At 41.0% G+C, this 144,179-nt stretch overlaps 1 protein-coding gene across 1 annotated transcript; it reads left to right on the forward strand.

Annotated features, from left to right (window-relative positions):
* Window positions 1-5,241: 5,241 nt before the first annotated feature.
* ALG14 (ALG14 UDP-N-acetylglucosaminyltransferase subunit) lies at window positions 5,242-102,701 on the forward strand. Its single transcript, XM_043460588.1, has 4 exons — window positions 5,242-5,761; window positions 10,503-10,654; window positions 40,561-40,692; window positions 102,271-102,701. The coding sequence occupies exons 1-4, from the start codon at window positions 5,623-5,625 to the stop codon at window positions 102,499-102,501; spliced, it is 654 nt and encodes a 217-aa protein (XP_043316523.1). The 5' UTR covers window positions 5,242-5,622; the 3' UTR covers window positions 102,502-102,701.
* The last annotated feature ends 41,478 nt before the right edge of the window (window positions 102,702-144,179 follow it).

Genomic DNA, 144,179 nt, shown 5'->3' on the forward strand with positions numbered 1-144,179 from the left:
TGGGTGTGCACCCCCACCCCGTGATCTTTTTCATCCATTCATACTGTCACACCCTAACTACTACCACCACCAATAACAATATTGGCTTCAAGCATCTCATTTGCTGACCACCACTTCTTATCTCTAAAGTTCGCTGACTCTTTTCATTGCAATTTTTAAACATTTTTAGGCCTCCAATCCACTGACTGTATACTCTTCCACAATTCATCCACAGTCCCACCACCACTGCCCTGTCTTCACTTTCCACTGTGTCCAGAGAAAACTCCATGGACCTCAGTCCCCTGAAAAGAACCTCTCTAATGTATTCACCTGTCAAAAATTTAACTCTGGTTAAAGCCAACTGTTCGCCTTTTCCAGTGGTGGGGGAGACAAAATCATACCAACTGGCTTTTCTCTATATTTGCTATCTCAAGCTACAAATGGGCAGCCCAATCCACTCAGAAATCCTAGGCTGATCCTGGTAAGTATGCCAATTACTCTTCAAGATGCTTAATTCATGCCTTCTTTCTTTTTGAGCTCCTTATACTCGTCTGCACCCAAGTCTCCACACCCTTCTCTATTCACTACCAATTCTACAAACCTCCCAGTACCGTATCCATATCCCTGCCCTCCATCCTGTAACCATGGAATAAGGGTCCCTCCTATCAAAGCCCAACCACTCCCCTTGTCCTCAAGATTCCAATCCTTTTCATTTTTAAAATAAATGCATTATAGGACTTCCCTGGTGGTCCAGTGGTTGGGAATCTGCCTGACAATGCAGGGGACATAGGTTCAATCCCTGATCTGGGGAAATTCCACATGCCACAAGGCAACTAGGCCCGTGAGCCCCAGCTGCTGAGAACACACACTAGAACCCGAGAGCCACAACTACTGAAGCCCACGTGCCCTAGAACTTGTGCTCTGCAACGAGAAGCCACTGCAATGAGAAGTCTGCCTACCATAACTGAAGAGCAGCCCCCACTTCCCATCACCAGAGAAAGCCCATGCACAGCAATGAAGACCCAGTGGAATCAAAAATAAAAATAAATAAATAAGTAAGTAATTTAAAATAAATAAATGTGTTCCTGTTCTCATTCCCTTTCTCTCCTGCATCAATTTGCCTCTACTGGATTATTTTTAACATCAAAATGAGTTGGTGATGGACAGCGAAGCCTGGCGTGCTGCAGTCTATGGGGTCGCAAAGAGGCAGACACAACTGAGTGACTGAACTGAACTGAATATGACAATTAACTTCCACCTTAAAAATGTTTCCCTTATATAAGGAATTTAGAAAGATAGTAATGATGACCGTGTACATGAGACAACAAGAGACACAGATATAAAAAACAAACTTTTGGACTCTGTGGGAGAAGGCGCAGGTGAGATGATCTGAGAGAATAGCATTGAAACATGTATATTACCATATGTGAAACAGATGACCAGTCCAAGTTCAATGCATGAAACAGGACAGTCAAAGCCAGTGCACTGGGACAACCCAGAGGGATGGGATGGGGTGGGAGGTGGGAGGGGAGTTCAGGATGGGGGACACATGTACACCCATGGCTGATTCATGTCAGTGTGTGGCAAAAACCACCACAATACTGTAAAGTAATTAGCCTCCAATTAATTAATTGATTAATCAATAAATTAATTTTTTAAAGCAAAAAATGTTTCCTTGACTACAAATTCTCCTCCATTTCCCATCCAACTCATCCATTCCCCTTCAAAGACAAACCTGAAACAACTATGTACAGATGCTGCTTTTCTGCATCTCCCAGTCTCTCCTCTGCCCATTTCTATCTGCCTTCCACTACCACCATTCCATGGAAATGCTGTTCCTGTTTAGACTGCCAGTGACTAATTTGTTCCCAAGTCACTCGATGTGATTTATCTGCAGCATGTGACATAGCTAACTGGACTCCTATTCTTGAATCGTTTTCCTCCTGTGGTTTTTGTGGACACCATTGTTCCTGATTCTCCTCCCTGGCTCCCTGGCTTTTCCTTCTCCATCTTCTTTGCTGGCCCAATCTCCTTGACTGGATTTCTAAATATTAATGACCCCAGACTCTTCTCTACTCTGAGCTGTCTAATACACTAGCTATTGGCTAATGCCAATGTATCTATTTAAGTTTAAAATAACTGAAATGAAATAAAAGTTCAGTTCCTCCATCACACTAGCCACATCTCAAGGGCACAGTAGGTGAATGTGTCTAGTGGACAACATGGTCACAAAACATTTCCGTCATTGCAGAAACTTCTGTTGGGACCCGACTGACCCAAATTCCTTCCCTAGGTGATCTCACCCAGCTAGTCCCAAGGCTTTAAACACCATCTATATGTTGAATTCGAAATTTACACCTCTGGCTCTAACCCAGACCTCAGATTTATACATAAAGTGCCTGATACAACCACTAGGATGTTTAACAGGCTATTCAAACTAACATCCAAAACAGAACACTTCATTTTCATCCCCTCCTCCCCTTTCTTTACCCACAAAAGCTTGTTTCTCTTCCTGTCTGTCTAGTCTTGGCATGACAGCACCCAATCAGTTTTCAAGCCAAACATCTAGGAGTCACCTTGATTCCCAATAGTTAATCCATCAATGAGTCTTACTGACTCTATCTATAAAATATATGTCAAATCTTCCTTCTTCTGCCTCCCACTGTCATCTTCCTAGTCTAAGGTTTCTGTCTGGATTAGTGTCCTTTTCATATATAATCCCCTGCACCGAAACATAGCACACAGCATGTGTACATTAAATATGTTGAAAAAAATTAATGAGTATAATGCTATTCAATAGTGCAAAATAATCTTACTTTTAAAAATATTCATGAATAATACTTGTTAAAGAAATTTTAGAAAACAGATTTAAGACAATAAAAATCCCTTCCAAACTTTACTTGGGATTGATTACAGCTCAATATTACTATTCAGTTTATCAATTATTAATAACTTTCACACTTTCATACACTTAACTTCTGTGCATTTATCTGCATCATCAGTGTAGCTTACCTCCCCAAAAGAAGTTTTCGTTGCTCCTTCCTGATCAGTCCAGCCTTTTCTGATTAATCCAGTATAGTTTCTTGGCCTCTTAATTATATTCCATGCCTGTCAAGCCCCCAGGACTCAGCTCACAGAGCAGACATTTATGTGTTCAGGAGTTCCCAACTTGGTTTCTGTCCCTGCCAGCCACTCAGCTCCTCCCTGCTTCCTCAACTTCCTTGTCAGCCTTAATTCAAAATAACTCAACCAATAACTCCCAACAATGTCTGCTACTCCACCTTCTTTGATTCTCAGCATTTACTGGTAGTCACTAAAACGCTTGATCACCCCCTATTCATTCCATCTGCAACTAAGTGTGGGCAAGCTGATTTTTCATACAGGTACAGGTAATTCCAGTAGTGAGGGGATGGGTAGTAGGGAATGCAGGGGTATCTCTTGGGGCTTGGATTCTAGACATTATCAATATGTCCAACATCTGCATTGCCTGTGTTCAGTTTACAACACCACCTCAGACATACTATCTCCGCAGCAATCCAAACACTATTATTTGCTACCCAACAATTCTCTCTCCTCCACCCTCCTCCAACTTCCTCCTCTCCAACAGGATGACCATTTTGTTCAGCACCCACCCAACACCAAACAGCCAGATACAACAGGTGAGTTGTATGGCATCCTCCATCCTACCCCAGCCAGCTTTGTGGTCTCATTCCTTTGATGAATGAGCAGGTGATATAAATATGGCCAGAGAATGAAAGTCTTCTGTGAGAGGTTCTGGAAAAGGTTTCCTCACTCTTAAAAAAAGGGGGGGGGGGGGCGGCGATGACAAGATAACCTCTTGAAATCTGGAGACCACCCTATCTGGATGTAATTTCTGAGACCACTAATATCTGCTTTTAAGTAGGAAGGGAAACAGCCTTAAGTTGAAGCCATTGCTGGGAATGGCAGAGTGGGCAGATGAAAGAAAACTATATCCTTTGTAATGTTCTTAAGCTGTTGTTCATACTGAGCCAGAGGCTCTACCTCTGGACTTTCATCTATGTACTCCTAAGCCCAGGGGATTCTGATGCTATAAATATTTGAGAGGCCCTGAGTTCTAAATCCACAATTATAAAACTTCACCACCACTACCAGTGAAGTAATCTGAAGCAATTTAATTTTTATAGCATCCTTTTCTTTATCTGTAAAGTGCAAAAATAATATTCACCTTATGACCTTATTATGAGGATACAGGGTTAAGAGGATTTGATAGAATACAGGACATGCTGTAAGGTCCATTAGCCAGAAAATGATGCTACGTAGTCCCTAAATATTTCCCAAACTTGCCTGCTTATACAAATAGACGGATTGGTTAGATGAGTTGATCTCAGGTCTCTCCCCTGGAGATTCTGTTTCAGTAGCTCCCTACTGTACCCTAGAAGTCACATTTTAAAAAACACTGTTCTAGGATATAAGCAAGTTTGAATTTAGCAAAGGAATGTGTGAAAGTGTTGCTCAGTCGTATCCTACTCTTTGTGATCCCGTGGACTTTAGCCCACCAGGCTCCTCTGTCCGTGGAATTCTCCAGGCAAGAATACTGGAGTGGGTTGCCATTTCCTTCTCCAGATCTTCCTGATCCAGGATCCAGGGATGGAACCCAGTTCTCCTGCATTACAGGCAGATTCTTTACCATCTGAGCCATCAGAGAAGACCTAGCAAAGGAATACACAATGTAAACAGGAGTTGGAGTTTCCACTGTCTAAATCCAGATCTGCCACTATCTCACTTGGGCAAGCTGTTTAGCCTTTCTGGACTTGTTTACTCCTCTGTACACTTGTCCTATCTAACCTACAAGTCCACGAGGGACTGAAGGCAAGTCACACGTGAGGTGAAGGGGCTTCTCTAATCTCAGTATTTTTATATTGCTGTAATGTGAATTAAGTAAACACAAAATTAAGCAAAATTGAGATAGGGGAGGTGTTGCCTTTATGGTAAAACTAACTGAATAGGATGATGCTATCTCTAGCCCGCCACCTTGAGCCCCTGGGCGTCCACTCCTCTCAGGATCACGGCGTAACCTGAGGTGATCACCCTCAGCTACTCTGGTCACACTGAGATCTGTGAAAACGTCTAGAAAAGTGAAAAGCCTGAGTGTTGGGAAAGAGGAGAAAAACGAAGACCCTATATTCAACTTTCTGTACAAAGGTACCTTTAACTGGCAAACACTTTCAGTAGCTGCGCATGTGCAACAGAAACATTTCTCTCGGCGTTTCATAAAGAAAAACGGCGATGTATGCCACTGGCCTCAGGTGGAAGTCACAAAGTTGGTAAAGCTGGAACACCTGCTAACTTGGGCACTCCCGGGTTTTTAGGGCGCATAGGTGGCCTGACATTCTCATGAGCTGCAACCAAACTTCTCCAGCGCTTTAATCCGTGAATTTCAGTTTATGCACTGGCTGTGGGTTAGCAGAAACCCCCCGGAAGCCAGCGGAGCGGTCTGAGGCCAGGCTTCCGCCTCTGGCCTTGAACTCCTCCCACCTCAAGCAAGCCACGCCCATCAAGACGCCCACTCTTCGAGTTTGAGTCTCGGGAGATCCCGTAGTTTTGAACTCTGACCGCTCCTGCTGCCGGCACCGGGATATCACGCATGCGTATTTTCTTTGAATGGGTGGTGCGCTTATCCTCGCGGCGGCTGCAGGAGCCCTGGCCTTGCTGCTGCTGGCAGTGCGGCTGTGGGTAGTCCTGAGTCCTCGCGCTCCTGTGCCTCGGCGGTCTCTCAGCCTCTTGGTAGTGGCTGGATCTGGTGAGTATACGGGCCGTGACTGGCGGCCTAGGGTCGGAAACTACAAAACCCGGTGTCCACCGCGGCGCTGTTCGCGGCGCCTGTAGGACTTTCTGCAGCTTTGCATGCTGAGATTTGTAGTTTGTCTGCGTGATTGGCTCAAGTCAGCCCAGTCTGGGCAAAACGCTGGTTTGTTGTCAATGTGCCGCAGGCCGCGCGTTTATTGACAAATGCGTAATTTACACTTGTCTGTAATAAGCTTTTCTGTAGCGTATATTTTTCTAACAAAGTAATTATCAGTTACCAAAGATGACACAGAAGCCTCTTGATGCAACATGAAATTTCCCTGAATAAACATTGTTGTTTTGCATTATTAATCTAGACATTTGGGATTTAATTTAGGAATCACAGTTACTGCATGAAAAACGAGACAAACCGAATCGTCGCATTTATAAGTATACATATACAAAATCTGCGAGTGTAGAAGCAATTACCTACTAACAGGAGAACAACACACACCTCAGGATGTTGTGTCAGGGAATGAACAACAATCTGTACAGTCAGATAATGCAATCTAAACGGAATCGGCCAACTCTGTAGGCGCTTACAAGTTTAAATAGACAGCTCTGAGAGCCATACATACCCACACTATGTACATACAGAAATGCCAGAAGATTGCATTCAGAAAGATTATTATTTATAGTATTAGCAAGTGTTCTAAACCTATGTTCACGTGTAATTCATTAGTTTATTCACTTAATTGTTTTGAGCCATGGGAGAGAGGGCAGGCAGTAAACTGAGCCCTGAAAATAACAAAACTGATTAATGCTACTTGCTGTGGAGTGCTGACTGTGTCCCAAGTGCTGAAAGGTGTGAGGGAACAGCTGTGAATGAAATGGAGAATATAGAAAAACTAACAGAAAACAAAAACCAGAATGGATCCTTGCCACAATGAGAGAAGTGCTGTAACCTGGGAGTAGAAACTGCATTGTGAGTTCACACTGGGCATCACTTTATCTGAACCTGAGGCAGGAGGCTTCCTGGAAGAAGTGATGTCTAAACGGATACTTGAAAGACTAAGAATTAGCCAGATAAGGGAGAGCTGGGTCTTTGAGGTCTGGAAAGGTGTGTAAAGAAAGCCATGGCACTTGGGATGGCCAGATGTGAGAGAGCACTCCTGCAGTGAGTCGGATGTGGCGAGGTAATGATCGGAGAGGGTATTTTAACACCCCCCAAACACAGACAAATAGAGCAAGGGACACTACTCCACTGCTTCCTACAGTGTAATCATTAGGATCACTTACCTCTAAATTAACATAATACCGGAGTTAAATCACATCTCTGCCACTTACTAATTTGGTGATCTTGGGCAAATTAGTTAACCTCATTGAGCCTTCTATTTCCACTTTGAAAAATGTGAGTTAGGAAGAGCTGAGAGAGTAAATGTAGTGGTAAAGTGCTTAGCAAAGTGCTTGGCACATAGTAATACATTTAATAAGTGATGACTTTTGATAGTCCTAGTAGCAAAGGGATCTTTTAAAGAATTTTTAAATGGAGAGTGACCCAGTTGAATCTGAGCTTTCACAGAGATTATTCAGCCTGCATTGTCAAGAGAATGTCTTGACAAAGACTGAGGTAGGGAGACAAATAGGAGTCTTTTGAATGTTTCAGGTGACAGATGACAGCCTGACTGGGGTTGATGAGTGAGGGGATGGAGAAAAGTATATGCATTTAAGTGAGATTTAGGAGATAAAATCACTGGACTTGTGGGTTGGAAGTGGAGGGTGATGGGAAGGTAGGCTCAAGAGTGATGTCTGAGTTTCTGGCTTGAGCAAATGGATGGAAGAGTGGATGTTCGAGCCATTCACTTAACATCATTAGATTTGGCAGACTGGGAACCAGAACTAAAATTGAGAATTTGTTTGGCAGGTGGTGCCCTCTGTCATTCAAACCTTCGAGGGTGTGAAGAGTCAAGGACCTCCAAAAGTCATCCAAACCAAAGAAAGATTTGTAGTTAGATAAATAATTTAATAGTTCATGTCCAAAATTTAGGGTGGGGAAGGCATTTTCCTTGTTTACCCTGAATACCAAAAAATGCTTAATCTTACCATAATGCATCACTTGTTTAAAGAATACAGGTCAAAATTACTATTTGTCTTTGAAATACCATATGTTTCAAAGACATGTGACCTGCTTAGACAATTTGAGATGTAATATTAAATTATCTGTCATTGGAGGTACAGCAGTAACAAAATAAAAGCCCTTGCTATCATGGTGTTTACCTTCTTTTGGGGCAAGGGTGGGGGAGACCAAAACAGAAAAAAATGAATAAACTATATAGTTAGTTACATGCAATAAATACTATGATGTAGAGAAAGGAAGTTGCATTTTAGATAGATTTGTCAGGGAAAGCCTCTTTGGGGAGATGACAGATACCCAACAGCAAGGACACCAGAGTGGCTGGGGTAGACTGCGTAAGGTGGGGAGGAAGCAGATGACGCCCAAGAGCTTACAAAAAGTCTTTTATTCCATATGAGAAGGGGAGCCCTTGGAGGGTTTTGAATAGAGAGAAATAACTTGATCAACTCTTTTTAATAGGATCACTCTAGAGGCTGTGTTGAGAATAGACTATAGTGGATACTTAAATAGACAAAGGCAGTGAGGGGAATAGACCAGGAAGCTATAGTCATAATCCATGTAAGAGAGGTGTGGTTTGGACCAGGATGCTTGCAAAGGAAGTTAGAAGTGATTGCATTCTGGGTATCTTAAGATAGAACTGCGATCTTAAGATAGAACTGAGAGGATTTCATTCCCAAAGAATAAATCTTAATGAAAGAGTAAAATGGAAGACAAAGCCCATCATTTTAATGACTTGATTCAGTAACAAGGTTAAATTTTCAAAGAATATTCAGTGAGAGTTTCCTTTAAAGAAAAAGGAAAAAAGACCATGAAAGCAGGTAAAATGAAGTCTTAACTGCAGTGGAAGATGTTGTGTATATTAGGTTTTATCCTTAATTGTTCCAGCTGTGAAAATAAGTACCTACTTTGCAAACTACCACACTTTTTCAAAGTTAAAAATTCTAAGATGAGTATGAGATGTATGAATTACTTGCATAAGAAGATGGGTGACAAGTTATGGACAGAGGCGCCTGGTGGGCTACAGTCCATGGCGTCACAAAGAGTCAAACATGACTGAGCAGCTAACACTTTCATTCACTTTCACAGAAGAAAATGGGTGACAAGTTATTAAATTACAGTATGATTCTAATTCCCATTATATTTACTCTGTGCTGACTTTATTTCTATATCTAATTCCTTCTGGGATCTAGAGAGTAATCTTTCCCTTTCTACTATAAGAAAATATATGTGCTTCGAGAAAACACATACTTAATTTGTTTGATTATCCTATTTGTTTGTTTGTATCTCTATTGAAAGCTTTCTTACAACAGGGAGGTGAGGCAAGGGGAGCTTTGTAGCATGACCAGAAGCAAAGAAGAGGTAACAAATAAGATGAACACAGAGAATGTTAAAGACATCAACCTGGCTGAGGCCAAGGGATTGTGCAATTAAATAGATATGATAAGGCTCATTCTTAAGAAGTTCAATTGCCTTGCTTAATTGGCATATAGTTAATGAGATAAATAAATGTTCTTTTGATTTCTTTTCCCCTGAAAGAAACCTTAATGAACACGGTTGATTTTTAAATTCATGGTTTTAAAATTAAAGTGTTAAAAATTTGAAGATTGTACAATTTCAGAAATTGAACACACAGTGGTTGGGTGAAGTCTGGTAAATATTTGAGGACCTGCAGAGAGCTGAGACCTCTGTTGGGAGGTGTTGAACAAAAGCCTTCCTTAGAAAGATCTGAGCCCTGGCAATCAGCGCTCATGCCTGCCTAATATTACTTCACAACATGGAAGCCTTCAGCAGCTGCTTCCCATTTTCCAACCTACTTTGCTGACCTTACTTCACCCTCATCTTTCTTCCCAGTGTTCCCACCAAGCCTTGAACACCCATCCCAGATCTTGCCTTCTCATGTCCTAATGATCCCACCCCACCCAGTGGCACCCCTATACCTGTCTGCCCGTTAGCTTCACTTTTAAGTCATCTCAGCCTTTACCAGGGATCTTCTCTATGCTGAGGGCATTGCTTTTCCTAACAGTTTGCTTGCCCGTCCCCCTCATTTTAATGTTTTTTGCTGTCTTGTGTCACTCTTTATATACCTGTGTGTGTCTTGCCCCTCTCCCATCAGACTTCTTGATAACAGGACCTGTGTCTTATACCAGGCTTCCCAGGTAACACAGTGGCCAAGAATCTGCCTGATGCAGGAGACTTGAGACACAGTTTTGATCCCTGCATCAGGAAGGTCCCCTAGAGAAGGAAATGCTAACTCTCTCCAGTATTCTTTCCTGGGACAATCCCATGAACAGAGGAGCCTGGTGGACTACAGTCCATGGGGTCGCAAAGAGTTGGACACGACTAAGCCACTGAGCATGCGCAGTACAGTGTCTTATACTTCTTCGTACCTTCTTCAGCTAGTACAGTAGCATGACTTACTGCTGGTGCTGATTTTATTTTTATACATTTATTATCCTCTTCCCCCATATAGAAGTAGTATTTGTACAAGGGCACAGATTATTGTTTCCAAATATTCCTTCTGTATTTTGAGAAATGCACAAAACTTAGCATTAGGATAACATCATCAGATGGACATGTCCATTACAAGTTTCTTCATCTTAGGCCTTCCAATATTTTTTCCCAGGTGGGCATACCACTGAGATCCTAAGGCTGCTGGAGAACTTGTCCGATGCTTATTCTCCTAGACATTATATCGTTGCTGACACTGATGAAATGAGTACCCATAAAATAAATTCTTTTGAACAAAATCGAGCTGATAGGAACCCCAGTGCTACGGTAAGTAATGATTTCTGTGTCTAAGAAAGTTACAGGTTGTATATTGAATTTAATTCTCTCATGAAGCAATTTCATGGCACTTCAGTGCCCTGCTCACACAATACAGTCACATGTTTACTGCGAATGAAATATAGTGCCTTTACTACCCAAAGATAAAAGCTTCTTTAAAATAAGCCTTCAGATAAAAATGGTTGCTAATTTCTTATATTCTTTTCTTTTAAATAGAGAATTTTTTTTTTTTTTGGTAATTCCAACTGCAAAAATTGTCTTATTTATAATTGCATACATTGAAGCATCCAGTTCATGTGCTTATTGGCTCTTCGTTAAAGTTTTTTTATTTTAAGAACACACCAAAGTGTAATTCTTTTTAGTATTTGTTTATTTGGCTGTGCTGGGTTTTAGTTGCAACGTGCAAACTCTTGGTCGTGGAATGTGGGATGTAATTCCCTGACCAGGGATTGAACCTCAGCCCCCTGCATTGGGAGCATGGAGTCTTAGCCACTGGACCATCAAGGAAGTCTCTCATTAAAGTTCTTTATCAATGTATTATGTGTATTGATAATTTATCTGTTACTACTGTTTATCCTTCCAATTATATCTGTATCTGCCTTTAAAATTACTTCTCAGCTCCTCATCGCTCACTTCATTTTAGCATTTTAGTCAGAATTTGGGGTAAATTGAAAAAAAGTGAAACTATTTTATCAAGGAAAGAAACCAGAGCTGTTCTTCGTTAGATTGTCTCCATTGTTCCCTTTCTCTGGTACCTGCCTGGCCATGGAGCTCCAACAGGTAGTTCAGGAATGGACAGGCAACCCAGCTCAGGCCACTCAAAGTGTTCCTCTGGGCTCTTTGGACTTGAGGACCCTGAGAATGGAAATAGTCTTTCTTCAGGTGCTTCAGTTCTATGAAAGAGAAAACTTGGAGAAAAGCAGTCATGTTTTCACCTGCTAGCTAAAGACCGACTGCATTTATAGCAAACAATGGGCTTCCCTGGTGGCTCAGAGGGTAGAGCGTCTGCCTGCAATGCGGGAGACTCAGGTTCGATCCCTGGGTCAGGAAGATCCCCTGGAGAAGGAAATGGCTACCCACTCCAGTACTTTTGCCTGGAAAATCCCATGGACAGAGAAGCCTAGTAGGCTGCAGTCCGTGGGGTGGCAAAGAGTCGGACACGACTGAGTGACTTCACTTTACTTTACTTTATGAAGTTAATATACAGGAAGAGCAAGATGGAAAAGCAGATGGAGAGTCCTACCTTCAGTTACTCCAGAACTGCCCTCATATGGGCCCTATCGTTGTTCTTATCTTTCTTGAAAATCAGGATGCACTAATGGGTAACTCACCCTCCGCTGACCTTTTTAGCTAGTTAAACCTTGTTTTAATTATGATTTGGTCACTTGTAAGCGTGATCCCTCGCTGTGTGCATGCGTGCTAATTCACTTCAGTCGTGTCCGACTCTTTGCAACTCCCTTCTCCTCCTGCCCTCAATCTTTCCCAGCATCAGGGTCTTTTCAAATGAGTCAGCTCTTCACATCAGGTGGCCATCCCTCACTTAATGCACTACTAAAATGTGTTCTTGGAAGATCCCGGTCAAACAAGATTGAAATCCACCCGCTATTATTCAGCCATAGTGAAATATGTGGTATGGGATGAGCCAAAATGCTTCATTTCTGTTTCAGGACTCAATACTGTGTTAGTTTCCTAGTGCTCTTATGACAAATTACTATACACAGGGTGGCTTGAAGCAATGGAAATTTATTCTCTCAGTCCATTTGTGGTTATTATAAAATAATGGCTGTATTCTGTATAATATATCCTTATAACTTATTTATTTCATGTGTAGGAGTTTAATCCGTTCTCCGACTTGCCCCTCCCTCTTTCCCTTGCCCCATTGGGAACCACTAATTCGTTCTCTATATCTGTGATTCTATTTCTTTTTTAATTATATTCACTAGTTTATTTTTTAGATTCCACATGTGATATTATACAGTATTTGTCTTTCTCTAACTTACTTCACTTAGTATAATATGCTCCCCAAGTCGATGCATGTAGTAGCATTTGGCAAAATTTCGTTCTTTTTATAGCTGAGTAGTATTTCATTATGTATGTGTGTGTGTACACTACATCTTCTTTATCCATTCAGCTGTTGATGGACACTTAGGTTCCTTCTCTATCTTGGCAGCTGTATATAATGCTGCTGTAAATCTTGGGGTGCATGTATCTTTTTGATTCAGTGTTTTTGTTTCTTTTTTCAAATATATACCCAGGAGTGGCATTGCTGGGTCATGTGGTAGTTCTGTTTTTAGTTTTGGAGGGAACCCTCCATACTGTTTTCCACAATAGCTGTACCAATGTACATTCTTACCAACAGTGTATGAGGGCTCTTTTTTTTTCCACATCCTCACCAACATTTGTTATCTGTGTTCTTTTTGATGACAGCCAGACAAGTGTGAGGTGATATCTCATTGTAGTTTTAACTGATATTTCCCTGATCATTGGCCATCTGATCTTTTCTTTGGAAAATTGTCTGTTCAGATATTCTGCCCCTTTTTTAATCAGGTTGCTGGGCTTTTTTTTTTAATTTGAGCTGTTTATATATTTTTGGATATTAACCCCCTATTGATCATATATTTGCAGATGTCTTCTCCTATCCCGTAGGCTGTCTTTTTATTTTGTCAGTGTTTTCCTTTCACGTGCAGGAGCTTTTAACTTTCATTAGCTTCCATTTGTTTATTTTTGCTTTTGTTGCCCTTTTTAGGAGACAGATCCAAAAAACACTGCTACAATTTCTGTTGAGAGTCTTCTGCCTATGTTTTCTTCCAGGAGTTTTATGGTTTCTGGTCTTACATTTAGGCCTTTAATCCATTTTGAGTTTATTTTTTCTACCTGATGTTAGAGAATGTTCTGATTTTATTCTTTGATATGTAGCTATCCAGCTTTCTCATTGCCACTTATTAAGAGACTGTCTTTTCTTCACTGTGTGTTCTTGCCTCCTTTATCCTAAGTAATCAGCCCTCAGTGCGTGGGTTTATTTCTGGGATCTCTGTTCTGTGCCATTGATCTGTGTGTCTGTCTTTCTGCCAGTACCATGCTCTTCTGATAACTGTAGCTTAATGGTATAGTCTGAGGTCAGGTAGCACAATTTCTCCAGCTCTTTCTTTCTCAAGATTGTTTGGCTGTTTTGTTGTCTTTTGTGCTTCCATACAAATTAAAAAAATTTTTTAAGTTCTGTGAAAAATGCCATTGGTCATTTGATAGAAATTACATTGAACCTGTGGATTGCCTTGGGTAGCATGGTCATTTTAAGATTATCAGTTCTTCCAATCTATGAACATGGTATACCTTTACATCTGTTTATGTGGTCTTCAATTTCCTTCATCAGTGTCTTATAATTTTCCAAACACAGAACTTTTTCCTCCTTAGGTAGGTTTATTCCTTGGTATTTTATTCTTTTTTGTGCAATTGTAGATGGGATTGTTTCCTTACTTTCTCTTTCTGATAGTTTGTGATTAGTGTGTGGAAATGCAGCAGATTTTTGTATATTAATTTTGTATCCTGCAATTTTGTCATATTCATTGATGAACTCTTAATATATTTTTGGTGGTGTCTTTAGGATTTTTTTTGGGGGGGGGGGGCTTCCCTGGTGGCTCAGAGGTTAAAGCGTCTGCCTGGAATGTGGAAGACCTTGGTTTGATCCCTGAGTTGGGAAAGATCCCCTGGAGAAGGAAATGGCAACCCATTCCCAGTACTCTTGCCTGGAGAATCCCATGGAGGGAGGAGTCTGGTAGGCTACAGTCCATGGGGTTGCAAAGAATCAAACATGACTGAGCGACTTCACTTAGGATTTTTTACATATAGTATCATATCATCTGCAAACAGTGACAGTTTTACTTCTTTCCAGTTTGGATTTTTTAATATCTGTTTCCCTGCTGATTTCTGTGGATAGGACTTCCAACACTGTGTTGAATAAACATGGTGAGAGTGGACATTCTTATCTTATTCCTAATTTTAGAAAAAATGTTTTCAGTTTTTCACTTTTGGGTATGAGCTTAGCTGTGGACTTGTCATATATGGCCTTTATTATATTGAAGTGTGTTATCTCTATGCCCATTTTCAATATCATAAATAGATGTTGAAGTTTATGAAAAAGTTTTTCTGCATCTATTTAGATGATTGTATGGCTCTTATGCTTCAGTTTGTTAATATGGTGTATCATATTTATTGATTTGCAGTTATTGAAAAATCCTAACATCCTGGGATAAACTTCACTTAATTGTAGTATATCATCCTTTTAATGTATTGTTAGAGTCAGTTAGAGCTAGTGTTTCATTGAGGATTTTTGCATCTATGTTCATCAGTAATTTTGGCCTGTAATTTATTTTTTGTGGTATCTCTGTCTGGTTTGGGTGGCAAGGTGATGCTGACCTCATAGAATGAGTTTGGAAGTGTTTCTTCCTCTGCAGATTTTTAGAATAGTTTGAGAAGGATAGGTGTTGAGTCTTCTCTAAATGTTTGGTGGAATTCACCTGTGCAGCCTTCTGATCCTGAACTTTTGTTTGTTTGGAATTTTTTTAAATTATTGATTCATTTTCATTTCTGGTAATTGATCTGTCCATATTTGTATTTCTTCCTGATTCAGTCTTGAGAAGTCATGTAAGGGTTTTAGGAATTTGTCCACTTCTAAGTTGCCCATTTTTTATTGCCACATAGTTGTAATAGTCTCTTAAGATTCTTTGTAGTTCTGCGGTGTAGGTTGTAACTTCTTTTTCATTTCTGATTTTATCGATCTGGGCCCACTTTCTTTTTTTCCTTAATGAATCTGGCTAAAGGTTGATCAATTTTGTTTATCTTTTCAAAGAACCAGCTCTTGGTTTCATTGGTCTTGTCTTTTGTTTTTTAGTCTCTATTTCATTTATTTCCACTCTGACCTTTATAAGTTCTTTTTGTGTGTTAGCTTTAGGTTTTATTTATTTTTCTTTTTCTAGCTCCTTTAGATTTGAGCCTAGATTTCTTATTTGAGATTTTTCTTGTTTCCTGAGGTAAGCTTGTGTTGCTGTAAATGTCCATCTTAGAACTCCTTTTGCTGCATCCCATACGTTTTGGATCATTGTGTTTTCATTTTCTTTGTCTTCACATATTTTTTTTTATTTCCTTTTCCATTTCTTCAGCAATCCATTCATTGTTCAGTAGCATAGTGTTCAGCTTTCATGGGTCTATGTGTGTTTTGAAGCTTTTCTCTTAGAGTTGACTTTTTTAGTCTGATAGTAGTGTAGTCAGAAAAGATGCTTGATAGGATTCCAGTTTTCTTAAATATACCAAGGCTTCTTTTGTGTGAAGCTTGTAAGGTATCCTGAGAAATGTTCCATGTGCACTTGAAAAGAATGTGTATTCTGCTGCTTTTGAATGGAATGTTCTGTAAATACTCCTAAGTCCATCAAGACTGTTGTGTCTTTTAAGGCTAGTCCTTTTTTTATTAATCTCCTACCTGGTCTGGATGATCTGTTCATTGATGTGAGTAGGGTGTTAAAGTCCCTTCCTATTATTGTTGATTTTTCCCTTTGTGTCTGCATTTCTTTTATGTATTTCTTTTATGTATTTAGATGCTCCTATGTTGGGTGCATATGTTTATATCTTCTTAGAGCAATCTCTTGATCATTATATAATGTCCTTCTTTGTCTCTTGTAACAGTGTTTATTTTAAAATCTGTTTCTTCTGCTATTAGTATCACTACCCCAGCTTTCTTTTGATTTCCACTTGTGTGGAATATGTTTTTCTATCACCTGATTTTTAGTCTGTGTGTATCTTTAGATCTGAAGTGCATCTTTTGTAGGCAGCTTTTTTTTTTAGCCACTCATTGTCTTTGATTAGAGAATTTAGTCCAGTTAAATTTAAAGTAATTATTAATATGCATGTTCTTATTGCCATTGTGTTCTTTGTTTTGTAGGTCTTTCTTGTTCTTGTTCTTCTTTTGTTCTCTTGTGATTTGATGACTGTCTTTAGTATTAGGTTTGGATTCTTTTTTCCTTTTGCATGAGATATATATGTGATTATGATTATATATATGATTATATATATATATATATATATAAAATCTCTTAGGTGGTGGTTGGTTTCAGTGTAGGTGTGGAGGCTTTTGGACGGTCACTTATTACTTAAAGTTCCATGTAGTCAGGAGTTTTCTGATGTTCTCAGGTTTTGGGCTTAAGTTTCCTGCCTCTGGATTTCAGTTTTATTCTTCCTGTAGTCTCAGGACTTCTCCAACTACACAGCACTGATAATAAAACTTCTAGGTTAATTTGGAAAAGATTCTCCCCCGTTAGGGACACCCAGAGAGGTTCACAGAGTTACATGAAGAAGAGGAGTGGGAGGAGGGAGATAGTGTTGAGCAGGAGGAGAAAAAGGGGGACTCAAGAGGAGAGAGACAGATCTACGCAGTTGTCTGTTCCCAGAATGTTCTCCGTACCCCAGACACCCACCAAGATTCACAGAATTGGATTGGGAAGAAAAGGGGAAAGGAGGAAATAGAGGTGTTCTGAGGTAGAAAACAGAGTCAAGATTGGGAGAGAATAATCAACACACTCCTGAATAAAAATGGGAGCTGAATATTGGATTCTTAAATGTTCACAATTTATATCATATATTGAAAAACAAAAATTAAAAATCTAGAGTAGAGATTAGACTCTTAAAAATACTATATTAAAAACAAAAACCAAAACACACACAAAAATTTTTTTTTAAATATATATGAAGTTCAGTTTAAAAAATAGGGCTTCTCTCTTTTTTTTGGTAAGGTTATAGTGTATTGAAAATGAAAATTAAGGAGTAGTAGAGGAGTACTAGAGGACTTTAAAAGAAATAAGAGAAAAAGAAAAATAGAAAATAGAAGAGAAAAAGGAGAAAAAAAAAGATTTTTCCCTAATTTAAAAAAAATCGTAAAAATCTATGAAAATGAAAGTTAAGGAGTGATGGGGGAGTAATAGGGAATTTTAAAGGAAAATAAAAGAGAAAAAATTAAAAAAAAATTTTTTTTTTTCTTATAAAAAAAAAAAGTAAAAATATATCTAGGAATTTCTCTGGAGCTGTTGAGGTCAGTGTCGGTTCGGCTCAGTTTCAGATATCTCCTCGTTCCAGCTTACACTTAGGGATTTTAATCTGTTGCACCGGTCCCTTCTGAAGCGGCTCCCTTTGTTTATTTGGCTTCTGTTTGCCGGTTTCTTCAGAGCCCATTTCCCTGACACGGCGGGCGGAGGTGGACTTCTTATTCAGTAGCTAGTTCTGTCGCCGCTGCTGGGAGGGGCTGACGCTGCGGGGATGGGCTGGCGCTGCTTTCTCGGTCTGCGCTGCTCAGGATCCCGGCTGCTCTATATGGAGCGCGCCGCGCGCAGCTCCCCTCGGGTGCTCCACAAAAGCGCGAACAAAAGGCTGCATCCGCTCTTGTGCCTTCCCCGTCAGAGCGGTCCAGGCAGCCAGAAGCTTGACCGGCGCGCTCTCTCCGGGTGCGGCGCACCCTCTCCCACGGTCCCAATCTCGGTTTCTGCCGGCGCCAGTCGGGTGTGTGCGCCTTCTGCCCTCTGCCCCCAGCCCGTCCCCGCCCGCGTCGGTTGGGTGCCTGTGCGCTGTGTCTCGCTGCGACCTGCTCCCGCCTCCGGCGGGTCCGGGCCGGCCCGCAATCTGCGAGCCCCTCTCCGGACTCTCTCGGTCCCCCCGTTCTGCGAACGGCCGGCAGCGAGTTCGGGCCGGTCAATTTTCTCTCTCTTCCCTGCTCTCCCACAGTTCAAGCCGGCAACTCACAAAAGCTCCCTCCGATTGTCCTCAGGGCACTCAGGCCCGGACCCTGCCCCAAACAATGCCGCCTGCTCCTCTCCCTGCCGCCCCCACTTGCTGGTGGCGGATGCGGGTGTCTGGGGCACTTTTCTGCTGAGAGTTGCTTTTAGGCACGTAATCTGTGGGTTTTATTTATTGTTTCCCTCCCAGTCAGGTTGCCCTCCTAGATTCAAACACTTCCCCCAGGCCCGACAGTGCGAGGGTTTCCCGGTGTCTGGAAACGTCCTCTAAAGACCCGCTTCCCGGAAGGATCTCCGTCCTTAGCTCTTTTGTCTCACTTTTTATCTTTTATATTTTGTCCTACCTCCTTTCGAAGACAATGGGCTGCTTTTCTGGGTGCCTGATGACCTCAGCTAGCCATCAGAAGTTGTTTTGTGAAGTTTGCTCTGCCTTCAGATATTCTTTTGATGAATTTGTAGGAGAGAAAGTGTTCTCCCCGTCCTACTCCTCCGCCATCTTGGCTCCTCCCCTACACATATATATATATATATAAATATATATATATATAATCTCTTAATTTCAACTGCATTTTAACAACTTTGCATTTGTATTCTCCACCCCATGGTAACTCTTTTTGATATCATGTTTTACCAGTAGTTGTTTAATGTATCTCTTATCTGCTTATTGTGGGTATAGATGGTTTTATTACTTTTGTCTTTAACCTTCCTGCTAGCTTTGTACATGGAAAATTTCCTACCTTTACTGTATTTTTGCCTTTGAAAGTTAAAGTGAAAGTCGCTCAGCCGTATCCAACTCTTTTCGACCCCATGGACTGTATGGTCCATGGAGTTCCCCAGGCTAGAATACTGGAGTGGGTAGCAGTTCCCTTCTCCAAGGGATCTTCCCAACATAGGGATCAAACCCAGGTCTCCCACATTGCAAGCAGATTCTTTACCAGCTGAGCCCCCAGGGAAGCCCAAGAATACTGGAGTGGGTGGCCGGAATGGAGCTGCCATTCGTTCACATGAGGAAGACTAGTGAGAGAACAGCAGAGCCGAGTGTGAGGCACCGGTAAGGATGTGAGCAGGGATGCTGACTGCGCAGCTGGGTGTGTGAGTCTGAGGGTGAAGGAAGCTGGTCTTCAGCGTGAATTTTGGAGTCACCTGTGTGTGCATGGTAGTACTCAGAATGAGAAACCGTGATATCACCCAGGGATTGAATGTAGTAAGGAAATAGACGACAGCCAAGAACGAAGCCCAGAGCACTCTAGGTTTCAGATATAGGGGAGCTGTTACTGTTGTGAAATGATCACCCATCAGTTTGTCGTTCCCCAGTAGGCCTCTGCTCCAGAACCTGAGGAGGGCAGCCCAGAACCCAGCTCTAGGTTTCTGGCATCATTAGGTCCCCCTTTCCAAGCTTCAGGGTCACAGACTGCTCCCATTTCATTTTCTTCTTGTTTCTAGCAAGCAGAGATTTCCATCCTTTCCAGTTCAGATAAAATTATATTTTGTTGTGTATCTTGCAGCATTTTAATCTATTTATAGAAGGGTTTGGGTCTTGGTTTAAGTCAGAGTTTTAATGTATCCTCTGTATAGATGCCTATTCTACACTGTCTGTGTTAATGTTTAGTACATCTAATAAATAGCACCCCCTACCTATCCAATTTTCCTCACTCTTTAAAATCTTTTATAACTGTGCCAACTGCAGTTTCCTAGCAGTTGATAATACTCCTGCAGTTAAAGGCCTTGACTGTCTCTTATTAGTCTAATTTTTTTTCAGACTTCTTAAGTAAACCAGAAACTCTGTTCCACTTTAAAGCATTAACAATAATTGCACTCTGTGCCTGGGTGGGGTGTCTCATCCATATCACTCAGAGCACTTTAGGAATAAAAGTGCATCAAGTCCCACTTGGTTCTGGTAAGAAGCCAAAACCTGCATTTTCATCACAAGCCCGCTCTTCTAAAAACGTAAAGAAGACCTTCCCAGAAACCACAAGATACAAATGACCTATTATTAATCACATATTGTTGCCCAAGTAGAATAGGAAGTTTCTACTCTTTGGTTAATAACTTAGTCTAATATGGAATTTCTAAATATTTTTGTTAGTTTTTAGAAAAATATTTAAATGTTAATATTTGTCTATTTATGCTAGATATAAATATCTAGCAGATTTTAAAGCTAAATTTTATGTTAATAATATAGTCTTATTATTGAACGGTAGAGATGACCTACTTTTGTTGCAGAAACCTCATTCAAATGCCTCCTAATTCCTTTGATTCAGTACATTTTTACTTGTATTTAACATCTCTAGGTACATAATTTATCTTATTTATAGTTACACAAGAGTGAAGAGAAATAGTTATTTCTGGTGCACTTTTAACTCCTCTCAGTCTATGTTTCCTTAAGTAGTTTAACTAGCTTTTGAAGAGAAACAGGCTTCTCAGGGGAGAAACTTCTCGATCCCACTCAAATAAAGCAACTGAGATTAGAAAGGTGAGGGGCAGAACGCTAAGTGAAACAAAAAACAAAACCATGTTTAGCTGTGAAATTACCTATGTGAAAAAAATCTGGAAAAGCCTTCTAAAGAAAATGTAATTTCCACTGGGATTAGCTCTAAAGTAAAGAGTTCCTAAAGTAATATCTTTTAGAAAAATTGGATGGTAACCTTTCCAGATAGAACCAATTACCAGAGCTGTATAAGGTAAGTGAAGAATCACAGTAGAGCTTCTTCCCGGAAAGCAGTCATGCACTTGTTGGCCTGTGTTTCAGCAGGAACATCCACCCCTCTGGGACACTGAAGGAAATAAGAGTCAGGGCATTGCACTGTAGATTCTGGTTCATTTTTTTATTTGCTTCTCAGTCTGCACCTTATTTGTTAACCACCCGGCTTGACAACCATTACTCCTTGTAATTTCTGTTAGAGCCTTCAGATTGTATCAGTAAAGACAGAAGTTCAGTGACACTCAAATAAAACATTTTTTGAATACACATAAAAATTTTAAAAGTGGCCTTTTTTCATATGTAAAACAATAATAGAAGTTTCTGAAAACTGAGTTGAAGGGTTAAAAATTAGGGTCAACCCTTCTTTACTTTTGGGTCACTGACTAGATTTCTCACTACTCTATAGTTAAGCATATAATGTTTTGCCAAGAAAGATCATTTGTTTATTTTGTGGGGGAAAAAAAAGAATATTCAGTGTGTGCCAATTCTGTACAAGACATGATGCTTCTGTGACTATTTCAGCATATCTTTATAATCAGTATGTCCCATAATTACCTGCTACAGGACTGTAAACAGTTATTTTTCTGTTTCTTTTCTTTTCCAAAAGTTTTGTTTGTTTCTAAATTGAAAAACTGTAAACAGCAAAGAAGTGTGGGAGTGAAAAATGGGAGTTTCCTGTAACCACTCCAGTCTCACTGTCTAGAGGGAAACACTGTACCAGCTTGAGTCATATCCTGCTGGTGTTGCTTTTTTCCTCCTGTTATACATGCACTTATAACAAAATGTTATGAATTATGTGTGCACATATATACGTAACTATATAAACAGGAGTGGGAGAGCAGAGCATGGCTAGTTCATAAATCACACCCTGTATATTGCTTTCAGCTTTTTTGTTCTTTTAACTCTGTGCCTAGATAGTTTTCCATGTTGGTACTTGTAGGTCTACCTTATAATGCTTGGATATGTAGTATTGTTGTACCCTTTCCCTATTGCTGTTTTCAGTTTTTCATTGAATACTGCAGTAAACAGTTTCGAACTTACGTATAGTCTGCAAGTATTCTTATAACTTTCTAGATTTTCTGCAAATGTGAGTGTGACTTTGATTAGAAAAAAATTAAAAACAAAAAGCTCAAATTAAGTACCTTGCTGACATGGAAGGGCATGTCACCCCTTTGGCCCTGTAGCATTCTGCTAGAATGTTGATTGAATTCTTGATGTGAAGCAAATGCAGTAAACATATGAGAGTATCCTGTGGGGTAAACAAGTGTGATAGCTATCCCAAACTCTTACTCTTTTGGTCACTAAATGAAACCCTCCTGGCCCTCTCTTCATATTTTTCAATAATTGACTGAGCCAGGTGGTCCTGAACGCATGCTATGTTCAAACCCCCCCATGTGCTGCAGTTACTTTGAATTCTAGTTTTCTTATCTGCATCATATTCATATTCTTGGCTGCCTACATTTATTGTCCTAAAACACTGCATTGTACAAATAGCCTATTATTCTAACATATTTAATGATTTCCTTAATGTGAAAATGTGTATTTGGAGCCAAAAGCCAATCTCCATAAGAAGCATTCTTCTCCCTAGAATCAGGCCTGAAACAAGAATACCTGCCAGTTCAGTTCAGTTCAGTTCAGTCGCTCATTGGTGTCCGACTCTTTGTGACCCCATGCACTATAGCATGCCAGGCCTCCCTGTCCATCACCAGCTCCCAGAGCCTGCTCAAACTCATGTCCATCGAGTCGGTGATGCCATCCAACCATCTCATGCTCTGTCATCCCCTTCTCCTGCCTTCAGTCTTTCCCAGCATCAGGGGCTTTTGCAACGAGTCAGTTCTTCGCATCAGGTGGCCAAAGTATTGCAGTTTCAGGTTCAGTGTCAGTCCTTCCAGTGAATATTCAGGACTGATTTCCTTTGGATTCTGGTTGGATCTCCTTGCAGTCCAAGGGACTCTCAAGAGTCTTCTCCAACACCACAGTTCAAAAGCATCAACTCTCCAGAGCTCAGCTTTCTTTATAGTCCAACTCTCACATCCATACATGACTACTGGAAAAACCAAAGCTTTGACTAGATGGACCTTTGCTGGCAAAGTAACGTCTCTGCTTTTTAATATGCTGTCTAGGTTGGTCATAGCTTTTCTTCCAAGCAGCAAGTGTCTTTTAATTTCACAGCTGCAGTCACCATCTACAGTGATTTTGGAGCCCCCAAAATTAAAGTCTCTCACTGTTTCCATTGTTTCCCCATCTATTTGCCATGAACGGATGAGACTGGATGCCTTGACCTTAGTTTTGTGAACATTGAGGTTTAAGCCAGCTTTTTCACTCTCCTATTTCACTTTCATCAAGAAGCTCTTTAGTTCTTCTTCACTTTCTGCCATAAGGGTGGTATCATCTGCATATCTGAGGTTATTGATATTTCTCCTGGCAATCTGGATTCCAGCTGTGCTTCATCCAGCCCAGCGTTTCTCATGATGTACTCTGCATATAAGTTAAATAAGCAGGGTGACAATATACAGCCTTGACATATTCCTTTCCCTATTTGGAACCAGTCTGTTGTTCCATGCCCAGTTCTTACTGTTGCTTCTTGACCTGCATACAGGTTTGCCAGAGGCAGGTCAGGTGGTCTGGTATTCCCATCTCTTTCAGAATTTTCCAGTTTGTTGTGACCTACACAGTCAAAGGCTTTGGCATAATAAAGCAGAAGTAGATGTTTTTCTGGAACTCTCTTGCTTTTTTGATGATCCAATGGATGTTGGCAACTTGATCTCTGGTTCCTCTGCCTTTTCTAAACCCATCTTGAATGTCTGGAAGTTCACGGCTCACATACTGTTGAAGCCTGGCTAGGAGAATTTTGAGCATTACTTTGCTAGCATGTGAGATGAGTTCAACTGTATGGTAGTTTGAGCATTCTTTGGCATTGCCTTTCTTTGGGATTGGAATGAAAACTGACCTTTTCCAGTCCTGTGGCCACTGCTGAGTTTTCCCAATTTGCTGGCATATTGAGTGCAGCACTTTCACAGCACCATCTTTTAGGGTTTGAAATAGCTCAACTGGAACTCTATCACCCCCACTATCTTTGTTTGTAGTGATGCCTAAGGCCAACTTGACTTCACATTCCAGGATGTCTGGCTCTAGGTGGATGATCACAGCATCCTGGTTATCTGGGTCATGAAGATGTTTTTTGTATAATTCTGTGTATTCTTGCCACCTCTTAATATCTTCTGCTTCTGTTAGGTCCATACCATTTCTGTCCTTTATTGTGCCCATCTTTGCATGAAATTAGTCTTCAGTTTTTTGATTCAGCCCTCTACATAAGATGAAATAAGTGGTGTAAATATTGAGAAGGAAGAAATAAAGCCTTGTATTCTATAAAGTATATCTAGAAACCAAAAACAAAATCAGTTTTTAAGACTATCAAATAGAAGTTCAGGAAGGTGTCATGTGTGATCTGAATATGTGAAGCTTAGTAGCATTCTTATATGCCAGTTTTAACTATAAGTAAAGATCATAAGAAAAAAAAAATCCCTTAAATATTAAGGATTGGGAAAGAATCTTGAATAAAAGGAAACAGTATAGACCCAATAGTGAAATCTTATTAAGAGACATTAGATTTGATGTGAATAAATACAGAAACATGTTTCTGGTGTATAAAAACTTAGAAAGCTTTTCAAATTTCCCCAATTTATGATGCAGTATCAGTCAGAATTCTGGAGTTTTTTTTACTTTGTTTTTTTATTCAATGCTAAATTTTTTTTTTTCCACTTGCCAGGCATTGTCATAGGCAGTTGGGATACATCAGTGAAAAAACAGGTCAGAAAATTCCTGCAATCATGAAACTTACTGTACTCAAGCTGGATCAGAAAGGCAGTAATACCAGACAGAGTGAATAAGAAAACCATACAGCCAGTTAGTAGGCAATCAGTGCTGGGGGATGATTGCACAAGAACTGGGGGTGGGGGTGGGGGTAGGGGATGAGAATTTTCACAAGGAGGAAAAATTTGCAGTTCCGATCAGGATCTTCAAGAAAATGGGAGCACCTGGGAGAAGAGCATTTCAGACAGAGGGTGTGGTCTGGAAAAGCTGCCGAATGGATGTTGGGGGAATGGCTGAGGGTCAGAGTGAGTGGAGGGAGGGACACCAGAGAAGAGAAGGAAGGGTAGGTTGGGGCCAGATGGTATGGGGCCTTGTAGGCCCGTGTGAGGACTTCCTCTCTTGCTCTGAGGAAAATAAGGAGCTGTTGGAAGGTGTTGTTCCAGAGAGTGACGTGGCCTGACTGCTATTTTAAACAAATCACTCTGGTTGCTGTGTTGCAAGTAGACTGTATGGGACAGGGTGGAACCAGGGAGGGTAGTTAGGAAGTGGGAGCAATCCAAGCAAGAGAGAGTATGGCTTGTATTACTAGGGACAGGAATAGGAGGAAATGGTTAGAATTTGGATTTTTTTTTTTTTTTCCCTGAAAGTAGAGTAATAGAATTTCCCGACAGATTGGATATGAGTTGAGAAGAAAAGAGCAATCAAGCAGAAGTTGGGAGATGCTGTGAGTGGCCCTGGGAAGTCTATCAGTGGAGCGTCCTCATCTCCAAGTGTCTTTATAAATAATATTTTGTACCACCCAGATGAGTCAACAGCCTTACACCGGCTGGAGGAACCAGGATGCAACCTGGGATTCAAAGGGGCTGCCCAGGCCCACCCAGCACTGGTTTAAAACCATTTCCTAAGTCCTGTGCACTTGCACTCTCTCTCTTTCTTCTCTCCCCTCCCCCACTTCCCCTCTCACTCCTCCTCTGCCAACCCTAGAACGCCTTTCAAACTCCAGAAAGGATTCTACGAAGTCCTTCCAGGTGTTGAGGAACTTTTTGAAATACTAAGACTCTCCCTCTGCAGCCTCCTCGCCCCATGTTGCTGTCATTCCCTCATGCTGCCACGAGATGGCAGTGCACTGCGGAGCATTCCGCCCTTGGGCCCTGCCCGACTTCCCAGCAGGGACTGCAGAATGGATTTCTAATATGTATCGCACAGTAATCTGGCTTGGGGAAGATGTGGAGAGATTTGTCCCCAGTTCTTTTTTTTAGCAGCATCATATATCCTTTCTAGGGATAATATCTTTTCTTGAGTTTGGAAAGGCTCTAACTGGCTTTCTGGCAGTCTTTCCGTGTAGGGTGTGTCTTTAAAGACTTTCTTCACCAAACACCTTCTTGAGGTTGCAGTACTGTTTATTTGTTTTATACACTCTTTATTTGAGACAGGTAGAACAGCTCCCTAGAAGCCTTCTCAAAAGTAAAGTCCTTCTTGAAAATTATAAGTGGATATTAAGTAGTTTCTCTATGCAGAATTTGGACTGTGTTTTTATAAAGAAGTAAGGAAAAGAAATACCCTTAGTCTGAGGTTTCTTTGGTATAGTTGGACAGGCAGAGCATGAATACTGGAAACCTTAGGAATTAATTAATGAAAGTGTTAAAGGGCAGTGCTACTGACTAAAAAATAATATAGCACCAGGTACCTCTGGAGTATGGAGTACAGGTTGGGATGGGAAAGAAGCCTCATGGTTGAAGTCTGCCTAACTGCCTTGTCAGTTAGGCTCCCAGCCTCTCTGCCCTTCCCTAGTAGAAAACCCAAGGTTTATCCACTGGAGAGGTTAAATAAAGAAGTTTTGGTTTTGAAAACAACAAACCAAGTTGCAGATGAGTTAAGACATTGCCCTAAAAACTGAGAGCTTAAGGAATGTGTAGAACTACCCCTGTCCCCCCCATGCACACCACTTAGGTCTCCTTTGCCATCAGTTCATATGTTTGCCCCAGGCAGGAGATTAAACATTAACTTTGAAGAAACTGATTTGCTTTGGAGAATAGAACTATGTATTCCAACACTTGGGATTTTCCCCCAGTGAAGTGGTCAAGTCCTGTTTTTGTCCTCTACGTGACAAGTTCCACCCAGCACACAGAGCTTCCGTCTTCCTTTTTATGCCTCATTTTTCAATAGGAACTGGGATTTCTCAGCCTTGATGCAGTTGATATTTTAGATGCGGAGGCTGTCCTCTCCCTGTGGGATGTCTAGCAGCATCCCCAGCCTTCACCACTAGAGGCCAGTAGCACCCATTCCTTCCCCACCCCTCACCCCCAGACTTGGCGACCAAACATGTCTCCTATCCTTGTCGCCTTAAGATCTCTGAGGGAGAAATCTCCCCCTCTCTCTTGAGAACTGCTGCTTTGAACCAGCATCCACAAACTACCAGATATTGGAGGAAAGTCCCTAACATAAGAGAAGGCAAAACTAATCAGGAAAGGGATTTGAAAAAAGGACTGGGGAGGGCGGAGGAGGAGATTTTGAAGGAAAACAATAATGTTTGAGAAATGAGAGGACATTGTATCTTTAAAAAAAGAATGAGATCTACTTTTTAAAAGCCCTCATAGAATAAGAAAAACCTTTGGCTATTAACATTTAATTATAGGAATTAAAAAATCAGAGTATTGGAAGATCATATTCAGGAGCTCTACTGTAAATAAGAACAAAAAATAAAAACAGTAGAGGAAAGGTAAGAAAATTAAATAATTAAATTAGAAGTTGGAGGTCTGCTATCAAAAAGACCAAGGACATGGGGGAAGTTGGTTTCTTTTTAAGTGAAGACCCAAGGAAAATTCCTAGCACCTGAAGGACATGACCTTCAAACTAAAGGGCTACCCCCAAGCCAGTTAAAACTGCAGTCACAACAAGATATATCATCATACTATTTCAGAACTAGTGGTTAAAGAGGAAAATTCCAAAAACATCCAGAAAGAAAAAGGAAAGGAGTTACGTTGGAGGTTCTGATGGCATTCAGAATGAGCGTGGAGAAATGTCCTCAAGCTGCTTCCCCATAAGTCCTTTCACAGAGGACGTGCTCCACCAAAACAAGGGGCATCCAAGAAGGAGGAAGGCTTTAGTCCAGGACCCTGAGAGCAGCAAGCGGAATTCTCAGGATGCAGGGAAGGAGTTCCGTGTGAAGACAGCCATGTTCAGCAGGCCCAGAGAGAGAAAGGACCATGCTGATTGGAGTGTGGAGGAGGGACAGCTCTGGAGCTGGGGTGTTGGGGGGCGGTGGGGGGTGGGGGAGTGGTAGCTTCTCCAGAAGGGTAGGGGGACGCGAAGAGTGAACCTGGAAACGTAAGGAAGGTGGGAAGTGCAGCACTCACACAAACAAATGGAGGTTGTGTTTGACAAGAATCACAACAGCTGCTTAAAGCAGTCGGTTAAATTTACAAGGCAAGAAATTATTTCAGATTTAGAAACCCAAGACCATCTTAGAATGTTTTCAGTTGCAGAAGAGATTTAAGTTAGCTGGTATTAAGATTGTACAAAGTGGGTAGAGGAATCATCTTAGCGTTATGAATAATGGTTGATTTTCAGTTTTGTTTGAACATTTTCTGTGTTTTCTAAAGTTATAATTAGAAAACAAAGTGTTTTGGAGGAGGTTTTTTTTTTCCTGTTTGTGTTTTTAGAAATAAAGCTGAGAAGAGAGAAAAGCCCTAGTGGAAGTAGTAATTTTCTGAATACCCACGTTTCATCAGCACTAATATTTTGGGACTAGTATAATTTTTTGGAAGCACATTACTTTTTCTGTTACTTTAATAAATAGGGATCTTTTGTATCATCTTTTAGCCTGTCTGTATGATTCAGTGACAGTTTCGTGATTGCAGGACTCATCGACCAGTACTTCTGAAACAAACATAATGTGCTTCTATTTAACGACACCTGCTATTTTCCACAAGGTGGGGTGCTAACTTCACACAGTGAACTGAGACTGTTTCTAACTGCTGAGACTTCTAAATCTAATGCTAATGCACTTGGTATCTCTCTTACATAATTCCCAGGCAGTCCTAAAAGAAGTAAGTTTGTGAACTGTGTAAAAGCAGTTATGGGGTTTTGTTTCCCTTTCTGAATTGTGTGTTACAGTTCATGGTTTAACATATTTACCTTCTTAGAGCGTGACCAGTGTATACATGCACTTTTCCTCTTTATAGTGGACCTTAACTGTATTCAATTATAGGTGAAGGTAAAAAATACCTCTGATTTAGAAGAGGATCACTCTAGATGCCTGAAATACCTTAAATAGAAAGTATCTAAAATGTTTTGCACTTGGAGATCCTGCAGTGGCTCTTTGAATGAATGAATGATTCTTTTTAAAACAGTACAGCAGATAGATGTATAATATATGGTTCTCAAATATTTTAAGTAGCTTAATCTCTTAAACTCCTTCCCAAATCTTAATTGTCACATCCTCCATCTCTGCAACAAAGGCAAGTTAGTTTAAACTTTCTTTGAATCAGATTCTGAATTGATGTTATTAAAATAACTGTAAATAGCATATTGCATTTATTTCAACCTTCAGGTAACTTAGCTGTCTTCCCTGTGCCAGTGAAATTTGTATGGGCGTCTTACAACATGTAGAGCTGGTAACATTTTACAGTATGATGCTGTTGTTTTTCCATTTTAAAGCAAATTAAAAACATTATAATAACCAGTGTTTTAATCTAAATATTTACATAAATAGCATACTTTAAAAACTCATGGGCCCAAGCATACAGTAATTTCTGTTGTTGTTGACACAAAATCAGGATGTGGCCTGTTTCCTTTTATCCTTCCTTTTGCACAAATGGAGATTCTTTGGTCACTTTTAGCCTTTAAGCTCCAGGAAATAATTCTGGAGCCGGTAGTCACAATCCTCCCAGGGACAACATGGTTCTAAGCCCTGCAAGTAGTGAGGCTGATCGGTGGTGGTTTCAATCACCAACTGACCAAAGAGCTGAGCACACAAAGGAGGCAAAAGCGGAAGAGGGGGTGCCAAGGGTCTTCACTTGTCCTTCAGGGATGGGAGAGGCGCCTGAGTCATGGCAGAAAGTGACGATCCATGAAGTGACCTATGACGAAGGAGCCCTGGGTTCCAAGCTGGGTCCTGCTGATGACCAACCACCTCTATCACCTTGGGCAACTTAGTCTCTCTGGACCTCAGCCTGTCACTGTGAAGGAAGCCAGGAGGCCTGGCTGAGACCAGGGATCCTCAACAAGCATCCGTGATCCCACTGTTGGCTGTCAAGTCTGACTTGTCTGAGACAAATGAGGCCTCTGCCCCAGGCCAGGTTACCCTGAGACCTGTCAGTGCCTGCCTAGAATCTAGATTTCCCAACACTGCCTTTTCCTAGATTCCCAGTTGTCTAACTCTGTCTGCCACCCTGCCAAGTCAACCCATTGCCCATATTCCCGTACAAATCCTTGTCTGCCCCATCTCAACCTGAAAATTACCTGTGTGTGTTCTCTGACAGGTGGCGCTAGTGGTAAAGAACCATCCTGCCAATGCAGGAGACATAAGAGATGTGAGTTCGATCCCAGGGTTGGGAAAATCCCCTGGAGGAGAGCGTGGCTGCCCACTCCAGTATTCTTGCCTGGAGAATCCCATGGACAGAGCAGCCTGGCGGGTTACAGTCTCTAGGGTCGCAAAGAGTCGGACATAACTGAAGCATCTTAGCACACACTTTCTCTGACACTGATATATTTTGTACTTAGAGTGTTTTTTTTTTGTGACTCAAAATTATGCTCAAAACCAAACCATAATGATATGCTCTCAGTCTGTTTCCCCTTTTACCATCACTCCCCTAGAAACCTGAGAGTCAGCCCAAGCTCCCCATCTTCCTTAAATCCCTGATGCCTGCCTCTTGCCCACTCCAGTCCTTCACCTTAGTGTTATGAGTACCCATTAGGCCTTCAACATCATTCTCCTGATGTATTTCAGTTTCTCCCAAATGCTTTCCCTTCTCTGGTTGAGACCCCTCAGCAGGGCCTCTCTATCCACTCTCTTCATACTTTCCTTTTTAACATCTTCAGTATCTCCTCTTTGCCTTTAGATTTGAGCACATACTCTTCAGCATGGCTTTGGGGGCCCTACTTCTCAAGCTCCATTTGCTGCCGCTCTCTGCTCTTTACATGCCAAAATCTAGTCCCCCAGGTATTCCATGCCACTCCATGCCTCCCTGCTATGAACATGCCAGAAGAGTCTCTTTCCCCCTCTGCTAGACCTGATAAATCTCATATTCTTCCAAGTTAGATAAAATAGCTCTTCCATAAAGCTTGACTTGGTTTATCAAAGTATTAATTCATCATTTCTTACTTGGTGCTAACATTATGTTTAATAATTATGTCTCTTATTGTATCAGTCTCTCTGGTTGCAATTATTAGTGGTCCTGTGTCGCTCTACCAGACGGCAGTGAGTTCCTTATAAATATTTTACTTACCCTTGTGCTCCCAGCCCGATTCTGTCACCTGGTAGGTGCTCTTGGGAGTTTATCTGAGCTTACAATGAAGAGTCTGGCTCTGATAGCCAGTGTCATAAATGACTGCTTCATCTATGATTTGAATATATTTTCCCTTTGAAGCAGAGGAAAATAGTCTTTAAATTCATACCATTTTAAAGCTAAAAGGAAGGGTGTCTCAACTGCAAGTGCCCTAAAACCAAACTCAAAACTGGCTCGAACAGTAAAGAGAATGTTTTGACTTACAACAAGGGAAAAATTCAGTCTTGTTTCTGGCAAGACTTGGTCCAGCTGCCCAGGGAAGTCACCAAGGATAGTGGTGTGTCTCTGCTTCATCCTCCGCAGAGTCATCGCCGTTGGCCCCCCCAGTGCTGCCTCCAGCAGCCCCCAACGCTCCCCCCAGGAGAGCAAAGAGCGTTAGCACCTTCCAGCTTCATGTCTTTGCCCTAACTGTCTAAGGAAGAAGAAGGTCTCTTATAGCATGTCGGAGAGGGAGAGAGAAAGCGTCTTTTCCCCCAAAAATCCAAGCTAACATCTCCTGCCTAATGATCTCCAACTGGGTCACGTTCCCATCTTTCAGCTAATCATCACAGCCAGAGGTGAGCGTCGTTCCCTGGTGCTGAAGCTATTCCAAGTCTACTCTTGGAGCTACAGGTTGGGGCTTAAGGAGACGGGCTAAAATCCCACCAAAAGCATCAGACTGCAAATGTGAGCAAGAGTGAATTACCCAAAGGAAAAATCAGATTATTGCTGGCAAAAGAAAGAGTCACTAAAAGGCTGGAAAAGGACAACTAATGTTCATCATGAAGGACTTTAGAAATCTTTTGGGCCAGATTCCCATAATTGTTTCAAGAACAAACTTCTTTTTTTATTTCCCTGAAGCCTGAGACCTCCACGTAAGAAAAGAGCTTCTCAAGGTAAAGTGAGGAGTGAGTGCAAGTCGTGGGGAAGGGCTGGAGCAGCAGCCTTGTCTTTGACAAGTCAAGCTTGAGGACCAGTTGTGGGATCGTGATGGCTGGTTAAGGATCCCTGATCTCAGCCAGGCCTCCTTGCTTTCCAGTGAGAGACCTGAGGTCCAGAGAGGCTAAGTCAACCGGGTTTCAGAGCTGATTATCTGAGCGGAACCCAGCTTGGAACCCACAGCTCATTCATCCTAAGTCACTTCACGGTGCATCATCATCACCTACCGTGAAGTAAGCAGCTACCAAGTTCTGGAAAGGACATGCATATAAAACCTTTTTTTTGGTAAATTATGGTCATCTTGATTTCAGAGTAGTTGAGTGAATCATCCAACATACTTTTACCGTATATTATACTTTTCATTATTAAAAAGAGCAGTTATGAAAGAAAGCTGAAACCATTTTTGGTTGAATAGAATTTTACCATTTTCATTTTGTCTAGTTTCCAAGATTCTGTACTAGCATGGCATTCACTAAATAATAAATGTATTGTACGTTTCAGTGTGTGGTAACAGCAAAGAATGACTTCATAGACCACTTGACCTGCTCTGTTGTGGGTTTATGATGCCATCTGGATTCCTTAGTGGAATTATTTCCATCTAAATCACTGTAAACTCCTATTTAGCTTGTCACAAATCTAAAGCCAGATATGTTTGTGGTTTTTAGCAGTGATGTAATTCTGAAAGACACTTTGAAAGTTACAAGTTGTCATATAGCCTTAGCGTTTCACTTAAGTGTTCCACGTAATTCCAGACAAGCTAGAAGGTTGAAAAAAAAATCTATTGCTCTATTTTTTTTTTTTTTTTTAACTCTTAAACATTCCGCCTTTGCTGTCTATCTTGCTACTGTGGATTTGGTTATACATCAATCAAGTATGTGTGGGGAACACTGGGAGGCTCTGTGGGCTACATAGTAATGTAAGCCTGGTCCCTGCTACTTCTTAATGAGGAAGCTTATATAGATAGATGGAAAGGATGTCTCTAACCATATGGTGAAGAGAGAATAAGAGAGTCTCTCTTTGTCTTTTATATCACTGCCAATTGTGTAGAAGAGACTGGATCACATTGCAAGATGCACACATACTGCAGGGTGGCCACGTTGACCCACACGGAAAGGACTCAACTATGACATACTTTCGAGGAGGGTGTGACCTAGTTGGCTGCCAGGTAGGAGCAGCGGCAAAACGGCAGAACCTGCCAACAGGGACTTGGGGCCTAAGAGTCAACAGAAAAGTCTGAAGGTTTCTAAGGCCCTGTGTTTGTGTTCTGAATGTTCCCCAGAAAGGCGTGGGGGCTGAGGGAGTCATTGGTAACAGTGGTAGGTGGGGGAGGGGTGCCAAACCTACAGTGCAGAGCCACGAAGAGAGAAGGCCTGGAGAGCAGTTCCCATGGAGATGCAACACACCCTGGGGGCGGAAGGCTGGGGACACGTGGGGCAGTGGGTTGCCAAACAGAGAAGGAAGAGGAAATGGGTCAGGATGGGTAGCTGGCTGTCTTAGAAACCCCAGGAGGCCGGGAAGCACAGCTCCAGGGGCAGCTGGTTCAACTAGCTGTGTGTTGGGGAGTCAGGCTTCTCAGCAGAAAGGTTTAGGGACCCAAGGCCGGGGTTCCAGTTCTGGCTGTACCACTTGCTGGCTCTGTCCCCCTGGGAAAGTTCAGGCTTCTCATTTGTGAAATGAGGAGATGGGATTAATTGGTGCTTTAGGTTCCTGAGATGTTAGGAGATAAAGAATCAGCATCCTCCCCAGCAGAGACCACAGGTTGGGACTTCTGGAAATGTTAATGACACGCGTTTATCTACTCAGTGGTGAAGAGCACGTGTGACTCATGAAACACCATGCTGTGTGCCAACATCAGGAAACCCTGTCCTTTCATTGGCGCTCTCGCTCTGGAGGGAGAGGCAGGGAGCCGTCAAACCATCACAAACAAGTTAATTTGTTACCAGGAACCGCTATGAAGATGGTAAAAGAAGACAGTGTGGTGGGGGGAGGGTGCAACCGTCTATTTCAGGGGGGGTGCTGATGGAGGAGAACTGAATCCTCTCTGAGGAGAGAACATTCAAGAGAGACCTGACTTGCAGGAAGGAGCTTCCTAGGAGACAGTCCAGGGGCAAGGTAGACCGCTCAGAAGAAGCAGAAAAGGCCCTCAGGAAGGAATGGGTCCGACACATTCAGACAGCAAAAAGGAGAGCAGTGTGGTTAGGGTGAGCGGGGGGCGGTTGGGGAGGTAAGCCAGCACCAGACGACATGGGACCTTGGAGGCAGTGGTAAGAAAGTTGGATCTCATCCCAAGTGCAGCGGTAAGCCTTTGGAGGGTTTTAAGCAGGAAAATGAAAGGAAAGATCTGCTGTACATTATGAAAAGATCGCTCTGGAGATTCTGTGAAGGATAAAATGAAGGGGTGCAAGAGGAGAAGCAGAGATGAATTAAGAGGGAACTGTAATAGTGAGAGGTGTGATGGTTTGGACCATGAAAGTGGCAAGGATGTAGGGAAGAAGTGGATAGATAGGAATGTGTGTAGAGGTTTGGGAAGAAGGAAACAGGGGGACAGTCCCCCCCACCAGCCTTCGTCTCTGCTGGTGCCAACATAGATCTTCATGTCTATTCAGGAAATCTGTTTATGATAGAGTCTCCTGTTCATTTGTCAATTTCTGGTTTGGGAGTGCAGGAGTATCCTGTTTTGGTAGCAAATATAAGAGTTCAGTTTCAACTTGTTATAGAAAAAAAGCCTAGTAAATAGAGGAACACCAAAACAAGTATGTATTTCTTGCCCAGTAGAATGGATTGAGGGCCAGTTTAGCAGTCCACAGTGTTTCTCAGAGGAAGAACTTTCCCTGGGTCCCTGTAAGAATCCAGGAAAAAGCTGACCCTGCTTGGGTCGTGTGGCCACTCCCAAATCAAATGTTAGGTCTGGGGATATGGTTCAGTGGGTAAAATGATGAGTGAAGCATCCTTTGTGTCCTGCCTCCCATTAATAAGACATAAAAAAAGGGTCAGGGACAGTTTCTTCAAGGCAAAGGTACAGACTAACAAAAACAATATGTCTATAAAGATGCCTTCACTTGAATTGCTCCAGATGCCACAAGTCCTCAGAATGCCTGTTCATAGCCAAGCCTAAATTGTAGCTCTCTGAAATTATTCCTTTCCTTTGTCTTCAAAGGAACTTTGGTGAAGACCAAAATATAAGCATTCTGTCAATTAGTTTTCCTCATTTACTTCTTTATATATTTGAGTATCTTCTGAAACTATATAAAGTAATAAAAACTCTCTTAAGATTTTGTTCTGGCCTGGTTCTCAGTATTTCTTCTAGGTGACATGGGACATCAGACAGACACCCAGCACCAACTTCTGTGAATCAGGCATGGGTAACTTGAGGGCTCTGTCCATGTCAGGATGGCCTCAGGCTTCCCTCCACTTGACTGTATGCCTGCACATAGGTTAGCACAGACCCAGTGGGCGTAGAATTTTTCAGACACTTTTAGACACACCGTGGGAGGCTCTCCTTTAACCTCACTCCCTTTCCCTGTGTGCTCACTCATACCTCAAGCATCACATCACTCCTCTCTCATGGACCTGTTTTCTGGGGAGAGGATCCACAAGGACTAAGAAGTTCCTTGAGGCCCTTGTGAATGGTCGGTTCCACAGAGAGAAGTCTAGGCCGTGTACCCGGGTCTTGTTCATTTGTCGTTGGTTCCTTCTCATCTCCCTTAGGGTTTCGTGCCTCTTGACTCTGGCTGTTTGTGAACTCTCAATCCTGGGCTGTGCTTGGGCATTTTTCCTCTAGCCCCAGGAATTCCCGTTTATTGAGTAGATTGTACAAATAAGGCCCAAGGAAGCACTCTGAAATTGCCTCCTTTGTGTCATTTCTTCATTCCCTGTCTAAATACACCTCAGCTAAGTGACAGGAAGCTTGAATTATTTTCTGTTAATATGCAATAATGTACGAATCATTTATTCAGTAAATTTGCATTGCTCAAATACTCATAAGCACTGAGATTGCAGTGATTCAGGTTCCTGGCCTCTTCAGGTAAATTATATTCTAGTGGAGCAAACAGTCAGACATGTGGAGGAAACATATAACATGCCAGGAGAGTAAGTAGAATAACTTTAAAACAAAAGGCAAGCCTGGTGTTTGGAGGAGAGAGGAGTGTGTATACCGGTGAGAGGAGAAGGGTTGTGTAGAAAGATTAGTCGGAAAAGGTGCCTCTGAGAACTGATCTGATGGAGTTGGCTGGGAAGAGACTTGGATTTGGAGAGAAATCTCTATTTTGGTAGGATTGCCAGTTACCTGAAAATTTAGATGGTATCTGGAGGTACCGGCCTGTCTGGTGTGAAGCCATAAGCCAGAAAGTGGCACCATATGTAACCACCACCACTCACCCTGGCCACACATCCCCTGCAAGTAACCATCATGGTTCTGACCCCTTGCCTAGCTCAGTCCTTACTACCCGCCTTTCTCCACGCTGGACACCACCTCTCTGTTTTCCTGTTTATTGTACTAGTAGAATTTCCAGGTTGGCTCTCTTCACAGCTACCACTTAAGCTCTCATCCTTGATGGTAATGTAGGTTCTTGCATCACATTGCCTTGGACTATGCTGAATAAATTTTCTTTCCTATCTCTAGGATGAACCTACCTACTCATTGCCTACCCTATGGCTAACAAGATACTCTGTCACTAAAATTGAGACACTTCTGAGAGCAGAAGGAAGTATTATTTATAACTATGCTGGGACTACAGGTATAAACTGGGACCGTCCTGTGCAAACTGGATGATTGGTCACTGTATGCATGTGGTGGTGGGCCCAGTTATCTCCAGCTCATGAGTGGAACCAAGACCCCCCCTTCCCAGCCTGGCATCTGATCTGAAGAATGAGATTGGGCTCCTTACATGGGTCATCCAGAAGTCAAATATCGGTCACCCCTCTTCAGTCACGACCTTGTCTTTTCACCCTCAGGCCTGTCCTTCTAGTTTCCATCAAGGAGGCCCCAGAACATGCTTCCACTAGTTTCCTTTCTGCTGGGAATGGACTGGAGACTTCCAGAACCTGTTTTCTCAGCTTCTTCAAGCTGCCACCTGGGATGAGATGTAGGCTTTTCTCCCTTGTCCTGGTCTCAGAGAGCTGTCTCCAGACCCTTGCATAGGCCCTAGAAGGCCTGTGTTTTTGCCTCTCTGGGGTTCAGGAGTCAGAAGAGTGGACTTTCAAGCCGGAGTCAAACCAAATCTCCCTTCCAACCCCTCAGGACACTAAAAATACCCCCCAAAATATTGTTCATTGCTTCTTTACATAGCTATAAGCAAAGAAGATGCAGTGTGTGTATGTATATTAATAATAGAGTGAACTAATGCTATTTGCAGCAACATGGATGGTCCTAGAGCCTGTCATACTAAGTGAAGTAAGAAAGAGAAACACAAATACCATAAATATCACATATTTGGAATCTAAAATATGACACAATAGAGCTTATCTACATTCACAGATATAGAAAATAAACTTGTGGCTGCCAAGGTGGGGATGGCAGAGGGATGAAGTGAGAGTTTGGGACTAGCAAATGCAAACTGTTACATATAGAATGGATAAATAGGAAGATCCTACTGTATAGCACAGGGAACTACACACTCAATATCCTGTGATAAACCATAATGGAAAAGAATATATATATATATGTATAACACAGTCTCTTTGCTATACAGCAGAAATTAATACAACATTGTAAATCATCTAAATTTCAATAAAATAAAAATTTTTTTAAGTTATATTGCTCACAGCTTTAAAAGATTCAAGGAGCATAGTAAATACCCATGTTTTTTGAATAAAATATTATAGATATTAAGATCAGGCCTCAAATTTTGGGAAGTAACACCCAAAAAAAACCTTTATAATAAGACTCAACTGAGTTATTTTTACTGTAATAATAATGGCATCTTACTGGGTTACTTCTCCAAACTTTAAAGGTGGGTATTATGTAATATATGGTATATGTTCTGTGATACCTGTTCACAGCACTTCTGACCCAAAAGGTTTCTGATGCGGGATTTTGTCTCTGTAGCGCTGAAATCTAGACCCCATGTGCCCACAGTGCAGAAAGCCAAATTCTGACAGCCGGAGTTTGCAGCCAAGTAAGGGTTTACTGCCAGGCACCAAGTAAGGGAGTGAGAGGCAAGCCTCAGATTCATTCCCACTTTTTCTTCAAGTTAGGGGTTTTTTTTTGTTTTAAGGGCAAGCACAAAGACTGAAATGAATTGGCTTGTGACATTTCTTAATCATAGTTTTGGGGGTCAGGATGTTGGGTTTTGTGAGTCTCAGATCAGGTAGTCCATGGCTCAGGAGTCTGTTAGCTCATCTTGCCCTGAAGAAACAACCTGGGTTTGTATGTTAACGACAGAAACATATACTAGTGATTTTAGTACATTAACAATGATTACTGGCAATATATATTTTAGTCATCGGACACTGGTAGGATTAGTGTTCAGTTAGCATAGGATTGAGGTCAAAGGGGACAATAAAAGGAACAAAGATTTGGATAGAGAGATTAGTCATAAACTCAGTAAGGGAACTCAGTTTTAGGGGAATTTAGTTTCAGCTAACAGGACTATTTTACCCATTACATGTTTTCAATGAATAATCTCCACAAATTAGGCAAACACAACCTCCAGCAAAATTCCTTACAAGTTTGTCCTCGTTTGAATTCTGCTCCTTGTGTGGTCTATAGTTTGGTAACTATTTGTATTATTTTCTCATTGAACATTTAGTACCTTAATCCTTTGGAAGAAAACAAACACACTGATATAGTAAATGATTAATAAGTAAATAATAATAGTGAATAACATATTGAGCCCAGAGCTTTTGTTCTTCACTGGTGTAGCATGAAAGGAAGAGGGAATATCCTTTATCATCATATGTAAAAGAGAGTGGTCACATGTGTACCCCATTTTCACTTTATGCTGAATTCTAGGAACTACATAGATGCCCTCCTGGAGGACAGCATAAGCCTTCACACATGATTTCATGCCTTATGAGGCTCAGACTGGGTGGTCCGTGGCTCAGGGACCAATTTCTTCATGCAAATACTAATATGTGTACCAGTATGTATACCAACACACATAACTGTGTGATTTGTTAATACATATTGGGTCATATTAAACATACTGTCCTGCAACGTGCATATTCACTTTGACAACTTATCTGGGCACATCTTCCATATCTGTTCATATAAATCTATATCATTTGTTCATGTATCTCCATATATTTCATTGCATGGACTTTTCCTATCCCTATTGGAGGATATTTGGGCTGTTTCCAATTTCCACAAATACAGTGATAAAGTGGATAGCATATGGATAAATCTGTGGGATGTATTTCTGGAAGCAGAAATGCTGGATCAAAAATAGACACACTTAAAATTCTGATAGATATTCCCAAACGGCCTTCCCCAAAAGTTATATCAATGTGTTTGCCAAGGGAATGTAAATGTCTATTTCCCTATATCCTCAGTAACATTAAATATCCACAATCTCTGCCAACTCGGTAGGTGAAAAATAACTCATTGCTTCCTGTTGTGTTTAATTGTTAACCATCTTTTCAAATGTTTGACTATGTTTCCTGTTTAGAATTATCTATTCATCTCTTTTGCCCATCTTGATACTAGGTTACTTGTCTTATATATTAATTTGTAATGACTCTGCATATCAGTATGTTAAGGTCTTTACATAAAACATATTTTATAGAAAATTTCCCTTAACTATTGTCAGCAGGCTTCCTTGGTGGCTTAGACCATAAAGAATCCACCTGCAATGCAGGAAACCCAGGTTTGATCCCTGGGTTGGAAAGCTCTCCTGGAGAAGGGACTGGCTACCCACTCCAGTATTCTTGCCTGAAGAACTCCATGGACAGAGGAGCCCTTCAGGCTGCAGTCCATGGGGTAGCAAAGTGTCAGACATGACTGAGCGACTAACAGTTATTGTCAATATTGACTTTAACATCTTGAATCATATTTAGGAACTTTTTGTGGTAACCCAATGATGTGTGTTGTATAAAGCACGAAAAAGGCTTAGTTTAAAAGTAATTCCTAAGAAAGTTAAAAGTAATCAAGAGAGCATTTCCTGTTTGTACAAATGTTAACTGTTACTATGTTTAACTTCTGTATCAGTGGCCCAGTTGATTTGGATTTTTGCTGTTTCCTTCCAGTTTCCTGAATACTATGTTCACCGCATTCCCAGAAGCCGGGAGGTCCAGCAATCCTGGCTGTCCTCAGTGCTCACCACCTTGTACTCCATGTGGCTCTCCTTCCCCCTGACTTACCGAGTGAAGCCAGATCTGGTACGTATCTGGTACCAGATACCAGATTTGGTATTTGGAGGGGAGCGAGGGTCACTCTCCTGTGGATGCTTTGTTAGTAATAAGACAACTTGTTTTCTTAAACAGCTACCATTTATCATTGCACTAGATACTGTACCACGCCTTTTACTAACGTGTGCTGAGATTTATCATTTCAATGCACTTTGCTGAATGAGGTGAGGAATTTGTCTTCCTTGTCTGGCTATAACTTGAACTCTGAACTTGCCTTCTCCCCCACTCTCTGTCTGATGGCAGTAAGAACTAACAGAGCATGGTCTTTAACCAATTTTGCTCCTGTCCACCTGTGGTTCCTGAGCCAACATCGTGTGCTTACTTGTCAGCTGGAAAAGAGCCAGTTTTTTATTCCTTTTCAATACTCTTCTTGTTTTGTCAAAACTCTTTTACCAGTACTCTGTAATGGCCTATTGAGAACAGAATCTAAAAATGTGTGGATATATGTACCTCATTTACTTTGCCGAATTCTTGCAGCAAACACAACATTGTAAATCAATTATACCCCAGTAAAAATTTTAAAATTTAGCAATCTAGTAGGCAAACACAACATTGTAAATCAATTATACCCCAGTAAAAATTTTAAAAATTAGCAATCTAGTAGGCAAATAAAACTCTGTTACCAGAAATTATATGCAATGGGCAGAATGTCATACACTCCCAAGTTTTGATAGGAAAGTAATACAGAAGATAGAAATGTGAAAACCTAATTAGTACACTATGTTAAACCGTATCTTCCTTATCTATAATGGTCTTAAATTCTCTGTGGATGAAGTTCTGTTACTAAATTCTAAATGCACTTCAGTGTAAGGCAGATCAGCAGATATGTTATCACAATAGTGTAGACAGCTCTTAAATAATATTGTCATTCCTGTTAAGGCAGAGTCCATTAATCTGTGTAGCCTTAAAGAAACTCTTGATTAGCTTACCTTATAGATGATTTCTGGCACAGTGAATATTGTTTTCATGAATAGTTGGACAAAAATGCACTTAGCTCTGATGATTTTGAAAGCTCTCTATCAGTTTGGTCTTTGCCTCTCACCAACTGAATTGCCATTCAAGTGCCTCCTTTAGATTAGAATTTTAAAACCAGAATTTTGTATATGAATAATTTAGATTGTTTTTAAAAGCTATAATTTATAGGCAGTGAAATGCACAGATCTTAAGTATATAATTTGACTATATCTCTTATCAAGATATAGAACATTTCTATCACCCCACTGGCCCCTCCCCAAGCAACCAATTTCTGGTGATTTCTATCACCGTAGATTAATTTTGCTTATATTTATTTTAAAATTTTTGACAAAGTAAATTTATCTCACAGTCTCCAACCACATTTTTAGTGTGTAAAATTCAGATGCTTTCTGAAAGATCATTAGTGCTCTTAAGGGGCTTCCCTGGTGACTCAGTGGTAAAGAACCCACCTGCCAACACAGGAGACACAAGTTTGATCCTTGGGTCAGGAAGATCCCCTGGAGGAGGAAATGGGAACCCACTCCAGTATTTTTGCCTGGAGAATTCCATGGACAGAGGAGCTGGTAGACTATAGTTCATGGGGTCACAAAAGAGTTGGACATGACTGAGCAACTGAGCACACACGTGTGTACTGCTCTTAACGATTTAATTATTCCTGAAACTTAAGAGAGAAAATGGAAGGAAGAAAAATGATCTTCACATTTTAAGCTGGAAGTTTTGAGTTTACATTTACCAAGTCACTGGGGACATGGCCACTGTCACAGGCAGCAGCCAGGTTGAGTGTGATGACTTGAGGACGCTAAGGTGTGAAAGTGAGAAGGAGGCAATGACTGACGTGTTGGCTGATGTCTGCTGTGGACGTGGAGAACTATGGTGTCTGCCTGGCCCAAGTGTTTGATACCCTTGTAGTGGAAAGAGTAGTGGGTGGGGTATTAGGACACTTGGTCCCAGGCTCGTTTTGGCTTTTTTTGATTTTAGATCCTTTCTGGGCATCATTCTCTACCTTAAAACAAAAGGACTGAACTAGATGTCCTCTTAGTTTCCTTCAAACTTAGTCTAAAATTTTATGAGTGCCATAAATTTGCCTATAAAGAGTGGAAGGGAGAAAAAAAACACATTATGTTTCTAAAGGAATAAGAGGGGGAAAAGGAGGGAATGTGAGGTACTTATTTCCATTTTAAACTGAGTTTTCAAAATTATTTCAAACCTGAACATTGTCCAGTCTGCTGTTCTGATATGGTTGGCGTCACAGAATGAACTTCCACTTAGTGAAAGTCCCTTTTACACACCCACCAAGTTAATGGGTAAAAGGCCTTTTTTCCTACTTCAAAAGCGGAACTACAACACGCAGCTCTCTCCTGTATTCATCCTTGACGTTTTCTTTTTTTTAAAATTTATAAATGGCACTAATTCTTTTGAATATTTTTGCCCTTTTAAACTGAAATATATTAAATCTATAGTGTTGTGTTAGTTTCAGGTATGCAGAAGAGTGATTCAGTTATGTGTGTGCATGTATATATGTTCTTTTTCAGATTCTTTTCCATTATAAGTTATTGCAAGATATTGACTATAGTTCCCTGTGCTATACAGTGGGACTTTGTTCTTTATCTCTTTTATGTATAGTGGTTTTTTTTTTTTTTTTTTTATAGTGGTTTTTATCTGTTAACCTCAAACTAATTTATCCCTCCACCCTCTTCCCCTTTGGTAACCAAAAGATTGTTTTCTATGTCTGCAAGTCTGTTTCTGTTTTGTAAATAAGTTCATTTGTATCTTTTTTTTTTTTTTTTTGGATTCCACAAATAAGTGATATCATATGGTATTGTCTTTCTCTGACTTATTTCACTTAGTATGATAATCTCTAGTTCCATCCATGATGCTGCAAATGGCATTGTTTCATTCTCTTTTATGCTGAGCAATATTTCTTTGTATATGTATGCTACATTATTATCCATTCATCTGTTGTGCATGCTTACATTGCTTCCATGTCTTGGGTATTATACATAGTGATGCTATGAACATGTATCTTTTCAAATTAACATTTTTATCTTTTCTGGATCTGTGCTCAAGAGTGGGATTGCTAGATCATATGGCAACTCTGTTTTTAATTTTTTAAGAAATGTCCATACTGTTTTCCTCAGTGACTGCATCAATTTACATTCCCACCAACCGTGCAGGAGGGTTCCCTTTTCTCCATGTCCTCAGCACTTATTATTTGTAGACTTTTTGGTGATGGCATTCTGACTCGTGTGAGTTTTGATTTTCATTTCCTAACAGTTAATGATGATGAGCATCTTTTCATGTACCTGTTGGCCATCTATATGTCTTCCTTGGAGAAATGTCTCCAGATCCTCTGCCCATTTTTCGATTAGATTGTTTGGTTTTTCGTTATTGAGTTGTATGAGCTGTTTGTATATTTTTGAAATTAAGCCCTTGTTGTTTGCTTCATTTTCAAATATTTTATCCCCATCTGTAGATTGTCTTTTTGTTCTGTTGAGGGTTTCCTTTGCTGTGCGAAAGCTTATAAGTTTGATTAGGTCCTATTTGTTTATTTTTGCTTTTATTTCTATTGTCTTAGGAATATAGTCGGGTCATTTATGTCAGAGAACGTTTTGCCTATGTTATTTTGTAGTTTTATGGTATCCTGTCTTACATTTAAGTCTTTAAGCCATTTTTAGTTTCTTTTTGTGTATAGTATGAGGATGTATTCTAACTTCATTGATTTACACGTGACTGTCCAGCTTTCCCATTACCTCTTGCTGAAGAAACTACCTTTTCTCCATTGTATATTCTTGCCTCCTTTGTCAAAAATTAATTGACCGCAAGTGCCTGGGCTTATTTCTGGGCACTCTGTTCTGTTCCATTGATCCATATGTCTGTTTTTGTGCATTCTTATGACTTTGATCAAAGTTTCTTTTTTACTTCTGTTAAAAAAAAAAAAAAGAAAACCCCCCTTTTAGAAACAATAGTAAAATCAGACCTTAAATTACTTGAGTTGTCTGAACAGCAAGGTTATTTTCTGCTTCACCTCAGTTGTATGCACCTGAGCCAGTAAGTTGACTCTCCATTCAACTGTCTGTATTCTTACTTTGTCATCTGTGAAACAGAAATAAAGTCACTTTCCTTGTTTCAGAGTGAATGGTGAATAAAAGAACATTTCAACATTTTTTACATGGAAATTCCATCTGGTGTATAATAGCTGATATTTATGACCACACTTATATGTGCCAGGCTTGGTCCTTAGTACTTGCGTTCCTGCTGTGTGAGGTGGGTAGTACTGTTATGCCCATTTAGTGGAGGAGGAAACTCAGGCTCTGTGAGACAGGAAGCTACTTGCCCAGGGTATGCAAAACCAGGGGAAAACAGAGCTAGGTCTAGAATCCAGGTCTTTCTGATTCCACAGCCCAGAGCCTTAACTACTGGACTGTATGCCCCATTCTGGCTCACCGTGGAAGGTGTATTCATTCATGTAGGCCAATTAGAAGTCAATTAATAAATTACTTTTAAAATAAATTATGTTAAATATCAGTCCTCTAATTGAGTATGTAAATTTAAATATAACCCAGCAGCTCAAGTCAAGTACTTGCTTTCATAGTAGATTTAATAAAGAATCTAATTGAATAATAGTATATATTTCAAAATTAAGTATCATATATATTTGTCAAAATAGAATATTTTTAGAATTCAAAATGGATAATTCAAATAAGTATTAATAAAGAAATATTACAGAATTTTACAAATGAGACAGATGTGGAAAATTGATTGAATTCATATTTATCAGTTTCCTGTAGAAAAGCATATGTAAAACCATTGTAAGAATATGTAATATTATATCTTAATTTAACTTTTTGAATGAGACAGTAATCAAAAAACTCAGGTTGTTTTGAGGGAAAAGTGTAGAATTGTGCTTGTTGAACATGTATTAAAAGGCATGCTTGTTTTGGGGACTTCCCTGGAAGTCCAGTGGTTAAGACTCTGAGCCTTCAATGTAGGGAGCTTGGGTGTGATCCCTGGTCAGCAAACTAAGCTCCCACATGCCACGCAGTGGAAAAAAAAGTCATGCTTGCTTCTTCTAAGCCAATTATTAGATGAAAAGCATCTTAGAGGAAAGGTTATAAACTCTGTTTTGGAGGCCTGAATCTAATCTTTACTAATTGGAATGGATGGTTTCTTCTTTTACAAGGTCATGAAATACTTTTTAGGTGATTCTGATATTTCACATATCATATTTTTCCAAGAAATATGGCTTTGCCAGGCATCCTTTGAATGAGTCGTAAGTTCCTAAGAGTTTCCTTGAGTCTAAAAAGACAATTGAACAGAAAATAGATCATTGGTTGCCAGCATCTGAGGTGGGGGAGGGACTGACTATAAAAAACTTGAAGGAACATTTTTGGGTGAAAAGCTGTTCTATATCTTGATTGTGGTGGTGATGGTGATGGTGGTGGTTGTTAATTGCATGTGTTTGTCATAACTAAGACTTGTGTGCTAAAAAGGATAAATTTCACTCTATAAATTATATCTTAATAAATATCAGTTTTAAAATCTGAATCATGGCTGAAAGCCTCAAATATTTGCCTCCCAATAGCTTCATGTATAGCATGTAGTTATCTTTGAGTAAAAGTGATTTGGTGAATCGTTGCTTACTCCTCCCTGCACCTCACCACGCTAGTGTTTTTAAGACCCTCTCTAAGTGGCACAAACACCAGAGTCAAGTTACAGCATTTGTCTAAAATTTCTAACACAAAATTCAACTCCTTTGCTGAATTACGAATCTGGGTCAGGGAACATCTCTAGCAGCCAAAAATGACATAGTTCATCAAATGAACTGAGATTTCTAGTCATTTCAATCACTTGTTATTTTATGTTTGTCTCGGTAACCTTGGAAGCAGTAAGTAGAGTTGGTCAAGTTTGTGATGCTGAATTATATGTTTGATTCTAGGTGAGTCTGTCATCATCAAAGAGTTAGTTATTGAAAGTATATGTTAAATGCCTACGGCTTTTCCCCTTGTACTGCTTATCCACTTGTACATCCAATAGGCATCTGAAACTTTCTTGGTTCAAAGTAGTAGGTATTTCCTGTTCTTCCCAGGTGGCACATTGGTAAAGAATCCGCCTGCCAAAGCAGGAGACACAAGAGACGTGGGTTTGATCCCTGGGTTGGGAAGGTCCCCCGGAGAAGGAAAGGACAGCCCACTCCAGTATTCTTCCCTGAGCACTCGCATGCACGTGCACACACACACCCGTATGTGCATGCTAAGTCACTTCAGTCATGTCCAGCTCTTTGTGACCCTATGGACTGTAGCCTGCCAGGCTTCTCTGTCCCTGGGGGTTCTCAGCATACTGAAGTGGGTTACCAAGCCCTCCTCCAGGGGAACTTCCTGACCCAGGGATCAAACACACACTCTTCCCCATCTTGGTAAACTTACTAAAGTCAAGTTCTCAGGAGATATCTTTGATTTATCACTGCCACACCCTACTCCTGTTCAACAGCAAGCCCTGCCAGCCATGTCTTCACAATTTATCATGATTTCTGTCTGTTTCCGTCCGTCTTCCCTGTCCCCCTGCCATCCAGCACCACCCCATCCCCATTGCATAGTCTCCTGTCTGCCTGTGGACATTCATAACCCCCTGCAGTTTCACCACTCAGCAGCCGGTGTGATTTATAATGTAAATCAGAGTCTGTTACTCCTCACAGAATGCCGTTACGTCCCTCAGTCTTCTGTGTTCTTAGAATAACATCCAGATTTCTCACTGGAGCCTGCATGCTCCAGCCTGACCAGCTTCTCTGACCTCTTCTCCTCCTCCTCTCTTTCCCTAGTTTTCTATGTGCCAGCCAGACCTGCCCTTTTTCCTCCCCCAACAAACCCATCTGATTCGTGTCTCAGAGCCTTTGTACAGGCCGTTCCCTGTGTGTGGGGCTCTTCTCACCTGCTCTAAATGTGACTGGCGCCTTTTTGTTCTCTGAGCTCAAATGTTCCCTCCTCACAAAGGCCTCCCCTGATACAAGCCCTTCCTCCAGCTCACATCCTCACCTCCCTATGAGCCTGCCCTGCTTTAATTTCTTCATAGTCCTAATCCCAATTTTTTTTAAAAAAGCTATTTTATGTATGTGCTTGTCATTCCATAAGAAACTGCAGCTGCTGTGTTCATTGTACTGATTCAGCAGTGCCTGGCGCTTGGTAACCTCTCAGTACGTATTTTTGATGAATGGTCCAGTCACTGTGGTAAGTTACTGGTGCCTTACGATGCTAAGTGAACACTGCTATGGGAGTATCACAGAAGAACTCAGAGGTTCCCTCATTCACAAATGGTGGTCAGGGACCCTGCTGTGTGACAGGATTTATCCTGAGTGTGAGAAGTATGAAAGTAAGCACAGCAGACAGCAGTCTTGCCCACAGCTGGGCTATTATAGAGCAATAGGTCCTCTCTGGGGAGCTGGATATGGCTTGAGAGTGGAGATGACATTTAAGCAAAGATGGGTAAGAGTTAATCAGTCATAGAATAGAAAAAGATCATTTTAAGAGTAAAAGATTAATAAGTCAGTTGAGTGATATGTATATAAGATTGAAGTCTTTAGATTATACCTTTATTAATTAGCATTTCACATATAATATTTTATTGTTATTAGAAATTAATGAGATCCAAAACTTAAGACCTGAATGCAGTAACAAGGTAGTCATTTTTATAAAGTTAATTATTATGGGTACTGTTAAGATGACATATGGGACTTTTTTCTTTATAAACCCCATTAGCAGATTTTTTTTCATTGAAGTGCAATAGTATTTAAAGGAAATGACCACTTAAACATTTTATTGATTTATCATTTTGATTCATGTGAATGGAACACCTTAAAGTCGTATTTTTAAAAAATATTACAAAAATAAAATTTTTTCAGCTCTCCCTGTGTCAGTTACTATTCTATGTGCTTTACATATATTAACTCATTTAATACCCTTAGCAGTCCTGTGACACAGTACTCTTCATCTCTGTTCTATGGATAAAAACTCCAGATCCAGAGAGGTCTAAGTAACCAAGGCCACAAACCTAGTCAGAGTAGCATAGTTCCAGTTCTCTTAGAAATGTATCAGGTTCTGCCAGAATTAGATAACTTATTCAATAGAAACTTAACTAGTATTTTTTTATTTTTTAATGTCTGTATTGCAGCAGCACTGAAAGTGGCGCTGGCTAAATAAAATACAGCCAGTGTCCTCAGGAAGCTTGTATTTAGTTAGCTTCAAGGAAGATGAAATAAAGAAATAACAGGTGGACATGAAACAGTAATTCTGTTGGGGGTGGGGGAAGCCATTTAAATCAGAAATAGTTCTTCCATCTCTTCAGCTTGCACCTTGTTTGGTAGCTGAGATTCTTTTAAAAAGCATTTGAGTAGATTTTTTTAGCATTTTTTGTTTTGAAATGATTACAGATTCCAAAAAGTTGCAGAAATAGTACATCGCGTTCCAGGTACTCTTCACCAAGCTTCCCCTAGTGGTGGTCTTATATAACTGTAGTGCAAAATTGATATTAGTATAATACTGTTAGGGTCTTCCCTAGTGGCTCAGCTGTAAAGAACCCTCCTGCCATGCAGGAGACGTGGCAGGAGCCACGTGTTTGATTCCTTGGTTGGAAAGATCCCCTGGAAAAGGAAATGGCAACCCACTCTAGTATTCTTGCCTGGGAAATTCCATGGACAGAGGAGCCTGACAGGCTACAACCCATGGGGATCACAAAAGAGTCAAACATACACTAGTACACACACTCTAGTAATTTTCTAAAACCAAACTTTGTGTGTGTGTGTCCCCATAATACTATTAACCAGACTAAAAACCTTATTCAGTTGTCACTGTTTTTCATATGTGTTCGTGTGTGTGTGTGTGTGTGTGTAGTTCTGTGGTGTTTTAATCCATGTGTCAAAGTCGAGGTACATAACTGTTTCACATCACTGCCAGAGAACTGTACTAGCCCTGTTCTAGCCCCAGTCCATGTTCTATGGTAGCCATTAATTCGTTTTCCATCACTATAGTTTGTCATTTCAAGAATATTCTATAAATGGAATCACCCAGTATGAAACTTTTTGAAATTTACTTTTTACACTGAGCTTAATGCCCTTGATATCCATTCAACTTTTTAATATGTATCAATAATTCCTTTTTATTGTTAAGTAGGATTTCATCCTATGGATGTTCTACAGTTTGTTTAACCATTTATACTGAGGGCCATTTGTACTATTTTTCAGTTTTTTTGCTGCTATGAATAAAGCTACTGTGAATATTCATACATAGGTTTTTGTGTAGACACATGTTTTCATTTCTCTGAATAAAGGCCCAGGAATAAGATTTCTGGGTCTGATAGAAAGTACAAATTTAGTTTTATAAGAAACTGCCAAGAATTCCCTGACGATTCAGTGGTTAGGATTCTGCACTTTCAATGCCGAGGGCAAGGGTTTGATCCATAGTCAGGGAACTAATATCCCACAAGCCTCACAGCCAAAAAAAAAAAAAAAAGCCAAACTATGTTCCATAGTGGCAATACCATTTTACATCTCACTAGCAACTTATGAGAGATCCAGCTTCCCTGTCTTCTCTCTGGCATTTGGTATTATCAGTATTTCTTAGGTGTGTAGTGATATACCATTGTGTTTTTAATTTGTATTTCCATAATGGCAAATGATGTTGAACATCTTTTCATGTGCTTATTTGTCATTAATAGCTCTTCTTCACTGAAATGCTTGTTCATGTCTTTTGCCCATTTTCTGATTGAGTTTTTCATTTTACTTTTGAGTTTTGTATATTCTAGATATTCGACTGTTGTCCAGTATGTGGTTTACAAATATTTTCCCTCACTTCATAGCTTGTCTTTTCATCTTCCTAACAAGGTCTTTCACAAAGCAAAACTTTTTACTTTTGATGAGGTCTAATTTATCAAATTTTTCTTTCATAGATTATTCTCTTATTGTCATGTCTATAACTCTTCATCCAGCCCTCAATCACAAAGATTTCCTCATATTTTCTTCTAAAAGTCTTATAGTTTTATGTTTTATGTTTAAATGTATGAATCAATTTTTGTATCAGGTGTGAGGTTTAGATGAAGGCTTACTTTGCCTATGGATGCCCAGCGCAGTTTGTTTTTTTAAAAAAAGAAATGAAAAGGAAAACTTTCCTTCCTCCATTGAATTGCTTCTCCCTTTTGTTAAAAATTAGTTGGAGGGACTTCTCTGGTGCTCCAGTGGTTAAGACTGCTTGCTTTCTCTGCAGGGGACTCAGATTGAATCCCTCCCTGGTCAGGGAACTAAGACCCCACATGCAGCATGGTGCAGCCAAATAATTTTTTTTGAAAGAATCATTACTAAGTATAAAAAAAAAAAATCAACAAAGAAATCAGAAGTTTAAAAAACAAGGTAGTTGGGTGTGTTTGTGTGAAATTTCTGTTGTGTTGATCTCTGTGTCTCTCCTTTCTCAATACCACTCCCTTGTGGTTGCTATAAGATGTAAACCTTAACTTCAGGTAGAGCGATTTCTCCTACTTTATTCTTCTTTTTCAAAATTGTCTTAGCTATTCTGATCCCTTTGCCTTTCAATATAAACTTTAGAATAAGTTTTTCTATATATAAAACAGAGTTTTGCTGGGATTTTGATAGGAATTGCATTATGTGTATAGATCAATTGGGGGGAAATTGACATCTTTACTATATTGAGTCTTCCAAAATGTGAACATGGCATGTCTCTTCATTTATTTAGATCTTCTTATATTTTATTCATCAATGTTTTGTCATTTTTCAGCATCTAAATTATGTGCATGTGTTTTGAATTAATATCTTGATATTTCATTTTTTTGGAAAATTGTAAGTTATAAATGGAATTGTGTTTTTAATTTTGGTTTCTACATGTTTGTTCCTAACATACCAAAATACTGTTGATCTTTGTTTATCTCACTCAGATTCTGTGATCTTGCTTTTCTAAATAGATTTTCTTGGATTTTCTAGAAAAATTATATTTTTTGCAAATAATAAAGTTTTATTTCTTCTCTTCCAATCAGTATATAATTTATTTCTGTTTCTTTATTGTGCTGAGTAGGACTTTTAATATTATGTTTAATAAGAGTGATGAGAGCAGCTTTGTCTCTTTTCCAATTTTAGGGAAAAAGCATTCATTCTTTCACCACTGATTATGATGTCAACTCTAGGTTTTTTATAGATGCTCCTTGTCAAATTGAAGAAGTTTCCCTTTTGTATTAGTCAGAGTTCTCCAGAAAAACTGAACCAGAAACAATAGGATAGGATTTTACTCAGCCTTTTTGTACTATTTAGGTGTTCAGCTTAACACATTAGGGAGAACAATGCACTTTACTCAGTCTACTGCTTGAAATGTTAATCGTAACCCCAAAACACCTCACTGACATTGTTGTTGTTCTGTCGCTAAGTTGTGTCTAACTCTTTGCGACCCCATGGACTGCAGCATGCCAGGCTTCCCTCTCCTCTTCTATCTCCCGGAGTTTGCTCCAACTCATGTCCATTGAGTCTATGAAGCCATCCAACTGTCTCATCCTCTGTCACCTAAATAGATTTTCTGGGATTTTCTAGACAATCATATTTTTTGCAAATAGGAAAGTTTTATTTTCTTAATTTATTGCACTGGCTAAGACTTCTAGTATGTTTAATACTTTCCCAGCCTCAGGTTCTTTTCCAGTGAGTCGGCTCTTCACACCAAGTAACCAAAATATTGGAGCATCAGCTTCAGCATTAGTCTTTCTAATGACTATTGAAGGTTGATTTCCTTTAAGATTGACTGGTTTGATCTCCTTTGACCAAATTCTGGGCACCTCATGGCCCAGTCAAAGTGACATGTAAAATTAACCATCACAACCTCTATTCCTAGTATTCTGATAATGTTTTTTATTAATTACATTAGTGAAAAATTATTAATGACAAAATGAATTTTGTCACAAACTTTTTTTGTTGATTGATACAGCCATGAATTTTTGCTAGCTGTTGGTACAATACATTGAGAGATTTTCAAATACTGAAACAAAACAAAACTGATTTCTGGGATGAATTCTACCGGATCATGGTGTGTAATCATTTTTGGGTATAGATGGGTTTGATTTGCTAGTAATCTGTGAGAATGTCAATGATGATGTCCATGAGGGATATTTGTTATTAGCTTTCTGTCTTAGACTTTCAGCTTGGTATTGAAATTAAGCTGACCTTATGAAATGATTGGTAGGTGTTTCACCCTCCTTATTTTCTGAAAATAATTATGTAGAATTTACGTCAGTGCTCCTTTAAATGTTTGGTAAAATTCTGCAGTGAAAACATCTGGTCCTGATGATTCCTTTTTCAAAAGCTCTAGCTACAGATTACATTTCTTTAATAGTCATAGGATTATTCAGGTTCTCTGTCTCATATTGAGCGAAATTTTGTAGTTTGTGGTTTTTAAGGAATTGTTCCATTTAATCTAAATTTTCAAATGTGCATAGAGCTGTAATATTCCCTAATTTTTCTTTTTTACAGGTTTAGGGTCTGTGGTTATAGCTTTGGTCTCATTCTTGATATTGGGTTTTCTCTCTTTTTATATTTGTCAGTCTTACTAGAGACTTATCAGTTTTATTGATCTTTTCTAATAGTTGGCTTTTTGTTTCATCTATTTTCTCTTCTGTTTATTTTTTCCTTTTTGTGGCTGTCTTGGGTTCATTTTGCTCTTCTTTTTCTAGTTTCTTAAGGTAGGGACTTAGATCACTGATTAGGCCTTTCTTCTTTTCTAATGTAAGCATTTAGTATTTTAAATTTATCTTTAAGCACTGCTTTAGCATCATCCTGTAGATATATTTTCATTTTGTGCTAAGTTTTGTTTTTGTCCTTTGATGCTTCTTCTTTGACCCATGGATTATTTAGCATGCTCTAATTTCTATTTGGAGATTTTTTTATCCCTATTACTGATTTCTAGTTTGATTGATTTTGGTCAGGGAACACACTCTGGTTTTAAATATGTTGACTTAATGTTTTGTGATCTAGGATATAGTCTATCTTGGTGAATATTCCATGCGTGCTTGAAAAGAATGTGTGTTCTGCCGTGTTGTACAGGATGTTCTATAATTGCCCATTAGATCATTTTGATGGATGATGCTATTGAGCTCTTCCATATTTTTGCTGATTTTCCATCTAATAGGTCTGCATATAACTGTGAAAGATGTGGACCATTTCATGAGTCATTCTAAAGCTATGTCTAAATGGTCTCATTGGTCTTAACTCTTCATAATCCATTCAATGCCCTGTTCCCCCTATTGTAATGTACAGATTGATCCTGCAGCAATATGAATTTTAAGTAGACCTTATAGTTCACTGTTTTGTCTCTCAAAACCCATGTATTTCTTCACTATTGTGTTTTTTTAGTTTCCCCTAAAAGTGGGGGGTCTTTGAATCGTTTTTTCAGTAAGTTGGCTGATCTCATACTCTCTTGAAAACACACTTCTACGGAAAATTTTGCTTGTTTCAACGTGAAAAAGAGAACATTGAATTTGTGATTTACTGATCATTAAACTAAAGAGGACTACTTACGTTGAGGGAGAGAGATCTGTAAAGTTCTTGAGGATAAAGGCCATGTATTTTTCTGTTTCCCATGGTCTCTGCTTAGAAAAGTGTCTTCCACATATTTGTGGAATGACTTAAAAATAAATGAATGAATACTGGATGATGTGAGTCATCACAAAAACAAAGACGCCTGGTCCCTAAACTTGTGTTCTTCTCAGGCTTTATTAAAGAGTCTGAAAAACCAGAAGGGTTTCCCAAGTCTGCAAGCGTTTGATTACTGGCTTCCTTCCAACCTGGCTGTTGTTAAATGAAATACTCAGAGAAAAAGCTTTGCATGTTAAAATGAAACCTAATTTAATTTTTAATCAAGTAAAAAATAAATATCAGATCCTGCATGTATAACAAATTGGAAAGAAATGGACCATTTCAACCTAATACTCTGCCTCTTTGCCTGAAGCTGAAGCTGATTTAATTCACCATGACAAATGTAGATGTATTTATTACATGTACACTCATGCTTTGTATGAAAGAAATCCATTATTTTACTTAGTCTTTTTTCTCCATGTTCTATATCGAGTTTGAGCTGTGAAATGTCTAAGTTCATAGCAGTAGCAAGTTGATGACGTGGATAATGGGTTATTGTCCATAAATGGAATACTGTAATTTTTTTAAATGAAGTATTTTCAGTGGTAAACCACAAACTGGGTGGTACTAGGATTACCACTTGTTTGCATAGCATATAAAAATTTTATTGGCCTATTGATTGACATGTGTTTCAGACATTAGGAAGAGTCAGTTAATTTCTTGTTGATATGCCAGAACCTTTACAGGAACTTTGTTTTTCCCCTTAATATGTGTTGGTTTGATTCTTTGTATAATGACCTTCATCTGGTATTACATTTTTTGGTGATCAAAACCTTTATAGCATGTTCAAAGGAAACTCAGCTAGACAAAGAAAAGGTCAGCTGGCCCAAGATGCCTATCTGTAATTGGAATTAAGTGAGAATATGATTTTTCAAGCCAAGTCAAATAAGAAGCAATTAGCTCGCAGGCGTCTGTTGCTTCTTGTTTTCCAAGATTAATGAAATCATTCTTGGAGCCATTTGTTTAAGTTTGTTCAGTTCCTGTTCCTCTGTTGACCAGTCCTCTGTAGCACATTAAAATAATACCAGTGTTACTTTTTCCCAATTTCTATTTCCTCTCCATGCATGTACTGTAAATTTAGCAACTTTCATAGAGACACAGAAGAACCAGCTCTGTATTGTATGTGCCTTTAGCAGGTCTGATAAAGATCAGAGCCCACTGTGAGGAGTGACTTGATATGAGCATTCTCCCACATATCCGGTTTCTTAGGCCTGACCACTGCTTTTCCCAGCTGCCTGTGAAACTACCAGCTGTGCTGCTGACACAATGGCTAGGTGACAACCTGTAGCTGCTTCCATCCACAAATGAGGTATTTGATATAAATGTTATGGTTTCTGATTCACATTTTGAGTGCCCTTAAAATCTGTGTCAAAATTATGCTTTGTTTTATCAGTTAGAGCTTGCTTTGAATTTTTTTTCTCCACTTTGGGGTATTCTCCAAAGCTTGAAAACAATTTTCCTTTTCTTTTCTGAGTTGATCCTTTTTCTCCTTGGTAAACACGATGTTTTTCCTCTCTGCAGAAGCCAGCGTGGCTCTGCCTACCATTTTTCTCTCGTATCACTTTGCCTACATCACTTTTTTGAGTTGTCACTGTTTCAGATCATCACAAGCACAGATGAGATCTGGGTCTGGTGGGGCCTCTTCCTCTTGAGATGAAAGCTAACCTCTTTTCATAAGGAAAACAACGTGGCTACAGTGAAAACCGAAACAAAAGTTGAAGGAAGAGAAATTCAGTTGTGAAAGGGTTAGGGAAGCGTGATGGGAACAAAGCTGTTTTCCAAGAAAGGACTGATATGTAATCAGAGGCAGTGACCTCAGAGAGACCTGGCCTTGTGCAGAAAGGTGGTGGAAGGCACCAGTAGCTAAGTGAAAACAGAGTGGGATCAGGAGAAAGGAAATCTTTCAAATGATCTTCAGTTTTAATAATGATTCCTAAGAACCAGCCAGTTTCAGACCCTTACAGTGCCTATTTTAAAGTTTCACATGAATCGGTATATATTTATAGTATCTGAAAATCACTAAGGTGCCATTTTTGTCTAGGATTTTTTAAATTTCCCTTTGGTCTGAACTAAAAAGAAAAAAAAAGGAGCACAATCAGAACACAAATAACTGAGTGTGAAATAGGTGAGCTTAGGAAGGGCTGCTACAGTCCAAGTCAAGTGCAGTCATTAACGATTTGGAGATGTCTGGAACTCAGTTGGTATGGAAGTAGCTTGGGGAGTATTTTAAATTTGAATGCAGACTGTGAAGTCCTTGAGGAAAGGTAAGATGTATTACTCATCTTGGCAATCCTAGCACCTCTTAAAGTGCTCTGGGGCATGTAAGAGTTCAATAAATATTGAAGGAAAGAAGTTGGGTAGGAGGAATATAGGAAGGAAAGAGTCAGAGAAGCTATTAAAATTTAGTGATGACTGCTTAGAGCTTTTAAGGGGGTGGAAAAAATAGAATAGGGGAAAAAACATTGCATAACTGCTCCTTGGCTAACCTTTGCACCCACTGAACTAATCCCTGGAATCCATCTAAGGATTTTCTTGGTGGCACGTTTCTGAAGCATTAAATATTGTCTTTGTCGGAGCAATCAAAAGGAAATGGCAAACATTTCTCATTCACCTTAAGCAGAATACAGTTGCTTTACTATACTTTTCTTTTTATTGAGATAAAATTTACATAACATAAAATGAACCGTTTTAAAATGTACAATTCAGTAGCATTTAGTACATAGACAATATTAAGTAGCACCTGTATTAGGTTCCAAAACATTTTCATCAAGAGTTGCTTTATTTTAATGCCTGAGTATCATGAAACCACTTAGAGTGTTTTACTTTATTTATTTTTTTTAAAAAGATTGAAACTTAGTGTTTTCCAGCAGCCTCTGGAGACTAAATGCTGTCTCTGTCATAGTCTGTCTTTTAAATTTCTTGTTTTCCTCCCCCCGAATCACTGGGTAAAACTTACATTTTTAGGCTGGCTTTTCCTCTTTGGTAGTTTGCTTTTCAATGGTTTCTTTTTCTCCTGGCCTCCTGGTATAGTTCTTATATTTTGTAGCATGAATACAGCAAAGCCTCCTGGTCTTGGATTTCTTTTTCTAGTGTTAGAAAAATCTGCTGTGGAAAGCTTATCACTTCTCTACATGGAGCATGAGATTTGAGATTCCACTTATACCAGGACAGCATTTTACAGAAGATGTAAGCCAAGTACCTTACCTTCCAAGGGTCCTTGCTACAGGATGAAAAGGGCAGACTCTGATTTTCTCTAAGACACATAGATAAATAATTATAAAAATATTCTTCCAAAGGACCTTATAATCAGGGATGAGGAAACTTATGACTACCCTAGATTTACTGAGAAAAATGAATAAAACCCTAAAAATTTCAAACACTGCTGTGGCTTACAGAATAAGATGTTTTAACATTATTGCTTAGAGTAGTGAAAAGAGCCCAATTAGGTTACAGAGCTTGAGAGCTCTCTTAAAAATAGCAAGATGTTCCCTGCTGATAATACCTCTAAATTACAGAAAGAACATATCGTGACTGATCGTTCCTTTTAAGAAATGTGAATAGCAGATTTATAAGTTTCATATGGTTATGATGTCAAAATTTCCATATTCTGCCATAAAGAATGAAATCTGCAGAGGAATCATCTGTAAAATTGCAAAGGGCAGCGAATTCCATTTGTGAGCAGAATACCATTTTGCATTCTTGGTTTTCCTGAAGTCACACTTAAGCCATTTATGCACATCTTTGACAAAGCAACTTTTAAAAAATGTTTAGAGTTGACAGTTCGTGAAAACACGTTTGTGCTTATGTGCTAAATAATCATTTTTCTCTAAAGACAGGTGTCTCATGCTCAAATCAGTTGTGTCCACATCTTAAAAGCTCCAGATGCTATATTTCAAAAGATTTGCTTATACAATACAGTATTTTGTAGATAAGTCTTGTTAGTGAAGTCAGTGCCTAGGGCTCAGGGGACTTTGTTGCTGTTTTATTATTCTGAAGCCAGCTTTCCTGTTTCAGCTTTTCAAGGAGCCGTGATTCATCTCTGTGAAGTCACACAAGGAGAAAAAAAAAAAAACTCTCATTGCTCAGTAGGCACAGAGAGCAGAATTGGGGTGGGCATGGGTGGGGGTGTGTATTTCCTCTCTAGGAGAACTGGATGAGACTTGTGCATGGCAGACTTCCAGTCTTCAGGTCACAGAAGAGTTCATTTTTGTTCTATAACTTTCATCAAGAATTGGTTCTGAATATTTGCTTTACATTTTTTCTTCCACATTATTGTTTTCCACATTATTGTTTTCTCTGGCTTGCACCCATTATACCTTCATTTTGGTACAGGAGGAAATATGCCACACTGGGAATCAGGAGCTTTGGGTTCACTCTCAGCCTTGTGAATAATTAGGCATGTGACTCGAAGCTAATCAGTTAGCCTGTCTGAGCTTAGCCTCTCTTCCCTATCAAATGGGAATAAGAAGAAGTTGACAGAGCACAGATGTCAGATCCACTTGCTTTTGAACAGGCCGCTCCCTCTGCCAGGAAGGTGATGGATTCCCTGCCTCTTAAAACCACTAACTCCTGCTCTGTTCACCTCCTGTCTGAATGACTGATGGCCCCTTGAAGCTCCTGCATCTTGCAGTATCTTAGATATAGTGGATGCCCAAAACATGTTTTTTTTTAATTGTGATGACTTACTTCTGAGAACATTTCTGTGGTTCCTCATAGTTTATTTGCAGAATACCTATCACCTATACACACACATTCAAAAGCTTGGCTACCCTTCTACTGCCCTGCCTTATAGAGTGGGCTTCTCTCTTCTGTCTCTTTTTATACCTTGGCTGTTCTTTCTCTGTCTTCTGCTTTCTCACTCATACCTCTGACCTCCCATTGGGATTCACGTTGAAAGCCCCATAGTTTTGGCCATTAACCTTTACTTTTCTACAGCTGTCTTGATCACCTTCCACTGTAGGAATTCTTCTTCCCTTAGCTCTCTTGGGAGATAGAATTTAATTTTAATTTTCCACAGTTCTCCCAGTTTTTTGTGCTAGGTGAGTGTCCCTACCAAACTCATCTTTGTTTTAAGGGCTCTCTTCCCCTTGACTGTAGGAATCAGATAGGTACTGACAAAAATTGTAAGCATTATTAGAGTTAGACATGTAAGAGCTTATCCTTTAGTGATGGACTTTATCCAAATGAAATGGCAAAGGTCTTTCTCAATGCCTTTTCTTTGGCTACTTCAATGAGGGCCCCCCTGTTTTTTTTATATTTAAGACTAGGTCTCCTGCATTCTCTTTTTTTACCAGCTAATTCTGAAGCAAACTGAAAAGCATGGGATCACATGCGGATACAAATATGTTTTGTCTGATTCACCTAGCTAGTTGGCATTTTGTACCACATGGTGGTTTCAGGTGTTTCATGTTGCACAAAAACCCATATTTCAGACTCTATTTGAGGAATTGGAAGAACAGGTGACTGCAGGGAGGTAGCAGCCAGAGCTGAGTAGTGACTGTCCTGTCGGGGGCACATACTCACTTACCTCTGTTGTCTTATTTATGTAGGCTTCCTGAGCAGGTTGTGTTTGTGTTCAGCTTTCACACCTTTCTTGGCGACCAGAGTGGGTGGTAGTAGCTCAGTGCAGTGGTTTGCAGGCCTCGTACACTCAGGGGACTCAATGCAGGCCATGCAAGTGAGGGCAGTGGGCTGAGTGTGCATGGTAGCAAGACAGACCTACTACCCCTGAACCCTTACTCCTTAAAATCCCGGAGCTACCACTGCTTTTGTGACAGAACTGTTTGTTTATAGCCTGGTAGATTTCTATATACAGAGATCAATGTGTGTCCTCATATTCCCCCCTCCTCTTTTAATTGGAACAGTCATATTAAGTCATTCCCTGGGGGGGAATCTGCTTATACACTTAGACTTGTAAATGTTCACAGATGATATCTTAGCAATTGTTTAATCCTACATCTTCTTTTTAAAGTTTGGATTATAAAGCCAAGAGGGAGCTTGCCTTGTATTGTCTTAGAACTAACAGCAAAGCATGGTTGACAAAGCCCATTCTTCTCACTCCCACCTCCAGGCTCAGCTCTAGACCACACTAGAAATGCAATATGGATTTCTCTCCTCTCTAAGGGAATCCCTGGTAGCTCAGATGGTAAGGAATCTGGCTGCAGTGCAGGAGATCTAGGTTCGACCCCTAAGTTGGAAAGATCCCCTGGAGAAGGGAATGGCTACCCACTCCGGTATTCTTGCCTGGAGAATCCCATGGACAGAGGAGCCTGGTGGGCTACAGTCCACAGGGTCACAAAGAGTCAGACATGACTGAGCAACTAATACTTAGGGCATCCAAGTGTATATTCTCTACATGAAACAGAGAAAATGGGCTTTGGGTAGCAGATATACTAAGGTTCAGGATCTAGGTCTGCCATTCTAATATATGGGCAAGCTTACATGAGCTGTTTGATATCCATAAACTTCCTTTTCCTCTGTAGAACAGAGACCATGATACATACTTCTTAGTCTTATGTGAAGATAATGATTGTATACAAAAGGAGCCTCCATGGTATATTCATAGGTCCTCTTCACCTCTTTTTTTAAAATGTTAAGTTTGGCTTTTTATAAATGATTGAAAGTTTTTGATGACTTACAAAAACAATTTTTAGGGAGAAAGCAATAACAGGAGAACAATAAAACCTTATGCACATAATTTAAGAATAATACCTTTTGTATATATTAATATTGAAAAGAAATATTGCAAATTACTGATTTTGGCAAAAAGCTATTAGGTAAATAAACATAATAAAATATATTTATAAAGCAGCATACTTTTTAAATTTATTTTAACAAGTATAATTGAGTTTTAATTATTTATGAGTTTTCCACATGAGGTAAGTGGACTGTGATATAACTTTTAAAGACCATGAAATATTTACTCTTATCAATTCATGTCAGTATCCTATTACTGAGATTATTCCTTCAAAAGGGAACCAAAATACCAGATGTGTTTATTAAATATATTGTGTTTGGAGCTTAATCAATTTGGCAGGAATTCAATATAGAATTATCATATGACTTAACGAGAAACATAATGCTATTTATTAAAGTATTCCTCTTTAGTTATTTCATATTAGAGGGAAAAGATAAATAATTCATTGTATGATACTATTATACACAATCACTTCACAAAAATCACTTTGTTAAATTTATTTAAAAATCATATTTCAAAAAATACTTATATAATTTTATCTTTAAAACTATATCTGAAAGCATAATGATCAATCACTAACTCATGATCTGGGACAAAATATTTGATTAGACTGATAAGCATAATTCAGTGCTCCTCACCCCTTTATCATCAGGTTAAATATTCTTTTCCAAAAACTGAGAGGCTAACAAGGAGTTAATAAATATTTTTAAACTTAGGCCAAGGAATGCCTGCATGGTGCCCAGCTTGGATGATGTGATGTGTCTGTTTTCATGTTGATTTTCATGCCACAGTGAGCCCCTTCAGGCATGAAAACAACTGAGGATTATTTGCTTCTCATTCTTTCTTTTTTGGCCCTCTTGTGTTTCATCACTGACTCCAGCCCTTCTAAAAGCAGTCTGTCAGGATTCTCTCTCCTGCCGGGCCACCAGCAACATCCTCCTGGATCTGCCCCTCTCAAGGAGGAGCTCATCTGCATAGGCCTGACTCTCAGTTACACTGTTCATTTTCTCAGTTTCTGGAAACTTCGTCTTAGCTGTGTCTTGCACTATCACTCCATCCAGATCTTTCCCACTCTTGAACTCCTAGGGCTTATAGGCTCGCACTTCACTGTTCTCTGGTCATCTCATTCCCATTCATTTTTCCTGTTCCCCAAATTACATTATGAGCACTTTAAGGGCCAGAAACAAAATCTTTTGACTGTATTATTATCACCCAGGGAGCTTAGCAATGTGTTGGGTGCTTATGGAGGTCTCTGATTAATAACTGGACAGCATGACAAAAATTAGTTCCTGATCGTCTCTTCCCACTGCACCACACTGTCTTCCTTCTCTGCCAGTTGTTAGTGATATCTCCTCCCCGGCTACCTCCCTGTTTTCCTTCTTAGGTGCCACTCAGTGGTAGGGAGTGACATTCAGAGGACCCTTCATCTGCCTGTGGGTCACCTTTATCGTTGAGACTTTCCCTGCCTGCTAGCTGGGTGTGCCCTGTACTCCTAGTTATCAGAGATCATGGGAACTTGGGCCTCCTCTTTCTCTAAGAGCACCATGGCAAGTCTAAAACCATGCAGAGCTCCCTTCAGATTGAAAAACATTAGGAAACATAACCAAACCTGAGAAACGCAGTTCTTCCTCTGCTGCCCTTCCCCCAAAATACCCACTTGATTCTTAGGGAAGATGTTACTCATTGAATTACTCTTTATTTTTTTTAAGAGGACCTGAAACTATCAGTATAAAATTGCTTTCTGATGCCACTTCTTAGGATTGTAAAACCTGGGTATCAGAGCAAGATTTTATTGGTTATAATCTGAATCTCTAGCCTTTGAAGTCATTTATTCCTGAATTTGTTATTGTTTTATAAACTTGTTATTATTTACAAATAAAAATTATCTGTTAAATAAGTTTATGAAAAATTGTAATTTATTTGTAAATTAATTATAAATAAGTAAATTATTTACAATGATGTTATTATTTTACATAAATAACTGCTGTGAGCTGAGACCTGAGCTGGCCACCATGAAAGGTGGAGATGACCATGAGACGTGGGTGGCATTCATGCTCAGAAGAGTCTATAAACTTGGAGGCAGGCCCTGCCCCAAGTCCTGGGTTAGTAAGAGCGTGTGGACTGGGAACTGAACTGACCTGCCTCAGGGTTCAAAACAGAAACACCAGGGTGATTATTTGGAGGTGTTTTAAATCCCAGACCCTCTTTTGGAGGTGAGAGCTGATTAATGAGCCATTATCCCATCATTCACAAACTACATAGTGAAGAATATGGCGTAAGGCTTCAGGATGTCTGACAGAACAGTTCCAGAAGGCAGGAGCAGCAAATGTACTTCAAAGAACCCAGAACAAGTAGCCCTTTGGGTCAGTTTGTAAATCAATAACAGATCGGGTGCTCCAAGAGGAAGCCTGTTTCCCAGCCAGTGAACAATGCTAAAAGCCCAGGCTCCCACAGTCTCTGGGGAGTAGTTAGAACTTGTTCAGTGATCAGCCAATTTGGATTTCTGAGAATGATTCTAAATATAAAATGATAAAAGTTGAATAAGCTAGACTGTTGCTTCACCATTTAATTTCATAATTCAATTAGAGAATCATAAAGTTAGAAATGCTGGAGAGTTTTTTGGGTTTTGTTTTTGTTTTTTTAAGGAAAAGTGACTTAAAGGCAATGCTATTTTTAAAAAAAATAACTCAAGGCTAAAAATATATGCTGAAGCATTTTATCTCATGGGGGACCTGAAAACAGTAAAATATACAAGTTGGAGTCTAGTCTTCATTAGACCAATAAGTTAGTTTGGGAACTCTGAAATAATTGTTTGATCTCTTTTGTCTATAAAGTCAGTGCAGATTAGGTGGATTGTTTGTTTTAATTGTTCTGGTTGCTGTATTTTTGTTATAAACACAGGAAACTTCCATCAGAAGCAGTAAAGTGTTAGAATAATTGTAAATAAACAATAGCTTTTGGTCAAGTTCGAATACAGCCTGTTACTTATCCTACACTGGAAAGATGAGGCAATTCTTTGATTTCTATGATCACCTATATATATGGCAGCTCTAATATTTTTGACGAGAGGGAAAGATTCTTCTGGATTGTTTTTTTGTTTAATCAATGGCACAAACCCATGAAAGAGTTGGACAACATCTTACCAAGTTATACTTTTCCCTGTGATATCACTTTTGATCTTTGAGGTTCCTTCCAGCTTTAAGAGTCTTTAATTCACTGATTCTAATGGGATATTCTAGGGAATTCCACCAAAGCAGGACTGCCTGGAACAGGCCCTGTTGGCCCTGGAGTATAGATGTTCTCAAGGGGAAACCCAATGTATGATGATGTAAGTGTGACTGACCTGCAGAGGACTGCCTGATTAGAGGTACCTCAGAACTTCACCTAATGCTGCCAGCCTAGCCTTCAGTTCAGTTCCGTTCCGTCGCTCAGTCGTGTCCGACTCTTTGTGACCCCATGAATCATAGCACACCAGGCTTCCCTGTCCATCACCAACTCCCGGAGTTTACTCATACTCATGTCCATCGAGTCGGTGATGCCATCCAGCCATCTCATCCTCTGTCATCCCCTTCTCCTCCTGCCCCCAATCCCTCCCAGCATCAGGGTCTTTTCCAATGAGTCAACTCTTCGCATGAGATGGCCAAAGTATTGGAGTTTCAGCATCAGTCCTTCCAGTGAACACCCTGGACTGATCTCCTTCAGGATGGACTGGTTGGATCTCCTTACAGTCCAAGGGACTCTCAAGAGTCTTCTCCAACACCATAGTTCAAAAGCATCAATTCTTCAGTGCTCAGCTTTCTTCACAGTCCAACTCTCACATCCATACATGACCACTGGAAAAACCATAGCCTTGACTAAACAGACCTTTGTTGGCAATGTAATGTCTCTGCTTTTTAATATGCTGTCTAGGTTGGTCATAACTTTCCTTCCAAGGAGTAGGCGTCTTTTAATTTCATGGCTGCAGTCACCATCTGCAGTGATCTTAGAGCCCCAAAAAATAAAGTCTGACACTGTTTCCACTGTGTCCCCATCTATTTCCCATGAAGTGATGGGACCAGCTGCCATGATCTTAGTTTTCTGAATGTTGAGTTTTAAGCCAACTTTTTCACTCTCCTCTTTCACTTTCATCAAGAGGCTTTTTAGTTCCTCTTCACTTTCTGCCATAAGGGTGGTGTCATCTGCATATCTGAGGTTACTGATATTTCTCCCAGCAATCTTGATTCCAGCTTGAGCTTCTTCCAGCCCAGTGTTTCTCATGATATACTCTGCATATAAGTTAAATAAGCAGGGTGACAGTAGACAGCCTTGACGTACTCCTTTTCCTATTTGGAACCAGTCTGTTGTTCCATGTCCAGTTCTCACTGTTGCTTCCTGAGCTGCATATAGATTTCTCAAGAGGCAGGTCAGGTGGTCTGGTATTCCCATCTCTTTCAGAATTTTCCACAGTTTATTGTGATCCACACAAAGGCTTTGGCATAGTCAGTAAAGCAGAAGTAGATGTTTTTCTGGAACTCACGTGCTTTTTTGATGATCCAGCGGATGTTGGCAATTTGATCTCTGGTTTCTCTGCCTTTTCTAAAACCAGCTTGAACATCTGGATGTTCTCGGTTCACATATTGCTGAAGCCTGACTTGGAGAATTTTGAGCGTTACTTTACTAGCGTGTGAGATGAGTGCATAGCCTTGGTGACCAGCAAATGTAGCATTTGTATTTCTTAGTAACAGATATGGAGAATTCATTATTACTTAATGAGCAGCAAAATCTTACTGGGCTGTACTATAATAACTTGGTAGCTTTCTCTAATAAGACAAAACAACTGGAAAATCGTTCTGTAAGTTTAGTTCCACTTCTCATTGAGTTGGATGGTATTTCCCTAAACTAGAGATTGTGGATTACCATGACATTCACCAAAAGATCCAAACCAAGTTTACATGGAAGTCCATATTGATGAAATAATTGGAATTCACTTTTTATCACTTTTACTCATTAAAAGTAAAGACTAAAACAATTATCAGATTTACTTTTTGAATTTCAATAACAAGGAATAATAGAATGCTAATCCTACTTTACATGAAAGGATTGGATTGGCCAAAAAGTTTGTTCAAGTTTTTCTGCAACATCTTATAGAAAAACCCAAACATACTTTTTGGCCAATCCAGTAATAGGAATCTTTAGGTTTCTAGGCTAATTTAGATTCCGCTCCCCCTCATTCTTTTCTGAGATGGCTTTATGATCATAGCGTAGCCGGAGAAACACACCGTATTCTTAGTATATGATAAGAACAATTCCTCTGATGTTATTCAGTTTCTTTGTTTACATAAAGAAGAATGTGCTTGTTTATATTTCTGCTAGGTCCTGTTGGAATTTTCTCTTCCAATTTCATAGAACTTTTCACTAAATATGGGATGATATGCTGATATCATTTTCACTTCCAGTCAGTAAGAATTTCTTTTCTTTGCAGATCTTAGGAATGGTGAAAAGAACTAACTCATTCCTTGTGGTATTTTCTAAATCCATATTAAACAAATGAGTAGTCACATGGCTGATAGAAATAACAGTATACAGTAACTTGTTGTTTCTTTCTTTTTTTAAAGTAGATTTTATTCTTTAGAGCCATTTTAGATTTACAGCAAAATTTAGCAGAACACACAGAGAATTCCCATGTACCCTCTGCCCCATGCATGCATCACATCCCCCATTATCAATATCCCTCACCAGAATGGTACACTGATTATATTTGAGGAACCTACATTGATACATCAGTGTCATCCAAAGTCCAGATATTTACATTATTATTCACTCTTGGTGTTAACACATTCAATAGATTTTGAGAAATATATAATGACATGTATCAGTGGTAAAGAATCTGCCTGCCAATTCAGGAAACACAGGTTCAGGATCTTCCCTGGGTAAGGAAGATCCCCTGGAGAAGGAAATGGCAACCCACTCCAGTATTCTTGCTCAGAGAATCTGATGGACAGAGAGCCTGGTGGGCTACAGTTCATGAGGTCACAAAAAGTTGGAAATGACTTAGCAACTGAATAACAACAGTGGGTATGTACTGGTATCTTGTTTTAGTTTGCATTTTTCTAATAATGTATGATGTGGGGCGTCTTTTCACATGCTTATTTGCTATTGGTGAAGTGTTGGTAAAGATCTGGCCCATATCTTAGTCGATTTGTTTGTTTTCTCAGTTTTGAGTTTTAAAAGTTCTTTGTATATTTTGGATAACAGTTCTTTGTCTGATATGTCTTTTGCAAATATTTTCTCCCGGTCTATGACTTGTCTTCATTTTCTTGATAAAGTCTTTTAAAGAATAGATTTTTTATTTTAACTAAGTCCAAATTATCAATTATTTCTTCTGTGGGTTGTGCCTTTGGTGTTAAATCTAAAAGTCATCACCAAACCCAAGGTCATCTATTAATAGATTTTCTGTGTTATCTCCTAGGAATTTCATAGGTTTGCATTTTATGTTTAGGTCTGTGATCTACTTTGAATTACTTTTTGTGAAGGGTATAAGATCTGTGTAAGAAGGAATCTGTATCTTTTTTTTCTTTTGGGCATATGGGCGTCCAGTTGTTCCAACACCATTTGTTGAGAAGACTATCTTTGTTCCATTGTGTTGCCTTCACTCTATTGTCAACTGTCAGTTGACTATATTTATGTGGTTCTATTTCTGGCTTTCTGTTATGCTCTTTTGTTATACTTGTCAATTCTTTCACCACTATCTCACTGTCTTGATATTGTAGCTCTACAATAATTACAAAGTCAGTACTTACTTACTGAAGTCAGGTAGTGTCAGTCCTCTAACTTTGTTCTTCAATATTATGTTGTCTGTTCTATGTCTTTTGCCTCTCCATATAAATATTAAAGGTGGCACTAGTGGTAAAGAACCTACCTGCCAGTGCAGGAGAAATAAGAGACATGAGTTCGATCCCTGGGTTGGGAAGATCCCCTGGAGGAGGGCATGGCAACCCACTCCAGTATTCTTGCCTTAAGAATCCCATGGACAGAAGAGCCTGTCAGGCTGCGGGCCTTAGGGTCACAAAGAGTCAGACATGACTGAAGCAACTTAGCACACATAAATATTAAAATCAATTCGTTGATATCCACAAAATAATTTGCTGAGATTTTGAGTGGGATTGTATTGAGTCTATAGGTCAAATTGGGAAGAACTGAAATCTTGGTAGTACGGATGGAGTCTTCCTATCCATGAACATGGAATATATATTTCATTCTTCCTTGATTTTGTTTTTCAGAGTTTTGTAATTTTCCTCATATAGAGCTTATACATGTTTTGTTAGATTTATATCTAAGTGTTTCATGATTTGGGGTGCTAATATAAATGTTTATGTGTTTTTAATTGAAAATTCCAATTGTTCAATAGAAAAGTGATTGACTTTTGTGTATTAACCTTATATCCTATAACCTTGCTATAATCACTTACTACTTCAGGGAATGTTTTGTGCATTTCTTTCAGATCATGCCTTCTACAAACAAAGACAGTTTTATTTCTTCCTTCCCAATTAGTACACCTTTTATTTCCTTTTCTTATCTCATTCACATTAGCTAGGATGTATAGTATAGCATTGAAAAGGAGTGATGAAAGTGGACATCCCTTCCTTGTTCCTGATATTAGTGGAAAAACTCCTGGTTTCTCACCAATAACTATGATGTTAGTTATAGGCTTTTTATAAATTTTTTTCATCAAATTAAGGAAATTTCCCTTTATCCCTAGTTTATAAGAGTTTTTTTAAATCATGAATTGATTAGGAGTTTATCAGATACTTTTTTCTCCATCTATTAATATGATAATGTGATTTTTCTTCTCTGTCCTGTTGCTGTGATAGATTACATGAATTGATTTTCAAATGTTGAACGTGGCTTGCATGCATGGAATAAATCCCACTTGATTGTAGTGTATAATTAGTTTCAAACATTCTTGGATTTGATTTGCCAGTATTTTGTTGAGAATTTTTGCATCTATGTTTGTGAAAGATATTGGTATATGAAAGTGAAATTTGCTCGGTCATGTCCGACTCTTTGTGACACCATGGACTACACGGTCCATGGAATTCTCCAGGCCGGAATACTGGAGTGGGTAGCCTTTCCCTTCTCCAGGGGATCTTCCCAGCCCAGGGACTGAACCCAGGTCTCCAACATCGCAGGCGGATTCTTTACCAGCTGAGCCACAAGAGAAGCCCAAAAATACTGGAGTGGGTAGCCTATCCCTTCTTCAGCGGATCTTCCCGACCCAGGAATCGAACCAGGGTCTCCTGCATTGCAGGAGGATTCTTTACCAACTGAGCTATCATTCATCTACAGTTTTCTTCTAATGTCTTTGTCAGTTTTGGGAATTAGGGTAATTCTGGACTCATGGAATGAGTTAGGAAGTATTCCCTCCAGTTCTATCCTCTGAAAAAGATAATGTAGAGAATTGGTATAATTTCTTTAAAATATGGACCGCTTTTTATTTTGCAGTCATTTTAGGCTTACACGAAAGTCGCAAAAATAGTAGAGAATTCATGTGTATCATTCATCCAGCTTTCACTGGTTTTAATATCTTTTAAAACTATGCTAAAGTTACCTAAACCAAGATATTAACATTGGTATAATAACCATTAACAATTAAATTACAGCCTTCATTTGGATGTTGTCAGTTTTTCCGTCACTGTACTTTTTCTGTTCAAGATCCAATCCGAGGTTCCTATCCTAGTTATTTACCAGGTCTCAGTAGTTTCTTCTAATCTGTGACATTTCTCCAGTCTTTCCTTGTCTTTCATAACCTTTACACTTTAGAAGCAAACTGGTCAATTATTTTGCATACAGAGATTACAGTTGTATGATGTATAGTGGGATTCATTGTGTCTTTATTTCTGAACGAAAGTCTGAGTTTTCTAAAGGTTTCATTTCATGTTTGTGAAAATCCTGGTGTTTACATTTTGTTGTTAGTTTAGTTGCTAAGTCATGTCCAACTCTTTTGTGACCCCATGGACTGTAACCTATCCAACTCCTCTGTTCATGGAATTTTCTAGGAAGTCCTGGAGAGTGAGTTGCCATCTCCTGCTCCAGGGGATCTTCGTGACCCAAGGATTGAACATGTGTCTACTGCATTGGCAAGCAGGTTCTTTACCAATGAGCCACCAGAGAAGCCCTATTTACATTTTGTTGTTGTTCAGTTGCTCAGTCCTGTCTGACTCTTTGCAACCCCATGGACTACAGCACACCAGGCTTCCCTGTCCTTCCACCATCTCCCAGAGCTTGCTGAAACTCATGTCCATTGGATCAGTGATGCCATCCAACCATCTCATCCTCTGTTGTCTCCTTCTCCTCCTGCCTTCAGTCTTTCCCAGCATCAGAGTCTTTTCCAATGAGTCAGCTCTTCACATCAGGTGGCCAAAGTATTGGAGTTTGAGCTTCAGCATCAGTCCTTCCAGTGAATATTCAGGATTGATATCCTTTAGGTTGACTGGTTGGATCTCCTTGCAGTCCAAGGGACTCTCAAGAGTTTTCTCCAACACCACAGTTCAAAAGCATCAGTTCTTCTGCACTCAGCCCTCTTTATGATCCAACTGTCACATCCATTCATGACTACTGGAAAAACCACAGCTTTGACTAGACGGACCTTTATCAGGTTGCAGTTATTTGTCATATCTTACCTTCTTGGGGATCTATAGTTATTTGAAAATTCCTCCTTCAGTACAAGGAAATGATGTATCCTCAATTCTTTCTACTGCAGCAGTCTCTCTGTCTCCAGTAATGATATGTGAAGTATCATGTGAGGAATAGCTTTATTAATGCAGAATATAGTTACTAAATTAATAAATTTTATTTTGTAAGTTATGTTTAAGAGCCTTATATTGGTTCCTCAAAAAATTAAGCATAGAATTACCATATGATCCACCAATGTCACTTCTGGGTTAACCCCAAATGACTCAAGTAGATACCTGTACACCGATGCACATAGCACACTAGCCACAGTCAAAAGAGGAAAACAGCACAAGTGTCCTTCAGGAGATGAATGCATAACACCATGTGGTATATGGAATATCATTATTCTGCCATAAAAAAGAATGAAATTCTGATATATGCTATAACATCTATTTGAAAACATTATGCTAAATGAAATAAACCAGACCCCAAAAAAGACATATTTTTTCATTCTAGTTATATGAGGTACCTAGAATAGGTAAGTTGATAGAGAGTAGAATAGAGATTACCAGGGGCTGGGAGGAGGTGATATGGGGGGTTATTATTTATTGGGTACAGAGTTTCTGTTTGGTATGATATAAAAGTTCTAGAGACAGTAAGTGGTGAGGTTGCACAGCAATACTTAAAAGTGGCTTAAGGGTAAATTTTATGTTATGTGTAGTTTTTAATTTTTTAAATTAATTTAATTTTGGCTACACTGGGTCTTGTTGATGCACACAGGCTTTCTCTAGTTGCAGCGAGTGGAGGCTGCTTTCGTTGTGGTACACGGGCTTCTTACTGCAGTGGCTTCTCTTGTTGTAGAACACAGGCTCAAGGGTGCTAGGGCTTTGGTAGTTGCGGTATGTTGCCTCAGTGGTTGTGGCGCTTGGGCTTAGTTTCCCCACGGCATGTAGAGACTTCCCAGACCAGTGATCAAGCCCACCTCCTCTGCATTGGCAGGCAGATTCTTAAGTACTGGACCACAGGGAAGTCCTATGTTATGTATATTTTACCTCAGTTTTTAAAATGTCTTATTCAACTATCCCTTTCCTTCCCACCCCCCCTGCCACCCCTACTTACTGGGTCGTTTTAATCCAGTATGTAATTTTTTTCCATATTTCACAGGTTAATAACACTCTCTTCCCACTCCCCACTTACTGTGTCATTTTAATCCAATATGCATTTTTGCCATGTTTCACTGATTATTTTTTTCTGAGAAACCTTAAATAGTATTATCATGGTAAAGCTGACCTTATAAAAGCTGTATTTCTTCCATCATTATAAGTTTGAAAAAGTTTCACCCCAGATTTATTTCAATGTGAGTAAGATATATTCTGAGACTAGTATTAATTACAAAGATGAACAATATTAGACACATAAGCTTATTCTCACTAGAGATAGATTTTTACCTCGTTGCCTTGGGTTTTGTGATGAAGATTCACATAAAGTTTAGCCTCTGAGTGATCTACCTGCAAAATGTACCACTCACATTCATCAGACCTCCTGACACTATGCCTTGATTCTCCAGACGTAGGAAGGAGTACAGATACCTGCCTAAATTGTAGGGAATCTAGGGGCTAGGGACATGCAGATTAATAAGCTCCATACTCATAACACCGTTTACTAGCTTGTTCAGTCTCATTATTGGCAGCACCATCAAGAAGCAGTTCACAAAAGAAGGGAATACTGGGCAAAACAAAGATAGATATCTGCTACATCAGGTCATCTCATTGATTCATTCAGCAAATATTTGTCGAGCAGTATGAACACTGTTCTGAGGGCTTGGGGTACATCAACTAACAAAACAAATAACCCAGCCCTCACTTAGCTCACCTTTGAGCTGGTCTGTTCCACTGCAAAAGCATTTTGAGACATGGGCAGCAAGTTGATGTGACATCAAGGGCTTAAATTTCTGAGGCTAACCAGTCCCCTATTTGTTGATCAACTCATTGAAGTCTTTGCATTCAGGGCAGATAGCAAGCTAGTGTTTCTATCAGAGTGATGTTCTTCTACAGAGTTCTGCATAGCTTCCAAAGACTCAGACCAGTGAGTGGTGTGCTGGGGTTCAAGAGTCTTTATACCTACAATGAGGAGATGAACTGGTGCTGTTCCAGTCCCAAGGGACGGCATGGTAAGAGCCAGTTATTGCAGGGCTTCAGCCTCAGACCAAAATGGGGTGAAAAATCAGAAGCCTGGATGGAATTATGCATGGTGGGGCTCAAGCTGACATTCACTAGACACACAGGAATGCAGGGGCTTTCTGCACACACCAGGTCCATGCTTAATGCAGAAATACCAATTCCAGCTTACAAGCCAAGCCCCTAGAATGGGTGGCATACTTGCCAGTCTTCAATAGACTTGGGACATGGGCAGACAAGAAGTGACTATAGGAGGGTGGTAAACAGATACTATTGGCAAATAAAAATACATGTTAGTGTTTATTAGCCAAACCTACATTTTCATTTGATCCTCAACACACAAACTCGGAAGAAAAAAATAGTTCTGAGATCTGTACTCTCTTTGTGACTATTAAAAATTGAAATTTAACTTGTTTAAACAAAAGAAAGGAAAAATTTTTTCAATACTGATGATACATTGAGGATTAAGATAGATCTCCCCTGTTCCCTCCCCCTTCCTGATCTCACTGTGTGGAGCAACAACACTTTCCCCTTTTGGGGGGATATTAGGAAATATAGTTATATATTTCAGTGCTGGAAACCACATTCAGTTCTAGGCACCACACTTCTAAAGGGCCACTGACACATTGGAGCATGTTCAGAGGAAAATGGCCCAGATGGTAAGGGAATATGAAACCAAGTTATATGAGAAACACTTGGAGGAAGTACGGAGATTTAGCTGAAAGAAGAGAAGATTAACCAGAAAGTATTACAGAGACCACAAGTTTTCAGTTTCTGGAAGAGACGCTAAGGATGGGCTAAGGATTCATCGTGCTTTGCCTACTGGAGCCTCCAAGAACAAGGGTCATTGAGGGGAGATACAGGAAGAACATCATCAAAAAGAACCTGATGAAAATCAAAGCCATATCAAAAGGAGTGGATATCACTGGAGACAGATACCAAGCCCCACCTCTCTGAAATTATTCTCACAGAGGCTGTCAGTGCCTGCTCACGTCAGACCTACACCGTGGACCTTCCCAGGCCGCCTGTGGCCAATAACATCTCCTCCCTCTCTTCTCCCTCTGTACTCTCACCTCTCGGAAGTACTGCCACGGTTTCACTTGGGCCTTAATTCTTTTTACACTTGTCTGTCTCTCACTAGTGATTCTTAACTTTCAGCCTGATTGTATTCTTTTTATGGTTTCCCTTGTGGCTCAGCTGGTAAAGAATCCGCCTGCAGTACAGGAGACCTGGGTTCGATCCCTGGGTTGGGAAGATCCCCTGGAGAAGGGAAAGGCTACCCACTGCAGCATTCTGGCCTGGAGGATTCCATGGACTGTACAGCCCATGGGGTTACAAAGAGTCCGACCTAACTGTATTCTTTCAACCTAATTGTATTCTCTTTATAACAAGTATAATATATATAAATTGTAACAAATACATGTTATATATTATAACAAATATATGTTGTAATATATATGGTGGTGGTTTAGTCGCTAAGTTGTGTCTGACTCTTGTGACCCCATGAACTGTAGCCTGCCAGGCTCCTCTGTCTATGGGATTCTCCAGGCAAGAATACTAGAGAGTGATGCCATTTCCTTCTCCAGGGGATCTTCCCAACCCAGGAATTGAACCCGGGTCTTCTGCATTGCAGGCAGATCTTTACCAACTTCAACTATAAGGGAAGCCCTTTAATATAATATATATAAATATACATAAAATATAATACATATAGTTTCACATTTAACTATGTGAAATTCATAATTAATGTAACCCACCTGTGCAGCACATAGTTCCAAAAATATGCTATAATGCCCTCATTTTGTGATTAGTCGCTCAGTCATGTCTGACTCTTTGCAACCCCATGGACTGTAGCCCACCAGGCTCCTCTGTCTGTGGGATTCTCCAGGCAAGAATACTGGAGTAGGTTGCCATGCCATTCTCCAGCCCTCATATTAAGGGCAATTAAAAGGAAAAAAAAAAAATTGTATTCAAGTTAACATATTTTACACAATCTCCAGGAATGACCACACCAGGAAACACTGTAAAGTGGATGGATTTGGAATGTGGGAGCAGCACAGTTAGGGCAGCTACACTGCGGGCTGGTGTAGGCACATTGCATCAGTAACAAAAAAAAAAAAAAACTAGGAATGTGTTTGCTTCCCATGATACAGTATTTCTTTCCTTTTTAATTTTTCTCAGTTTATAACTTGTTTATTTCTAAATGTGTGACATAAAATGCATCATTTTAAGCATTTTTAAGTGTACAGTTCTGTGGCATTAAATACATTCACATTGTCGTATAACCATCACCACCTTCCATCTTCCGAACTTTTTCATCTCCCTCAACTCATGATGTAGTTTTCTTAAGTAATGAGTACTCCTGTAAAGGTCCAAACAGTCTTCCTTCAGTTTCCTTAGTAATTCTACTTATAAGGTTTCAGTGTATATATAAAACATGTAAAAAAGTTTTGTTTTTGTATGTAAAACAGAGTTAGGTTTTCAGTTCAGGTGATTGTAAATGGATTGTCACCCATCCAGATGACCAGTGGGATGCGGGACAGGGCCTTGTTGACTGAAACTGACCCAAATATTGCAGAATATCTGTATCACTGGCACATGTCCCCTGAATGCAAGTACCACCCCTTGGTCACTGTAACAAGCAGAAACAACCCTATTTGTTCCCTTATCATTACCACCATTGAGAGCCAGACTGTACAGTAAATGAATTCTAAGGCAAGACTCAGTTTTGTTCTTTTTTTAACTTCCTTATACCTGATGGGGCTTCCCAGGTGGTGCTAGTGGTAAAGAACCTACCTGCCTGCCAGTGAAGGAAATATAATGAGACGTGGGTTTGATCCCTGGGTCGTGAAGATCCCCTGGAGGAGGGCACGGCAACCCACTCCCTGTATTCTTGCCTAGAGAATCCAATGGGCAGAGGAGCCTGGCAGACAAAGAGGATGAGATGGTTGGATGCCTCAATGGACATGAGTTTGAGCAAGCTCTGGGAGATGGTGGACAGAGAAGCCTGGCATGCTGCAGTCTGTGGGGTTGCGAAGAGTTGGACACAACTGAAGCAAGTTAGCATGCACAGAACCTGGTACAAGAGGCTCTCAGTGTTTATTAAAGTAGAGAATGTAGTAGAGAGGATGCCCACATGTCCCTCAAGTAGCTGTAGCTCAGCTTTTCTGAAACCGAACAAGGCATCATCTTCCTCTTCTCTAGCCTCGCTCCTCAATCTTTGCTAACTATCTTCATTATCAGTCTTTACAGTGGTCCAAAAAGCTAGCCACTGTGGGGGTCATCTCCCTCACTGTGCACATCTGGTGGGTCACAGACCATCACTCCTGCCTGCTTTAACTCAGGGACCCTCTGTTTCCCCTGCTCCAACCTCCCTTATATCTTCTTCTATTATGATATCCTTGTTTTCTGGCCTCCATAATCACCATCCTTCAAGTGCACAGTGAACTCTAAACATTCCGTTGACATGCCAAGCCTTCCATTCTGGAGTAGTGTAGCCCCATCGTTGTTCAGTCTCTCAGTCATGTCCAACTCCTTGCAACCCCATGGACTGTAGCATGCCAGGCTTCCCTGTCCTTCACCATCTCCCGGAGCTTGCTCAAACTCACATCCATTGAGGCATCCAACCACCTCATCCTCTATTGCCCGCTTCTCCTCCTGCCTTCAGTCAGGGTCTTTTCCAGTGAGTCAGCTCTTTGCATCAGGTGGCTAGAGTGTTGGAGCTTCAGTTTCAGCATCAGTCCTTCCGGTGAATATTCAGCACTGATTTTCTTCAGGATGGACTGGTTTGATCTCCTTGCAGTCCATGGAACTATCAACAGTCTTCTCCAAAAAAAAAAAAAAAGTCTTCTCCAGCACCACAGTTTGAAAGCATCAATTCTTCGGCGCTCAGCCTCTTTTATTGTCCAGCTCTCACATCCATACATGACTACTGGAAAAGCATAGCTTTGACTATATGGACTTTTGTCAGCAAAGTAATGTTTCTGATTTTTAATAACGCTGTCTAGGTTTGTCATAGCTTTTCTTCCAAGGAGCAAGTGTCTTTTAATTTCATAGCTGCAGTCACCAATCACAGTGATTTTGGAGCCCAAGAAAATAGTCTGTCACTGTTTCCATTGTTTCCCCTTCTGTTTGTCATGAAGTGATGGGACTGGATGCCATGATCTTAGTGTAGCTCCTTATGGCTAGAGTAACTGTTACCTTTTTCAACTTGAAGACTCATACATGGAGACTCAGCTGAAATGTCTCCTCCTCTGGTCCCAGATCTCAGACAGAATTACCCCCTCTGTGTCTCGGTTGATATCTTTGTTGTATCATTTCTTGTGTTAGACTTTGTTCATGTGCCTGCGGCCTCTGCCAGACTGAGAGTTCCTTGAATAGAAGTTAATTGCTCAGGCTTTAGAGTCAATGGCTAGGGTTTGAATCCTGCATGACTTAGCAGTACTGTGGTCTTGAACAAAGCCCTTCACCTCTGGAAGCCCCAGTTTTTCTTATCTGTAAAATGGGGATAATATACTGCTTACAAAAAAAAAAAAATGGATATATATATATATATATATATATATACTGCTTACAAAGTGTTTAGAGCAAAGCTTGAAATGTTAACCATTTTCATTGGCTTTGTATCTGTCCAGCACCTCATAAGAAGCAAAATAGAGAAGGTACTTACCAGCTGTTTTGAATGAAGGAAGCACGGACTGCTGATATTGTCAGATTTGGAGATTTTATTATTTAGTCATGTTCAAACGGATGTTATATTTGGCACTTATAGCCAATTTTATCATGTATAAATTTATCCATGGAAAATATTCTTGAAAGAAAAAAAGGAATCTGTTTTCAGCTCTGACTTTTTTTAGGTGTATTAAAAAGCATTCATCCTGAAACAGTAATGTAAAAACCCTTGGGCTTGTAAAGTCTGTGCGCACTGTGGAAAATTACATGCCTAGAAACTCCTGTGTTTTGGATTTTGACTTGTATTTTCCAAAACGTGAAGTGTGGGGAATATCACTTTTTTCTTACTTATCTGAACGGTGAAGACCAGCGACCACCTCTAGCATCACTGGGCGAAACCCCATGGCTGTCCTGCACTTGTCCCACCTTCAGTACAAAATACATATTCTTATTCAGCTTATGACTCAACTGTTTGCTTTAAAAACCCTTTAAGTGCTGCTTGCAGTGTAAGACCAAATCCTAAATTTTAAAAACTTCCATAGCTAATACTCTGCTAAATGTTTAAAGCCTGACATTTAATCTCCGTGAACTGGAGCACTCTGATTTCACTGTTTGCAGCTAGTAAATGTCACTCTGAACATTGTTGCTTTCACTCACACTTAAGCACTCTCATCTGCCGTGGATGCAGCGTGTCAGAGAAGCCTTTGTGTGCTGCTCCAGTGAGGGGAAAAAAAGACGAAACCCGGCCTTGAAAGGCCGCTTGAAAGGCAGCGATGACCCTGTTTTTCTTTTATATGGTGTTTGTGAACACACAATCCTGAGTTCTACCAGATTCTCTTAAAAACTAACTCTATTAGCTCAGTCAGAACAGGGTCCCCGCTGAGCTCATACGCGGTTGCCAGCCAAGCAGCTCCCCCCTCCTTTGTGACCGGAGTGGGGATCAGTGGGGAGAAGGGGGAGAAGATTCTGTCATTCCTTTCATTTCACTTCTGCCTGCAGGAGGAATCTTGTCATCCTCTGGCTCCCCAAACTATTTTCAACCTGGGTGTTTTATTTCTTAGTTCCTGAAGGCTGCTGGCACATAGGACAGGCCTCATTTTCATCATCTTGACATGGAATGGAAAATCAGTTTGTGGCTATTTTCATAGCAAGTGATTTACTCCTGTTCTTTTATGTGTCTCTGCTTTATACTCTTTGTTTGAACATATTTTTATTTCCCGTCTGTGCAGCCTTTTGTTCTTTTCCTGGGATTTTTCTGTCCACTTTTTCTTCCCCTGCTCTCTCCCCATCCCCCACCCCCACCCGCGGTCCTGCTCAGTCCCCGCGGCCCTTCCTTGTCTGGGTCCCCAGGCCCTTGCCCCGCCCCTTTTGTGCACATCCTGCTTCCTGCTTGGCTGCCCTCGTCTCTGCTGCCGGGTCTGTTACAGGCACTGCTGGTGCTGCCTCCCCTGCTGTTCTCCTCCTTGGGGTCCCCTCTTCATGTACCCGTAGGCTCAGTCAGTAATAGCGCGTGGGCCGGCAGACAGACAGACTGAACTTGTCCATGGTCACCTTATAGACAGATTGTCAGCCAGATTCTTAGGCAGATTTGTTTTTAAGGCAGTTAATGCCTACACTAGCCTTTGTTTCCAGTTTCCTGGCAGCCATGCTAAAGCATGAGCTGAAGCCTCGAAACAGAACACTCTACAGGAAGCACTGAAGGGGAAATTTTAGAAAACTATGGGCTTTTCTGACAGACGTGGATTCAAGTCTCTACTCTGTGGTTTATTAGTTTTGCGGCCTTGGACAAATTCATTCATTTGACAGATGTTTATCAAGTGCCTATTATGTGCCTTCTAAGGAGCCAATTAATTACCCTCTGTCTTCCTCTCTTATGTTCCCAGCCAATTGGGAAATAAGACAGTAGAAATCAAAATATCAGCTTTATCAACTGATGAAAGCCAGACTGGAGGATGTGGCTAACACATGCAGCCACCATGGGCTTACTTCTCTGCTGAATTAGGCTTTAGGCCCGCCTCTCTTCTCTACTCAGCACACAAGCCAGGTATAGAGGACAGATGCTGAGGACAGATAGGCTGAAAAGAAGAGAGTGAAGAAATCCAGGGGACTGCTGCGTCCTCATCTTCTGACCTCACCCATAGGCAGGCCACTCCTCCTACAGGGAAGGCCCTAGTGGGAAGATTTCACTCCTCCCTCCTAGGATCCAGAAACGCCCTTCCCTCCAGGGAAAGAGGAGGCTTGAGAGCTCGCCCTTAACTCTAAGCACTGTACCTAACCAGTGATTACCATAACAGGCAAAATAAATATTGCTGGTCTGTTTTGTCACCTATAAAATATGAACCATCGTACCCATCTCTTACTGTGGCTGTGGGGACTAAAGTGAAATGAGATGCTGTTTATGAAGAATATGAGTACCTGTTAGCTGTCACGCTTTGATCAGGACCAGCCGAAAGTAGAATTAGTCACTCAGTGGCTTGATATATCTTTGTTGTCCTCTTTATCTTCTCTTTTTGAGCCCCAATCCTCACTATTGTTTAAAAAACAAAAAAAGTGGAAATAAAAAGCAGGAATACTGGTCCTAACGCACAGTAAGCAAACTGGCCAAATCTCTAATCCTGGTGTACGTGTTACACAACTCATTAATCTGGAAAAAGGAAGCATTACAGACAATTAAGTCTACTTTAGAACTACAAAACTGGTTGTTCTTGAAGGGTCACCAAAATACAATATGTGGCTACAAGCAGGTATCTTATATTACATGGGAAATGTTTGTTTTGATTCCTCACGCTTACTGTTATATTAACTTAAATGATATTCATGAGGTTCTTTATTACTGTGGAAAAGAATCCAGGTGAGCCTGGAAACCACAATGATGAAGGAAAACAGTAAAGATAGTGAGTTTTAGGGAATAACTTTTAATTCAGGGTGCTTGGACTTTTTTTGAGGGCAGCAGGAAGCCACTGATGACAAAAACTAAGAGGGTCAGGTTTGTATCGTGGGAGAATGCCATGTAGCAGCACTGAGAGTGAAACAGGGGAGAAGGCAGGTCTGGGAGAGCAGGGAGGAGGTGAGCCAGGTGAGAGGAAGTTGATTCACACCAAGTAGCAGCCCCCAGATTTAAGGACCTTCAGGAGTAGAAATGGCAGGGTCAGGATGCCGGGGGCCGGGGGTGTGGGGGGCGGGAAATGTATCTGGCAAGAGGGCTCTTTTCTGAAGTTAAAATAGGAATTTCCCTGGTGGTCCACTGGCTAAGACTCCAAGGTTCTGATAGAGGAAGCACAGGTTTGATTCCCGATCCAGAAGCTAGATCCCACATGCCACAACTCAGACCTAAGTAGCAGCTAAGGTGGCAACTGAGACCTGGCTTGGCCAAATAAATAAATATTAAAGAAACTATAAAATAAAGTTAGAATAATAAGAATTCAAATGGCAGTGCTGCCAGAGGCCCTTCCCAAGCAGGATTAGAGAGTTAACATGGGAAACTCATTCTGAGAGAGACCAAGCCAGAGGAGAGATGAACTTGGCCAGTAAGAGGGGCTGGACCAGTCTCCCAAGAGGGAGCCTTCTGGCAAGATAAAGCAGCAGGGTATGGCGTGACACAGAGATTTGCCTGCCTTCCACTGATGGGAAAGAGAGAGAAAGAAAAAGAAAGGCAGAGAATTTAAGTCTATTGGGAGCTTTGGCGGGGGGCGGGGGGGGGCGGGTGGTGCACTGTCAAGAATGCTGTGGAGTTGTAGATTGTCCTGCCTCTTGCATAATTATGTAAGCCATTCTCATAATAGGCACATAAAGCCTTATTTCAGTTTTTCCCCCAAAAAACAGATTTAACAAGAGTTCTTAGGTGGATACTAAGCTAGATGTTTTTTGTTTTGTGAACAGTTTTTTTCTTTGGGGCTTTTTTAATTGCATTCTTTTATTGAGTGGGATGGAGGGAATTCATCCTTGGGACAGGCTCTTTCCTTATAGTCAGTTTTTATAGGATGTTACAGAACTTTTCAGTTTTAAAACAGATCTAAAAACAGTAAACAAGAAAAGATGAGTGAATACTTTTGCAAGGTGCAAGGGGAAGGAAAGAGGAATGACTTGGTGGCTTTGGAATAGTCCATGATGTTCTTCTCTCACCCTTTTGTATCCATGTGTGTGTGCGTGCCAACTCGCTTCATTCGTGTCCAACTCTGTGTGACCCTGCCAGGCTCCTCTGTCTATGGGATTCTTCAGGAAAGAATACTGGAGTGGGTTGCCATGCCCTCCTGCAGGTGATCTTCCCGACCCAAGGATTGAACCCAAGACTCCTGTGTCTCTGCATTGGCAGTCAGGTTCTTTACCACTAGCGCCTCCTGAGAAGCCTCTTTATATCCATAGATTATACTAATTAAACAGAGCACTCTGTTCCTATCATAACAGAGCAGTGTTAGGCATATCTGTGGTGAACATACATTTTAGTTTTCTAAGTGGTTACATAAAACAATGGAAAACTATTTTCTCTGTTTAAAAACTAAAGGTTTTTCCTTCCATTTCATAGTTTTTAAAGACCCAATATTGGAGCAAGGAGTTTTTAACTAATGACATACTACTAAAGAGTTTTGTTCATATTTGTAGAATCAGTGTATAAAAAGCCATTGTTTTTTCCTGAAGTATTTTGATACATTAAACTGAGCAAAACTAGAGACCCAGCAGTGAATCAGTATTTCTGCCAGCTCACCTAAGACTTTTTTGGGGCATCTGTTTTGTGCAGCGTGCTTATTGATAAGGGCTGAATACAGGGCCACGTGTCTAGACTGTAGGTTCCCCAATGGCTTGCTTGTCTTCCCAAGCCCAAGTGTCAAGAAAAACACCAAGCATCATTCTGTTTGTTGTCAGGAAGAATGAATTGAGAAAGTACCATTGATACATATACACTAACATGTATAGAAGAGACAGCTAGTGGGAAGCTGCTGCATAACACAGGGAGCCCAGCCTGGGACTCTGGGATGACCTAGAGGGGTGGGGTGGGGAGGGGCGGCGGGAGGTTCAAGAGGGAGGGGACATATATATATATTTATATAGTTATAACTGATTCACATCATTGTACAGCAGAAACCAACACAACATTGAAAGCAATTATCCTCCAATTAAAAAATAAATTAAAAAACAAAAACAATACTTGTTGACTGTAAACAAATAGACTGCCAGGTACTTCTCCACAAGTGCATTTACTTGGGATCAGCAAAGAATTGCCATTTGAGGATCTGCGACTATAGCTTTTTGTTTTTTGTGGGTTTTTTGTGACCATAGTTTTAAAAGATGCTTGCTCCTTGGAAGAAAAGCTATGACCAAACTTGACAGCATATTAAAAAGCAGAGACATCACTTTGCCAACAAAAGTCTGTCTAGTCATAGCTATGGTTTTTCCAGTAGTCACGTATGGATGTGAGAGTTGGACTATAAAGAAAGCTGAGCGCCGAAGAATTGATGCTTCAGAACTGTGGTGTTGGAGAAGACTCTTGTGAGTCCCTTGGACTGCAAGGAGATCCAACCAGTCCATCCTAAAGAAAATCAGTCCTGATTATTCATTGGAAGGACTGATGCTGAAGCTGAAACTCCAACACTTTGGCCACCTGATTCGAAGAACTGACTCATTGGGAAAGACCCTGATGCTGGGCAAGACTGAAGGCAGGAGAGAAGGGGATGACAGAGGATAAGATGGTTGGATGATATCACCGACTCCATGGACATGAGTTTGAGCAGGCTCCGGGAGTTGGTGGTAGACAGGGAAGCCTGGCATGCTCCAGTCCGTGGGGTCACAAAGAGTCAGACATGACTGAGAGACTGAACTGAACTGAACTGACCATGGGTGAGCCATGTGCAAATCCCTGCTGCCAAGCCACAAGAAGAGGGGACCTTGCTTAAAGAGGGGGAGAGGAAGCTGGGAGGGTGATAGTGAACAAAGAGTCCGTTGGATGAACTGAGAGTTTGAAGAATAGTGGCTTTTCATTGGCTGGTTGTGAGCTCTTGCCAGGCAAGAAGAGAAGACTGTCTTCTCCCTGTTTGGGCTCTGTCTTCATAGGGCGTGAGAACCTTCTGGCCTTCCAACTCAATTTTAACTGAGGTTTCTGTTTATTAACTTTTGTACACTTTACATGTGTTAACTCATTCAGTCATTACAATAACCCTATCCTATTTTTATCCCCATTTTGCAGGTAAGAAAATTGAGACGTAAGGGGGGAAAAATTGATTTGCCCGAAGTCCGAGGGATACTAAGTGGCAGAAACAGGATCCAAACCCAGATAGCTTGAGACTACAGCATCTTTGCGCCAGTCACTGTACTCTGCTACCCTTCTGCTCGGGACAAAACTGTTGAATTCACGAGTAAATATCCTAATGGAGTCATACGGATGAGACCATCCATTGTGACGGGCTGGTGATAGTTAATTAGACTTACAGCATGGACTTGAAACATGCTTGATTATAATTAACATCAAATTTGAAGTTAGCATCTATCCCATGTGTGAGTGCCTGACTTCAGCTCCCCTCCAGCATTCTCGTTGCCAACATTTCCCCGGACCAAAGGGAGCCTGCTTTTGTTTCCACACCCAGCTCTCTTTCAAAGACTGAAACCACGGTAGGCCAGACCAGGGGAGACTGAATGGGGTTAGACAGCCAGTGGGGGTGGGAGTCATGAGCAACAATGAACCAGCGGCATTAAAAGCTGCATGGCGCTTACTCTCCCTGGAAACGCTCTGCCACAGGCAGGAAGTATGATTTAATCCTGGTGAAGATAATTCCATTTCATACCCTAGAATAGACTGTCCCTGTAACAGAATTTTATTTTCAGTCTTGCCCTGGGAAGCCCTACCAGTAAGTCATCCAGTGTACATTATTTGTCCTATTAGCTGAACTGAACAAAATAGAGCCCATCACCTTTTCCATTAAAAGGCTCTTAAAAGAGGCTGCGAGAACCTGCTGCCCCAACAGAAGGTGCCTGGACCATGGCCCAACGGTGCCCTGGGCAGGGTTTGCAGGAGGGGGAAGACTGCAATCCAGTCAAAAGAGCCACTGTTGATCTTGAAGGAGCATCAGCTACAGATGACACAATGATTCTGTCCCCACTCCAGCTCTGAGGCCCCTCTTTTGGTCACTGTTGTGAAGCAGCCTTAGGCAGAGAGATTAAAAAAAAATAATAAAGGCAGCAAATATACGCAAGGAACTTGCTGAGTTCTAAGTGCTTGGCACACACTGCTCACTTAGACATCTCTGTAACACTGTGTGGAAAGCCCAGCTTCAATCCCCATTTTACAGATGAGGAAACTGAGGTTCAGAGAGGTGAGATGACTAGCCCAGCATCACAGGGTAGAAAGCGTAGAGCCAGGATTCACTCTCAGGTGGTCTGGCTCCAGGGTCCATGCCCTCGTTACTGCCCTTTCCCTGGACTGTCAGTGCCTCAGATACCCCATCCTGTTGACCATAAGACAGAAACTTGTTTCAAAAAAATGGGGAGCAAGCAAATGAGAATGAGAAAACCTGAAGGTTTGGTCTTCTCTCCATAGTAGCCAAGAATTTCTTCTTAACAAAATTTGACTTTTGGTCAACCAAGACGTTTGCGAGATTATCTACTGGAATCAAAGCCTGTTGCCCTGCCCTTAAGATGACTGTGGCAAAGGACCCCCCTGATGCTACTGACAGACTGAGCCCCACCACTGAGGCTTTGCTTGTCCAGCCCACCCCACCACCCCCAAAAGACCCGGGCTGTGATGCCAAGGAGCATGAGCAACCATTCCCCACGTCTGCAGAGATGCTCCTTCTTGGGATGGGGCCTCTTGGCAGCAAAGGTGACAGAGTGGCAGAGCTTGTGCTGCCTCGCCATCTTACTCATCAGTGTCCCTCTCCGCCCTCCCTCAGGCGCCTTCCTTCTCTTTAGCCTGTCCTTATCCTCACAATGTTGTCTACTTATCATTTTTAAAGAGTTAGATAATTAAGGAGTTAACTTCGAGTCTCTAAGATAGGACTCCTCCCAGGGGTGCTCCCTGTGTAAGGAGGTGATCGCTAAGCCTAGCCAGTGGAGGGAAAGAGGGGCGTCCTGGCAGAGCTCCTCAATTTCTGGCAGTTCTCACTGCTATTAGGAGCCTCAGGCTCACTGGAAAGCTCTTCCAGATGAGTTCAACTGGGCTGCTTGTCCCCAGAGTGGTTTCTGAGCAGGATGAAAGAGAGTGGCCTTTGATGGTTCACCAGTCCCCACGTTTCCTCCCCCCACTCCCCCGCACCCCACGCTGTCTTCCCCTTTAGCACACTCAGATCCCTTTGCAGGAAGGCAGATGGGGCGACACTTAGGTAGATTGCCAGCCCCCTTCCTGTAGTGTGGAGCAGAGGTTTCCAAGCACTAATCTGTACCAGAAACACCTGGGAGCATGTTTAAAATGCATATTCCTGGGCCCCAGACCCAGAGATTCTGATTTGGAAAGAATATGAATTTTTTATTCATTTTAATTCAAATATATTGGGCTTCCCTAGTGGCTCAGTTGGTAAAGAATTTGCCTGCAATGCAGGAGACCAGGTTCAATCCCTGGGTCAGGAAGATGCCATGGAGAAGGATGTGGCAACCTACTCTAGTAATCTTGCCTGGAGAATCCCATGGACAGAAGAGCCAGGCAGGCTACAGTCCATGGGATCGCAGAGTTGGACACAACTATGCAACTAACTTTCACTCTCACTTTAATTGAAGTATAGTTGATTTACAATATTGTGTCTATCTCTACAGTAGAAAGTGACTCAGTTTTACACACATTTACATTCTTTTTTTAACTATTCTTTTCCAAAAATAAATAAAAATAAAATAAAATATTCTTTTCCATTATAGTTTATTCCAGGAGATCTGGCCAAGAAGTTCATTTGGGTTTTCTGTAAGATACCAAACCTCAATGAACTTTTTGGTCAGCCCAGCAGTTTGCTGTGCCCTACAGTAGGACCTTGTTGTTTATCCATTCGAAATGTAATAGTTTGCATCTACTGACCCCACATTCCCAGTCCATCCCTCTCCCTCCCCTAAGAATCTGCATTGTTGACAAGTACCCCTGGGCGAATGTGATGCGGAGGGCTGTGAAATACTAACATGGAGTCACTTCTGTCCTTGTTGGTTTAAAGGGTCCCTCTCTGAACAGAACTGGGACAGACCCAGTGCTTTTCTCAGTTTCTACCAATACTCCTGTCTTCTCAGTCTATAATAAGAGAGAGCTGTTAGTACAGCTGAGTACCTAAACAAGTTTAGCAAAACTCAGCTAAACTTGAAGGCAATAAAAACCTCCAAAAGATACTGATTTTGATAAGCAGTGTCATTCTGCTCCTGCAAGTTACCAGTGGAGTCAGGGGTACCAATGCTAGGATCTAGATAGATGTGTGGTAGACAGTGAAAGAGAAATGCCTTTTGAATCTCTCCACAGAATGAAGCACATATTCTCTGGAGAACCCTGAACCTCTGATTCTAGGTGTGGAATCCAAGCTCAGCTCTAGAATACCATGTTCTTTAAGCTGCAATAAGATACAGCTTCCTAATGCGTCTCACTTTGTTGAATTCTGTCTTCTTGCCTCTGTTGCATTGTCTGTCTTTGAGTATTATGTCTGTCTCTCTTTTATACACACAACCAGAAACTCGCAAACAAGTGTTTCTATGTATCCTTTCAGCTTAGAATTAAGGAATTAGATAATCCTCTGTAAAAAATTTTGTAAGCCTCTTTTTTATTGCTGTACACACAATATGTACATAAAGGAAATTATCCAAGGAAAACTTCTGAGTAGTTTTTGGTTCAGCAAGACAGAAATTTTATACATAGGTTCATGTAAAAGAAATTAGGAAGGATCATGAATAAAATATCACTTATCTGCCTGAGAGAGGGCCTTGACAGAAGTCAGGAGTTATATAATTGCTTTGAATTCAAGCCAGTCCTTCCTGTTTAAAAAGGATGCTCCCTTTTCTTTTGAAAATGTTAACCATTTCCACCACCACCCCCAATTTTATCTGCTGAAAAGCTTTTGTAATCCATCGTAGTCCAATGGTATGTTATAGTCTGCCACTAATTTCTCTATTAAAGCTATAAAATATGAACATCTATTGCCAGAATTTTGCCTTAATCCAGCTCCCTGTGTTGTTTGTGCCTTGGTGTCTGCCTTGCCTTCAGCCCGCTTCCAACTGATGCTGGACCTGATGGACAGGTGCAGGACAAGGATAGGGGACAAGAGAGTCCCAGGCTTGTCTTCTAAAGTTAGTTTGAGTCTCAGCTGTGTGATCTTTCATAGGTCACTTAATTGCTCTGCGTTTCAGTCTCCTTGTCTAAAACATGAGGATAAAGAACCCACGTCAGAGGTCTGTTGCAAGGTTAAAGTGGGATAATTATGCAGAGTGCCACACTTAGGCTCTGCACCTGGCAAGTAGTAGCAGCCCTGTGAATACGGAGATCTTTCCCTTCCCTTCTCAAGCTAAAGGGCAAGGACTGAACCTAAGTGACTCCCGAGATTGCACCCAGCACTAGCAATCAGCGCTTCTGAGTATATGATGTGAGAAAAACAAGAGGAAAAACTACTGGATTACTAGGACTTAAGGGCCTCCATGTAAACATTTCAGAGTGTTGAAAATACAATGAAAACAAAAAAAGACCAAGAAGTCAGGAAATCGTCACCTTGACCATTTGGCCCAGAGAACAGGAAAACTGTAAGATTCAGTTTCCTCAACTGAAAGTAGAATCAGCCAGGAAGCTTCGGAAAACAATGTTTGGCTAGCCTGACAGTGATCTTTAACGATGATGCAAAGAAGGCACAGCTTAACCATTCAGATTAAAAAAAAAAAAAAGTACTGATTTTATCTATGTATTTATTTATTTTAAAGCATTGTTTATTGTTGTCTGTGCCGGGTCTTTGTTGCAGCATGCAGGCTTTCTCTAGTTGTGGAGCAGGGGCTACTCTTGCTGTGGAGCCTGCACTCTTAAGTGCCTGGGCTTTAGTCGTTGTGGCTTAGTTGTGGCTTAGTTGCCACATGCCACAATCAAGGCATGGGGGACCTTCCCAGACCAGGGATCGAACCTGTGTCCCCTGCATTGGCAAGCGGATTCTTAACCACTGGACCACCAGGGCAGCCCCTTTGTATTTATTTTTATAAATACATCAGGGCACGACAATCAAATGCCTTTCCAGTGTGGGCACTGAAAACCTCTAGACTCTTTTTTGGCCATGCTGCACGATATGCGGGATCTTAGTTCCCCCGATCAGGGATGGAACTTGTGCCTTCTGCATTGAAAGCTTAGAGTCTTAACCTCTAGACCACCAGGGAAGTCCCCCTTGAGCTCTTTTGCCTACTCTGTACTTACAGTCAGAGGAGCCATAAACGTTTATGGAGCGGCCAAATAATGTGGAGCCTTGGGTCAGTAAGGTCTTAACCAACATGCACTGAAACTGCTGGTGAACACCCTGGAGTTGTGAGGGGACACTGGTATCTCCTGTTTGTGCATCTCTTACATGCTTAACTGCCACCTCTGTATCTCAACCCAAACCCAACAAATCAGGATGGTTGCAGAATGTTGGGAAGTCTAGTTTCCCACCCAAGGACAAAACAGCTTAACCTGGGGACTTCCCTGGAGGTCCACAGATTGGGACAATGTGCTACTAATGCAGGGGGTGTGGGTTCAACCCCTGGTCAGGGAATTAGGATCCCATATGCCGTGCAACTTGGCCAAAAGATAAAAATAAAATAAAATAGCCAAATTTCATTTTGAAATGAACATCAGGCTTACGCATTGGGTCATCAGGCTTGTTTACCATGTAATGGTAGCCATTTGGCCACAGGCCAATAAGTACACTATAGCAGCTCCTCAGATCCTGAGCAGGGGAGCTCAAGAATCCTTCAGTCTTTCACCATCTGTGGAAAAAGAGAAAACACTCCTCCTGGCAATCAGGCTCCTTCTGTCATTTTTTATATGTATCACTTGGTGATTGCGGCCATGAAAGTAAAAGATGCTTACTCCTTGGAAGGAAAGTTATGACCAACCTAGACAGCATATTAAAAAGCAGAGACATCACTTTGCCAACAAAGGTCCATCTAGTCAGGGCTATGGTTTTTCCAGTGATCATGTATGGATGTGAGAGTTGAACTATAAAGAAAGCTGAGCGCCAAAGAATTGATGCATTTGAACTGTGGTGTTGGAGAAGACTCTTGAGAGTCCCTTGGACTGCAAGGAGATCCAACCAGTCCATCCTAAAGGAGATCAATCCTGGGTGTTCATTGGAAAGACTGATGTTGAAGCTGAAACTCCAGTACTTTGGCCACCTGATGTGAAGAGCAGACTCATTTGAAAAGACCCTGATGTTGGGAAAGATTGAGGGAAGGAGGAGAAGGGGACGACAGAGGATGAGATGGTTGGATGGCATGACCGACTCAATGGACATGGGTTTGGGTGGACTCCGGGAGTTGGTGATGGACAGGGAGGCCTGGCGTGCTGCAGTTCATGGGGTCGCAAAGAGTCGGACACAACTGAGAGACTGAAATGAACTGGAGTGGATCAGGCAGAGAAAAATAAAAAGTGACTTGCAGATAAAGAGACTAAAATGGATGGTTGGGTTACTCTCATAAAGTACCCTCTGAATGGTAGGATAGATCATGCCATCATGCCAGGTCAGTGCCATACCTGCCTGTGACAGAGTGAGGGACAAGCCACACAGTACTCTTAAGAGTCTGAAAAATGCCACAAGCGTTTTACTTTACTTTTGGATGGACTATAATCATAGCTTTTGTCATTGTTTAGTTGCTAAGTCATGTCCAGTTCTTGTGCCACCCCATGGGTTCCCTGCCAGGCTCCTCTGTACATGGGATTAGCTACCATTTCTTGACTATTTCCCATGGGACAAGCACTATGTTAAGTGCCTTACAGGTGTTATCTTATTTGATCTCCACAGCAATACTAAAAAATAGATACTATTTTCCCTGTGTTTATATTTGTTTCTGTTTGGATTACCATTTCCCACCCCAGCATTCTCTACCTTACCATCTCTAACTCCCAAGAAAGAGAATATATTAGCATTTACTGTCTCCCTGATGGACCCCTCAGGACAGTCTCATCGTGCCCTGTATATATGTCTCAGTTTACTTCATTCACAAGAGGTGGAAGCCCCTGAGATAGTCACCTGGACCTGTAAGCTCTGTTAAATTATAATCAGTCTCAAGCCCACAACCCTCCCCAACCTCTCAAACTCTTTTTATTGGCCCCAATTTATGGTCAGTCCACAAAATCTACATTCTCTCTCCTCCATCTTGCTCTAGTTGGTTTACCTAAAATACTGTACCACTTCATTAGTTACTAGCTCACAAGTCATGTCCTCCCAAACCTCCATGTGTCTCTGTTCCCTTCTTCTGCTTTATATTATATAAATGTGTACCTAGTGTTTTCTGTCTTCCCACTGGAATGTAAACTTTGTGAGAGAAGGGGCTTTTGTTTACTAGTAAACAACAATATCCCTAATACCCAAAACAGTACCTGGCATATTATTCTTCCTCAATAGCTATTTCTTGAACAAATGAATCCGTAAGTGAGAAAACTGAGATATAGAATGAATAAGCAGTCTGTCCCTATTCACATTGCTGCTAAGCGAACAGCTCACACCTGTGTGATTGCAAAGCCCTGGTCCATAAGCACCACGTTGTTCAGCTTCTTGCTGGATTATGTGAATGCAGCATAAGCAAGAATACTCTGCTTGACTGGGAGGAATCAACAATCAGTTCAGTTCAGTTCGGTCGCTCAGGTGTGTCCGACTCTTTGAAACCCCATGAACCGCAGCATGCCAGGCCTCCCTGTCTATCACCAACCCCCGGAGTCTACCAAAACCCATGTCCATCGAGTCAATGATGCCATCCAACCATCTCATCCTCTGTCATCCCCTTCTCCTCCTGCCTTCAATCTTTCCCAGCATCAGGGTCTTTTCAAATGTGTCAGCTCTTCACATCAGGTGGCCAAAGTACTGGAGTTTCAGCTTCAACATCAGTCCTTCCAATGAACACCCAGGACTGATCCCCTTTAGGATGGACTGATTGAATCTCCTTGCAGTCCACGGACTCTCAAGAGTCTTCTCCAACACCACAGTTCAAAAGCATCAATTCTTCTGTGCTCAGCTTTCTTTATAGTCCAACTCTCACATCCATACATGACCACTAGAAAAACCATTGCCTTGACTAGACGGACCTTTTTCAGCAAAGTGATGTCTCTGCTTTTTAAATATGTTGTCTAGGTTTGTCATAACTTTCCTTCCAAGAAGTAAGTGTCTTTTAATTTCTTGGCTGCAGTCGTCATCTGCAGTGATTTTGGAGCCCAGAAAAATAAAGTCAGCCATTGTTTCCACTATTTCCCCATCTATTTGCCATGAAGTGATGGGACCAGAGGCCATGATCTTAGTTTTCTGAATGTTGAGCTTTAAGCCAACTTTTTGACTCTCCTCTTTCACTTTCGTCAAGAGGCTCTTTAGTGCTTCTTCACTTTCTACCATAAGGCTGGTGTCATCTGCATATCTGAGGTTATTGATATTTCTCCTGGCAATCTTGATTCCAGCTTGTGCTTCCTCCAGCCCAGTGTAATCAACATTGGGGTGTCAGTATTAGGAACTTATCAATTGGGCAAAATTCTGCAGGACCAAAGTTTACATTATATGATTATGTGATTTAAAAAAAAAAAAAATATATATATATATATATATATATTTGGTCATTCAGATCACCAAAATATTTTTGGTACATATTTGGTCTTCGTCCGCTGTTCCTGACCACAGCTCCTATAACCCTTGGAATTTCCTAAGTGATGAGAGTGATAAAGGTGCTTTGTTAAGTTAATAAGATGACTTTTGGAAAGCACTCAAGAATGGGGGCTGCTTGCCCGTGGAGCCAGCTGTGTGATTAAGGGGTCAGAACTTCAATCCCACTCCCACCCTACCCCCAGCCTCTACCTCTGGCAGGGGAGAGAGGATGGAGGATGGATCAGTCACCAATGGCCAGTAGTTTAATCAATTGTGACTATGTAATGAAGCCACCGTAAAAACTCAAGAGATCAGAGTTGGGAGAGTTTCCAGGTTGGTGAACACGTGCAGACTTAGGGAGAATGGCATGGAAATTCCACACCTTTGCCCCATACCTTACCCTGTATGTCTCTTTTTCTGGCTATTGGTTTGTGTCCTTTAATATCCTTCATAATAAATCAATAAACTAGTGAGTAAACTGGTTTTTCTGAGTTCTGTGAGCCATTCTAGCATGTGACTCGACCTCAAGGAGTGGGTCATAGGAACCTCTGATTTATAGCCAGTTGGTCAGTAATGTGAGTAATAATCTGAGTTTGTGACAGGCATTTGAAGGGGAGGGTGGTCTTGGGGACTGAGCCATTAACCTGTGGAATGTGATTCTATATCAGAGTAGATAGTGTTAGAATTAAGCTAAACAGTAGGACAACCCGTAGGTGTCCATAGCATTGTTTATTGTAGGGAAGCCTATACATACACACACACACACACACACACACATACACTCATTGGAATTGGGTCCAGGAACCTAATTTACATTGGGAACAGTTTTTTTTAGTTGTTATCAAACAAAATGGAGTAACTGATATTTGAGGAACTAACAAATTCATTGTCTTTACACCATAAGCCATTAGCCTAGATAAAAACAATTTATAACTTATCCTTTTTTGAAATGATTTAAAAGAAGATGAAAGCTATGCTGGGGTAAAGAGGAGTAGGGCAGGGCCTGGGTGGACTGTGACATGTTCAAGCAGTGAAGCAGCTGATGCCCGTGTAAAAACATGGAATGGAAGTAGTGATATAATCGGAAAAGTAGACCTCGAAAATGCCATGTACACAATGACAACTCTGAAAATGCTGTGTGTTAGCAATAGAATTTTAAGAGACCTTGAAGTTCATAAATAGTGATTCTTTTTGGTTTTCTCATGTGGCTTTCTTTGGTTATTTCATGTGGGTCTTGATGTTTAGATGTTCCTATTGGACTGTTACTACTCAGATGATTAAATATACATAAAAAAGAAGAAATGCAGTGTACCACAGTGTGAGCCAAGCGGACACGTCATCCCATCTGCTCTGCGTCCTGTTCCTCCCTGCTGTCCACCTCCAATGAGCACCAACACTCAGCACTGCCTTCGCTTAGGCTGAACGCCCACCCCCAGCCTCCCTGTCCTCTGACGATCTCCGCTGCGTGTTATAGACCACCTGTCCTCTGACTGCATTTTCTCCCTTACCCTCTTGATTACTCTCAGATGCTTCTCTCTCTAGTTTTCTGAGGCTTTTATCCCACTGCTCCTGCCCTCCTCAGCTCCTGAAATGAGGACTTGTGAGTGTCCTTTCCCTGGCCAGAGCACTCAGCCCGGCCTTTTCTACTGCACCCTCATCCGTGTCTCACTGCTTCTTCCTGTGCGCGCGGGCCAGCGCTCGGAGCCCTGCCCGAGGATATCCTGCAACTGTTCTGACATGAACTGTTCCTTCTCTCACTCTGAATTCGCTGCTCTCAAAGCCTTTGTCTTTTTTCCAGACCGGTCAGGTTCTTTGTTAACGAACCATAAAAATCCACTCTGGCTGACTGAAACAGAAAAAGAATTCAGTGAAAGACTGTTGAGAGCTCTGAGAGTTACTGGGAAAGCTAATGAAGGAGGATTAGTAAACGTGGCGGGACAAGCTGGGGAGCCGGGCAGCTGGAACCATGAGAACCGTGGCCTCAGGGCTGGTTTGGAGGGGCGGTGCTGCCACCCTGCTGGACAGTGAGCAGTGTAGCCGGCCCCCCGGTACTGGATGCCAGATTCCGCCAATGATTCCTCTGCCAGAACAGAGACTCCTCTGGCCTTGCCTCTCTGCACCACTAGCTCCTGGTTAGACCTAGGCAGAAACATCAGCCAAGTCACAGCCCATCCACTGGCTGCAGGGGGGATGCAGACAGGGGCATCTCCTGGTGCTGTGAGAGCTGGGCTTGGCCTGCTGCCCCACCTCTTACAGTGGGAAATAACTCTGTTTCCAGACAAGAACAAAAAAGCGAAACAAAAGGCCACATGGCCCATCCCCAATTCAGGACAGTTGTTTTATTAAACTTTCTACAACTTCCTTAAGTCCTTGAAGCTGTTTCTTCTAACCTCTCACTCAGCAAGAACTCTGGAACTTAGTTTAATGCAAAATGAAAGCCTTAGGGGTCACAGATTTATATACGAAATGTTCGTAACAACATGATTTAGAATAGCAAAAAGGAAAAAAAAGGAGTCAGCCTGAGTTTTCAACAATAAAGGAATAGTTGGATAAATTATGATATATCCATAGGATTAAATATATGCAGTAATTAAAAATCATGAATTTTAAAAACTTTTTACAACACACAAAAATATAACTGACAAGAACTTCATAATATGTATATGTAAGCTCTCAGAATTATATATGTGCATACATGAACATATTTTATAGTGATATATAAATGTATATATAATACACCAAAATGTTGACAGATTGATGAGATTAGAAGGATTATTTTTTTCTTAATGCTTTTCTGCACTTTTCACATTGAGCTGGGAAGTTATAAATATTGAAAAGAAAATCTGGTGATGGTAGCCTTCCTGTGCCACCATTTTTAACATTTGTCATGTTCTCAGTACAATTTTTCCCAGTCCAATCTTAAACTAAATAGTTTAAATTCTTACTCTTTTCTCCCAATCTTTATGTTCATGTACAGCTCCTTCATTCCATTCTGTAAGCCATTCCCCAGCCCCACTTTGCATGTGAGCTCCCCCTCTCTCCTGCTCATTTTCCCCCTCCCTGCATTTTAGCTCAGTGATTCACTGATATAACCATCTCTAGGGTTTCCACTACTCTTCTTTTAGCCAAATCTGAAGATCCTGTCTTTATTGGTTTAGCCAGGTCACCTTGTGGTTTTCTTATTTTCTAAACTAAGAAGGGTTCATTCTTAAGCGCCCTACCTGTAAGGCTTCATAGAAAGCCTCACATCACATCTGAGCTCTTCCCGTGTCTCCCGACTAGTCCCAGGACTCAGTGTTTACTCCTTTCCTCATCTGCTCATTTATCTCATTTGCCACTGTATTGGTTCCAGCATGGTGGAACCAATATCCTATACATGGAAATGTTGGTTTCAACAGGACCTGTGACCTCCAGAGACTACCTGCCTGAGCCAGCTTGGCTTTGACAATAGGTTTGAGTTCTCCCCAGCTTTATCCATGGCCCTGGAAGCTCAGTGAAACCTTGCCTGCAGCTGTGTTCCTGCAGTTCATTAGCTCTCTCCAGCTTCCACCTCTACCAGCAAGAAGCTGTGCAAGAAGGTAGTTTTCAGGCCATGGCCTCAGAGTTGGAATCTGCTTTTCTGTCCAGTCTTTTCAGATTATAGCCATAATTGGGCTCTCTGTGGGGCATCTCTAGTGGCTCAGATGGTGAAGAGTCTGCTTGCAATGCGAAAGACCCAGGTTCGATCCCTTGGTCAGGAAGATCCTCTGGAGAAAGAAATGGCAGCCCACTCCAGTGTTCTTGCCTGGAAAATCCTATGGACAGAGAAGCCTAACCGGCTACAGTCCATTGGGTCACAAAGAGTCAGACACGACTAACTTTCACACACATCTTGCTTTCAGGTGACTCAGATGATAAAGAATCCACCTGCCAATGAAAGAGACCCGGGTTCCATCCCTGGATCAATAAGATCCCCTGAAGAAGGGAATGACTGCCCACTCCAGTATTCTTGTCTGGAAAACCCCACGGGCAGGGGAGCCTGGTGGGCTACAGTCCATGGGGTCACAAAGAGTCAGACACAGCTGAGCAATTAACACTTTAACTTTCACTCCATCTGGCTTTCAAGCTCACCTTCATATGCTTAGATCACTCTCACTGACCTTCAAACCAACCTAGGACCCCGGAGGTCTTGGCCCATATTCTGTGTATGGGGTTTGTACTAGGCTAGCAGTAAAGTTCAGACTACCCTAGTTAAATATATGTTGTCATGCGTGTACCAGTGTCATATCTCAACCAACAGGACTTGACCTGTGGTGACCCAAATCTATGGAACAACAGTCCTTTTGTAACTGCTCTTAATCCTTGATCTGGCTCATCTACCCTCATGACTTCATGTTTATATTAGCCCTAACCTCTTTCTGTTTTCTGGACCCATAACTTACATTATCCTTAGCATATATATGTCTTGGGTTTCCTGCTTTCAGAGACATTTATTGATTGATTTGTTAATTCATCCAGCAGGCCCATATGAGCACCTACTGGTTGGCGCCGTAAACAATCAGAGGCTAGGCAATAAGTTAGACAAAATAAAGGGCTGTGTCAGTTGGGGTGCTTTTTATTGCTAGTGACAGAAGTCCTGATTCAAACTGGCTTAAACAAAAATGGAATGTATTCCCTCACATGCCTGCCAAACCTAGGACTAGATCTGGTTTCCTTCAGGCACAGCTGGCTTCATGGATCTGAAATGCTACCTTTGGGACCTGGCCTGTCTTCATCTCTCAGCTCTGCTCCATTATGCTGTGTGACGGCTTCATTCTCAGCTCTCCACATGGTGGCAAGAGAGATACTAACAGTGCCAGGCCCACCTTCTCCTAGGCGCCAGTGCAGCAGAGAAGGTACTGCTCTCTTAGCAGCCCCAGCACATGACCTGCTATGTCTTGTGGTTACTCACTGGATTAGATGCTGTTCCCTGAACAAATGATTTTTGCCAGGGAAATTTAGGGCCCTCACTGGTCAGACTAAAGTCGTATGTCCTCTCCTTGTAGTTGAGTGTGAACTCAACTCTGTTCAAGCACTTAAGTTGAGAGCAAGGGGTACAGTGGTTCCCCTGAGGAAAAGGCAATGGATGTGAGATGGTTAAAAAAAAAAAAAGAATTTTTAAGCTGTCAGTCACAGCCTTTATGCTCATGATGAATGTGTGTGATAGAGCTACAAACAAGGTCGAGTCTGGCAACAGGAGCCTTTGACTTCATGTATGACAGGCAAATGATTTCCAGCTTCCCTGTCCCTCAGTGCATTCTTTTCCTCCTTCCTTCAGCAGAATTCAATGAGTGCCTGTTTCGTCACATGGCACGGCATAGATTATACTAGAAGTTGACCGTGCTCACAAGCAGCTTACAAAACAGTGAGGTAGAAATATAGTAATAACACTGCACCCATGTTTACTGAGAATTTGTATTTTAGGAAAGAGAAAAATAAGAAAGAGAATTTCTGTGTTTTTTATAAATTAAAAAGACAATTTGAACCATTATATTGTTTAAAATCTTCTTTCCCCAGGCTGTCTTCAGTAAATTCTATTTAGTGCTTGAAATAAGTCTTTATGATATGCTTCGTTGAATGACAGAAATTCCTTCCACAATTTTTCAATATTTACCTAGGCTTCTGTAAGGTCTTCCCTGGTAGCTCAGTGGTGAAGAATCCACCTGCAATGCAGGAGACACAGGTTCGATCCCTGGGTCCAGGAGATGCCCTAGAGAAGAAAATGGCAACCTACTCCCGTATTCTTGCCTAGAAAATCCCATGAACTCCCAGAGGAGCCTGGCAGGCTACAGTCCATGGGGTCCCAAAAGAGTCAGACACTACTTCACAACTAAACAACAGCAATAATAAGGCTTCTGTAAAACTCAGATTTAAAACCTGTATGTAATTAAAAGCTTTCCTTCACTTAAGTTTTAAGGTTTTTTTTTTTTTTTTAGTCTTTAGGGTTTTGTGATTTTATTGTTCCTAGGACTTTTGCAGTAAGGTACCTCAAAATAAAGATACAGCAGAGGCAAACAAACAAAATGCCTTTAATTTCCACTTTTATCTTAACAGTCTCTGCTTCTGGTCTATGGCAGGTTAGTAAAGTGTCTCCCACCACTGCCCAGTCATTTCCCCTTCTATCTCCAGACATCTCTATCAGTATATTCACAGCTTGTATATAGTCAGCCAACCAGATACTGAATGGACACGTGTAGATATGTACTTCTTAAAATTTATTAATTTTTGGCTGTGCTGGGTCTTTGCTATGCAGGCTCTTCTCTAGTTGCAGTGAGTGGGGGCTTCTCTCTAGCTGCGGTGCACAGGCTTCACGTTGCGGTGGCTTCTCTTGTTGGGGAGCATGGGCTCTAGGCACGCAGGCTTCAGTATTTGCAGCAGGTGGGCTCAATAGTTGCGGCTCTCAGGCTCCAGAGCACAGACTCAATAGTTGTGGCACGCAAGCTTAGTTGCTCTGTGGCATGTGGAATCTTCTCAGATCAGGGATCAATTCCATGTCTTCTGCATTGGCAGGCGAATTCTTCACTACTGAGTCAGGGGCCCTGTACTCTTTTTTTTTTTTTTTAAGGCAACAAACATGAAAATACTTTTGTGACATTCAAGATAGAACATGCAACCCTTTTTATTATTTTTTTTAGCTGCAGGTTTTACTTTGTTCTGTGCTATGGGAGAACAAAATGAGAAAAAGCAGCACAAATAATCCAAGGATTAGGGAATACATTAACATAGTGGCTCTCAACTGGAGAGTTGGCAGTGCCCAGAGACATTCTTGATCGTCTTGGCTACTGGAATCTTGTGGGTAGAGGCCAGGGATGCTGCTCAACATCCTACAGTGCACAGGACTGGCCCCCGCAAGCAAAAATAATCCAGTCCAAAATGTCAATAGTGCCGCTATTGAGAAACCTTGCATTAATAGGATTTTTAGAATTCTAAACCCTGAAAGGATTCAGAACAATCTTGTAACTCAGGCTTCAGACAAACCCAGAAACAAATGAGACTCAGAGAATTCTAGAATCCTGGAACTAACAGGAAAGGTCATCTAGTCCAGTCTCTATTTCCCACATACAGTTAGGAGTCACATAGAGGAAAGGAGACTGGAAACAGTGGAACTCCACCTCTCCAATGCATGATCAGGCAACTGGTCCGGTCTCTGTATCTCAGTTTTCATATTCTGTGAATAGGGAACCAAAAATTTGCCTCAAATGATTGCTGTGAGGATTAACTTAAAGAATACAGGAGGGAGGGGACATATGCATACTTACGGCTGCTTCACATTGTTGTATGGCAGAGACCAACACAACATTGTCCTCCAGTTAAAAATTTTAAAAAATACACCTGAGATATAGAGAAAAGAATACATGTGAGATGTTTAGTACAGTACCTGACCACAGTGGGTTGTTAATAAATAGTGGTAGTGAGAGCCGAGGTGGTAATTAAGATTACCATTGTTACCAGAAAAATAAACAACCCAATCAAAAAGTGGGCAGAAGACCTCAACAGACATGTCTCCAAAGAAGACATACAGATGGCTAATCAACACATGAAAAAAATGTTCAACACTGCTCATTATTAGAGAAATGCAAATCAAAACTACAATGAGGTATGACCTCACACTAGTCAGAATGGCCATCAATAAAAAAATCTATGAACAATAAATGGTGGAGAGGTTGTGGGGAAAAGGGAACCCTCTTGCCCTGTTGGTAGGAAAGTAAATTGATGCATGGTAGGAATGTAAATTGATGCAACTACTATGATGAACAGTATGGAGACTCCTTAAAAAACTAGGCATAAAAATATTGTATGACCCAACAATCCCACTACTGAGCATATTCCCTGAGAAAACCATAATTGAAAAAGACGCATGTACCCCAGTGTTTATTGCAGCACTATTTACAATAGCTAAGACATGGAAGCAACCTAGATGTCCATTGACAGATGAATGGATAAAGCAGTTGTGGGATGTACATACAATGAAATATCACTCAGCCATGAAAAGGAATAAATTTGAGTGAGTTCTAATGATGTGAATGAACCTAGAGCCTATTATACAGAGTGAAGTATGTTAGAGAATAACAAATATCATATATTAATGCATATATATGGAACTCGCTGTCCCATTTTCTTTCGTTCATGCTCCCTTGAGGGTCTATGAAGAAAGGTTATGGGGCAACTCATTGAGGATTAAAGAGCACTGGCCTGGAGGGCAGCTTAGTAGCTGGGACTTCAGGAGAAAGTCTGAACAAAACTTCTTCACAGGAGACAGGCAGGGGTTTGTTTAACTTGTAGGTAAGAGCTGAGGAAGACTAAAAAGGATTGGTTCCCACCAGAAAACAGGTTACTCTGTCTGACCCCAGAGCTCTTGTGAATGGTATTCTAGGTGGTCCTACCTTGTGGAAATGTGGGGCTTAGGTCACATGCCCTTTACCAAACCCTTATATTCTTCTGGTGTCACAGCTGTGACACATGTCTGTCAGAGAGGGTCCCTGCAATGCTCAGATGGTTATTTCAGCTCTAAAATTCTCTGAGGCTTCCCAGGTGGCTCAGTGGTAAAGAATCCACCTGCTGATCCCTGGGTCAGGAAGATCCCCTGAAGGAAGAAATGGCAACCCCCTCCAGTATTCTTGCCTGAAAAATCCCAAGAACAGAGGAGACTAGCAGACTACAGTCCATGGGGTTGCAAATGTCTAATAAGTTTTGTGGACCTTGTGCCGAAGTGATCATGTGACATCGTAGGCTATGCCTAGTAAGTGTGTGTTGACAACCACAGATCTGTTTTATGATTTTTGGAGTAAAAAATGTTTAATTAGGTTTTACTAATTCAGTCAACATGAACATATGATTAAGATGTGCAAAATGTTTTAAAAATAATAATAAATGATCTTGGCTCAGTGGTAAAGAATCTGCCTGCCAATGCAGGAAACACAGAAGGTTTGATCCCCTGGGTTGGGAAGATCACCTGGCAAAGGCAGTGGCAACCCACTGCAGTACTCTTGCCTGGAAAATCCTATGGATAGAGGAGCCTGGTGGGCGACAGTCCATGGAGTCACAAAGAGTTGGACACAGCTTAGCATCTAAGCAACAAACAATGATCTTACCAACAGTTCTGTGTGATAGGTTTCCTCTCATTTTCTTAAAAAACTTATAAAAATTCTTTGCAGTTACTCTATGAGTTAAATTTTAATTTCTCTTGTTAAATTCAGCAACTAAATTGTTTTTAACCAAAAAAAAAAAAAATTTGTTTTTAACCAGTGGCTTTCTATAAAAAAAAAAAAAAAAAAAAGATTAGCAGGCTTCAAAGCATTAAAAGTCTCTGGATTACAAGTGTGGATTGAATTCTCTTGAGGGAAAATCTCATTCATTTGGTAGCCTTCTCTCAAATATCCCCCTTTTTTGGGAGTGGTTTTTTTTTTTTTTTTTTTTTACTGAACTTCAGTGATTCTACCTCCAACAAAAATGTTCCACATAATTTAGTCATTTAAAGACATTTTCTCCTATATCTTTCATGTCAGTCCTCCAACTATTATAAAGATTGCTTTAAAAAAAATCAACACAAGTCAGCACATTAGAAAACAGTGAATCACAGCTGGTTTCCATATATTTAACATTCAAGGTCCACAGAGCAGTCAGAAGAGCAACACACACCCATCCCGTGGGTGCTGGCCCAACACTGGGCACTGTATACACACCTCCCTTAGCACAAGGCAGGCCTCCCAGGTGCAGAGAAGTAAAGTAATTTTCCCCACGTCACACAGTTGATAAGCTGGGGAGCCAACAGCACAGCCCCACTTGGGTCCCAAGCACATGAGTTTGCTGCAGACTGAATCTTAACAGGGAATCACTCAAGACTTGGAATTTAAAAAAAAAAAAAAAAACTCTTAAGATTAGAATGTTTTTAATTTTAAATGCCTCACTTAGAGTAGTATCCTGTGTTGTTATTTGACCTTCAACTTTTTTTTTCCCAAGGTGTTGTGTAACGGACCAGGAACATGTGTTCCTATCTGTATATCTGCCCTTCTCCTTGGGATACTGGGAATAAAGAAAGTGATCATTGTCTACGTTGAGAGCATCTGCCGAGTGGAACATTTATCCCTGTCCGGAAAGATTCTGTTTCACCTCTCCGATTACTTCATTGTTCAGTGGCCGACTCTTAAGGAGAAGTATCCGAAATCTGTGTACCTCGGGCGAATTGTTTGACCTACGACAACTTACTTTAGAATTTTGCTAGCAACAGTGTTTATTGTAAATGGGGAACAAAAAAACTTGTTTTTTATAAAAAAGCTTTTGAAAATCCTGAGAATTATTGGTGGTCAAGAGTGAAGAAATGTGTCAGTAACCCAGTGAGGAAACTGAGGTTCCTCTTATAAAACAGACATTAATAAACTATTAAGTATGTATGTCTCTGTGCTCCAGATTTCCTTTCTATATAAAAGTATTTATCACTGCCTGCAAATTGTCTCCTGACTTGTTTTACTTAATATTTTTTCTAGGGCTAAATATAGAATTTGTATGATTAGCCACGTTTCCTGTTCTATAGGTTTTTTGTTTGGTTGGTTTTTTTTTTTACAGTATTCTACATTATAGAAAGAAAAATATTTCTTAGTTTTTGTTCAGACACAACAGGCTTTATTTCCTGTATGGAAACAGAGAGGTCCCTGGTGAATCCTTTCGGCATAAAGGAAGCAGTTATATTAAATTGGCTTCATGACAATTTGCACTCCACAGGCTTCCAGAACTGAGCGCATAAACCAGTATCTTTTTTTATTCTTCAGTTTTGCTTTGTGAGTAGTTGGCCTCAATCCAGAATATCTTTTAAAAATCTTTTGTTTGTTAAAATAAATGGAAAGGTAACTACTGTCATAGGAGTAAGAACATGTTTCTGTGTATCAGGGCCGAACTCTCAAAACACTTTTTTTAGCGTTTTAGTAAATTCAGCATTTCGTGGCTATAGTTGTCTCTGGCATTTTAAGATGTGTAAGCTCAGTAAAGTGTGTATTTACTTAACATTTAGGTGAGTGCTTGTTGTATGCCAGGTATTCTTCTAAGTACTTTTCAAATAGTAACTGATTTAACTCTAATAGTAACTCAGTGAGGTAGAGTCTGTTTTTATCCCCATTTTACAGATGACTTTCCAAGATTACATGACTGATAAGTGCCAATGTGGGAATTCGAGCTCAAACTTAATAGCAGAGCCAGTTTAGGGACCCATAGTTAGGAGGGCCCCTCACTCTGCTGTCTCCCTCTTGAATTCTTCACATATTATGAACAAGAGGCTCTAACTGTATTTTGCACTGGACCTCGCAGATTATTTAGCTGGCCCAGCTTGAGAATCTCTCCTCCTAAACAGCCATGTCAACTTTAACAGAAATATAACACCCAGTGCAGGGCCTGGCCTGGCAGGTCTGCAATAAACAGGAATTCCATTCCCTTCCTTGCTATTTTAACAAGGCAACAGACAATGAGAAGACCTTTTGTGATGTTTGTTAATTTTTTTTCCTCTCTTAAATCTTTTTTATAAGTATGATATAAAGCTAATAAAAAAATAGAAATTGAAAAAGAAATTGACTTTTGGAGAAAAGAGTGATCATCCAAGATGACCTACAGTTAAAACACTGAGGCTACTCCAGCCTTTCTTGTACTTTTAGAAAATCTTCTCTGCAGTCAAGTAGGCTCATCTGTCATCAGTACCTTTTCCTGGGTTTTTGCCTGGAGAAGCGCATGGCAGAAGACACTCAGAACAGAAAAAGTACCTTGCTGTCTGGGTTTGGTGGCCATGGATAGCCAAGCGCTAATTCATTGCACGTTGACTTTAATTCTCAAACCTCAGGCACTGGCTCCGTGTCACGTGACATAAAGGTCTGAAATGTCAGACAACGTATTTGTGTGGTTCAACCAGGAGTGGAAATGAAGTAAGCCTCTACTCTTCTAGGGAGAAAGTGATTTTTTGGGGGACAGTAGCACATATATTTTATGTGTGTTTGAGTTTGTTTGTAAGTGCCACTGGGTGAATAGTTGCTCAGTGAAATTGGACCTGTGTTCTGTGCATTTAATGCCTGTCTGTGCTCCAGGGCAACTGCCCCGGGGGCCCCACAGCTAAGCCTGCTGACTTGGCTCCTGCACTGGCTTAGGCCATGGAGAATTGTAGTAAAGAGACCATGATTTTTTCCAGAAACATATGTCCCAGATGTTTTGCAGAGCCTTAACTTAGACAGTGGTTAGTCTGGAATGTCAGAGAAAGAATCTTATGTATATCACTAAAAGTTTAGAAACATCTGCAGGGTCTGGGGCTGCTGTGCACGCATTCAGAGCCTGGCAGAGCCACACAGAATCAGTTCCAGGTTCCTGCTCAGTTCCAGGTTATTTGGTAAACAAATTCGTGTTCCCCTGTGCCTTCTTGTTACGACTAATTCAAGTCCTCAGGATCACACTTTAGCAAAAGAGGCTGATTTGAGGTTGCAGTAGAGGCCGTTCTCCTGCTGTGCATTTCTGTGGTATAAAGAAAGCTAGCGCTCTACTCTGGATTCAAACTGAAGAAATCAGTAGCTAGCTTGTCTTTTCCAATTTCTCTTGAAACACTTGGGAATGCAGCTCTTACTGGTAGAGACTGCTCATGAGAAATTAGTTGTATCAGTCTTGAAATGAGAGGCAGGCAAACCACACATCCTGCCCACACCTACTTCCCTGGAAGATTTTATCTACAATTCAGCTGTCCTGAAGGGTCTCAGCAGCTTGCCAGGTCAAAACCAAACTGTTTCAGAGAGGGCTTCCAAGAGTCATCACAGGAAGCTTGCGCCTGGAACAAAGAGTGCTATGATACCATGTCAACAAGAGGAATGTTGTACAGTTTTAAACTGAATAGCAAGAGTTCCTTGCTAGAATGGAGCTGGCCCAAGCTTTCCCTTACAAAAGCAACTTCAAACACACTTTAATTGCCTTTACCAGGAGAGGTTAACATTGGGAAATGTACCACCCCGTACTGTGCAGCTCCCTGCCTGGAATCATGCTTCATATCTTCTAAAAATCCCCAGCTCACCAATAAGAGTTTGGTAGCAAACTCTTTTACATGAAGCGTCTTTTATCCTCAATAATGTCATTTGTGCATGTGTGCTAAGTTGCTTTAGTCATGTCCGACTCTTTTCGACCCTATGGACTATAGCCCACCAGCCTCCTCTGTCCAAGGGATTTTCCAGGCAAGAAGACGAGTGGGTTGTGATGAGCCTGCTTCTGTAAGTCTCAAAAGCCCAACACTCTAAAAGCAAGATGGGGAGCACATGTAAATCCATGGCTGATTCATATCAATGTATGGCAAAAGCCACTACAATATTGTAAAGTAATTAGCCTCCAACTAATACAAATAAAAAAAAAAAAGAAAAGCAAGTTGTGTTCTTGTTGCCACTCACTTTAAACACGGATTTGACATGTCTCCGCCTTTTCTCTCCAGAGTGATCACCCAATGCCAGGCTCTGCCAACTCGCTCAAATCACAAACTTTGGAGTAATTTTTGTTTTGTTACTCTCTTTAAGCCACATATAATAGATTGCCTTTTTAAAAAAAAAGCCCCATAATTTTCTCTTGTCTTTTCATTCTCTTCTGTCCTTGTCATCTGATTTTACCCATCAATTCTGCCTTTGAACTAGTTCGTATCAAGCCTTCCTATTTAGTGCCATGGTCACAACTCAGCTAACTCTTTAACATAAATTTCTTGTTAACACATTTGTTGAGGAACTGAGGCATAAAGAGATTAAGTAATTTATCTAAGATTCTGTAACTAGGAAGTAGCAGAGCTGGCATTTGAACCAAGGTACACTTGCTCCAGCCAGACTTAACTTGAACAGCTATGTTAGTTTTGAAATATGAAAAGTGCTAAAAAGTAGATCAACAGGATGCTGTGATGGGAATACAGTGCCGGGTGCTATAAGGGGAATATCAGGAAAGGATTCTCTAAGAAAGGGACACTTTAGATGAGATTTGAGGCCGAGTGCCTGATATATTTGTCCTCTTCCCACTTCCCATAATATCTCCCCTGTTACCCTTAGCCTGGTTTCAGCAACTTCTCTATGCACTTCTTTTTTATATATACATATAATTTTATTTATTTATTGACTGCACTGGGTCTTGTTGCTGCTCAGGCTTTTTTCTAGTTGAGATACGCAGGCTTCTCACTGCAGTGGCTTCTCTTGTTTCGGAACATGAGCTCTAGGCTTGCGGGCTTCAGTAGTTGCGGCTTCCGGGCTTTAGAGCCCAAGCTCAGTAATTGTGGCACGTGAGCTTAGCTGCTCCACGGCATGTGGGATCTTGCCACATCAGGGATGGAACTCATGTCCCCTGGATTGGCAGGCAGAGTCTCAACCACTGAGCCACCAGGGAAGCCCCTCTCCACACTCCGTGTCCTGGCCACACACACAAAGTTAAAGCTGATTACAGACCACCAGATTGCAATGCCTTGTGCTTATAAACACCTGTGAAGGGAAGACACCAATGCTTTTGCTGATTATTTACGTTTGTCTTACTTGAGGGACTATGCCTCATACTATTGTGTCCTTGCTTCATTCTTGGTCATACCTACCACAGCTCAGGACAGCATGTACCATAAGGTAAGTACATAAATTCTTACACCTTTAGACTTTGTCTAGGCCTACTTCTAGGAGAAGGCAATGGCAACCCACTCCAGTACTCTTGCCTGGAAAAATCCCATGGACGGAGGAGCCTGGTAGGCTGCAGTCCTTGGGGGTCTCAAAGTCAGACACAACTGAGCGACTTCACTTTCCCTTTTCACTTTCATGCATTAAAGAAGCAAATGGCAACCCACTCCAGTGTTCTTGTCTGGAGAATCCCAGGGACGTAGGAGCCTGGTGGGCTGCCGTCTATGGGGTCGCACAGAGAAGGACACGACTGAAGCGACTTCAGCAGCAGCAGCAGCAGCAGGCCTACTTCTACTAGTTCCATTTCATCTGGATCAGTACTTCTCAAGCTTTTTGGTCTCAAGACCTCATTAAAAATTGCTGAAAGATCCCAATGAACTTCTGTTTATATGGGCTATATTTGTCAATATTTACCACATTAGAAATTAAACCAGAATGTTTTTGAACATAAGAATATATAAGGACACTTTCCATTATCCCACAAAATAATGAAAGAATGTGGAGGGGAAAAGGCAAATAACATTTCAATATGTCTTATGACAATAATCTTGACCTCATGTTCTCATTTTGAGAGCTGCTGTTTATAATGACACGCCAATGAGTTCACCTCGTCTAGCAGCCTTCCGTCAGTGTGTGCCCTGTCTACCAGTTTTCTATTGCTGTGTAACAAAAGTGCTGCAGTTACAGGCTTAGAATAATACTTATTATCTCACAGCTCTTGCTTAGAAACCCATGCCAGACTTAACTGATTCTCTACTCATGGTCTCACAAGGCTGTAATCCAGGTGACAGCCAGGACTGGACTCTGATCTGAACCTCTGGATCTTCCAAAGTTATTCAGGGTGTTGCTGGGTGAATTCGTTTCCTTGCAGTTGTAGGACTCATAGTGACCTGTTTCTTTTTCTTTGGGGGGGTAGGTGGGCGGTTTGCTATATGGCATATGGGATCTTAGTTCCCCAGCCAGGCATCGGAATCTTAACCACCGGACTGCCAGGGAAGTCCCCGATGGTGATCTGTTTCTTACAAGCTGGCAGGAGAGTCGCTGTTGCTGCTTGTCTTTTAAGGACTCACATGACTGGGTCAGACACACCTAGGGTAATCTCCCTTTTAATTAACTCAGGGTCAACTGCTTAGGGACCATAATAATATCCAAAAAATCCCTTTTGCTATATTAGCATAATGTCATCAGGAGATTAATAGCCCATGATATTCACATGTCCCACTCCTACCTGGGGGCTTCCCAGGTGACTCAGTGGGAAAGAATGTGCCTGCCAGTGCAGGAGATGTGGGTTCAGTCTCTAGGTTGGGAAGATCCTCTGGAGAAGGAAATGGCGACCCACTCCAGGATTCTTACCCGGAATATCCCACGGACAAGGGAATCTGGCGGGCTATAGTCCATGGGGTCGCAGAAGAGTCAGACACAACTTAGTGACTAAACAGCAACAACTCCCAAGATAGGGGATCATACAGGGTGTGGGCATCATGGGGTAGAATTCTAGGCCAGCTTAAAATGCTACCAGTTATAATCTTCCTGGTGATTTTGTTTTGTTTTGGAAAAAAAAAAAATTTTTTTTAACTTTTACTTAGGCCACCAAACTCCTATATTAGCATCCAAATTCTCTAGCCTTTTTTTTTTAATATGAGAAATTCATGTCTTCCAAACCTCATCCCTTTTCTAGTAAGTTGTTGTGTGCCTCACTTTACTTGTCAAATAGGCATAATAATGGTACCTACTTTTAGAGCTGTGAGCATTAAACTAGAAAATACATGTAATGCCTTTAGCACAGAGCCTAACATAGCAAGCCCTATGCAACCTGATGTCTCCAGGCAACCAAGGAGGCTCCCTTGGTATATCAGGTCCTAGAGGTAGTTGTCCTTAAACTAAGCACAGCAACCACTTCCTGCCCTCTAGGATGGCCTTTATCAAACAAAGCAGAAAATAACAAGTGTTGCCAAGAATGTGGAGGAACTGAACCCTCACATTGCTGGTGGGAATGGAAAATGGTTCAGCAGCTGTGAAAAACAATTTGGCAGTTTCTCAAAGAATTAAAGTTACCGTATGATCCAGCAATTCCACTCTGAGGTATATACCCCAGAGAATTGAAAACATATGTTCACACAAAAACCTGTACACAAACATTCATACCAGCATTATTCACAATAGTCAAAAGGTAAAAACAACCCAGACATCCACCAACAAATGGATGGATTAGCAAAAGTGGTGTATCTGTACAATGCAATATCATTCAGTCACCAAAGGGATGAAGTACTAATTCATAACATGCTACAGCATGGATGAATGAACCTTGACATGCTAAGGGGAACAAGCCAATGTATTGTATGATTGTGTGTATATGAACTGTGCAGAATAGGCAAATCCATTGAGAATAAGTAGATTCATTGTTTCCAAGGGGCTGTGCTGTGCTAAGTCGCTCAGTCGTGTCTGACTCTTTGCAACCCTCATGGACTGTAGCCCGCCAGGCTCCTCTGTCCATGGGATTCTCCAGGCAAGAATACTGGAGTGGGTTGCCATGCCCTCCTTCAGAGGATCTTCCCCACCCAGGGATCGAACCCATGTCTCTTACATCTCTCCTGCATTGGCAGCGGGTTCTTTACCACTAGTGCCACCTGGGAAGTCCGAGGGGCTGTGGAAGGAGGCAATGAGGGTAACTTTAAGTAGATATGGGATTTCTTTTGTTTTGAGTGGTAATTAGATGGTGGTGATGGTTTGTACAACTTTGAACATACTAAACACACTGAGTTGTATGCTTTAAATGGATGTACCTTACGTCATATGAATTATTTCTCGATGAAAAACCCTATCAGTAGTCACCGAATCTGTCTGTAGATATTTGTGGGTGTGTATACAGATGAAGAAAGACAAAACAGAAAACTAAGCGCACCAGCCAGGAAGCAGCTACAGGGAGCGTTTTTGTTTTCTGTGATTCCATCTCTGCCCACAGCGGGAGACTGAACAAAGACAAGGTGCTGGGGACAAAGCCCAGCTACTGGGGAAGAGCTGAGTAAGAATGGGATGAAAAGAGCCAGTGCGGGGTTGGGGGGGAGGCTGGTGGGAGAAGATGGCCTCAGTGCACCCCAAGTCCCTCCCCACCTCCTGCCTAAGGGCCTCACCCCAGACGGCTGAGGTGAATTGTACTTTCCAAAGTTGGCCAGCCACGTGCTCTGCAGTGTGACCTGGCCGCTGCCCCACGCGGGAATGGAGTCTGGCTGCTCTTCCCCAGATCTAAACATGGCCACCAGAATGCAGTGAGAGTGGGAAGTGACAAACATTTTAACTCACTCCCCGGGGGCATGCCCTCTCAGAAGGCAGCCACAGGCCGCGAGAAGCCCAAGGCTCCCGGAGAGGCCAGTTGTCGGTGTTGTGGTTCACGGTCATAGCTGAGCACAGGCTTGGGGTCATCTCCATATACAGATGCTGGACATGTGGTGGGAGAAACCTCCAGATGACTCCAGCCCCACCATCTGACTCGCTCCCAGCCTTTTTAGTCCTCCCAGCTTGAGGCTCCAACACCACAGAACAGAGAAAAGGTCTCCCTCTGCTCCCGTTGAGTTTCTGACCCAGAGCCTCCCTGGGCAGAATTAAATGGTTGCTGTTTTCTGCCACTAAGTTTTGGAGGAGTTCACTTCAAAGCAATAGGTAATAAGAACAATAACTTTTCAGAAGGAGCCAATCCCTCCGAAGTTTGGTTACTTTGGCTTAATATTAGGAGAGGAAACGATTTCTCCCTCCGAGGCAAAAGGAAGAAAATGTATTTCTACACCATGAATAGGAAAATGCTTTTTATTTTTCTCTTCTCCTTGCTCCTTGGCCTGCATGTAGCAGTGAAACAGAAACCAGTGAATTCTTTTAAATCTTTTAACCATATGCAGATGAATAAGCAAATGCTTGGACTTGATTCCTAATCTCTTTTCCTTTCCTGTGTAACTGATGGTTTTTTTTTTTTTCCACTCTAATAAACTTTAGTATTTAAACAGAAGTCATGTGTCACATGTATGACGATTAGTGGCAAGAATGTAGAGAAAGAGATAGCCGCAGAGCACGAAGCCTTAATTAATAGCCAAGCCATTCAACTGAAAATAAGGACAATGTTTCTGGCAGGGAAATATGAACTTGGCATCCTTTTTCTTCCCTCGGTCTTTTCGGGATAATTATTTAAAATTCAATGATTATAAAGAGTACTTTTTAAAGTTTTCATTCAAGTGCCAGTGCTTGAATTTCAGTAATCTTTCAGTGACATCAAATAGGCCCACCCTTCCCATTTCTGGGTCTTCCTGTGAATTGCCAAACCCCAGAATTTGCAAACTGAGACTTGTGCTGAAATCAAACAGAAGGGACGGCAACAGTGGCAGGAGGCGTGGAGTCTGGAATGATAGTCTTCTTTCTCAGAAAAAGGGGAAAGAAGCTTCATTCTTCAAAGAAAACAGAAAGAAAACAAGACTTTTATGGAAATACCATATACAGAGTTGGCAGAAATTCAGCAGGGAATAAAAAGTATCCAAAATGTTTCCTTGTTAATTCCAGCCTGGCAGCCAGATTATAGAGGCTCCATTTTCATGCTGATTTCTTCTGAGTTCTCTGGACCTGTGACCAAGCAAGTCCTCTAGAATGGCCCAAGATTTGGTCCATTGATTCCCCAGCTGAACAAGTTAAGTCTAAAGATGGAGAGAGAGCTTAAAATTCATCAAAATCTTATAGAAAAGCTGAAAAGTTTTAGAAAAACTTACAGAAAAGTTTATGGCTGATATGGTAAAAGGTCTGAGACTTGACAGCCATTCCAAAGAACAAAATAATGCCATTTGCTGCAACATGGATAAGCCCATCCTCAAGACCATCCACAAGAAAAAGAAATGCAAAAAGGCAAAATGTTGTCTGAGGAGGCCTTACAAATAGCTCTGTAAAGAAGAGAGGCGAAAGGCAAAGGAGAAAAGGAAAGATATACCTATTTCAATGCGGAGTTCCAAAGAATAGTAAGGAGAGATAAGAAAGCCTTCCTCAGTGATCAGTGCAAAGAAAGAGAGGAAAACAATAGAATGGGAAAGACTAGAGATCTCTTCAAGAAAATTAGAGATTCCAAGGGAACATTTCATACAAAGATGGGCACAATAAAGGACAGAAATGGTAGGGACCTAACAGAAGCAGAAGATGTTAAGAAGAGGTGGCAAGAATACACAGAAGAACAATGTAAAAAAGATCTTCACAACCCAGATAACCACGAGTATGATCACTCACCTAGAGCCAGACATCCTGGAATGTGAAGTCAAGTGGGCCTTAGAAAGCATCACTACGAACAAAGCTAGTGGATGTGATGGAATTCCAGTTGAGGTATTTCAAATCCTAAAAGATGATGCTGTGAAAGTGCTGCACTCAATACATCAGCAAAATTGGAAAGCTCAGCAGTGGCCACAGGACTGGAAAAGGTCAGTTTTCATTTCAATCCCGAAGAAAGGCAATGCCAAAGAATGCTCAAACTACCACACAATTGCACTCATCTCACACTCTAGCAAAGTAGTGCTCAAAATTCTCCAAGCCAGGCTTCAACAGTACGTGACCTATGAACTTCAGATGTTCAAGCTGGATCTAGAAAAGGCAGAGCAACAAGAGATCAAATTGCCAACATCCGCTGGATCATCAAAAAAGCACGTGAGTTCCAAAAAAACATCTATTTCTGCTTTATTGACTATGCCAAAGCCTTTGACTGTGTGGATCACAACAAACTGTGGAAAATTCTTCAAGAGATGGGAATATCAGACCACCTTACCTGCCTCCTGAGAAATCTGTATGCAGGCAGGAAGCAACAGTTAGAACTGGACATGGAACAACTGACTGGTTCCAAATAGGGAAAGGAGTACGTCAAGGCTGTATATTGTCACCCTGCTTATTTAACTTATATGCAGAGTACGTCATGAGAAATGCTGGGCTGGATGAAGCAGAAACCGGAATCAAGATTGCCAGGAGAAATATCAATAACCTCAGATATGCAGATGACACCACCCTTATGGCAGAAAGTGAAGAAGAACTAAAGAGCCTCTTGATGAAAATGAAAGAGGAGAGTGAAAAAGTTGGCTTAAAACTCAACGTTCAGAAAACTAAGATCATGGCATCTGGTCCCATCACTTCATGGGAAATAGATGGGGAAACAATGGAAACAGTGACAGACTTTATTTTGGGGGGCTCCAAAATCACTGCAGATGGTGACTGCAGCCATGACATTAAAAGATGCTTGCTCCTTGGAAGAAAAGTTATGACCAACCTAGACAGCATATTAAAAAGCAGAGACATTACTTTGCCAAAAAAAGCTCATCTAGTCAAAGCTATGGTTTTCCCAGTAGTCATGTATGGTATGAGAGTTGGACTATAAAGAAAGCTGAGCACCGAAGAATTAATGCTTTTAAACTGTGGTGTTGAAGAAGACTCTTGAGAGTCCCTTAGACTACAAGGAGATCCAACCAGTCCATCCTAAAGGAAATCAGTCCTGAATATTCATCAGAAGGACTGATGCTGAAGCTGAAAGTCCAATACTTTGGCCACCTGATGTGAAGAACTGACACATTTGAAAAGACCATGATGCTGGGAAAGATTGAAGGCAGGAGAAGAAGGGGACAACAGAGGATGAGATGGTTGGATGGCATCACTGACTCAATGGATATGAGTTTGAATAAAGTCCAGGAGTTGGTGATGGACAGGGAGGCCTGGCGTGCTGCAGTCTGTGGGGTCACAAAGAGTCAAACACGGGCTGAACAACTGAACTCAACTGGATGGACCCAGAGATTATCATACTGAGTGAAGTAAGTCAGACAGAGAAAGACAAATATTATATGACGTTGCTTACAAATGATCTTATTTACAAAACAGAAACAGACTGAAAAACTTAGGAAACAAATTTATAGTTACCAGCGAGGAAGATGGAGGGCCGGGGTCAGGGGCGGGGGAGGGCAGCAGGGGGAGACAGATTGGGAGTCTAGGATTGACATGCCCACAGTGCCCTTTTTAAAATAGATAGACAGCAAGGACCTACTGTATAGCACAGGGAACTCTGCTCAATATTCTGTGATAACCTGCATGGGAAAAGAATTTGAATAAGAATAGATACATATGGGAGGAGCCAAGATGGTGGAGGAATAGGACGGGGAGACCACTTTCTCTCCTACAAATTCATCCAAAGAATAACTGAACGCAGAGCAAACTTCACAAAACAACTTCTGATCGCTAGCTGAGGTCATCAGGCGCCCAGAAAAGCAGCCCATTGTCTTTGAAAGGAGAGAGAAGAAATCAAGTTCCACGCACCAGAACACCGACGCAAGCTTCCCTAACCAGGAAACCTTGACAACCCAATCGTCTAACCCCACCCACTGGGTAAATCCTCCACAATAAAAAGGAACCACAGACCTCCAGAATACAGAAAGCCCACTCCAGACACAGCAATCTAAACAAGATGAAAAGGCAGAGAAATACGCAACAGGTAAAGGAACATGAAAAATGCCCAGCAAGTCAAACAAAAGAGGAGGAGATAGGGAATCTACCTGAAAAAGAATTTAGAATAATGATAATAAAAATGATCCAAAATCTTGAAAACAAAATGGAGTTACAGATAAATAGCCTGGAGACAAGGATTGAAAAGATGCAAGAAATGTTTAATAAAGACCTAGAAGAAATAAAAAAGAGTCCATTAAAAATGAATAATGCAATAAATGAGATCAAAAACACTCTGGAGGGAACCAGGAGTAGAATAACGGAGACAGTAGATAGGATAAGTGAGGTAGAAGATAAAATGGTAGAAATAAATGAAGCAGAGAGGAGAAAAGAAAAAAGAATCAAAAGAAATGAGGACAACCTCAGGGACCTCTGGGACAATGTGAAACGCCCCAACATTTGAATCATAGGAGTCCCAGAAGAAGAAGACAAAAAGAAAGGCCATGAGAAAATACTCGAGGAGATAATAGCTGAAAACTTCCCTAAAATGGGGAAGGAAATAGCCACCCAAGTCCAAGAAACCCAGAGAGTCCCAAACAGGATAAACCCAAGGCGAAACACCCCAAGACACATATTAATCAAATTAACAAAGATCAAACACAAAGAACAGATATTAAAAGCAGCAAGGGAAAAACAACAAATAACACACAAAGGGATTCCCATAAGGATAACAGCTGATCTATCAATAGAAACCCTCCAGGCCAGAAGGGAATGGCAGGACATCCTGAAAGTAATGAAAGAGAATAACCTACAACCTAGATTACTGTATCCAGCAAGGATCTCATTCAGATATGAAGGAGAATTTAAAAGCTTTACAGATAAGCAAAAGCTGAGAGAATTCAGCACCACCAAACCAGCTCTTCAACAAATGCTAAAGGATCTTCTCTAGACAGGAAATACAGAAAGGTTGTATAAACGTGAACCCAAAACAACAAAGTAAATGGCAAAGGGACCACACCTATCAATAATTACCCTAAATGTAAATGGGTTGAATGCCCCAACCAAAAGACAAAGATTGGCTGAATGGATACAAAAACAAGACCCTATATATGCTGTCTACAAGAGACCCACCTCAAAACAAGAGACACATACAGACTAAAAGTGAAGGGCTGGAAAAAAATATTTCACGCAAACGGAGACCAAAAGAAAGCAGGAGTCGCAATACTCATATCAGATAAAATAGACTTTCAAATAAAGGATGTGAAAAGAGACAAAGAAGGACAGTACATAATGATCAAAGGATCAATCCAAGAAGAAGATATAACAATTATAAATATATATGCACCCAACATAGGAGCACCACAATATGTACGGCAAACGCTAACAAGTATGAAAGAGGAAATTAATAGCAACACAATCATAGTGGGAGACTTTAATACCCCACTCACAACTATGGATAGATCAACTAAACAGAAAATTAACAAGGAAACACAAACCTTAAATGACACAATGGACCAGCTAGACCTAATTGATATCTATAGGACATTTCACCCCAAAACAATCAACTTCACCTTTTTCTCAAGTGCACACGAAACCTTCTCCAGAATAGATCACATCCTGGGCCATAAATCTGGTCTTGGAAAATTCAAAAAAACTGAAATCATTCCAGTCATCTTTTCTGACCACAGTGCAGTAAGATTAGATCTCAATTACAGGAAAAAAATTGTTAAAAATTCAAACACCTGGAGGCTAAATAACATGCTTCTGAATAACCAACAAATCATAGAAGAAATCAAAAAAGAAATCAAAATATGTATAGAAATGAATGAAAATGAAAACACAACAACCCAAAACCTATGGGACACTCTAAAAGCAGTGCTAAGGGGAAGGTTCATAGCATTACAGGCTTACATCAAGAAACAAGAAAAAAGCCAAATAAATAACCTAACTCTACACCTAAAGCAATTAGAGAAGGAAGAAATGAAGAACCCCAGGGTTAGCAGAAAGAAAGAAATCTTAAAAATCAGGGCAGAAATAAATGCAAAAGAAACTAAAGAGACCATAGCAAAAATCAACAAAGCTAAAAGCTGATTTTTTGAAAAAATAAACAAAATTGACAAACCATTAGCAAGACTCATTAAGAAACAAAGAGAGAAGAACCAAATTAACAAAATTAGAAATGAAAATGGAGAGATCACAACAGACAACACTGAAATACAAAGGATCATAAGAGACTACTACCAGCAGCTCTATGCCAATAAAATGGACAACTTGGATGAAATGGACAAATTCTTAGAAAAGTATAACTTTCCAAAACTGAACCAGGAAGAAATAGAAGATCTTAACAGAGCCATCAGAAGCAAGGAAATCGAAACCGTAATCAGAAATCTGCCAGCAAACAAAAGCCCAGGACCAGATGGCTTCACAGCTGAATTCTACCAAAAATTTAGAGAAGAGCTAACACCTATCTTACTCAAACTCTTCCAGAAAATTGCAGAAGAAGGCAAACTTCCAAACTCATTCTATGAGGCCACCATCACCCTAATTCCAAAACCAGACAAAGATGCCACAAAAAAAGAAAACTATAGGCCAATATCACTGATGAACATAGATGCAAAAATCCTTAACAAAATTCTAGCAAACAGAATCCAACAACATATTAAAAAAATCATACACCATGACCAAGTGGGCTTTATCCCAGGAATGCAAGGATTCTTTAATATCCGCAAATCAATCAATGTAATACACCACATTAACAAATTGAAAGATAAAAACCATATGATTATCTCAATAGATGCAGAGAAAGCCTTTGACAAAATTCAACACTCATTTATGATTAAAACTCTCCAAAAAGCAGGAATAGAAGGAACATACCTCAACATAATAAAAGCTATATATGACAAACCCACAGCAAGCATCACCCTCAATGGTGAAAAATTGAAAGCATTTCCCCTGAAATCAGGAACAAGACAAGGGTGCCCACTCTCACCACTACTATTCAACATAGTGTTGGAAGTTTTGGCCACAGCAATCAGAGCAGAAAAAGAAGTAAAAGAATCCAGATAGGAAAAGAAGAAGTGAAACTCTCACTGTTTGCAGATGACATGATCCTCTACATAGAAAACCCTAAAGACTCTACCAGAAAATTACTAGAGCTAATCAATGAATATAGTAAAAGTTGCAGGATATAAAATTAACACACAGAAATCCCTTGCATTCCTATACACTAACAATGAGAAAACAGAAAGAGAAATTAAGGAAACAATACCATTCACCATTGCAACAAAAAGAATAAAATACTTAGGAGTATATCTACCTAAAGAAACAAAAGACCTATACATAGAAAACTATAAAACACTGATGAAAGAAATCAAAGAGGACACAAACAGATGGAGAAACATACCGTGTTCATGGATTGGAAGAATCAATATTGTCAAAATGGCTATTCTACCCAAAGCAGTCTATAGATTCAATGCAATCCCTATCAAGCTACCAACGGTATTTTTCACAGAACTAGACCAAAGAATTTCACAATTTGTATGGAAATACAAAAAACCTCGAATAGCCAAAGTAATCTTGAGAAAGAAGAATGGAACTGGAGGAATCAACCTGCCTGACTTCAGACTCTACTACAAAGCCACAGTCATCAAGACAGTATGGTACTGGCACAAAGACAGAAATATAGATCAATGGAACAGAATAGAAAGCCCAGAGATAAATCCACGAACCTATGAACACCTTATCTTTGACAAAGGAGGCAAGGATATACAATGGAAAAAAGACAACCTCTTTAACAAGTGGTGCTGGGAAAACTGGTCAACCACTTGTAAAAGAATGAAACTAGAACACTTTCTAACACCATACACAAAAATAAACTCAAAATGGATTAAAGATCTAAATGTAAGACCAGAAACTATAAAACTCCTAGAGGAGAACATAGGCAAAACACTCTCCGACATAAATCACAGCAAGATCCTCTATGACCCACCTCCCAGAATATTGGAAATAAAAGCAAAACTAAACAAATGGGACCTAATGAAACTTAAAAGCTTTTGCACTACAAAGGAAACTATAAGTAAGGTGAAAAGACAGCCCTCAGATTGGGAGAAAATAATAGCAAATGAAGAAACAGACAAAGGATTAATCTCAAAAATATACAAGCAACTCCTGCAGCTCAATTCCAGAAAAATAAATGACCCAATCAAAAAATGGGCCAAAGAACTAAACAGACATTTCTCCAAAGAAGACATACAGATGGCTAACAAACACATGAAAAGGTGCTCAACATCACTCATTATTAGAGAAATGCAAATCAAAACCACAATGAGGTACCATTACACGCCAGTCAGGATGGCTGCTATCCAAAAGTCTACAAGCAATAAATGCTGGAGAGGGTGTGGAGAAAAGGGAACCCTCTTACACTGTTGGTGGGAATGCAAACTAGTACAGCCGCTATGGAAACAGTGTGGAGATTCTTTAAAAACTGGAAATAGAACTGCCATATGACCCAGCAGTCCCACTTCTGGGCATACACACTGAGGAAACCAGATCTGAAAGAGACACGTGCACCCCAATGTTCATCGCAGCACTGTTTATAATAGCCAGGACATGGAAGCAACCTAGATGCCCATCAGCAGATGAATGGATAAGGAAGCTGTGGTACATATACACCATGGAATATTACTCAGCCGTTAAAAAGAATTCATTTGAATCAGTTCTAATGAGATGGATGAAACTGGAGCCCATTATACAGAGTGAAGTAAGCCAGAAAGATAAAGAACATTACAGCATACTAACACATATATATGGAATTTAGAAAGATGGTAATGATAACCCTATATGCAAAACAGAAAAAGAGACACAGAAGTACAGAACAGACTTTTGGACTCTGTGGGAGAAGGTGAGGGTGGGATGTTTCAAAAGAACAGCATGTCTATTATCTATGGTGAGACAGATCACCAGCCCAGGTGGGATGCATGAGACAAGTGCTCGGGCCTGGTGCACTGGGAAGACCCAGAGGAATCGGGTGGAGAGGGAGGTGGGAGGGGGGATCGGGATGGGGAATACGTGTAACTCCATGGCTGATTCATGTCAGTGTATGACAAACCCCGCCCCCCCCAAAAAAGAATAGATACATATATTACTGAATCACTTCGCTGTTTACCTGAAACTGATACAGCACTGCTAATCAATTATGCTCCATTATAAAGTAAAATTTGTTTAAGAAAAAGGTCTAAGATTTGATTCAAGATTTGTTGCCAGGGTAGGGAAAGAACTCAGGTTTACAGATGAAAGAGGCTTAGCCATACATGATCACTGAATATGGGAATGGGACAGTGGGTAGACTGGGCATCATTATACGCAATCTTCATCATTTTATTCCCCTTACTTTTATATATATTTGGGTATTTCCATAATTAAAAGTTTTAAAAATACAAATCTTGTTGGAAATCTTCAACTGCTAAAAAAAGAGAATGTATTGAGTACAGGTAAAATGAAATAAGCTAGGTTTTAAAACAGGAACAAGAAAGGAAATTTACAGGTCACCTTTATTTCATATTTCACTCATGAAAAGAAATTCAGCCTGCAAATCTGATTCCTGAACCAGAATCAGTTTTTCTGACTTAATGTCCTGAGCCTTTCACTATAGTGCTCTCAAGGACAGAATGTCACCTCCTTCTTTATCCGTGTAAGGGCTGTGCTTCTCGTTGTTGAGTAAATATTTGAGGTGTTCCCACATCAACCTGACAATACCTTCCCAGCAGGCTCCCGGCGCTGACTGCCCCTAAAGGTGTCCGCTTTTTCCAAGGCCACAGTCCCTGCCCCCATGCAGTAGACAGCGCTAGCACAAGTCATCTCTGTGGCCTGGGCATATGAAAGCTGGTGCAGACCCTCAGGCCTTCGTGATTGCGTCATGGAGCCGAGGAGAGGCAGCTGTGTGGTGAGAGCCCTGAGTCAGGCTCTGCCTCCGCCACTGTGCGTGTGTTTAATCACAGTTAACTGTAGTATGTCTGTGTTTCCTCGCCACACACATAACACAAAGGATTTGAGCAAGCTCGTCCTTGAGATCCCTTCTGACTACAGCACTGCCACCACCTCAGCAGTTACAGCAGCTCCCATGATTTATCACATGCCAGCAGCACGCTAGCTCCTGCGCTAAGAACAGCGCACGCAGCGACTCATTTCCTCCTCAGACCCAGGCGCCGGAGGCCTCACGCTTTAGAGCCCCCTCCACTTGCCACCTCGCTGTATGTGCGAGGCCAGAGGGGTGTGATACCTGAGCTCACTCTCCCTTTCTGGACCAACTCTGGCAGCGGAGGACCCCAGAATTCCCTGCCTCAGTGGCCCAGGGCTGCGCCTAGGAGTTGCTTCCGGTGGGGAAGAGTGTGGAAGGTTAGTCCCTGCAGGCTGGGGGCCGGACACAATGCAGAGAACTCTTCAGTGGAACCAGGTAGAAAGAGAAGGACAGGGGATAAGACGCACTTCCAGTGCAGGAAGTGCAGGTTCGAGCCCTGGGCAGGAAACTAAGATCGCACATTCCGCACGTGTGCCCAAAAAAAAAAGCTTTAAAAAGGAGAGAGTGAAGGACAATGGCGAGGGTGGGTGTTTAAGCTCTTGGCTAGGCTTCTGTCAATGTTAGGGGTGGGAATAATGAGATTAGTATTATTATTACCATCTTGATTTTACAGCGATGAAACTGAGACACAAAAAGCTTGAGTCATTTGCCTGAGGTCACACAGCTGGTTAGCAGTGGAGCCAGGGTTCCAACTGTTGTCCTGATTCCATGCTCTTCCCTTTCATGCTGCCATCCAGCAAAACCCGCAGACCCTGCAGATCCCCAGGGCCCTCTTGAGATTCAGGGAAGGGCCCAAAAAGCTGTGTTCCACAAGATGAGTTGCTTTTCTACCCCCAAAGACATTACTGGTGCCAACTGAGAATGTGGCAGACAGCGGTGGTAAGCCAAGCCTCATCCAGAAAAAAAAAATTACCATGGGAAGCTGATTCAACAGAGAAATATTTGATACTAGAGTATGACAGTTAATCCTAGGATTTCACTTTTTGTTCTGAACTCCTTACCCACAGCTGCTAGACCAACCACGGAACATCAAGAAGGTACCTTAACTAGATTTTAACCCTGTTAAACAACTGTTTGGCCAATCAAATAAGCAGGTCTTTGTCGATTTCCTTTCAACTTTAAAACCAGGAAATTACTTCTAATATGTTAAGACCCCTACCTTCCCTCCAAGGATATCCTAAGACACAGAAATAAAATCTAACCAAACATACTTTCAATGACTATTCATCATAGAACATCCAGGGAATTATAGGTAATTTGAAAAAAAGCAAATTTCTGAACAAATCTATAAAAATATTCCTATGGTATTTTTAGAAGGCATAATTTGATGTATTTAATACCAAGTGCTCTATTTAGTAATGTCTTGGATATTAAGCACAAATATCTAAGGTTGGTATTAATAATAGTAACTAACAGTATTGAGTGTTTATTATGTGCCAAGCATAATCCTTCATTTTTTATTTATTCACTCACTTGATCTTTATTATATCTTCACAGATGAGGAAATTGAAATATAGAGAGAATGGTAAGCTTAGATTGAAATTATACATAAATGGATTTATTAATGTAGTATTTATAATAGAAGAAAGTTGGAAACACTATTTTTTTTAACTTTTAATTTTTTAGCCATACCACATGGAATGTGGGATCTTAGTTCCCCAAGCAGGGATTGAAACCATGACTCCTGGAGTGGAAGCATGGAGTCTTAACCACCAGACCGCCAGGGAAGTTCCCAGAAGCAATCTAAATTGGAAAAATGTAAAAATTAGTAAATTATGATATGCCCAGATAATGGACTATTTGTGTAGTCATTAAACATCTTTTTCTTGAAGAATATTTAACAGCATAGAAAAATGCTTGAATTGCTTTATTAAGTAATTTTTTAAATGATGCAAATAAATATATATTGTGAGTACAATTTGAAAATCTATATAAATAAATGTAAAGTTTAAAAATGGATAGAAACATATGAGTTTTAAAATGGCTATCTCTGAGTTAAGGAATTATGTATGAAGTTCATTCTATAATTTTTAAAACTCTATATTGACTATGTATTACATAATAAAAGAAAATAAGATTTTTAAAAAATGAACTCCTGTGAATCATTAGTTCAGGTAGTAGAAAAAGGGAAACATAATTTCTCCTAAGAAATATCAGACCAGTAGTGTAACAAATTATAATAGAAATAATTATCTAATAAACATGTGTCTAGGGAATCCCCTGGCAGTCCAGTGTTTCAGACTCCAAGATTTCACTGCCAAGGGTTTAGGTTCAAGCCCTGGCTGGGGAACTAATGTCCTGCAAGCTGAGTAGCATGGCCAAAGAAAAACCCACAATAAACATGTGTCTAATACTTACTATTTTATGAACAACTTTCACAGCATCTCACTTGATCCCTGCAAAGACACTGAGAGGTAAATAGTCTTGGCTCTGATTTAATAAAGCTCAGAGAGTTTGTGCCTTTCCCAAGCCTACACAAGATGGTACATGGTCGTGCCAGGTCTGAAATCTTTGGACGCTCAGTCACAATGCAGCATCTGTGAACACAGGCCCAGTGTGTGGGCAGAGCCAGAAATAGGTTGTACTGACCACGTTCTAATTTCTTCACCATTAAATTGAATAAGTATGGCAGCAGAATGGTAGCAGACGAAGAGAGCCTCACACCAGTTCATGGGAGGGCCTGTTCACGGCCTTTTCATGGCAAGTTCATAGGAGGCAGGAATCAGGAGATATGAGTTCAGGTCTTGTCATTAGTTAGGTCTGTGGGCAAATCTTTTGACCTCTCTGGACCCCTTTTTATTCATCTAGATACAGCACAAACATAATGGGATTTCCTGGGCCCAGGGACTGTCTTGGCCATCAGTGGCTACATTGTCACCTGCCAAAACATCTGAAATATGATTCCAAAGGCTTTGAATGGCAGTGGTGATTTCCACTGGGGATAAGGGAAGAAGAGTTGCATCACACATCACCAGCAAAACATCTTTACAGTTTCCTGAACACTTTTTCCCTCCAATTCCCTCTTCCTCTACCAGCTGCCCAAATTCTCTTTTTCTGTTTCCTTTTCCCTTTAAAATACACACACAACTCTTTGCCCATTCCTTTCTCAGGCCACGCTCTTCAGGATTTCTCCCTATCCCAGTCTATTTTCATTCATTCAACAAATATTTATTACATGCCTACTACTTCCTAGGACTGTTCTTGCTGCTGGAGGAGACAGCAGCAGACTTTACATTCTATCCCTTTATTAGATGGAGTGATCTAACCTGGTCATAGCTTCTTAAATTTGCATGCAGCCAAAGGCAGCTAGTAGGGGAATAGAGAGTATTTAATTATTCAGTAATAAAGTTTTTTTAAAACTGTTAACATATAAAATGAGAAATGAATACTTCTTGCTCTCAAAGGACTTTCAACTCAAGTTTTAAAAAGAACTCTATGATTCAATGAAATTAAGTTCATAGCAGTGTCTCCTTTAGAGACACTGGTAATTATAACAAGAATGTATTAGGTACTCACAGTGCCCCAACACTAATTACCTGACCATTGAACCCTCACAACCATGAGCTATAGCTACTATTATTCCACTTTCCTTGATAGAGAAACCAAGGGACATTTGGTGACTCACCTGAAGTCAAGCAGCCACTGGGCAGCAGCCTGAGGACTCAGACCCAGACAAGCCTGACTCAGTATGCTGCGCTTTTTGTCTCTGTGCTTACGCACCATCTCATCCCATCTCATCTCCTCTTACCCAAAGTGTTGTTTTGTTGGGAATATTAATGTGCATTAGAATCTATTTTCCTCTTCCATTTTTGCCATGTTTTCTGTCCTAGTCCATTTGAGCAACTATGAGAAAATACTGTAGACTGGGTGTATAAACAACATACACTTAATTCTCACATTTCAGGAAGCTGGGAAGTTCAAGATCAAGATGCTTTGCAGATATGGCATCTGATGTGAGCTGTTTCCTGGTTCACAGGCAGCCGTGTTCCGGATATAAGCTAAGGTAACAGAAAGGGCAAAAGAGGTCTCTGGGGTGTCCTTTATAAGGGCACTCATCCCATTCACAGGGGCTCCAGCCTCATGACTTAGTCACCTCTCTTGTGGCTCAGATGATAAAGCGTCTCTCCACAGTGCAGGAGAGACGCTTGGTCCCTGGGTTGGGAAGATCCCCTGGAGAAGGAAACGGCAGGCCACTCCAATATCCTTGCCTGGAAAATCCCATGGACGGAGGAATCTGGTAGGCTACACAGTCCATGGGGTCACAAAGAGTTGGACACAACTGAGTGACTTTAAGGCCTTTTTTAGCTGGAAAAAGTTTATTCAGGATGCTGGCTGTAGAAGTAACTTGTCTGCTTCTCAACATGCTTCCAAGTGATGGACATAATAAAGCCATTTCAGGCCGCTATAGTGGAGTCTCTTGTCTTTCTCTTTGGTTTTCTCTTTCAGTTCAGTTCAGTCACTCAGTCGTGTCTGACTCTTTGCAACCCCATGAACCACAGCATGCCAGGCCTCCCTATCCATCACCAACTCCCAGAATCCACCCAAACCCATGTCCGTCAAGTTGGTGATGCCATCCAGCCATCTCATCCTCTGTCGTCCCCTTCTCCTCCTGCCTTCAATCCTTCCCAGCATCATGGTCTTTTCAAATGTGTCAGTTCTTCACATCAGGTGGCCACAGTACTGGAGTATCAGCTTCAACATCAGTCCTTCCAATGAACACCCAGGACTGATCTCCTTTACGATGGACTGATTGGATCTCCTTGCAGTCCAAGGGACTCTCAAGAGTCTTTTCCAACACCACACACAGTTCAAAAGCATCAATTCTTCGGCACTCAGCTTTCTTTAGAGTCCAACTCTCACATCCATACATGACTACTGGAAAAACCATAGCCTTAACTAGACAGACCTTTGTTGACAAAGTAATGTCTCTGCTTTTTAATATGCTATCTGGGTTGGTCATAACTTTCCTTCCAAGGAGTAAGCATCTTTTAATTTCACGGCTGCAGTCACCATCTGCAGTGATTTTGGAGCCCCCAAAAATAAAGTCTGACACTGTTTCCAATGTCTCCCCATCTATTTACCATGAGGAGATGGAACCAGATGCCATGATCTTAGTTTTCTGAATGTTGAGCTTTAAGCCAACTTTTTCACTCTCCTCTTTCACTTTCATCAAGAGGCTCTTTAGTTCCTCTTCACTTTCTGCCATAAGGGTGGTGTCATCTGCATATCTGAGGTTATTGATATTTCTCCCAGCAATCTTGATTCCAGCTTGTGCTTCTTCCAGCGCAGCGTTTCTCATGATGTACTCTGCATATAAGTTAAATAAGCAGGGTGACAATATACAGCCTTGATGTACTCCTTTTCCTAATTGGAACCTGTCTGTTGTTCCCTGTCCAGTTCTAACTGTTGCTTCCTGACCTGCATACAGGTTTCTCAAGAGGCAGGTCAGGTGGTCTGGTATTCCCGTCTCTTGAAGATTTTTCCACAGTTTATTGTGATCCACACAGTCAAAGGCTTTGGCATAGTCAATGTTTCAAATTATTACTACAACTTCCCACATGTTGCAATTTTTTAAACAGAGTCTTCTTAGAAGACTGCCTTTCTCTGGAGATCAGTGAGACCCCCTGGAGGAATTCACAAAGAAACAAGACAGATATTTATTTCCATCCTAAAAACAATGGGGTAAGTGGCAACATGCCTTTGGTGGGCTGCCAGCAGCTTCTTCTTATCCACAAGGACTAGAGTGATCTGGTTTGAGCAACAGAAGTCACTGAATTCTTACAAGCATCAGGGATTTTTGTGAAGGTTCTAATGTGACATTAATCAAGACAATTTCCAGTCAGTGTCAAGGTTTTGTGGATTTTTTGCTGCTTCTATTGTCCGACAGCACCTTAGGGGTGAATGTCCACACAATTAAAGTATCTAAGTGTCACCACGTGAGTCTTGGCTTCCATAGGATACTGAATGTATAGATTTAAGGCAACATGTGTTAAAAGGCGTCTTCAAGTTATGAGAAAAAAACAAGTTAGTTACACAATGGAAGGATTTCCTTACTTTTTCCTTTCCTGTTCCAGAGAGGGATACAATGGTCTAAACCCCATTTTAAGGATCCCTGGCTTAGTTACTGAAGAAAAAATATTGAAAAATATTGGATGTATGATTAGCAGGTAATGGATAATAGTGGTAAACCAAATCCTTAGTTTTCCAAAAGAGCCAGTGTATAATTTGTGTATGGTACAGATTAATTCCCATTTATTATCCAGTGAAAACAAAAAAATAACGTTTACAGGTTTGGTTAGACAAAGCTGGGGAAATATTTGCACATTATGAAATTTAGCTATGCATTCTCTGGAAAGAGAGGCCATAACTTTCTTTAGATTTTCTGTGACTCTTCTTACTCCCCAAAGAAGGCAACGAAACTTATACATAAGATTTTGAGGCTTTCAAGGACATATTTATTTATTTTTAACTCTTTTCTTCAACTTGAATCTTGAAATTTAATGGTAAAACAAACAACCTATCTCCTTTCCTTCTATATCTATTCAATCATCCCACTCCTCCAAAAATGAATGGTGTGTATGAGTGTGTGTGTGTGTGTGTGTGTGTGTGTGTGTGTGTGTGTCTGTGTGTGTGTATAAAGCCTTCTCTGAGGGCAGCAGGATGCAAGAAAGAAGATTGGGGAAAAAAGTAATGGAAATTTTTTTAAGGAAAATAATTTTTTCCCAGAAATCTGCCTTTGATTTTTCAATATTTCTACCCTGTCTCTTGGCTATTGTTATTGTTATTTAGTAGTCACTGTGAATTCTTTTGTGGATGACTGTAAATTACCGGATTCTATTTTAACTAAAGGAGCCGACACAGCAAATTTATGTTCTGTTATAAATTAAGTGATGTGATGACATATGCTTAGTGGTTAGACTGACATGCAAAATAAATCAGATATAATCATTTGAATATAAGTTTGAGATATAAAATAAACCATCTTGGGGTTTAAACAAAAGACCATAAGAGTAACAGTTTGCCAAAGCACAAATATGTTAATTCTGCTTGCAATCAGCCAAAGAAAAAAATCATTTCAATTGGATATTTTATTTGTCTTCTTTGGTGAGTACCATACAAAGAAGTTAATAGCTCAGATGTGAAAACATGAAATTTAGAAACTGAAGATTTATAAGTGGACACCTTCACTTTTTTTTTTTTAAACAAATGAGGACGTAAGACCAAAGACACTGCAAAACACAGAGCTGGCCAGCCACACAAGCTCTAAAACTCCTGTGTTCTAACTCCTAGGCCTACTTTCCACTGTACATCATCCAGTGAACTAAAGTAAGAAAAAGTAACTTGATGTAGCATACTATGCCATTGAAAAATGTGCAATAAAAACATAATTGCATACCTGAAACTCAGATAAGGTACTAGGTGAAAACTAAAAAGATAATCCTACCTATCACTGAATAACTGATAACAGGAACACAACAAAGGGCCAGGTGTGAACTTTGTCATTCTGGTTCTTAGGCCAGAAACTGATTTCTAAAATTGACTTCATTAAGATCTGTTTCTTTATTTAAAGTTATACTGTGGAGGAGTTAACATTAAGGAAGTAAAGGACATTCACTTTTTTGGAGTAGAGGTTTCTGTGCATTTGTCTTTTCTCTCTGATTGGGTAATTATCTGTTACTTGCATAATTTAAATACAAAAAAAAAAAATTCTGTACCCTAAGGATTTTGTTTGATGTGCTACAGCTCCAGCGTTCTCATATATCATCTGGCTCTGGCCTGTGATTGCCAGTTTTAATGCTTAGCCTGTCAATGAAACTCAAAATAAAAGATAAAAGACCTTACCCTATTTGTGGAGCAATTCAATTATGGTTCCTTTCTTTTGTGGCTTCCAGGAAGAATAGACTAAAAGGTTGATTAAAAGAGAATTGATAGCTGAAAGAAACTTTGGCATCATTTAGGCCAACCTGCAACTTACTAGCGAGGCTTTCCCAGTGGCTCAGCGGTAAAGAATCCATCTGCAATGCAGGAGCTGCAGGAGACTTGGGTTCAATCTCTGGTTGCATGGCAACCCACTCCAGTTTTCTTGCCTGGAGAACCCCATGGACAGAGGAGCCTGGTGGGCCACAGAGCATAAGGTCGCAAAAAGTCAGACATGACTGAAGTAACTTAGCACACATGCACCCAACTTAACTAGATTAGGAGAAGCAGACCTTCAGACGCTGTGTGGAGTTAGCCCAGCTAGTAAATAAGATGTCAGAGGCCTTCATCCTCCCATTGATCTACCCAATACCCACAGTGATTGCGTTTCCGCAGTGGAGCACTCCTGGTCATAAATTATTCCGTGGTTTTCTATGGCTCACACTGGGGGATCCCATAGGGAAGGCATCATTTGTTTTGTCTAATGTGTCTCACCTCCCTCACAGGGTATAAGGGTCTGAGCCTGAAGCCTCACTAGTAGTTGCTGGGTGTACAATGTGTCAGGCGCTTGGCTGGCATCCTGCACACCTTAGCACATTCACTCTTCAGGGCAACCCTGGAGGAGAGCTGCTGCTATCCCTCTTTTCTGTGGGAGGAAACTGAACTCGGAGAGGTTAGGAAACTTGCCCAAAGTCCCACAGTTGATAGACAGCAGAAGTGAGATTCAGAACTAGATGTGTGTGCGTGCATGTGCACGAAGTCGCTTCAGTCATGTCAGACTCTGTGCGACCCTATGGACAGCAGCCTGCCAGGCAGGGGACCTTCCCCACCCAAGGATCGAACCCAGTCTCTTACCGTCTGCTTCATGAGCCGGCAGGTTCTTTACCACTAGCGCCACCTGGGAAGCCCCGCCGCACCCCTGCATGGGGTGATTCCAAAACTCACCACAGACACTCTTACATGGAACTATGCTTTATTCACCTTCGTTTTCCTGACAGGTGCTGGCACATAGTAAGGACTCGATAAATGCTGTCCAGAAAGAATCAACAGGGGCTTCCCTGGCAGTTCAGTGCTTAGGACTCTGCTTCCAGTGCAGGAGGTGTGGGTTCAGTCCCTGGTTGGGGAACTAAGATCTCACAAACCGTGTATGCACAGCCAAAAAAACAAAACAGAAAAAAATGAAAAGAATGAACAAACTATAGAAGAATAACTTTTAAAAGTGTTATTGTCTATGTTTCAGATATTTTTTGTTCACATTTTTTAGGGGGAGGGTAAAAACCTAAAAGTTAGTGACCCAGTAATCAGTCAGTTTTCTTTATCATCTGACAGGCACTCTAGCTGGATGGGGTTGGTTTTTTTCCCTGCTTTGGTCCTTATTTATTTATTTATTTTTCGCTTGTTGGTGTTTTATTTTTATCAGAGTATAGTCGATTTACAATTTTGTATCAGTTTCAGGTGTTCAGCAAAGTGATTCTGTTATGGTGGTAGTGGTGATGGTTGTGCCCATTCTTGTGACCCTATAGACTATAGCCCACCAGACCTCTCTGTCCATGGGATTTCCCAGGCAAGAATACTGCAGTGGATTGTCATTTTCCTTCTCCAGGGGTTCTTCCCAACCCAGGGATCAAACCCACATCTCCTGCACTGGCAGGCAGATTCTTTACCACCAAGCCACCAGGGAAGCCTACATGTGTATGTCTATATTCTTCTTCAGATTATTTTCAATCATAGGTTATTACAAAGTATTGGATCAAGTTCCTGTAGCAGAGTGGTTTAGTGTGGGGGCCTGGGGCCAGGCTGCCTGTGTTTACCTCCGGTCTCTGCCGTTTCCCCTCACCCTGGACGAGTTATAGAGCCGCTCTGTGCCTCAGTTGTTTCATTTGTGAAGTGGGGATTATAGCCGTGATTTCTTTAGAGAGTTGTTTTGAGAATGAAGTGAGGTAATAGATGTAAAGCACACTGCAGCGCAGTAAACACTCAATAAAGAGCTTTATTAACTCAAATGCGTTTCTTCATGGCCCTTGTAAAACCCGTGCCACTCTCGCAGTGAGGCATTTTCACAGAGTGCTCCGTACCACAAACCCAGGGTTATCTCCGGGTTCTTTTCCCAGAGGTTCCTGAGTGTGGACTGTGTTGACATCCCATTATTAATATCTCCTGCTGCCGGGGCTGCAGTCAAAGTTTTTCTAGCAGCCTTGCGTACCCCAGGGGTTCGCCGCACTGCAGTGCACCTCAGAGCGTGATAACAGGAACTGAAATGGCAGAAACTGAAAGCAAAATTTTATAATTCAGCCAAGAAACTCTTGGCTGTTTTTCCCTTTGCTGCGTATAAGGGGGGAGGAAGGGGGTTAGATGGAAAACCCATAAAACCTGTAGAGTCTTGTATGTTGTATTCCAGAGTTATTTTGGTTTAATTTTCTAAATATCCGGACAGAGTTTTCGTTCCTTCATTTAGCAGACATCTCTGGAGTGCTTCTTGTGGTGTGATTTGATCCCCCATATATGTCTGGTAGCCATCTACCCTGGGTTTTCTAGAACAATCCCAATTTTAAATGTCTTTGGCATCTTTTCATGGAAATAAATTTACAAGGAAGAGGGGAAGAAAAGCCTTTGTAAGACCCTCTGGCCAGAATTTTGACTTGTATTTACTTTTAGCTGAGTTTCTGCTTGCCCAAGCTTAGGAGCCATCTAGAAACAAAGTCCCCAGGAGTCCTGCAGAGCATTGTGTCAGAGGAGGGGTACCAACCTGTATATTCCTTTGGAAGAAGAGACTTAATTATTTATTACATATTTTCATCTATAATTCTGATTGCTCCTTTGAGGCTGCCAATACTGTAAACTAACTTTGTATAGTATATATTCTCTATATATAATGTTGCATATTATATAGTCTTTGCTTTTTTTCATTTTTACAGTAAGATGCATTATTGTGATATGTAGGGGGAAAAAACGTTTTTTAAGCTATTGACCATTGCCACACAAAAATGGACATTCTCTTTCTAAATTGGAATTCTTCAGGCCAGAACACTGGAATGGGTAGCCTTTCGCTTCTCCAGGGGATCTTCCCAACCCAGGGATCAGACCCAGGTCTCCGGCATTGAAGGCAGATTCTTTACCAGCTGAGCCACAAGGGAAGCCCTCTTTCTAAACAGCCAAATAGAAAAGGCAAGATGTTCCAGGAAGCCAAAAGCTATATACTTCGTGGGGATAGAGACCCTCTGCTGTTCCCACCTTTGTATTCCCACAGAGCAGCACTTAATATATATCTGCAAAGGAATAACAAAGGCCCCTTTAGTGTTTTTTGAAACGTCTTTACTTTCCCAAATAGAAGGACCAAATATTGTTCAGTTCAGTTCAGTTGCTCAGTTGTGTCCAACTCTTTGTGACCCCATGGACTGCAGCACGCCAGGCCTCCCTGTCCATCGCCAACTCCCGGAGTTTACTGAAACTCATGTCCATCGAGTCGGTGATGCCATCCAACCATCTCATCCTCTGTCATCCCCCTCTCCTCCTGCCCTCAATCTTTCCCAGCATCAGAGTCTTTTCACATGAGTCAGCTCTTCGCATCAGGTGGCCAAGTACTGGAGTTTCAGCTTCAGCATCAGTCCTTCCAAAAAACACCCAGGACTGATCTCCTTTAGGATGGACTGGTTGGATCTCCTTGCAGTCCAAGGGACCCTCAAGAATCTTCTCCAGCACCACAGTTCAAAAGCATCAATTCTTCTGTGCTCAGCTTTCTTTATATTCCAACTCTCACATCCATACATGACCACTGGAAAAACCATAGCCTTAACTAGACAGACCTTTGTTGGCAAAGTAATGCCTCTGCTTTTTAAGCTGTCTAGGTTGGTCATGACTTTCCTTCCAAGGAGTAAGCATCTTTTAATTCCATGGCTGCAGTCACCATCTGCAGTGATTTTGGAGCCCCCAAAAATAAAATCAGCCACTGTTTCCACTGTTTCCCCATCTATTTGCCATGAAGTGATGGGACCAGATGCCATGATCTTAGTTTTCTGAATGTTGAGCTTTAAGCCAACTTTTTCACTCTCCTCTTTTCACTTTCATCAAGAGGCTCTTTAGTTCTTCTTCACTTTCTGCCATAAGGGTGGTGTCATCTGCATATCTGAGGTTATTGATATTTCTCCTGGTAATCTTGATTCCAGCTTGTGCTTCATCCAGCCCAGCGTTTCTCATGATGTACTCTGCATATAAGTTAAATAAGCAGGGTGACAATATACAGCCTTGACGTACTCCTTTTCCTATTTGGAACCAGTCTGTTTTTCCCTGTCCAGTTCTAACTGTTGCGTCCTGACCTGTATACAAATTTCTCAAGAGGCAGGTCAGGTGGTCTGGTATTCCCATCTCTTTCAGAATTTTCCACAGTTTATTGTGGTCCAAATATTGTAGCTTACCTTAAACATGCTAAAAATTATTTATTATATAAACATGTATATATGATATCTGGATTTACACACAGGCAATTATTTATTTGATGGAAGGATTCATCAGACCCTATAAATAGCAGATCTAAGTAGGTTTAAAGTGTAATTTGATCTATGTCAATTCTCCTGAGAGATCAGAAGAGATTAAAACAACTTTGGCAAAACAAAAGCCCCACATTTGAATTCAACTTCTACCTCTGCCCTATTGTGTGTCCTTGGACAAGTTTTTATTTGTTGGCTTTACCTCTCTGTGCCTGTTATCTCTCTGTAAGAATTGAGAATAACTGCAAATGTTAAAGATACCCATTGAAGCACATGGTGCCCAACCAGGGGCATAGATTTGAATCATAGCTGCTGTTATTGTTGTTGTTTAATTAAAACTTTTCAGAACATCCAGTGCATGCACTGAAGTATCATTAAAATGATAACCACAAGTCCTGAAATGCATCATGGAAGCTCAAGCTTAACTGATTTGAAGAAGTAAAGCTTTTCATGCTTAATCCCAGCCAAGTAATAAAAATGCTTCAACTCACAGCATTCCATGCTTGGCATTCTAGGCATACAGAAGCTTCCTTCACTTCCTTGTTTATGCGATGAAGGGAGACAGGAACCCCACCCTCCTCCAGCCCCTCCCTGGCTGCCCTGCTCTTTGGAGGCTCAGCAGGGACAAGAGTTGGGGTAAGCAGGAAAGCGGCAAGGCCTGGAAGAGAACAAGGCCTGGGAACCTGGGATGTTGAGATTGTAGCCTAGCCAGAGGAATCATGAAAGGTTCAATTCAACAAAAATACCTAAACTTGGGTATAAACTTCACAGTCTGATAAATAAACCAAGAGCTGCACCAGATGGTGAAGGAGGAAGTCTTCTCCTGATGCCGCCCCCCTCCCCCCACCCCGAGACATGAACGCCGCCTGAGGGACTGACCGCGCTGCAGACAGGGCCTGGGTGTCCATCTCACACTGCCAGACAGGGAAGATTTGCTCCAGATTCATGGATCCAAGACCTGCTGAGCTTCAAGAAACCTATGACAGGAAAATAAAAGGAGGAAGAGGGGAGGGAGGCTACAGACAGGTGACTTTCTGCTTCAGAATCTGGTCTCCAGCAGTAAGGTTGTACAGGCATCAAGCAAAATGTGTCTGTGAGGTGGGCTTTCCCACGGTCTGGGGGTGCAAGAGTATGTGGGGTACTGGTTCTTTGCTCACACCCTTTGCAAGTCAGCAAGTGAACAGGCTTTCTTCTCATGCTACACCTGCCATAATGTCCTTCTAGAATCGAGAAGGGGCCACTGGGAAGTAGATAAGGGACCACAGACTACTGGGCCCCTCATGTCCATACTGTGAGTGTAATTTCATTACAATTCAAAGATCAGAGAGACAGAAATGCCTTCAAGGAAGGAGACCCAGGAAACTAGCCCCCTCCAAATGGTCACAGGCAGAGTGTTCTGATACTCCACACAAGGGAGAACAGTAGGAACATAGAGTTAAAGAAGGATAGCTTTATCCTTCACTTGTACACACACACACACACACACACACAGTTAGTGTACATGGAGATCATATAGTAAGAACTTATTGAAATGTGTGAGACTACAGTTTCTACTCCTTTGAATCATTTACAGCTCCTGATACAGTGCTATATCCATAGTAGATGCTCAATTAATATTTGTTAACTAAATACATACCTGTTGAAATAAAAAGCTCTAGGATGATGAGAGCAGGTTTCTGGGAGAGGGTAGTAAGTTACCTAGATCATTATGCAGCATTGACCAGAATGTTGGGTACATAATAAACATTTCAATGTATTGACAGAGCTATACAGCCTGTAGTGTTGTATACATGTTAAGGAAAAATACCAATTCCTTTCCACCATTTTCTTATAAGATGTGATGGGGGTCAGGGAGACACTTAGCTTTCGAGTGATCTTTTTGCTATTGAAGGTAAGGAAGCTATTTTCTGAGATATTGATGTATAGCAATCCTCTTTTCAGTCCTGTTTTACTCCTTTGCTTACCAGCCTCATTATAAGAGCCAAGAACCAAGTCATGGAAGCCGCAGTGATGAATAACAGGGGTCAGGTGATCTTGCTTGAAAAACCATTCATCACAAGAATAACACATCACTCATTTCTGTTGAAGATGGCCATGAAGGGAAGGCTCCTTGGTGATAATGTTCAGTGTGCCTAATTCTAGGATGTGAAAGTGAAGTCGCTCAGTCATGTCTGACTCTTTGTGACCCCATGCACTGTAGCCTACCAGGCTTCTCCATCCATGGGATTTTCCAGGCAAGAATACTGGAGTGGGTTGCCATTTCCTTCTCCAGGGAATATTCCTGACCCAGGGATTGAACCCAGATCTCCTGCACTGCAGGCAGATGCTTATAAACTGAGTTTATTAACTCAGTTGATTATATCTTTTCTGATGCAGTCATGATGGATTATGGTATATTGATCATAGTGTATTCTCCAATGCTTTTGCAAATAATTTATTATACCTTTGTGAAAAGTTTGATGTTTCCAGCCTATTTTGAAAATAATGTGTCTTCCTTTACCAGAATAGGAACAGCCTCTAAGGGAAGGCAAGTGAAAGGGAAATATGCCATTTCTGCCTGAGTGTGTTGCTATTCTCAGCACATTTGGTGTAAATTAAGGAAATAGTGCCTGCTTATGATGGTTAATTTTATGTGTCAACTTGGTTGAGCCATGGTGTCCAGATATGAGGCCAAATATTATTCTGGGTGTTTCCATGAGAGCATTTTTGGATGAGATTAACATTTAAATTGGTTGATTCTGTGTAAAGCAGACTGCCCTCCATGATATGGATGAGCCTAATCTAATCAGTTGAAGACTTGAAGAGAACAAAATCGGACCTTCCCCAAGCAAGAGTAAATGCCTGAGCTGATGGCCTCTGGCCTTGAACTGTAGCATTAGCTCTCTCTAGGTTTCAGCCTGCTGGCCTAACCAGCAGATTTTGACCTTGCCGTCTACCATGATGATGTGAGCCAGTTCCTTAAAATAAATCTCGGTGAATAGATAGATACACACATCATATTGATTCTGTTTTTCTGGAGAACCCTAATGAATACACTGCTATAACAAATGCTCCTACAAATTTCAATGGCTGAACACGGTAGAATTGATGTCTTGCTCAGGGAACGGCTGAATGCCAGAGTTCCCTCTCAGGGGCCAATTTTCCACTATGTAGTGATTCAGAAACCCAGGATTCTTTAATCTTATGCTCCATTTTCCTCCAGGCCTCTGAGTCCTGTGTGTGCAGCCACCAGAAAGGAAAGTGAACGCAGAAAAGGCACATCTTCTTAACCACCTTGGCCAGATGAGACATACATTTTTCCACTAATTTTCCACTGCTGGATATTAATCATATGACTCCATCAGGAAGGGTGGTGGGTCTGGGAAATGTGGCCCTTGACTGGGAAGCCACTTCCCGACAACCATTCTCCACTATTGAAAGGGAAGAAAGAATTTGGGAGCTACCACAGTCTTCTTTGTGAACACTCATTTTCTATTATATGTATTTTTAAGAAGACTTACTCCACCTCAACTCTAAATCCTTTTGTGTTTTCCTTGGTTAATGTGTTTCCTTTTACAATAATACTGAGCACCTTGTGTCAGCTTCCTGAGTATTTGACCTCGCATCATTAGACCTTTCACAGATTTAAAATCTAACGAGGAAAGCAAGGTTAAATAAAAACAGAAAGCAGAACATATTATTACATGTGCAATGAGCAGGAGAGAAGGGAAGTACAATGGGTGTTCAGGGGAAGGAAAGACTCTTGGGCTGTTATGTTCAGCAAGAGCATTTATGGAAGATGTGTGCTTGAACTGAAACATTAAACCTGAGTGGGATTTCAGTGAGCAGAGGGAATGGTGAGGACATTTCAAGGAGGGTGGATGAGAGGCTTGAGCAAGAAAACAGAGGCAGAAATGAGAGGGTAATTTTTGAAGAATAGTCAAAAAAACAATCTGACCAGAGAGCGTTCTAGGGAGAATATTGTTTTTTTTTGTTAATAAAAAGGCAAATAAAATCTGGATTGTGCTTGAATTGAAGTAATATATAACTCATGGAGATCCTTAGAAGATTTTTGCATGAAGAAAATAACATTTCAGAAGAACAATGTAGTGAAAGTATGCAGGATGGTTTGGAGAGGAACACAGAGAAGCAAGAGACAAGAATCCTCACAAGCCCTGATTGTACAGTCTGTGGCTGTCTTTATACTAGTCAGAATGTTTTTAGTTACATGCGGAAGTTCAACTTAAACTAGCTGAAGCAAAAAGAGGGTTTCTTGGTTTGTGTAAAAGAGAAATCTTGGCTGTATCTGTGTTAAGCATGGCTGGAATCCAGAAGCAAAAAGTGTATCATTAAAGTTCAGTCTTCCCATCCCTCACCCCTGCTAACCCTGCTCTCAGTCCGTTTCTACACGATGAGCAACATGGCATTGCCTGCTCCTGCCTCATGTCTTTGACCCTTGGCAAGCCCAGCAGAAAGAGACCGTCTTCCTAGACAGTGCCTGTGGGGCTGACCTGGGGCAGAGGCTTCTCATTCAGTTTTGGGTCCTGTGTGCACCCCTGAACCGGTACTATGGTCAGAGCAGGGAACCACTCTGGCCAGTGCTGGCACTTCACTACCACCTCTAATGTCTTGAGTTTTCCCTTTTTCTTACATGTATTTTCTTTCTTAAACAAACATTTGAATGCCTCTTCATTGGCTGGATTCTGTTTTACTAGTTAATATCTTCCATCTCATCTCCCTGTATCACCTATGCTAGTACTGAGCATATAGTAAGTACTCAACTCTGAAATCTACTCCAGAAATATCTCACACTCATCCTTCTATTCTGCCATAGGAAATGGCAACCCACTCCAGTATTCTTGCCTGGAAAATCCCATGGACAGAGGAGCCTGAAAGGCTACAGTCCTTGAAGTTGCAAAGAGTCAGACATGACTTAGCAACTGAGTATGCACACATGCATCCTTCTATTCATGCTCCCCATCCTTATCCTATGAGCAAGACCCTCTTGCTTCTTGCCTGGCGCATGGCAACAAACTCCCTACTGGGCTTTCTGCCTCTAATCTCTGGCCTTTTTAACTCAATATGTACAATCTACCAGACTTATCATCCTAAAACACAGGTCAGATTGTGATAGATGTTGACATGGGACTAATTCTATAATCCTTAATATGACAGCGTGGTTGCTTGTTCGATGCCCACAAAGTACTCCCATCCTAGTATGTATTTGCCATGTGACTTTGCTGCTTCTCCTGCCTGGAAGTGGAGTCCATTTTTTTGCCTCCTTGAGTCTGGGTAGGCCTTGGGATTTGGGTTGACACACAAAATGCAGCAGATGTGACATGAGAGCTCTGAAATTTAGGTCTAACATGCATGGCAGCTGCTGCTTGTTTGGAGCATTGCCCTGAGATTCTTATGTGAGGGGGCCAGTCTAGCCTAATGGAAAATGAGAAGCCACACGGGAAAGAGCTGAGGTGCTCTAGCTAACAACCAGCACCAACATCAATGGCCAGACTTATGAGTGAGGCCACTTGGATCTCCCAGCTGGTTCATTCTCTAGCTCTCTGCAGCCAGTGTCATGAGCCCAGGAGAAACAATAGAGAATTACCCAGCAAACCATAGAATTATGAGAAATAGTGAATCATTGTTGTTTTAGGCCAGTAAGTTTTTAGGCATTGTGCTATGCACAATGGGTAACTGAAGCAGGCAGAAATGTAAGGACTTGTTTGAAGGTGAGCAATACAATGACTAGAATGACTCTCGTTAATTGAGGTTTAAAGAAATAGATAATGATACTAGTGAGTAACACTGCAGGCTAATAGGAAGGCAAGTGATTATAAATAGGACTTGTATCCTTCATTCAAGCAGCTGCTGAAATCTCACCTCCTTTATTAAAGTTTCCTGGAATAAATAAAATAGCATAAATTCTCAAGGGGGGAAAAAAACAGATAATGAGTGCAGATGAGGGTGTAATGAGCATTGGCCTGTCATACAGAGAGAAGTCAGAAAGAGAAAAACAAATATATATATTAATACATGTATGTGGAATCTAGAAAAATGGTTCATACAAACCTATTTGCAGGGCAGGAATAGAGATGCAGATGTTGAGAAGGGACTTGTGGACACAGTGGGGGAAGGGGAGGGTGGGATGAATTGAGTGACTAGCATGAACATAAATAACACTACTACGTGTAAAATGGACGGCTCGTGGGAAGCTTCTGTATAGCAAAGGGAGCTCAACTAGGTGCTCTGTGATGACCTAGAGGAGTGGGATGAGAGGGAGACTCAAGAGGGAGGGTGTATATGTATGTGTATATATATATACATACATACATACGTATATATATATAGCTGACTCACGTTGTTGTACAGTAGGAACTAACACAACAGTGTAAAGTAATTATCCCCCAATTAAAAAAAAAAAAAAAGAGCCTTGGGAGCCATTGGGATATTTCAGTATGTCCAGATGTCCAGTTGGTAGGTGAATTCATGGGTCTGGGGCTGCCTAGATTAAGTCATCTTTTTCAGTAGTTGGGAGTGGACTAAGTCACCCAGGACCACCCAATGAGTGAGAGGAGGCAGAAGCCAAAGGTCAGAAGAGAAAACTTTGGGGAACACTCACTTTTAAGGTTGGGCAGAGGAAAGAAAGCCAAAAGAGGAGATACAGTTTTTTAACAGAGTTAAAAAGGGATAGACTATGTTTATGTACTTTACTTTTTTTATTCTTCCTCTTTTTCTGGCTGATCAATAAGGAAAAAAAGAAAAGTAATAGGAGTTAAGAGTCTACCTGGGATGGTAATGGAAGGATGTCCCAAGGACCTAATCAGTCATTCTCAGGATGCGAAGGACCCCTGGAAACGCAACAGATCAGTGGTCACATGTTCCCCATCTCATTCCAGGGCACAGGGGAAATGCTCTGTGAAGTGGCATGGCAAGCTGTGAGAAGAAGTTATTAAACCATCTTGCTGCCCATGCTCCTCTTTCACCCAGACAGAGATCCAAGGAAAACCCAAACAAATGCGGAGAAATATAGACAAACTCGCCACATAGTCAACACCAAAGGAGGCAGAGATGTGTGCAGAGGCAGCCAAAGACAGACAGAAATCAAACTCTACAGAACACAGACAACACAGTAAAGAAGAGACAAAGATATGTGAATACAGCAGAGGCTTGTTTCTTGAACTGTCTGACCTCTACTTCAACACAGTATCCCTCTTAGATACAACCTGAGTGTAGCTTTATGGATGCCGTCCTGTGGGAAGCTCAATTATTCCCCTTACATTGCAGCTTATATAAGTATCCAATTACATATTTATGTCAAAGTCAAACACTCTCCATCCAAACCCACCACAACAGCTTAAATTAACAGAGTTGCTGATACTCTTTACAATACATGGGGTATGTATGTGGGTGTTTAGTAATCACACATATCCCTCAAATTCAGCTGTCTTGATTTAGTCCCCTCATTTTACAGGGTTTTTTGTTTGTTTGTTTGTTTACATTTTTGATGAGACTGTAGCATGCTGTCTTAACCAACTCTCTGCCTCTTAACCAAAGACTCAGTTGCACAAACACACACCAAACGCCCACACTGTGAGCTTCCGTAGGACCCACATGGCTGTAGGCCGTTGTGCCCTGGTAGAACAGCACTCAAGAAAAGAAGACTTCATCACCTCCCTCCACAGCCACCTAGAAATTTTTTTTTTTTTTTTTGCCACCTAGAAATTTGAATCACATGAATAAAGGATAGATCTTGAGTCAAAAAAAAAAAAGAGAGAGAGAGAGAGAGAAAAGAAGACTTAACAGCATTTGCCAATTTTTAATTTTTGTAGTGGAAACACTCCCATTGTGGCTGATTTCAAGCTGCCAGAGGCATAACAACTGGCTGGCAAAAATCCTGAATATTTAGCTGCCCTGGAACAAACATTTAAGAATGAGTTGCAGGACTTCTTTGGAGATCCAGTGGTTAATACTATGAGCTTGCTTCCACTGCAGAGGGCACAGGTTCAATCCCTGGTCAGGGAACTAAGATCTCACAAGCTGCAGCCAAAGGCGGGCGTGGGTGGGGGGAGAATGAGTTACCACATGCAGGAAGTCTGAGACACCTCAGATTTCAGCCAGTACCCAGTGTCAGCTATGTGTGTGAAACCATGTTGGTCCTTCCAGCCCAGCTGACTCTCCAGCCAAAGTGCCCAGGTAAGACTAGCGCAAGAACCACTCAGCCAAACCAAAGAAGCGTGAGAAAGATTATGTTGTTTCAAACCACTAAGTTTTGAGATGCTGTTATACAACAACAGCTACCAGGGACACATAAAGCACAGATTGCACGGGAAGGGTCGGTCTATAGAGAAGTAAGTGCCTTTGTTTGCCTTCCCATATTAATCCTCAGCCCTATTCACAAGCTAGCTGGGAAGTTTCAGCCTCTCTCTTTGCTACGCCAAGACTCCCCGGACACCTGGTGCTGAACATAAGCGTGGGCGGCTCCAATGTGATAGCCCCTTTGAATGTGCCACCAGTCCAGTGTTTAATCAGACTGGGCACTGGACAAAGCAAAGATTCATATTTACAAGCAGCTATCTTAGGAAGATGTGTTTTACTGAAAATCAGGAGTGATTATTCCATGAAGTGAAGGGAATTTGAACAACCATGAGCAAGACCACTCCCAGGCAGACTAAACTTTTGAAACCTCTTCCTTGCTTTTATTCTCCTCTGGATATTGACATTTCTTATCTGTCCCGCCATCAGTAACAAACTTTGACCAACTGTAACTGATGTGTTAAATATTGACTTGGTGCAGTAGTGAGGATCCACGATCCATTTCTTCCAGGACACCACTACCATAGTGAGTATTTTAGGGGGCAGGTGCCTCTGCTTCTACACACTTGAAGACTGGGCTCCTCTAAGGGACTTTGTCCTACTAAAGATTTCCAAAGACATGGCCTGTCACTTTGGCCTATGCACCATCATCATGCATGAAACACTGGTGACTCTAAAGAATCAGGAACCAGGACAATGAAAAAGCATCACCTCAGAGATTCAGTTTTCTAGAAAAAAGCAAGAAAATGATGATCACAAAAGTCAAGATAGGGTTTCCTCCCAGGAGGAGGGAGTGAGTTAAAGATCAGGGAGGGACACAGAGAGAAGGCTTCAGGTAATATCCATTTCTTTCTGGGTGCTTGAGTCACATAGCGTTTGCTTCATAGCAATTTTTAAAGTATGTAAATAATTTTTTTTATTGAAGTAGAGATGATTTACAATATTGTGTTTATTTCAGATGTACAACAAAGTCATTCAGATTCTTTTCCATTATAGGTTATTACAAGATCTTGAGTATAATTCCCTGTGCTATATAGTAGGTCCTTGTTGCTTATCTACTTTATATATAGTGGTGTGTATCTGTTAATCCACAAATCCTAATTTATCCATCTCCCCCTTTCCTCTTTGGTATCCATAAGTATTTTTTGTGTGTGTCCGTGAGTTTGTTTCTGTTTTGTAAATAAGCTCACTTATATCTTTTTTTAATTTAGATTCTCTATATAAGTGATATCATATATTTGTCTTTCTCTGTCTGACTTACTTCACTTAATATGATAATCTCTAGGTTCATCCATGTTGCCTCAAATGGCAAGATTTCATTCTTATTAATGGCTGAGTAATATTCCATTGTGTACATATACACATTTTCTTTATCCATTCATCTGTCAGTAGACAGTTAGGTTGCTTCCATGTCTTTGCTGTTACAAATAATGCTGCTGTGAATATTGGCGTATATGTGTCTTTTCTAATTAGAGTTTTTGTCTTTTCTGGATATATGCCCAGGAGTGGATTGCTGAATCATGTGGTAACTCTAGTTTTTTAAGGAACCTCCATACTGTTCTCCATAATGGCTGCACCAATTCACATTCCCACCAACTGTGTAGAAGGGTCCCCTTTTCTCCACACCCTCCCCAGCTTTTATTATTTGTAGATTTTTTGATGATGGCTGTTTTGACTGGTGTGAGATGATACCTCACTATAGTTTTGATTTGCACTTCTTTAATAATTAGTGACACTGAGCATCTTTTAATGAGCCTTTTTGGCTATCTGTATCTCTTCTTTGGAGAAATTCTATTTAGGTCTTCTGCCCATTTTTTAACTGGGTTGTTGACTGTTTTGTTATTGAACTGCATGAGCTCTTTGTATATTTCCAAAATTAATCCCTTGTCAGTTGCATCATTTGCAAATGTTTTCTTCCATTCTGCATGCAATTTATATATTCTTGTGAAAGTAGGTTTTATTTCACAGTAAGAAAAAAATCAATTGAAAATTAATGCCTTCTGCATTCTGACTTTTTTCATGTTGCCTGGGAACGTGTCAGAAATGAAGAATCCAGACCCCATTTCAGAGCTACCAGACCTACTGGTCCTCAGTGGTTTGTCTGCTCATTAAAGAATGAGAAACAGTACCCAAGCTTAATCACTAATCCTGATGCATTGGGAAAGTCACTTTATCCTTGAGTCTTGGTTTCTTGTCAGCAAAATGGGCTTAATAATACAGATGTGGCCTCCCTTCCAGTCTGCTGTGAGGAGGATGGGAGATGATGTATGTGAAAGTACTTTGAAAAAACAGTTAAGCACCATATAAACAGGGCTTCCCAGGTGGTGCTAGTGGTAAAACATCTGTCTACCAATGCAGGAGATGCAAGAGATGTGGGTTTTAACCCTGGGTCAGGAAGACCCCCGAAGAAGGAAATGGCAACCCATTCCGTGGACAGAGAATTCCATGGACAGAGGAGCCAGGTAGGCTACACAGTCCATGGGATTGCAAAGAGTCAGACATGACTGAGCACAGATCATATAAATTAGGTATTGCTATCACCTTGGGGCAGTGCCCTGAATGAATCAATTACAAAGAAGTGATCAGTTATCATTCCCTCAGTTTCATAATTTCTGAAATCTTTTCAGCTCTAACTTCCTAGAAGCCTCATGCTTCTTGGTTCAGCTGCTATGAACTTGCTTTCATCCCTGCCCTAGGACCCAGATGCAGGGTCCTCCTAGTCCTTTGCAACCTATCTAGGGCAAATGACTTCTTTCAAAAGGCACTGGGGTCATCAGTGTGACTTTCTGACAAATCAAATTGTGCTGTGTAACAGCAGTGGTCTGGCCTCCCCTGAGAGGAAGCTGGGCTCCAGAGGAATCTGTGAGCAGTGGGCAAACAGGCCTCTGACACATCTTCCATTGTTCATGGCTCTTTTTTTTTCTTTTTCTTTTTTTTTAAGAATAAAAGCAGTAATTCTGTGCTCTGCATGTTGGAAAAACTTAAGAAGTGATGATAAATATGTGCATTGTTTCATAAGATATAAGTTTTGAA

This window comes from Cervus canadensis, chromosome 2 (genome assembly GCF_019320065.1).
Source record: "Cervus canadensis isolate Bull #8, Minnesota chromosome 2, ASM1932006v1, whole genome shotgun sequence".
In the NCBI taxonomy this organism is placed as follows: Eukaryota; Metazoa; Chordata; class Mammalia; order Artiodactyla; family Cervidae; genus Cervus; species Cervus canadensis.

Bases quoted from the DNA above. Each gene is read 5' to 3' on its own strand.
- ALG14 (XM_043460588.1), top strand. From the start codon at position 5,623: ATGGGTGGTGCGCTTATCCTCGCGGCGGCTGCAGGAGCCCTGGCCTTG. The intron at 10,655-40,560 runs GTAAGTAATGAT...GTTTCCTTCCAG, and splicing joins ATAGGAACCCCAGTGCTACG to TTTCCTGAATACTATGTTCA. The intron at 40,693-102,270 runs GTACGTATCTGG...TTTTTTCCCAAG, and splicing joins ACCGAGTGAAGCCAGATCTG to GTGTTGTGTAACGGACCAGG.